Genomic DNA, 144,179 nt, shown 5'->3' with positions numbered 1-144,179 from the left:
TGGCTGTTTTACCTACACAAAAGAAAGTATTGGAATGTCACTGAACAATTAGCACATCATTAGCACCTTTACTCGCTGAATTCTTATTACACATTACTGGCATTCTTTCAACACCAGTTTCATTGCTAGGTCTCCTTTAAACATTGATAGAAAGCTTCATATAAAATAACACATGAAATCCTGAGAAAGCATCTACATATGAAAAATAGGCATCATTGTTTTATCTCTAAATATTTAGTTACTGTCTTAGAAAATTCAATAGTTATTTACTGTTTAAAGTAACTTGCTAAGCCTTTATTTTAAAATGAAAGTTAAAAATGAATACTACTGATTGTCACAAGTTTATCCGGTTATCTTACAGATTAGTACCTCGCAGGATGCGCAGTAGCAAATCCCGCCCCGACACGCCCCCGGCCGGTCTACGCAACATTGACATGAGTGTTATCCTCATTATGTGAAATTACTAAATAACTAATTACTGTAAGCAAACACAACATAAAACAGTTTTATAAATGTTTTTGCAGGGGGGCAGGCCCCCACTTATATTTACCAACTCCAAGACCACTCTACATTGGGGACATAAATTTTACTTTTGCTACTGTTATTAAAGTCACGACTCGTAGAAACCAGCCATTGCACATAATGTATGTTTGTTGCTGAGGTTATTAAAATGAACTCCTTGTTAAATCGGTTTTCTTTAAGTAATGTGTTTTAATTGTACAGCTGAACTACTTCTTCGGAGTACTACTTCAATTTCTGTACACCTTTTTTACTGTTTGGTTGGTTAGCGTACAGATTACTACCTCGCAGGTACTACGTTAAACGGAAAACGCAACATAAAACAGTTTTATATATGTTTTTGCAGGGGGGCAGGCCCCCCTGCACCCCCTGACTTATACTAACCAACTCAGAGACCACTCTACATTGGGGAATTGAATTGAGTTGGAAATAGCTTTCTTGCTTTTACTGCAAGAAAGCGCTGCATATGTACTTCACCTTATAAATCTGTTTTTGTGTTAAATTGCGAACAACTTACTTGCTTTTACTGTTAACTTTACAAAGCCGATGCAGAAATTGAAAATAGCTTAGTCACTGTTACTGTTAAGATGCAGACTCCTTCTTTTGGGTAACACATTTCACATTTGACATGGGCATGTCGATGCTGGCCTTGACAACTACACCTGTCAGTCAAAACTGCCAATCATGCCAGACACGCCCAAAGCTGCGCAGTACCGCCCGCGAGGTACTAATCTGTAAGATACCCGTTTATCCTGTACATGCATACTTTCTGAAAAATGTTATCTGAATTTGTGAAGTATTTGAAAGTTTAGAGAGTTTCATGGGGTTTTGTTCTTGATTAGATGGCTTTAAAGGGTTAATATTTAAGATTGGATTGTTTACATTGACTCACAAATACCACACGTGTTTGTGCATGTAAATAAAGCTAATCAAACTATTTTTACACATTTTATAGGTTCATAGGTATGTACTAGGCTAATGGTCCTGGAGCCTTTACAAGCCTAGCCCATAGGATAACCCTGACATCATGCAACCCGACCTTAGTTCCCAGGGCTTCTGTTGAGGCATATATAGCATAATTTAGGTTTAAAAGCAGCTATTTACTGGTACAGGTACTTTTGTGAGGCTCTAAAAAGGTTCTGTAAGTTGTTCTTCTATTTCCCTAAAGTGAAAGCTGACCTTTCAACTCACCCTTTGAATAGGAAGTAATGTAGTAGAATGTTAAAATGGGAAATGCAGTATGCTTTAAGTATTAATACTGATAAAGTAACTTACACACATTCATATATATAGGAATTAAAACACATTGTATTAAATCATGCATAAGGAATATACATAATTCATATAATGAGATAATGTAATATTTTAAAAGTAAAATATGGGCTTTAAAACTAATAACTGGTTTGTAGTTTTGATTCCTTGTTATATATTAACAGATTGATTGCTTGTTACATAGTAATGTAAGAAACTTCTCTGTGTGGAAGATTTTCAGTCCATATATTTCTAGTTAATCACTGTATATTAATCAGATCAGACAATAGTAGTAGAAGTAGCGAACGTAAACTCGTCAAGTCAAAAAGTAATAATAGAAAATCTATATAATTCTACAGTATTACTAAGTATTCGAAAGTAATCCAAGCAAGGCAGGCAGTCTGTTTCCAGTCAAAAATCCTTTATTAGGTACACAGACAAGTGATCCAAGTAAAACAAAAATAGAGTAATAATTTCATCACAAGCTTTCCAAATATATATATATATATATATATATATATATATATATATATGCTTTTTATCAGGCATGGGAGTGGTGTATTGTGCTGTAAAACAAAGTGTTATTGGTACACATGTTAAATCCACATCCCTTCCCCCATCAGTGTGACATTCGAGCCCTGCCCTACCTAGTAGCTGTCATAATAATATATAACCCTAATGTACTTTAATGGTACATCTTATTTAACCAAATTATTAAGTCTGTGATTTTATACAAGGCAATATACTACATGGCTGGAAATATCCTGTATTCGGCCATGAAACTGTACCCTTAAGTTGAGCTTCCTCACAAACATTTTAAGGTCTATCAGTACTTGAGCAACCTCACTCCTGCAGCTTGGTACAAAAGTAAGTCCTTTGGACAACACACTTTTTTCCTCTTCAGTCAGTGCTTTAACAGAGTGGTTCCAGATAAGTGGAGCACCTGTTATTGTGGTACCTGTTGTTGTTATTGTACCTGTTATTGTGGCTGTTTTCTCTGTCTGAGCCTGGGACCTGGGTTGTAGTCGGGGTTCCAGTCTGGATTGCCCAGGTATTGTATTTCCCTCACCCCTGTCCACTGTTTTGTTCTCCTGTCTCCCTGGGAGTTTGTGGATAGAGTATAAGACCTCTGGAATTCCTCCTCCGCTTTCTGGAATCTCAGTGGGTTGTAGTAGTATTCCTCGCTGTGGCTGTGGTATGAGGGGACCTGGTAAGAGGGACAAGCTCTGGGGCTCTGGTGGTGGTGGTGGTCGTTCTTGTTCTGGTACTGGTGCTGGCTTTGGTATTGGTGTGGTGGTTGATGTCTGTGCTGTCGATATTGGTCTTAAATCATTTGAAATGTAAGTGTATATTTTGTTTCCATCATCATACACATATATATTTTTTTACTTTTTTCTGGTTCTCTTTTTTCCACTTAATTCAAAATGATGGTAATAACAATACTAACTAATTATACAATTATATAGGTTTTTAGGGTTCTTGTACACAGACCTGAAGAAGTCTAGAAGGACGAAAGCGATCTTTGTTAACAATAGGTTATGAAAATAGAAACTGATTTTTACATGCAAAATGTTTATGTATATATTTATATATAATTTTTGATCGCAAAATGAACTAAGGTTGATATATTTCCAGCCATGTAGTATATTGCCTTATATAAAATCACAGACTTAATAATTTGGTTAAATAAGATGTACCATTAAAGTACATTAGGGCTATATATTATTATGACAGCTACTGGGTAGGGCAGGACCAGCTCGAATGTCACACTGATGGGGGAAGGGATGTGAATTTAACATGTGTACCAATAACACTTTGTTTTACAGCACAATAAACCACTCCCATGCCTGATAAAAAGCATATATATATTTAGAAAGCTTGTGAGGAAATTATTACTCTATTTTTGTTTTACTTGGATCGCTTGTCTGTGTACTTAATAAAGGATTTTCGACTGGAAACAGACTGCCTGCCTTGCTTGGATTACTTTTGAATACTTAGTAATGCTGTAGAATTATATATATTTTCTATTATTACTTTTTGACTTGACGAGTTTACGTTCGCTTCTTCTACTACTATTGTCTGATCTGATTAATATACAGTGATTGACTAGAAATATATGGACTGAAAATCTTCCACACAGAGAAGTTTCTTACACTGTTTTGTTTTTAGACCCACTACACTTTAGTGGGTTGTTTTGAGACTTCGGGGATAACACTGAGATTACTTGTTTCTTGTTACATAATAACAGATCAACCACACTGAAGTTTATAATAATAAGCTTCTAGTAGGACGCAAATGATTATATTCTGTGATATTTTATTTAAAAATCACAGATTATCTTCTTCTTCTTCTTTCTGCTTTTCCCGGTTAGGGGTTGCCACAGTGGATCACCTGTCCGCTCATGACTGGCAATGGAGTTTTACAGTGTCGAGTTGCCAGCCCGGCACCCAACCTTCCGCAGAAGGCACACACACACACACACACATACACACACACACACACACACACACACACACACACACACACACACACACACACACACACACACACACACACACACACTCATGCCTAGGGCCAATTTAGAGTGTCCAATCCACCTACAGCATGTCTTTGGGATGTGGGAGGAAACCGGAGCAACGGGAGGAAACCCACGTGACCACTGGGAGGACATGCAGACTCAGCACAGAAGGCACCCCAGCTGAGGATCGAACCAATTATATTAGATTATATTTAAAAATATAATTTAGATTAGTTCAATTCCCTCTGATATAATGTGTAAGCAAGATAGTGGATTATTTGCAAGAAATGAAAGTATAAAATAAAAGAAGGAACTAGTATGATTTCCTGATATATAAGGGATGGTATGTATATGCTTTCAAAAAGGATAGGTAATATGGATTATAACTGAAGTACGGAGTTCATGTCAATAGTAAATGGTGTAAGATAGTATAAACGGGAACAGAAGGAGATAGGAACAAATAAACATGCACATAACATCTTGGGATTAGTGTTTCTGTTTTCTCCTGGTGAGAGAAGGAGTACAGTGACATTATTTCCTGGAGACTACTGATCACCAGAAAACCTAATAACTGATTTGTAGGTGATAGCTTGGAATCTGTGCTTATATTCCGATCCTGGTTGAGAGTAAGGGCAGAGTGCATTGATTCCTGAATGTTTTTGGCTGGAGAGTGAGTGTCTATGCTTAACATACCTGATTGGTCTGTTTCTATTCAAGGCATCTACCAGAAAAAGGCTACAAGCCTACAGACCCTTGCGTCATCTGGGACAAGACTGTGGATCACCAGACAGATTGTGGCCTGCTTCTCTTCTTGGGATTGGTGCTAACATTTTGCTTCTGGTGCGAGAAGAAGCAAAGGAGTATTATATCCCAACAGAGTGAAGCTGTGGTGAGACCAGCATTAGCAGTAGCCAGGCAGTAGCCATTCATGCGACACCCCTCTTTTCATCATTCTTGACAAGCTAATTCTTTGTTTTCAGTAAGTACTGCTTGATTTGTTTCTAACTTAAGAATATCTGCCTAAATACTTCACCCTTAAATTTTCAGGGTCTACATATTAATTTCCTCTCAAGTGTTTGGCAGTGCTCTGTACAGACTCAAACATCTTGAGTGACATTTTTCCTGTAAAAGCACAATTGAAATTCCTCCAATATCTAGTTGTACACAGGACAACTAGTTTGCAGTGACAAGCACTGTCCATATAGCTGCAAACCAGATACTCTTGACGGTGATTGATATTTTGATTCCAACAGTCTAATCAATAAAAAGGGTCTGTTGCCATGGATATGAACTTTCCTACTCTGTCTCTTACTGGCTTGGTGGATATGGGCATCCTGAGGCAATGTAGAAGTTGCCTCATGTTTACTGACAACCAGTTAATTCTCAAACAAACTGATATGGCATGTGAGAGATGTATTTATACAATGTCACTGGAGGCAAAGCACTCCCATAAAAGTACTCCTAATGTCAATAAAGTTGTCAGTAGTACACACGCTGTACCCATCAAGGACAATTCAAAGCAGACATATAGACCCACATATACTGAGGCACTTACATGTAACCTTCCTTAACCACAAAGACCTCCTAGACAAAGTAAACATAAGAAAGACCCTCAGCAGCCCCAAACACACTCTTTCAAAACAACACCCACATCAACACATAGAACTGTATCTCATGGAGCCTCTACCTCTAAGCCCATAAGGCAAGTCAACACAGAATCCAACATTCTAGTAATTTGAGACTCCAATGTGAGACGCACTGATGTCCCTCTCACCAGGCTAAGGGGAAAGCTGTGGTCAGTTGCTTGGTTTAGTTTCTGGTGTCATTCTAAGGGAGTGCAATTTTTGTCAGCATGGAAGGAGATGGTCAACAGATCATGCTGCTTTTCTAGAGATGGTCTGCACCTCTCCCCTCTAGTATTCTAGTCATTGGAGACTCCATCATGAGACACACTGTCCCTCTCACCAGACTGAGTAATGAGAAAGTTACGGTCAGTTGCTTATCAGGGGGTAGGATCTGCCACACTACGCATGCACTCAGGTCATTGGACCACAATTATCAACATGACTCCATTATAGTCCATGTGGGAGTAAATGACCTGAGATGTACCTCTCTAGACTATATGAAGAGAGACATCATAGAGCTCTCAGAATATGCATCTCAGGCAGGTATCAGCCTAGCATTGAGCAGCATTTTACCATCTCTAAGGATGATGCCACAATTCGAACAAAAGATGATTGACTTTAATAATTGGCGTAGTTTCTGGTGTCATTCTAAGGGGGTGCAATATTTGTCAGCATGGAAGGAGATGGTCAACAGACCATACTGCTTTGCCAGGGATGGTGTACACCTCTCCCCTCTAGGCTTTCAAATATTAGCTAAAACATGGTCTTCCCCCATAGTGCCTTTTTTTAGGCAACGCCAAACTGAAAGTACTTCTGACATAGCAAATCAAAACCAAGAAAATCTAAAGGTATTGCTGCTCAATGCTAGGAGATGAAACAAAAAACTCCACTCCCTGGAAGCTTTCTTTACCCTAGAGAATGGTAATGTCTGTGTGGTCTCTGAAACGTGGTTTAAAGCTGTGGAGAGCACACCAACAGTGCAAGGTTATAATGCCTCCCACACATTTAGACCAGCTACCTGACAGGCAGGGACTAAAGGTGGAGGTGTCTCTATTTGCATCAAAAATAAATATACTTCAAGACTGGTCAAACAGGACAATGCACTTGAGCTGCTCCATGTTCAAATCACCATAGGTAAAAATCCAATACCAGTTCCTTGCAAGCTATAGGTCCCCGTCTATGACCCAGGAAACCCATACCATGTTTTTAAACTTATTAGAAACACTAACCATCCCACCCAATACCATATTCATGGTGACTTTAATTATCCCACTATTAACTGGGAATCCTATATGACATCAAACGTACACGCACAGAGATTCCTGGATTTTGTAACCGCAAACTCCATACACAGATAGTCAATACACCAACCAGGGGTGCAACCATACTGGATCTGGTCCTCACTAATATAGGAGAGTGCTGCACACCCCATACTGTAATGCCTTCCCTGGTATGGTCAGACCACAAAATGGGCTCCTTTGAAGTAAAAATAAAACCTGGACCCCTAGCTCAACTGGGAATATTCAGGAACTATTCTAAGGCTAACCTCCTGCTATTAAGTAAGAACCTGGCAAAATTTCAAGCCCCTATAAACCTTGAGAACACTTCTGCCTATGCAGAACCATTCAAAGGAACTCTGTATAAGCATGTTAATAGCTGGAGAGAGGCAGCTGTATCCACCAGGAAGAAGTACAGAACTAACTCAAAAAACAAGCCACCCTGGTGGAATCACAAAATCAGATGTATAACATGAAGAAAATCATGGCAAAAAATAGGAGGTGCCATACCCAGAAGGATAAAAGCAATCTCATCAAACTTAACAAACAATTCAGAGGACAAATAAAGTCTACCAAAGCCAGATTTGAGGTAAGTTTGGCCTCCCAGGCCAAGGACAACCACAAAGCATTCTTCAGATATGTCCACAACCTCAAAGGCAATACACAGTTGTGTGCAGAGCTCATTGTAAATGGAGCCACCTGTACTGAGCCAGAAGTTATAGCAAACCTCCTGGCAGATAAATTCAGCTCCAACTTTACTCCTCTCTCCCCTTCAACCTTCCATCAGGAAATATCATCAAATATAACTCCCCCTATTACCACTTGGGAACAGGTTCTTAATGCTCTCTCTAAGGCCAAGAAAACTGCATCAATGGTCCCAGACAACATACCAGGATGCTTTCTAAATAGCATGAAACATAACCTATCAGGACCTCTGGAATTACTATTTAACTGTAGCCTCCAAACAGGCTTCATGCCTCATGAATGGAGAAAGGTAACAGTCATCCTTCTGCACAAAGGTGGGCCATCTACAGACCCTGGAAACTACAGACCCATAAGTCTCACTAGTCTTGTATGTAAAGCCATGGAAAGAATTATCCTGGAGATGATCAATAGAGATATAGTAAATCTCCAGACACTGGACCCTTACCCAGTTTGGTTTCGTCAAGGGCAGATCATGCACACTCAACCTGATAGACTTCTTTGAAAAGGTCACCAAAGCAATGGATGAGGGAAAAATCGTTCACACTGCCTACCTTGACCTGGACAAGGCATTTGACACAATACCTCACTCTGACATTGTTGAAAAACTCAAGAGGTTAGGTACAAACCCATATGTCACCTGGTGGATAGCCAACTGGCTCACAGACAAGACCCAGGAAGTTAGAATTGGAGAGTCCACCTCTACAAAGAGGTGAGTCACAAGTGGAGTCCCTCTGGGATCAGTCCTTGGACCTCTCCTTTTTGGCATTTACATCTCAGAAGTCAAGGCCAATGTCAGTGTTCTATGGCTGGCTAAATTTGCAGATGATTGCAAATTAGGAGCTGTCATTGAATCTTACGCTGACACAGATGTTCTTCAGAAAGGGCTGACACAGACAAATAACTGGTGTCAGAGGCATGGACTAAAACTAAATGCAATTTTAAAGTGGAACCTGTGTGTTGAGAGACAGCCTTACAAGACTAAATGCAAATATATAGAGCTGAGTATATTTTTCTGTATTATTCTGTATTACAGAGCTAAATTGTTGCTTAGCTATCTGTTGTCTTACTGTTCTGCAAATATACAGAGATCAGTATATATTTTTTTGGTTTTATAATTTGCACTCTGATTCCTCACATCTCTGTTGAAACTGTCTTCCCCACCCCCACCCCCATTTTGGTTTCTGTAGCTTGTGTGTCGTTAACTCAAGGTTCCCTTAATTTGACTTAATAGCAGCAGCCTACATTTAAAGTGGAACCTGTGTGTTGAGAGACAGCCTTACAAGACTATCTGCAAATATATAGAGCTGAGTATATTTTTCTGTATTATTCTGTATTATAGAGCTAAATTGTTGCTTAGATATCTGTTGTCTTACTGTTCTGCAAATATACAGAGATCAGTATATATTTTTTTGGTTTTATAATTTGCACTCGGATTCCTTACATCTCTGTTGAAACTGTCTTCCCCACCCCCCACCCCTCATTTTGGTTTCTATAGCTTGTGTGTTGTTAACTCAAGGTTCCCTTAATTTTACTTAATAGCAGCAGCCTGCATTTAAAGTGGAACCTGTGTGTTGAGAGGCAGCCTTACAAGACTATCTGCAAATATATAGAGCTGAGTATATTTGTCTGTATTATTCTGTATTATAGAGCTAAATTGTTGCTTAGATATCTGTTGTCTTACTGTTCTGCAACTATACAGAGATCAGTATATATTTTTTTGGTTTTATAATTTGCACTCTAATTCCTCACATCTCTATTGAAACTTTTGCCCACCCCCCTCCCTGTTCTTGGTTGTAGTTTAAATTTGGTGGCTTTTGCAGTGCCCGCCCCACTGAAGATTTGATCTAGGACACTTCCCCAGTCCCATCTCTTTACCACATTCTACCTACTAAACCCTTTCTGCACTTGCTTTTAGTCCTTTTTTAATTTAATTACATTTTTTCAAACTGTGTGTGGACTAATATTGCTACATACTCAAGTGTGCCAGCTTGCACTGCATGTGAATTGTTTTTACTACTGCTTTTGCTACTTTTCTGAAAAAAAAAAATTGTAAGCCTGTTTCCTACCTTTCCTGTAATTAGTGTTCCAGATACAGATTTGCTGTATCCAGGACTATTTGTAAGCTTCTGAGCCCTTCAAGCCTTTCTGTGTTGGAGGGAAGCCTTCTAGCTTATCAGTGGGAGTGGTAAGCACTAGGTAACCTGTCTACCACATAAGGAGTGGTTCTGGCCCAGAATTTGTAGTTATTGGCCATTTGGGTGGTCTTCCATCTCTCTCAACTTTCTGATTTGAAGGCCTGCATTTGCATTTGTTTCTGTCCTGTAACTCCTGGGCCCAACTCATTTGCTCGCTCACAAAAAAAAAAAAAAAAAAAAAAAAAAAAATCTGCTTTTACTGTATTTGTGTTTCTTCCTACTTTATTTTGCTTTTGCGTCATCTTAAAAGTACTCAGTTGTATTCATTACTGCTTGGTGTAACTCATTCTAATCCTTTTAGTTTAAGCACTTGGGCTTCAGACCAGTTGTTTTACATTAGGAAGGTTTGTGGCCTGCACTGTGGTGGCAGGACAGGTAGCTTACATCTTTCTAAGTTGGGAATTGCTGACTGAGGGCTCAGTGTCTGTTATTCTAAAAGTGTATTAATTCTGGTTTAAGCACTTGGGCTTCACGCCAGTTGTTTTCCATTATGAAGGTTTGTGGTCTGCACTGTAGTGGCAGAACAGGTAGCTTACATCCTTCTAAGTTGGGAACTTCTGATTGAGGGCTCAGTGTCTGTTATTCTAAAAGTGTATTAATTCTGGTTTAAGCACTTGGGCTTCAGGCCAGTTATTTTACATTAAAAGGGTTCATGGTCTGCACTCTTGTGGCAGGAGAGGCTGGACTCTGCCCTTCTGAGCTGGGAATTTCTGGTTAAAGGCTTATAGTGCCTGCATATTTGAACTGCTTCTTACTGAAATTGGTACACCTTGTTTGCTGTAGCATAGACTAGATACAGGCCTTCTGAATCTAGGTTTGTTTGTATGTTTGTTGTTTGTTTGCTTATTTCCCTGAAACACTAATTCCACCTAAAACTCGGCTTTTCAGCGCTTCTGTGGATCCCTAGTGATATCTGCATTGCTTACTGTACTTATTTCCTTGTTTCACTTGAAAGAAAGTTACTGTTTGTCATTTTTGCATTTAAGTTACCTGTAACACATTGCATTTAAGTTACCTGGCACTTGCTCACTAAAGCAATTAGTCAGCACTAAAAATTAAAAGCACTACACCCTCACAAACTCACTTTGAGTACCTTGTTCCCAATTCGCCCTTTTTTTCAATTATAAAGGAATTCCCAATACTATTCTAGCATGTCCAAAGGTCAGTTGTCAATCTCCTCTCCGGTCCAGCTGACAAATCTGGGAATCTTGAGGCAATGTTACAACTGCCTCATGTACACAGACAACCCTCTCCTCCTCCCAACAAATTCCAACACATGTGAGAGATGCAACCATATAGCCATACTGGAGGCTAAGCGTCTCTCAACTCAGTACTGGTGAAACCAATCAGGAGGAGAAGGAAACCACACTCACTACAATTCCAGTCTCATATAGACCTACCACGACAGCAAACCAAACACATAAACACACAAAAACATACTCGGAGGCTCTAAATAAAAATCTGCCTAAGCAGCAGAGACCTCCAAATCAGACACCCAAGCAACCACTACCCCAAAACAAAACACATGCAACACATAGCTCACAAAGCCAGTGTGCCGAACAGTCACAGCCCTTAAGGCTAAACAACACACCTGATACACTTATAATAGGTGACTCTATCATCAGGCACACTGATGTCCTGCTCACCAGGCTGAACAAGGAGAAGGTCATGGTGACCTGCCTGTCGGGCACTAGGATGCGCCACATAACACAAGCACTCAGGTCACTCCAAGGCAAGTACAAATATGACTCAGTCATTGTCTATGCTGGTGTGAATGACCTGAGATGTACCTCCCTGGACTACATGAAAAGAGACATAGAGGAGTTCTCTGAGCATGTAGCCCAGGCTGGTATGACCCTGACCTTGAGCAGCATCTTACCCTCACCAAGAATGATGCCACAATATGAAGACAAGATGATCAATTTCAACAATTAGCTTAAGTATTGGTGTCATTCAAAGGGGATCCAATGCCTGTCAGCCTGGGATGACATGCTCGACAAGCCATGATGCTTCACTAGGGATGGCTTGCACCTGTAACCCCTGGGCTTTCGGATATTGGCAAAGGCTCTTGCTACCCCCATAGTGCCTTTTTTAGGCAAGGCTCAAAAGACAAACTCACCTCCATAGGTATCACAAGGGATAAGAAACTAAGAGTAATGCTACTCAACGCCAGAAGTCTAAACCTCAAGATGCACGCACTCAAAACTCTCCTTAGCATGGAGAACATCAATATCTGTGCAGTAACAGAAACCTGGTTCAAGGCTCCCGAGAGCACCCCAGCACTACCAGGTTATACCTCATACCATACTTTTCGGCCCCAAAACTTGGACCGAACCACAAAAGGAGGGGGAGTATCAATATTCGTCAAAGATACCCACACTTCCAGGTTGGTGGCACAGCATGAAGCATCAGAGACTATTCATGTGCAACTAACAGTGGATAAAACTGCCTTCCAGTTTATAGCCTGCTACAGACCACCCTCCCAAACTCAGGAACCCCAATCGGCCTTCCGGAGAACACTGGAAAATATGAAGGTCTCTCCAAACACCATTATATTGGGCAACTTCAACTACCCAAATATGGACTGGGAGCATTACTCTAGCTCCAACACCCTAGCCCAAAGGTTCCTAGAATTTATAAACTCAAATGCTATGGAACAACTTGTTACCACTCCCACAAGAGGGGAAAACATACTGGACTTGATCATCACCAACATGGGGACTCTACGCTCCAGATCAGAAGTGTATCCCTCACTGGTAAGATCAGACCATAAACTAATCTCACTGGATATTCACATCCCGACTCCACCCCCTGCCCTGAAAACCACAGTGAAAAACTTCTCTAAAGCAAATTTCACACTCCTCAAAACTGAGGTGGAATCCTTCAATGCCCCCGGGCCTGTGGAAAATACGGCCCAGACCGCAGAATCCTTTATAAATGCATTCTATGAACACCTTCAGGAAGGCATGGATCATGCAATCCCAAATAAAACCAAGACCCAATCCTCCAAAGGCAGACGTCCTGTCTGGTGGACCCTAGCCATAAACAAACTATACAATAGAAGGAGGAAGCTACTACATGATAGAGCAAAATCCCAAAAAGGGAAGGCATCTCTGATCAGTATTAGCAAAAAACTACGGGCACTCATAAAATCGTCTAAGGCCAGCTTCGAGAGAAAGATTGCACAGGACACTAAGGATAATCACAAGGCTATCTTTAGTTATGTTAGGAACCTGGGTGGGAATTCCCAGATATGCTCAGAATTAGTCCAAAATGACAAAAAATACACCGAACCCACAGACGTTGCCAACATCCTAACTGACAGGTTCAGCGCAAACTTCTCCCCCACTCCCCACCAAAAGGGCAAATATCTATCCCAGCAGAGTGCTGCCCCCCTGACATCTCAGATGCTCATGTAAGAGCTGCCCTCTCCAAAGCAAAAGACACAGCATCAATGGGACCAAGACAGTGTCCCGGGCTGCGTCCTACATGAACTCCAAGAAGAGCTAAACCCAAACATAAAACTACGGTTCAATCTCAGTCTTACTACAGGATATGTACCCAAAGAGTGGCGTACAGCAACAGTGGTCCCTCTCCACAAAGGTGGTGCCTCAATGCATCCTGGAAACTATCGCCCCATAAGCCTGACTAGCTTGGTCTGCAAAGCTATGGAAAGGATCATCATGGACCTCATAAATAAAGATATTGGGACCTACAGACACTGGATCCTACCCAGTTCGGCTTTGTAAAGGGCAGATCCTGTCTTTTGAACCTGGTTGATTTCTTTGAAACAGTCACCAAGACCATTGATGAGGGGAAGGTGGTCCACACAGCCTACCTGGACCTCGCAAAAGCCTTCGATACAATACCCCACTCGGGCATTATAGATAAGCTCACCAGCTTAAATATAAACCCCTATGTCACTAGATGGGTTGCAAACTGGCTCAAGGACAGAACCCACATGGTTAGAATTGCTGGAGCCATGTCAGACTCCAAACCAGTTACAAGTGGCATCCCAGAAGGCTCAGTCCTGGGACCGCTCTTGTTCGGGATATATTTCTCTGAGGTACAAGCCAACACGAAAGGACTGTGGCTGACCAAGTTCACAGATGACTGCAAACTTGGTGCCATAATCGACTCTCCAGCCGACACAAGCATCCTCCAAAAGGGCTTCATAGAAACAGACAACTGGTGCCAGAGCCATGGCCTCAAGCTAAATGCCAAAAAGTGTATAGTCATCCCCTTTGGCAAAAACAAAGTGCCCTCAAATTACCACATAAGTGGTAATCCATTAAGTACAGACGAAGTAATTAGGGACCTGGGGACCCAAGTTGATAGCAATCTCTCATTTGACAACCAAGTGGCCAAAGTGGTTAGAAAAACATTTTATATAGCCCACCTAATCATGAAGGGATTCACATCTAGATCAGGGGAGGTCATCGTGCCTCTTTACTCATCCCTCATCAGGCCCATAATTGAGTACAATGTCCCTTTTGGGATGTACCTTACCAGACACCTGCAACAACTGGAAAGACCCCAAAAGTACCTCACCAAGAGGATCAAAGGGCTCAAACAGATGCCATATGCTGCCCAGTTAAAGAAACTCCAGCTCTACTCAGTGGCATAACGCCTTCTCAGAGGCAATCTGTGCCTGACGTATAAAGCCATGTCCAACTCGGAATTAATGGACATGCTGCACCTCAGAAAATCCAAATCCCATCGAGCTACGCGCTCGAGAGACTTGAACCTCAGCACTGAAATAAATAGGACATGCTGGAGGGACAGATTCATAACCAAGAGGCTCCCTTCACTCTGGAATAAAATCCCAGTCCAGGTTAGGCAGAGTCCCTCATTGACTCTATTCAAGAGGAATCTTGATGAGTGGATGGGAGATCATAGGTTTACCCCGGGTATCACTTCTGTGTCACTGTTAGACAGAGGCACAGTATACTAACCTCGAAAAAGGGCATAGCAAAATTAATTTAAAATGGGTGGCGAAAGCCAAACACACTCTGGCTAGGCTTATAAATGCCCTAGGGCAGATAGCCTAGTATGAACCTATGAGCATATAAGAAATGCATAATAGTATCCTTTGGGAAGTCATCCATCCTTGGTAACTATCAAATTGACCACACAGCCCTTAGAGCTGAGCCAGTAGTCAAGGACTTAGGGACACACATAGATAGTAATCTTGCCTTTGATCATCACATGTCTACAGTGGTGAGGAAATCATTCTATGTTGTGCAAAGTATAAACAAAGTCCAAGGAAGTCATTGTTCCACTGTATTTGGCATTCATCATGCCTATCATTGAGTACAATGCACCCTTTGGTATGTACCTAAATAGGCATATCCAACAACTGAACATCCACAGAGGTTCCTCACTAAAAGAATACAGGGCATAAGTAATATGTCCCATCCAGACTGCCTCAAGGCCCTATCTCTGTATTCTGTCTCCTACAGGCTTTTGAGGGGAGATCTGTGCTTGGCATAACGGGCATTGTCAGACCCCACTCTGATGGACCTCCTGCATATCCACAAAATAAACAGTAGCAGAATTACCCATTCTAAAGACTTCAACCTTGTCTGTGATATAAATAGGACTTGCTGGAGAGATAGGTATGTATCCCAGAGACTACCCCATCTATGGAATCAGCTCCCCATGCATGTGAAGCAGAGTTCCTCCCTAACCTAATTCAAGTGCAACTTGGACAATTGGATGGGAAACCAGAAATTCATCCTTGGTTTGGCACCTATGTCTCTAATGCAAATGGGTAAATGGTTCATCTCCCAGACCCACGCTTACACTCATCAAGGGTATCAGAGCTTGTCAGAGATTTGAGATGAATGGCTAGGCTTAAATAGGCCATTGTGGTCATTAGCCTAGTAAACACCTATGAATCTATAATTAGATTGTTGTATAAATAATTTTATACACAGTAAATAAAATAAATAATATGCAACTTCTTGACCTTTATAACAACAAATGTGAAATTAACATCTTATCACCTTCTTATTGTAGTCTGCAGATCAAGAAGACATTATAAAAAGGGATGGGAACAGTCAACCGTGATGACTATTCTTGCTTATTTAAAGTGAAATGGGACCAAAGTTGCATTTTTCTCTCTTTAACATACAGAAGGGCTTTCTTAAAATGATTCATATCAAGATAGGAAACATACATTCATGAAGCTGAAGCATGAGTTGAGTGTAGTTAGTATAATGGGGAGTTTCACATGTAGTTTGCTAATCAACAAATTAGGAATATGCTGTTCCATGGTACAATGTTTTAAGGTTATATTGTTAGATAATCTGATTTAAATGTTTTGTCCATAGTTAAAGTTCTTTATAATTTTCTCTGAAGTATATAAAGTTAGTAATATGTTTTTACAGATATCTGATTTTAAATGTTTATCTACTAATAATGGATTAAATAATCCATTAAATAGGGAAAGCCTCCTTAAACACCTAAAGTTATATAAAGCTCAAATACTATTTTTACAAGATACACATTTAATCAACAAGGAGCTTAATAAATTATCATTAAAAAAATATTTAATTCTGGCATGCCCTGGTTTTAGATCTGAAAGAAGAGGAACTCTCACTCTGTGGAAGAACTCCCCAGTTATGTCTAATGTGATGGATACTTACGTTGATAAAAATGGGATGTTAAGCACTGTTGTTAATGAATGGAATGGGAAAATATATACTTTGGTAAACTTTTACTGGATTCCAGTGCTAAAAGATAAAGCTGCAAAAAATATCTAGACACAAAACCCTATTATATGAAAGGTGAGGTCATAATGGCTGGTGATTAGCTGTATCTTATTTAATAAGGACACCACTGCTAATAAACATAGAATCACATATTCAGATAAACACTAATCACTTTTGCAAACCTTATCAACTTAAAGGATATACATGAACGAACAAAAGCAAATTCACTCCAATACACCCATTATTCTTATAGAGATGGAACTCAGACAAATATCAACAAGGTTTTTGTTACAGGCAATTCAATTTCAAATACAAGAGAAGTTTCCATAGTTTCATGTCCATTATCAGATGACAGTGCTGTTGCATTCAACATTATTCAAACAAATGTCTTAATTCTTCATGAAGGACTACCATCATACATAGTTAAAATAAAAGGATTTAAAGGGTGGTATGTAAATGACATCAAGAACTTTATAGAAATAGAAATGGTGAAGTAAATGATATCCTCAGGGACTCACTAAAGGCTTAAATAAATGGTGGAATTACATGCTGGTATATGAATAAAACCAAAGAACCGGATAAAGAATTAAATACATTACAAATTATAATAGATTTTAACTTAGACCTAAAACCAAATGACACTATCAGTCTGAACTAAAAATCTGAATACAGAATATGTTGACATTCTAAATCATAAAGTGTCTATAAACTGGGGAAAAAATAAAACTTTAAAAGTATTCACTGAACCCATCAAGCTTACATAAACTTGCCATTAGGTATAAGAAAATGAATAGACTAAATTACATTAAAGAAATTACATTACAAATAAATAAAAAAAGGAAAATCAACATTAAGGGTATTGTCAAGTGCTTAAGAATGAATATTCAATGAAAATATACAGAAAAAATCAAATTACTTAGTAAATGATGAGATAGCAGCTACTTTCCTAAATGAAATATAAAGAATAAATTAACAAATGAGCAATTAAATAAAATTGACAGACATTTTACTTTAAAAGAAATAAAAGATCAAAATAAAAGTTACAAAATAATAAGCCTCCTGGTTTAGATGGTCTTATACCTGAACTATATCAACTATTGCCAGGTAATGCAGGCTTTTTATTTCCCTGAATGCTTTTTTTCTAGTATAAACTGCTTCAGAGGTCCCCCCCATCATGGAAATATTCCCTCATTTCACCTATTCTAAAGCAAGGCAAAGACCCTACAAAATGTTCTTATAGACCCATTTCACTCCTAAATGTTGACTATACAATGTTCATGTCTATTTCAGCAAGTAGAATTAATCTAATAATACCAAAATGAATTAACAGTCAGATAGGTTTTATTTTGAATAGACAGGTGCAAGATAGTATAATAATGATCCACATAGTAAACTGTACAAATAAAAATAACTTTCTATCATTAGTCTTGGTTTAGACAAAACTTTTGATTCAGTTAATTGGCTTTATTTAAAGCACTTAAATACTATAACTTCCCACCTGCGTTAACAACATTAATGTCAAAGTTTTACATGAATTTGTGTGCTTACATAAAAATAGGTTCCTTTTTAATTCCTTTGCACTAGGCAAAGGAACTAGACAAAGTTGTCCACTATCTCCACTACTTTTTGCACTAGTAATAGAACCTTTTACCAACTTTATTAGGTCAAACACAATATTTATGGTACAAAATAGATGATTTGGAACTAAAGATTTAACTCTTTGTGGGTGACATTCTGCTTATAATAGGAAATATAGAAATCATTATGTGATACAAGTAGTTCTATGAGGCAATATGAAACTATTTCAAATTTAAATTTAATCATAATAAAATGAGTGCATTAAGAAATTTAAAAAAATTCAAATAAAAATATTCTGATTTCAATTATAATAGCTCTCATCTTAAATATCTTAGTATCTTCATTATGCCTAATAATAGTCACAAGCCAGAATCAAATTTTTCTTTATCATAGAAGAATGTTTAGGTAATTTTCCCTAAAATATTATTTGTTATGCAATCATTAACATTGTCTCCACCAAAACAAAAATAAATAAGTAGGATATTATTGATTTTTTTCATTATTTAAGTTTTTTGACATCCAAATTTACCAAGAGTTTCTATTTATTGGCACAAAAAATGGTTGGGATAAAGGTGGAATATGATCCCCTGATATTCAGTTATATTATATGCTACTTTAACTATTGTAAAAAAATATTGCATTGTAGGTAAATTCATCATATGAATCAAAATGGAAACTAACACTAACTTACAGGGTTTTGCTATTATTAGGAGAGATACTTCAGATGTAGAAGGGAGTCAGTTTGTAAAGAATGATATGAGGAAAGTCATTGCAGTGCAGTCCACAAGTTTGTGGTACAGACACTTGAGTGAGTGTAGAAGTCAGGCCAAATATCCAACATTTCAGAATATTAATTATATTATTCTTCCAGAAAGGTACAAGTGCAGAAGCTAAAAATAACAATCGTATTACTAATTATCATAAGCAAATAGTTCCTCACAGTTTTGTCTAGCTATTAAAAGATTATTGTTTAAATGGAAACATTTCTACTAATCAAATTCCTTATATAAATAATGATCTTTCTTCCTTCCAGAAATTCATGTATTGTAATTATTGTATTAAATACCTAATCTTTTCACTTTTTTCCAACAGCATATACAAATGAATATTTAGAAACTCACAATTTCACTAGAGTGGTAGATCTAAAAGAACAAAGTAAATTATTGGCATCAAGTTTTAAATGGAGCTGAAATACATTCTGTTGAAAACTTGATGTCTAGATAAAATCATGATTCCAGAAGGTGGTTAACACTGTAAGTATGTAGGGATTTTGTAAACTCAAATGGGTAAGATATGTAATTTGGATAAGAAATCGTTCCCCCATATACTAGAATTCCTAATTAGTATTAATAAAGCAAAAGAAAATAAGTCTTACTTATCACAGATTTATAGAATTCTTAGATTAGGCTTCTTACACTTGGACAATACTTTTTGGAATTCTTCAAAAACTACATCCTCTTTATACTGGAAAATTTTCACCTAGAAATTCTTGTACAGAATATTTGTTACACCTAACAAGGTTACAATTATGCATAAATCAAGTGAAATCAAATGCTGGAGGTGTGATTCTGAGGTAACAGCTGATTGGATATATATATGGTACATGAATGTGAGGTCATCTCCCCTTTTTGGAAAGAAATTAATATTATTCAAGTATTGTGGTCAGACAGATGTAATATTTCCAAGTCATTGATTTTATTTAATGGTCTGATCCCTGAAATAATTCTAAGGACTCAAGTGCCTCTTCTTTGGCCTGTACTAGCATTACCTAGGAAAATAATTACAAAGAAATGGAAGAGTAAAACTATTCCCTCTTGTACTGAATTTTGAATTTCTTAGTATGTCACATATGCATGTAGTAGTGAGTTACATACAATTAGAATGAGAATTCTATTACTCATTCCTTTAAGTCATGTCTAAAACTTAGATTTGCATGGGAAATATTAACTGTTAATTTGTATTACATTAATACATTACACACCTGTGGATATATGTAAATAGTTATTTGTTTTATTTCACTCTGATTGTTCTTTGTTATTAAAATAAAATGAAAAATTTTCAAAAAAAAAAAGAATTTATGATGTGGGCACTTAACTTTGTAAAATAAAAGTTCAGTCACTCAACCCAGTCACGGAATATATATTTTATTTTCTTCAGATGAATCATTGCTTGTGACATTCAAACAGTGGCATAACATCAACTTTTGGAAATGGTTCAGAAAGCAGTTGTATTCAAAAAACATAAATCTGGTATACTTCCATGTAGGGAACTATACATCTTCTTTCTGAAGTTAAAAAAAATGTACAGTTTTCTATGGATCCAAAATGTCTTAAAGCAGTATATGACATTAAAAAGATTTCAGTTTTTCCCCTAAAACAAGAGGGGGACTTGAGCTACCAAACTTTGAAGCATATTATTTGATTGTAAACGCTAATCAAATTTTAAGAATTGCTAATTATGATGTAATGAATACAAAATGGATACCAACTTGGGTGGTCTTGAATCATAAGCATATTTTGGATAGGAAAATAAATCCTAAAGCATTACCCTTTATGGACAAAATTAGTCTGATAAAATATGGGGTCATGGACAACATAATAACCTGTGTCTCATCTTTGCAAACTTTATTTCAGTCCGTAGATTTATTGCAATATATGATGGTTCTTCAACCTTTCCACAGGAATCCTAATTTTAAACTAAATAATCAGCTGATCGATCTCAGCAAATTTCCATTAATAGTTAATCTGACTCTATTTGATGGTTTTAATAAACTTGACTTATCGGCTTTACAAATTAGACAGGAAATGAATCTACCTAGAAGTTACATTGTTATAATGAGACAAGTTAAAGAACTTGCCTTGAGCTATTTTAGGAACTTTAAACCTGCAGCCGGATTTGTGGATAAGTGCTCTGTATTGTGTCAAGCTATCCAACAAGACACTAAATTTATAGCAACTGCATACAAATTAATTAAGGATTTGAAATTTCAGGACAAAATTTTGCTTTCAGAGTATTGGGTAAACAAAGTAACAGTAACAGACAATCAGATATTAAAAGCAATTGATATAACTAGGAAATCAGTTTCTTTTCAAAAACTGATGTACACGCAATTGATGATTTGGAACAATGCATATTACACACATCTTAGATTACATAAATTTAACCCTAGGAATTCTTCAATTTGTCCATACTGTGCAGATCAAACAGCGGATCTTCTTCATATGTTCTGGAGTTGTAAATGCGTATATAAACTTTGGAACTCTCTTAAAGTACAACTCCAAAAGATGGGTTATCAAAGTTCTACACTGTCACGGGAATTTATGATTCTACACATTCCTCCAAGAGAGCTTTCCAGATTGCAAACTATTATTTGTATGAATATTTTTTTGCTGATGAAACTCTATATAGCCACAAATTGGCTAGAACCACATAAGACATCATAGAATAATTTTAAGCTTGTGGCTATAAAACATATACTAGCACATAAATTACTTCTGAAACAAACTAACAAAAATATTAATAACCCGAAAATATGGGAAAAGGTCTTCAATATTATATTAGCATGATACTGATTTTAGGAATATATTCAATATAGGAAGCATTTCATGTAGATATTGTATAAATGGTTTGTAGTAGTTATAGTGTATTATGTGTGTGATGTTTATTATATTTTTTGTAATGTTTTTGGAAAATATATTTCAATAAAAATTTATTATGGAAAAAAAAAAAGATTTCAGTTTTTCCTAAAATGTCTCAAAAAAGGGTACACTAGCTAATGCTATAAAGAAACTTTGCAAGTCTGGAAATATTGACTCTTGAGAAAATAAATGTAGTGCTCCAGTGTATACCACATACTGGTAATGTGCATAATGTAGGCCGTATACAAGGACAGCTATAGGGAATGCCAAAATCTAGTACTGCCTCAGTTGTTGGTGCAATACACTACAGTCTGACGAATGTATTGTACTCCTTGAAATAACAGCACATAAGCCTGCATATAGGTCAATTATCTGATCTCAAACTAGGATTGGTACAACAATAAAAGAATGCATAAAGCAGTTTGCTGCAGAACAGGCAGAGTACATAAAGGAGCATATAGGTCTCTTTGCATTCTAGCATGCTAGTTACAGGTACTACTTTCTCAAACCCCTCAGTTCATGAATGACATAGGTTAGAAGGAAGGCAGTAAATTTCAAAGATAAGGGCTGAACAACACGTCAGCTTGCATATGAACATCTTGTGAAATGACAAGACTCCTGAAAACATGTACATAAAATACAAGGAGTCTGACTACATGTTAAGTGAGACAACCAGGCAAAATTCTTTGAGCTCAGTGGCACTATTAAAACTGTCAGAATGATTTTAGTAAGATGCCACCCGATGGTAATGAATACATTATGCCCATAATCTGCAATAAAGCCATCAGATACACTGCACACGTGGTGAACACTGAAAACTCATCCTACAGATCTTGTAAATCATGCCTCATTTAAATGCTAGATGTTATCCTGGGCACATACCTCTGACTGGGCTATTGAAGAGACCACAACATTGAGTGTTATTCTCTGCAAGCTCACAGTTATCAGCAGCCATGTTTTTTAGAATTTTGTGGTAAGAGTTTAGTTCCACAACTTTCTAAAATTCTTGGGCTGCATAAATTAGAAACTTTTTTTGTAACTTTTTTGCAGCAGGCTAGAAAAATAAATCCACTATACATTTGCTTAACAAAACTCCTCTGTGCATATATGAAGCAAAAGCAATCTGTAAGATTAGGTTTCATTTTAAAGGCCTAGAAATACAGCCATACTAAAGCAGATGTATATCTTCATTTTACATGCAGATACATCAGAAAGAAACATTTCAGTAAACTTCAGTCAAGAATAATAAGAATACAATGTGCTAACAAAAAGTGCAGTACATTAAGTACAAACAGGACTGGGAATCAAGGTTAAAGAGGCATGTAGAAAGTTACAGGGTTTTGCTATTATTAGGAGAGATACTTCAGATGCAGAAGAGTCAGTTTTTAAAGAATGGTACAAGGAAATTCATTGCAGTGCAGTCCACAAGTTTGCAGTACAGACACTTAAGAGTGAGTGCAGAAGTCAGGTCAAACACCCAACATTTCAGAATATTAATTATAGTATTCTTCCGGAAAGGTACAAGTGCAGAAGCTACAAACATAATAAGTCAGTCTATTTATCAGCACTGTTATTGGAGACAGTAACATCTGACATTCTAACTGCAGAATTTACTGACAGTAGGAGTGCAGAAGCTACAGGCATTATAATTCAGTCCATTTCAGTTTACCAGCAATGTTACTGGAAGAAGTAACATTTGATTCAGACATTGACAGCTACCTCCACTGTATATAATAAAACATTTTTAACCAAACTACAGTGTAAACAGACTTTTATTCTGAAAGGTGCAAAAAGATTTAGCACACCAAGGAGAGACCGGTAACCTGTTCAGCACAGTTCTGGATAATTAAGTGATGAAGACATTCATTCCAGCCTCATTCCAGTTTCTTCATTATTTCCAGTTAATTTCAGTATTCTACAGTCCTATTAATTCTTACACAGTTGCATAAATGATGCACTTCTATTCAGAGGTGACTTTGCTTCAAGTAGTAGTTGTCTTTAAAGAGCGTTCAGTTTAGTGAAAATAACTCAGCTGTTTGAAAGTTTAGATGATAATGACATTGGTGAGTACATCTGTACCCAGGGCTGGCCTTAGCTGATATAGCATCTAGGCGAAGTAGTGCTTTGGTGCCCCTTAAGCTCCTCCCATGCCATACTCATGAAATACCCCTATGAGCCACGCCCACAGGTAGGTCGGTTCTGAATAAAGCCACTCCAGTCATTCACTCCCCAAGAAAGCCAGTCCAATCATTTCCTTTAATTATTAAAATCATAGAAGAAAGGATACCTTGTAATGTAGTTTAAACTGCAACTGAAGGTGGACAGTTACTTTAATAAACCTGCTTTATCTGTTGCTCCTTCACACATACTTTACTGTAAAAGTCATGTCTTCAGAAAATAGAAGCCCATGTGCCTTGGTTCAAAGGGTTGCTATCTAGACAGTTTAATTTACTCTGGGGTAGGCGAGCAAGCCTTACAGCTCAGTGAAAGTAGAATAGCAACCTCTCTCCTCCCTGTGTACAAAAGCTTAAGCTAGAATAGCACAAACACAGATAGCCATTTGCTAAACAATACAATCTCGCAATGAAAACAGGCTTAGCATGAACAGTAAAATTCTCTGCCACTGAAACTGAATGAAAACCCATATCAATAGAAAATGCATCTGGTCAGTGGAGGATTAAGTTTACATTTGGGCTGTTTTCAAAACAGACTCCTTGCACACATTTTTATGGGGGTCTATCTGATGATGCCAAAAGCTTGAAACACCGACGATGAGAAGACTGACACTGGAAGATCGACAACGAAGATGACCGACAGTTGAGAATCTCGACGCTGAGAACACCAACATGTCAAACGAATGCTAGTGGGTAAGTATGCAGTAGTGACGGATGTCAGAGTTAGGGTTGCGGGTAAGGTAAGTGTGCAATAGTGATGGCCTGTAGGGTTAGGGGTTTGTTAAGTGAGTTAGGGTTAGGGTGTGGGTCAGGTGAGTGTGCGATAGTGACGGACCTTAAGGTTAGGGTTTGGGTTAAGGTTAGTGCTTAGATAGTTGTGTATGTAAGGTTCAGTGTAGGTTTGTAAGGTTTTTGGTGTGCTTGTGTTGTGTGTGTGATTTTTGGATAGGGGATTTGTTTTGTTTGTTGAGTGTCGGGATTGTGGTTTGTCGGGTATGTGACGTTTTGTGTTTCTGAACTTGAGGTTTTGTGGTGTTGGTGATTTCATTGTCGGTGTTTTAGCACATTGGTGATGTCATTTAGACCCTTTTATGGCCATGCATACATGTATTTGTTCTTTGATTCAACTTCCTGACTGCACTAAATTATATTCCTTATGTAATACAGCACCACTTGTTAGAATGTGTTTTAAATGCGTAGTTTTAAGCATTCTTTTAATAAACAAAGAAACAAAATGTATAAACCAATAATGACAAAACTACCCATTTCAGAAAATTTCAACCATAAAAGGTCACTCAGACTTCTGTCATTGCAATCCGCCAATATCACGGAATACAACAATCTCTGCAGTAGAGAAATCTGAACATTTCCACATTAAAGAAATGTGTAACTAATGAAGAGCTGCATTACCACACACTGCTGTTGTAAAAAGCTGCTGCCTTCACTCATCAGTACTGGATAAATGTAAATTCTTCAAGAAGAAAGTTTAGCAATCAAAACTAATACTTCCCACAACAATGAGTAAAGAACTATTAGTGCAGAAACATACGCATCACCCAGGAAGAATCACTTAGCTTACCATGTTATCACATTTTCTTTTGGCCCTGTTTAACATTAAGACCTTACCATTCCTTTTCTAACTAATAACGTCCTTTGCACCAATCGCCTATATTTTATTTAAAGTACCATTTGTTACTATCCTTTCAGCTATGAGACTAGATTTATCTATTGCACTTGATTACCAAGAAAGAATGACTAGGCAATAAACTCCTTCTCAGCAGAGGCCCTGGGAGAAAAACTACAAACTGACAAATATATATATATATATATATATATATATATATATATATATATATATATACACACACACACAAGAACTGCATGCATTTATATACAATGAATAGGGCTGTATTCACATTGCAATACAAAGTTTCATTCTCATCACATTACAGCATTATCAATGATGCATGTAAACCACTCAGATCCACAAAAGAAGAAGAATATAATCACACATTTACAATACAATACACATGGCTGCATTTGTGTTGCAATATACAGAGTTACTTCTCATCATAACAATTAACAGTGGTGGATATCTGTGTGAAGACTTCAAGCTGATTAAGGAATAGTCTTCAATAATGCAGCACAATATGCTGATAATTGCAAAAATAAATTTGTATCAACAAGAATTAGTTTACAATTGTTTGGAAGGGGAAAGAGTATGCAGCAGATTTTCATCCATTAGGAGGAATTATGGGACACATTACTATCAGTAATGAAGTATAAGGGGAGGCTCAGAGAAATGCAGAAGCACAACCAGAAGTCTACTAAATGTTTTTTTTTTTTAGTTGTGGCTTAAAGTATTTTAGATTGTCAATTTGTCTGAGTGAGATGGGGTTCTATTTTTTGGAGATTAAGTACATGGATTTGTCTCCTGTCAACTTGTTTGGTTGCTAGTAGTTGGTGTTTGTGGGGTTCTCTGGACCACTACTCACCTGGTATACTGTATGGGAGTATGTATGTTCTCCTTGGGTCCACATGGGTTTCTCCTCTTCCTTACATATCCCATGGCATGTGGGAGGTTCTGCTAGTGTCTTTGGGGAGTTTTGACCAGGTCCTAATCAATTGAGTCATTTTCATTTGAAATGGTTCAATACAGCAATGTTTTAACTTAATTCAAGATTAGAAGACCTTTGCATTAGCTTTTATATGTCAAGGGGCTACATGAGGATATAGGGGCGTACTCACCCTTACGTCACTTGGGGTTACTGCTTTAAATCAAATGAATGAACTCAGCTGAATAGAACATAAAAGCAACTGCACAAACTAGGTATGTGAGTCTATGGTCCTCTAAAATTACACACACATGCACTTGTATTAAGTGTTTGAATATCTGTGTATCCTAGGATGGACTGGCATCCTGTCCAAGTTTAGGTCTTTGCCTTACTGTAGCAGTGAAGTCAGCAAACAAAACAGAATAATTTTAAACATTGTGTGTTATTAATTTGATCAAACAGTAATAAGCAATTTGCCACTCAATATGAACAATAATAAAAGCTCACAGCAATACACAGTAAAATTTGCATTAAGCAAGGTGCAAGCAAAGGGGCAAATCCTGCTACAAGTAAATGTAGTGCGGTTTATAAAGTATTTTAAACAACTTACATGAAAGGAAATAAAAGCAACTTTCAGGTATTGGAACAAACTGATTTGTATAGAAGTGTTTAAAATCAGTTGTTTAAACAAGCAAAATAAATAGGACCAGCTTTTGAAGTAAAAACAGTGCATGTCGGTGTAAAAATGATATTATGTCATTATATAGAAAAATGGCCAAGTACTGATCTGGATATGACAGGGAAACTATAAGAAAAATGCATGAAGATGAACATGGACAGTTTTAAACTAGCCACATATAGCTTTGTATATTTGATGTTACCATACAAGACTAGGCATCTTGTATTGAAAAAGGACAATCATATTACAAAACTAACACAAATACAATGTTGCTCAGGTTGGCAACACCAGCTAAACCATCTCAAACAATTCAAAGAAACTATACAGAACATCCAAGTCCCACACCTTTTTGTAATTGTGGAATATTTCTGGTTTCATATGAAAGGACAACGTTAAAGAAGGCATTTAGGGGTACATGGCAAAATAGTGCCTAGAAGACAAGGACTGACAGATCAAAGAATGAAATGTCTGTGCATGCAGTTAACAACCTCAACCAGATCAATCTGACCATACTTTTGCAAAGTTCCTTAAGTTCTCTAATGAATTTAGAAAATTTCTAACAGATGAAATTCAAAGCCCTGACAAAACAAAATACTAAAGAGTTCAACCAAACCCAAACACCTACACCAATTGTCATTGATATCCATGACTCCCACCCCCAAGATACCCAACAATATCCTTTAGCAGTTTATAATCCAGTTTCTCACTTCAGGCACCTTATTTATCAGGATGTCAAAAACTAAATATCTTGGATCCTGTTCTGTCATACAAGTTATCTAAAACTCCCCCACCCATTACTAAAGTCAGTTCTCGATATAGCTAAACTCTTCTCTGACAGCTATTTCCCCACAACCTTTAAACATTCTTATAATACCTCTTAAAAAAACACAAACCCTGAAGAACACAGTGAAAACAGGCCCGTAGCTTTTGTCTTATAATTAAGATCTTTGAAAAGCTAATATACAAGCAGCTCTGGGAAAATATAAATAAATACAGACTTCTCTGTGACAAGCAACATTGATTTAGAAACTCTTAGGACAATAGCAGACTTATACACAGCAAACTCCATTTTCAATGACATGATTTAACAACAAGGGCAACTTTATTGATATAACAAGAGCTTTCAACACAATCATAATGTCTGTATACAGTTAGCAATTTTAACTTTGGTCTGACTGACTACTTTAACTTGGTTCAGAAGCCATTTCAAAAATGTAACTTCTCAGATACATGTAAGAAATAAGTTTATCCACACAAGCTTCTGTCAATATTGCATTAGCACAAGCAGCTGTGTTAGGGCCACTACTTTCTCTCTTCATTAATGACCTAGCCAAACAACGTCTGTAATTTAACTCAATTATATTCAGATACCTTAATACTAGAATATCAACCACCACCACTCTGACAACAATGTGTAAAAGCTTGTTGTAGTTTATGCCACTGGCCAGCTTCAGAATAAGCTAATTAAGTCAAATATTAGGCACCCAAACTTCCTAAACCCATCAACTTGCAGTCGAGACAAAAAAGGTAACCAGTTACCACTAATTACTAGACAAAGAAACTTAGGAAAAACTCCAAACCCCACACTTTCACTAGCAAAGCAGACAGATATGATAAGCTACCCCTTCATACCAAATGCAACTGGGCTCCAAGTTAATCACATCTACTTATCCCTACAGAACATATGGCTATAGCCAAGAATGTATTAATCCTACAAGTGGAATATGGATTGCCCCGGTTAACTCTCCACTCTAAGGCAAATACTTAAAATACACACTACTATTAATAAAAAAATCAGCTGCTTTGCACTACTAGCCCTACTGCAGACACACCACTGCCAGCTTTTATAAAAAGTTAACTTGCTTATAGCAACCAAAAGAGCAACATTCTTCCTTTGCTAACAAAATGCAACACTGTCTCCCCACTACCGAGATCAAGACTACAGATAAAACAAACAGACTAACTACACAAAGAGACAGTCAAGAGGAATGACTAATGCTTACAAGACCACAATTCAAAGCATGCACGGGAGAAAGAGCATTTAATAAGCCAAAGACAGCCACCTGGAATTAAGTGCCAGCTGATAACGGTCAACTGAAACACTCTGGATGCATTAAACAAATTAAAAGGAGAACCTGTTTACTACCACCAAGCTGTCATACTTTAAGGAGAGGTAGCTGTGCACTTATGTCTTCTTCAGGTAAATTGTATTAATTGCAATTATTTCCACTTGTAAACAAAAATCACCATTGCTACACACATTTAAATTGTCTGTACAATATATACATGTGTTTTTCTTTTAATTGACTATCAAGTGTATACATCTTCACATGTGTAAATTACCATGACATATTCTAATTGTCTGTAGAAGTAGTTTACTTTATTTGGTTTCGCACTTAAAAAAAAAAAAAGAAAGTAAACAAGTATACATACTGTATGTTGCTATGCCCTACTGTGCCTGGGTTGTGGCCAAAGAGCAGTGTGACAACCAGTCCATTTTGTTTTCTGGTTTAAAAAAAAAACACAAACACACACTTAACAGCTACAATCTTGTGGCTGCTTAAAATGACAGTGTGTAATAAACTGTTGCAACAGCTATCCAGTGGCGGTTGGTGACTTCAAATCAAAGGGGGACTGCAGGAGACAGCTGAATGGGTGGGGTCAATTGGGAAGGGGTGTGGCCAACTAGAAAGGGGAGGAGCTATGCTCAAAACCACAAAAACTAAATATACTACCCTGGGTGCCAAACCGTCATTATGAGAGTTCAATCAAGACAAAATGAAGTGTAGAAGAATAAAAATATTTCAATGCATTGGCTGCATGACAGCTTAATATCTAGATGGAAACAAAAAAGGTTGTGAGGCATGAAAAAATAAATTACTTTTTTTTAAATACATTAGTGGAATGCCAGTCAAAATCAAGTATAAGAAAAACAAGCAGCACTCAACTCAAACCACTTCTTGCACTGCAGTTCTAATTATAATTTATATTCAGCTTTATTAAAGTACCAAGTAACATGCTGAAAGTAGAAATCGCTGATGCCCCCACTTGTAAAAATGTTCCTTATCCAAAAAAAGACCTGCTGCCTGACATCTACTTGTTTCATGGGGAAAACATGATCAAAGTAAAAAATGAAAAGCAAACAAGAAATAAGCTCAAGATACATTGCTTAAAAGGATTACTGTACAGGTTATGGACCACACGATTGGCATTCTGTTTACGGATAAAGCCTGCAGAGATGACTGGAAGTCTCCAAGTGTAATGAGACTCTTAAAATAATGTAATCCTGTCCTTTATTACAAATACTGGCATATGCATTTCAATACCCAAGGCTTATATATTATGTAGTTAAGTATTCTCTACATGGCAACAGAAAGGCTTTCAATGTTGGCAATTCTTTAACAGTATGCTTATTAAAGCTTACTTGCATCTTGCAATCTTGGCCAAGCTTACCTAATGGTCATTAAAGTATTGCTACTAACACAGAGCAACAGGCACTTTGAGTAATAAGCATAAATCAACAGTACAACAAAATATGACAGAAACCAGACCATTCTGTAAATATCAAGGACAGATGAAAAGCCACTCTAGTACTTGTGTCTACCTTGGATGGGGGGGATACTCTGCACATTTACACTGCATAACTACTCCTTGCCTTGCTTCGACACATCCAGAGTCACTACATGAGGGAGTGGGGTGCAACAAGTATGTCACAGTTTGAAATGTCTCTGGCTGACTTGTGATGGCCCTGACACATTTATCATACCTCTCAACCTCAGAGCAAGAAATCTGGACAAAGCCATACAAAGAAATGGGACAAAGGCCCAAAAATAAGAACAATTTTTAAAATATTGCTCTTATAAACTTAGAAAGATAATAGAGGTCTTGCATTAGTATGAATTTTCTGAATGGTATGAAATCTGAAACTCAAATGTCTGTCATTATTTTCTAACTTCAGTCTTTAATGATTTGTCAATAATTTGCCAAAAAAAAACCTTTTTTATGAAAAATGGACCAAAAATGTGATGTAAAAATATAAAATAGCAACACAATACAGCTGGGAACCGGTCAAAGAAGGGATACTTTAATATTAGTACTGCTAACTTGAGCAGCTGACAAAATAAAAGAATCTACATGCATTTCTGAAATAAAAGTAATCTAACTGATTATTACAGTTATTTCTTAATTATAAACCCTCCATGTTTTCTTCCAAAATTGCTATTTTGCGGAGGGATCATTAGGGGAAGAGCAACATTTTGAGCCAAAATTAGGGACAGTTGAGAGGTTTGGCTATGCCTAATTCTATAAAGGAATTTATTTGCATGTACCTATCAACCTGTTAATGCAATAAATCTGGACAAGCCCAAATATATTGGGGGAACATATAAACAGTACTAAAATTGCTCTTGTATAAACTGAGACAGTTGATAGAACAGGTCTTACTTTAGCATGCATTTTTCTGAAGGTTATGAAGTCTGAAACTCAGTGTGTCATTATTTAGTGACTTAATTCCTAAATGATTTGCCAGAAAACCACACATTTTATGAGGAACAAACCAAAAATAAGAAGCAAAAAATCTATTAATTCTTTGAAAATCTGGACAGTTGGGAGGTATGGTTCAGCTGGGGCTGCCTAAGTTTGCCACCCTTCCCCCTCACAAAACCATGGTCAAATGGAGCCTCCCCCTGCAGCCAGTCCAATGATCCATTACTTGGCTATTTCACTCCATTTACCATAAACACTAATGTGCATACTGATTTGCTTCTATGATGATTTGAACTTCATTTGAAAGTTTTATTTTGCATTTTACAACACAAACACTAAGACATCTGCTAAACAAACTTGGCATTAAAACTTCTCTGCCATTGAAACAACATTGAAACCCACATTCAAAGAAAATACATTTTACCCGTGGCAGATGAAGATTAATTCTGGGCTGTTTTCAAATCATAGGCCCCTTGCATATGAAACATACACGTGCTCTTTGATACACCTTCCTATTGCTTTGAACATTTTTCCAGTAAACAATGAAACAAAATGCATGCACCAATGACAAAACTGCCCAATTCAGGACATTTCCATCATAAAAGTCTACTCAAACGTCTACATTCCACTATTATCAGTAAATATGCACAATTCTACAGTCCACCATTATCAGTAAATATGCACAATCTCTGAAGTAGTAAAAAAGTAATCTAAATAATTCCACGTTAAATAAATCTGTAATGAAGAGGTTGCTGCTAGCAATCACCTTTATATTTCATGGTTTAATCGAAAAATAAAGTGTCTGATGCCCCTGAGGAATAAATTGTCTAAATTACATTAAAAATAAGCTAGTAATATTGCAATAGGAAATGGATGGCAAACTGATAACAGGCTCATAGTTAGTATCTTAACTTTCAGTACGGCAGCATTCATCCCTTATGGGAGTAGAACCAACAACCTTCTGCATCAAAAGCAAGTACACAACCTGTTGTGCTATTAGCAATGCGAGCTGACTTAGCATAATCAGCACTAAACTTCTCTTCCCCTGCAGCTCTCAGCTCCTTGTAAAATCTACTCAATACTCAACTGCATCTCAACTTCGCAGCACAAGAAATATGGAAAAAGCCAAATTTATTGGGGTGGGTCAAAAGGGCAAAAACCAGGGACACATTAAACATTGCTTGTATAATCTTGGAAAGCTGCTAGAATAAAATGCTGTGTTACCACCATACATTTTACTGCCAAGGTCCCTGAGCAAAGGTCAGAACAACATACCACTATGCCAAATCACCTGCTTTGTGAAAGAAAAATGCTGTGTTACCACCATACATTTTACTGCCAAGGTCCCTGTGCAAAACAGTCAGAGCAACATACCACTACGCCAAATCAGCTGCTTTGTGAAAGAGAAGAAGACTGAAACTTAAATGGCTATCATTTAATGAATTCAGTTCTCACCATAGCTGTCAACCTCTTAGCACAAAACACCTGGACAAACCCAGTAATGAGGGAATACAGCCCTCAAACATATTCAGTGAATTCAGTTCTTGCCATAGCTGTCAACCTTAGCACAAAAAACCTGGACAAAGCCAATAACAGGGTAATACAGTCCCAAAAATAAGGACAAATTTCAAATAGTCATCTTATAAACTTAGAAGATTGCTATAATAAAAGGTTGTGTTACTATATATTTATTGCTAGAATAAAATGTTGTTTTACTATGTATTTTCTGAAGAATATGAAGTTTGAAATTCAAATGCCTGTCAATTTTACTTCTGATGGAACAAAAACAATTTTCAGCAGAGGCCCAGGAAGAAATAATGCAGACATGTCTTTGTAACATGGGAGGACACAAAAGCAAACCCACACAAACACAGGGAGAAGATACAGACCCCTCAAAGATGGCACTCCAGCCAAGAATCAAACCTGATAACCTGTAGCTGTGAGGCAACAATGCTACCACTGCACCATCAAATATCAAGCATTGCAACATTTACAAACCACAGATATTATGAAGAACAGATTAGATCAAATATGAGGCAAAAATCTGTAATTTTTTTACAAATGGTGGTGGGTAGGGAATTCAGGTCTTTAACACCTCCATACAGGGTTCAAGCCCGAGGTATTCCCTACCACACCACCATGAGTCTAACCACCAGTATATTGTACCCGGGGCATTTTCACACACACACACACACACACACACACACACACACACACACACACACACACACACACACACTCTCACCCTCTTTTAGCAAACCACCATACATCCAAATCCCTGTCCAGACACTTACCTGCAGATCTTCCAAATCCCTGTAGCAAACCACCATAAATCTCGAGTAAGCTATGAAACTCGCGCAAATCCCTGCCCATTGCGAGATCTCCCCCCGACGAGACTGCAGCAAACTCCAATCCACACCAGACCCTGCCCATCGCGAGATCTTCCCCCGACGAATTCCAGACTGCTGACGTTGCAGTCCGACCCCAACGTGTTTTCCCAGTGAGTTCCAGGACAGTCTATGCAGTTTAAAACTGCATAGACTTCTGGGAGCTCCGTTCTTCATGTTTCCTAGTCAGGACTGCTGCTGAGACAATCTGCGCATGCTCCAGACTGCCTCAGCAGCAGTCTGGACTAGTGTGCATGCGCGAAAGTCCGCGATTTTTAAAATTTTTTTTTTTTATTTCTTTATTTTTTCTTTAATTTATAGTTGAGGGGGCAGCAGTCCAATAGCACGGGCCGCCCCTGGAGAAGAGAAGACAATGAGACTCAGCAGGTAAGGAAGCAATACCTTCTACTTCACAACACAGGACTGCCTTAAGGAAACTCCATATTTAGCAGGGCTTCAGGTAAGCAGATTAAATTTTTATAAGGCAGAACTGGAAGTTATACTTTGAGCACAGCAAGGGAAATATAGTTGAAGTTGTACAGGAAGAAACTGAACAAATTATTCCTATTCATGCTTCAAGTTAGAAAGTGACTTGGTGCCCAGAAAAGTTAAATTGGCAGTAAGAACACCCAACAGGGTTCTAAATAGTCTTGCATGCTTTGGTCAAAACACAAAGCACAGGCAGCTTATGTAATCAAGAGTAACATATGGCTCAGAGCAGCCAGTCAGAATCCAAAAGATAGGGAGGAGGGTTCAGAAGACTGAGGAATCCAAAATGAGTAATAGCCTTCAGTTAGGTCATGGATATAACCTGAAAATTCTAAGTGGCAAGAAGTGTAGTAGAAAATCCACATTCATCCACAATGCACCTATGGTAAAGCAAGACATTCAAAGAGAACGGGTTGTCATAGAGGCTATAGAACTGACAGGTGCATTAATCGTACAGCACAGCCTCTGTGAGATCAAACAAGAAAGTGCCAAGGTAGAAGGTTATGATGTCTGTATCAAAACGTAAGCTAGTAATGAATAAAATAAAAGACATTTATAGGCCAACAGTTGATCTTCCTCAACAACACAGGACAGTAAACTTACTGATAAAAGTAGACAGCTACATAGACAAAACACTTTAAACAGTGTGTGCTCTAGTGCTAGGAAATATTATCCAGTGATGTTGTACACAAGTGAGTGTTTGCAGAAAAAAAGATAGAATATGTGTAAAGTATTCTGTGTAACAGAAAGCATTTGTGTTACCTAGTAAACAGGCTAGCTACGTTTGTCCACCTGTATACAATAAAGATGAAGTAAGAGACTCTGATGAAGAGATGATCATAGGCATAACTAGCTATTTTTGCACCTAGTGCCATCCTGTGGTTTAGTGCCCCCCAACTTTAAATTGAAAAAAGAAAACAAAAACAGATCCTCTCCTCAGAGTAAATGAGCAAAACAAAAGTTCTCTTCTCCATTTAAGCTCTACATTTACACCAACTAAGCAGCTTTAATACTTTGTGACGTACAATGCTTCAGTTCTTACTACAAATGCAATAGTGGCCTTTATTTCTTGATTCCAGTAGAGACTGAAGATCTAAGATCTATTAGGATCTGCTGATCATGCCAGCATACCAGTCTGCACCAGGGGCAGCTGCCTCCTTTGTTCATCTCAGCTATACCTCTTTAGAGGATATCCACATTACTGACATGTGCAGCTGAAAGATTTCAACAAAGAGAAATGCTGGCCAATTTCCAAAGTAACATATTAAATATATTTGTATATTTTTACAGCACACAGTTTGCTGGTTTATTATTTTTTCTGGTTTTGCCATTTCGAGCCATGCAATTGCCTACGTGCAGGGATCCTTTTTGATGTGACAATTTCCAATGGACCAAAGATGACCTAATTTCCAGGGAGGCAAAGCAATCCTGTCATATCAAGTTAAAAGTAATTAAGTGCCCAACAAAGGGTGCATAATTGAAATACAAGGACCTGGGAATTTAAAGCTGGAGTCCCGGTGTTATGTTTGGTTCCCTCAAAACATTTTGAACTAATGACTGAGTCCATTTGAAGTAATCGAAAAAGTAAATTAAATAAAATACAGTGCTAGACAGAACTGTAGGAGAAGGGCAGCAAAGATATACCATATCACCATTCTGAACCATTAAAGAAAACAGACTTCTATAGTTAGCTCAGTAGTGGAGACTAGTGAATCTGGTGAAAAAAGAAACAGACTTTCATGCCTGCATTCAGGTAAACAATACCCTACCTAAACCAAAGAAACAAGAAGATTCTATTGGGAGCAGGAAGGAGTAGTCGGGATAAATTGGATTTAAATCCACTGTAAGACTATTCCATGGGAAAAGGTTAGTTTAAAACCCTACAGAAAACTATATCCCTGAAGAAAGGCTGCACCAGAAGTACAGGTAAATTGCTTAAAGTATATATAATAATGCAGAGCCCACAAAAAGACTGCAACAACAATATAATGCTTGTACCAGAAGCTACAGGTATTACAATGAGAGCTGTAGTGATTGCTGAATGATAAAAAAATTACAATAGCCTAGTACAGTATATTCACTGGAGAAACTAGAAGAAAGGTTGCAGAAGGTAAGAATCTTAACTGCACTTAATTTACTGCAACAATTAAAAGCCAAAGTACTACCCTGGCCTGGCTTTAACCCATCACAAAGTGAATGGACTGCTTTGGGCAGACAGACTATCCAATAAACATGTAACCAATAGTTTCAAAATGGGGAGTGCTAAGTGTAGCACCACACAGCATGGTAGTTTTCATTATGTGGAAGAGTACAAGTGACCTAAAAATGTGACAGCTTTGTGTAAATAGTGCCTATTTCAGTGTTATAAATTTTAAACAAATAATGTCAGTAGCAGTATTATATACAGATCATTGTAAACACAGTAATGTTTCTTTAAATAAGTAGTGTTTTGTTTAAGTTTTACTTCTCTTTTAAAACAGTTTGCTGGTTATACTAGTGACAGCAGTTTTATTTAACCAGCTAGTTAATGTAATACAAGAGGAATGAAAGCAGCCCAGTTGAGAGCATTGGAGCTACTTTGACTGGGGTTGTAGGGCAGTGGTCCTGGTATATGTCTGGAGGGAAAAACTGAAGTGTTGCTGGCAGGATTATCCGGGCAAACCTACAATGAAATTGCATTGGACATGAGATACTCTATGTATCTGTATTTTTATTATGTGCTTTTTCCACTGCAATCACAAGTCAGGCAGACACAGGTTAACTGTGCAGTATGTGCCATTCTTCAGTTTGTACGGAATGAACAATACAAGTACTCATACATCAAGAGAAGCAAGCAGCAGCAGACCGCGCTATCCTCAGTCAAGAACTGTTTTCCTAAATGCTTTAGTAATCATGAAATGGAGCGTTTTCATAAACTAATAGGGTGTGATTTCAAGTGACAGGCTGTGGATAGGGCATGTGAAAACAACTTTTGGGATACCCCTTTTGATAAGGACTAATAACTCCATTTGCTTCTATATGCAAATAGGGTGACTATTTCATAATAGTCTGACTTTGGTTATATACTAATGGAAAGTACTTGCTTTTCCTTCTTTTAGTGAAATCAGTATGTATTTTTATTTATTTTTATTTTACATTTGTTTTCCAGGAGAGTCCGACTTGGCATAAAACCATTTTTCAGTGGAGGCCCAGGGAAAAAAGCTCTATTGTTAGTAGACAATTTTGTTAGTAGAAAAAAATCTTATAATACAATGAAGATAAAATAGTAACACATATTCATATTGGTAAAAGACTAAAACAGAAAAGGTTGGTTGCTTGAGTGGGAGACAGGAACCCATAATCTTAGGTAACAATGCTTCTAGAAGACAGTTTATACAATAGTAGGAGGTAATGATATTGTAAACAATGAGTACAGTTAGAATACTTAGTCATATATACAGGTAACATAGCAAAATGGAGACTTATCTGCTAGATATCAACAGTGAGAAGAGAAAATAAACTTGAATTCAATGCTCATTACATAAGCTATTAAAATTTTAAAAAGAGCTATTTCCATGGCATGGGCTACCCATTCCCACTACATGTACAAGTCCAGAAATTGGTAAGATGGGCTTTAATGTGATGCTTGAAGTTTTGTAAACTAGTTATAATTCTGATTTCAAGTGGTAAGCATTCCACAGTTTAGCAATGTTTCCTGTCTACTTGACAGTACAGATTATTCAACACTGCTTTTTAGCTGTAGTCAAATGTACTTGTTATATCATTTTATTTTGAGTATAATAAAATATCTTTTGTATAATAGGTTTTCTCAGCTCCATTACATTCTAGTATACATACACATTATATATATATATATATATATATATATATATATATATCTATCTATGTATACATACACATTATATATATATATATATATATATATATATATATATATATATATATATATGAATGTATGGGTCTACTTCAGAATGTCGACCGTTCAGAATGCCGACTTTCATATGGCTGACACCATATGATCAACATTCCGAAAGAACGACATCCTGAAATAGCACCATTTACCTACCTGCAAACACAGTAAAACTGTGTTATGCAGGGGAGCAAGTCCCCCCTGCACCCCTACTCCCCTGTTACTTAAATATTCTCACTCCGAGATCGCACTACAGTGTAGGAAAGGGGAATCTCCCAGTCCAGCAAGGTAGTGGGATCTCCACTATCATTTGTCGGCCTTTCAAACGTTTGCTCATATCATGTCGGCCATATGAGTTTCAAACATTTGAAAGTTCGAACAAATGAAGGGTTCCCATATATATATATATATATATATATATATATATATATATATATATATATATATATATATAAATATATATATACATGTGTGTGTATGTATGTGTGCATATATATATATATATATATATATATATATATATATATATATATACACACACACACACACATTATTGAGAGAGAGATGTGAAACAAAGGGTCAAAAATCATTTCTCATAAATTAGAAAGTTGTTAGAAAGTACAGTTGTGTACACTTACCATAAATGTAGATGTTTGAGTGTATTCACTGTTGCATTCCTAGCAAACGGGTTATCCAGCTCCCGGTAGCCCTCAGTCAGCCAGAATACCAAAGGTAAGTAAAAATGACGGCGGTTGCCGTCGGTTGTAAAGGACATCAGGGTGTCCGATACAAAAGGAGGCAGCTGACATTCCTCAGACCTTCTTGCCATAATAGTCAGGAGCTCCCAGAAAATAAAGCTTAAACCACAAACCAAGTTGACAAATAACAAATTTAGCCTGTACCTCAGGAAAAGAGAATAGGAAAGGACCACAAAAAGGGGGAAGGAGGGAGGGAAATCAGGACTGCAACAGTGAATACACTCGAACATCTACATTTATGGTAAGTGCACACAACTGTACTATGTTCATCTTGTTTCACTGTTGCAGTCCTAACAAATGGGTTGATTACCAAAGCCCAGAGAAAAAAGGGGGAGGAACCAACGGCATCAAGGGTTGGAGATAATGCCCTGCAACACCGTAGTGGCAAACCCTGCCCTGGCTCTGGAAAACAGAGGCAAATTTTAATGCTTTGTGAAAGTGTGAACAGAAGACCATGTGGCAGCCTCCAAAATGTCTTTAGTAGGGACACCCCTTAGAAAGGCTGCAGAAATGGAAGCCGCTCTAGTAGAGTGGGTCCTAACTCCTTGAGACAGAGCTTTGCCATGAAAGGAATAACAAAAAGTAATGCAATGTGCAATCCATTTAGAAATGTTTTGCTTAGAAATAGCCTTGCCCCGGGCTCCAGGGGCAAAACTGACCAATAACTGTGCTGATTTCCAAAGGTCCTTAGTCCTGTCCAGGTAAAACCTGAGCTGTCTGTGCACATCAAGAGAATGTAGGATCCTTTCACCTTTATTGCAAGGATTAGGAAAGAAGGTAGGAAGGTGTATGGACTGATTAAGAGTCAGGCTGGAAACCACCTTAGGCATAAAGGGGGGTTTAGTCCTCAGAGAGACTCTATCTGCATGGAAAACAAGAAAAGGCTCCACAGCCATCAAAGCTTGCAGCTCCGAAACCCTCCTTGCTGAAGTTATAGTCAAGAGGAAGGTGGTCTCCAAAAGAGAAACTTTAAATTTGTAGGGGCAGCTGGCTCAAAAGGAGGAAGAGTGAGTTTCTCCAGAACAAAATTAAGATCCCAGGCTGGAGTAGTTGCTCTTCTGTGAGATTTTAAATTGCAAGCACCTCTGAGAAAAATTTTCATCAAGGGATGAGAGAAAATGGGCTGTTTAAGAGAACAATGAGCAGATGTGGCTGAAGCATGGATCTTGATAGACGAAAAAGAAAGACCACCCTGAAGCAAATCAGCCAGGTATTCCAGGATCAGAGGAAGGGCAGGTTGAGAAGCAGACTCCCCTCTAGCCTGCATCCATTGAGAGAACCATTCCCATTTTCCAGCATAGGATTTCCTAGTGCTAGGCCTTCTGGCCTCCCTCAGCACGTCAACCACTCATTGGGAAAGGGAGGAAGAAAAGGAAGGAGTCATATAATGAGCCATGCTGCCAAATGTAGAGACTGAAGATGAGGATGTAGAATGTTTCCCCTTTCCTGAACCAAAAGATCTGGCTTCAGAGGAAGATGCCAAGGAGGAAGATGGGAGAGACTGAGAAGCAGCGGATATCAATGCTGTCTGGGCCAGTCCGGAGCTATGAGAATAGTCCTTAGATGTTTGTCCCTGATTTTCACTAATATTCTGGGAAGAAAAGGAGGGAAGGTGGACACTGATAGCAACATCCAAGGGAAGGACAGAGCATCCACTTTCCAGGCTCTGCTGTGCTGCTGTCTGATGCAAAAGAGAGTTTGCAGATGGTTGTCTGGGGAGGAGAAAATATCCACCCGAGGAGTGCCCCAACATTGAATGATGCTGTAAAAGACTGCTCTGTTCAGCTGCCACTTGTGAGGATCCAGAGTTTGCCTGCTCAACTGGTCTGCCAAAACATTGAGCCTTCCTGGAAGAAATGGAGCTAGGAGATGCAAGTCCATGGATGCTGCCATGGACCAAAGATTCATGCTTTGCCTGCACAGGGGGTAAGAGTGAGTCCCTCCCTGCTTGTTGATGTACCACATGACCATGGTGTTGTCTGTCCTGACAAGCAGGGTCCCTGGAGAAACAAGATGCTTGAAAGCTAGTAAGGCCTGCTGAACTGCAATCAACTCTTTTAGACTTATGTGCAGGTGCATCTGCTGGGCATTCCAATGTCCCTGTATGCATATGCCATCCAGGTGTGCTCCCCAGGCATAGTCTGATACATCTGTAGTCGGAACATGAGTGGCAAAAGGTGTCCAAAAAGGCATGCCTTTGTTTTGTAGACAGGCTGTTGCCCACCATAGAAACTCCGCCTGCAGAGATGGAAGCAGAGGAATCATCATATCCAGGTCCTCTGTGTGTTGACACCAAATGTTCTTGAGATACCATTGCAATTTCCTCATATGCAGTCTTGCATACGGAATCATGAGAATACAAGATGCCATGAATCCCAGAGCTTGCAGGTATTTCCTTGCAGGGAGCTGGGACAGGCTTGCCAAGTCCTTGAAGTAAACTGAAAGAGTTGTCTGCTTCTCCTGGGTGAGATATATCATCTGGATGGCTGTGTTTAGACTCGCTCCCAGGAATATTATCTCCTTGGATGGTATCATTTTCAATTTTCCACATTGAGAGTGTAACCCAGGGAAGAAAGAAGAGTTTTTATGAATTCAAGATCCTTTAATAGCTGTTCCTGAGAACTTGCGTGAATCAGACAGTCATCCAAGTATGGGTAAATCTGAATTTTTTTCTGCCTGCAAAAAGCAATGACTGGAGCCAGGCACTTTGTGAAGACTCTGGGAGCAGTACATAAGCCAAAGGGAAGCGCAGAGAATTGGTAATGTTGCTCGCCCACTCTGAAATGAAGGTACTGCCTGCAACTTTCCCTGATAGGAATGTGCAAATAAGCCTCTTTAAGATCCAAGGATACTAGCCAGGAATCCTTTTCTAGCAGTGGTAGCAACTGATGCAGAGTGAGCATTTTGAACTTTGGAATTACTAGAAAGGAGTTCAGAATGGAAAGATCCAGTATAGGACACCAGGTGCCTTCTTTATTTGGAACTAGGAAAAGCCTGGAATAAAAGCCCTGGCCTACCTGCTGAGCAGGAACTGATTCTATTGCTCCCAGATGAGACAGAGACAAAATTTGTTTTTCTTCTTCTGCCCTTTGGTTCGGAGGAACATTTGGGAATCCCTTGGGAGCTGGAAAGGTGCGGAAAGAAAACATGTGCCCTAGGGACACAGTTCTGAGCACCCATTTTTCATCTGTGATAGTGGCCCACACATTTGCAAAAAGGAACAACCTTCCCCCTAAAGGACTCTCCCAGCAAGCAAGAACAGGCAGAAGTTGTAAAAAGTAATTGAGAGTGCTTTGGTTGAGATGCAGGCTTGGAGCTTCCCCCTTTAGAAGTGGAAGCCTGCCAACGCCTAGACCTTTGAGGGGTAGCCCCCTGCGCCCTAGAAGATTTGTAACCTCTAGTCCTGGAACGGTTCTGTCTGCTGGTATCAGAAAAGGTCCAACTCTTGGACGGGTAATTCCTGCTAAAATGAGGGGGGGTTGAACTTGCAAAAAATCCTTAACAGTTTGCATGGACTTGGCGTTATCCTCCATCTTCTTCAGTACCTCCTCTGCTTTGCTGCCAAAAAGACTGTCTTTATGCAAAGGTACATCCAAAAGCTTAGCCTTGACAGGTTCTGGAAGAGGCTGTTCTCTGAGCCAAGAGTGCCTTCTAATAACAGATCCAGTAGCTGTAGCCCTGCTGAAGGCCTCAAGGATGTCAAAACCGCAATGCAAAGAATGCTTATTGACCCGACTGGCAGAATTCAGTAAATCCTGCAAGTCTTTACTCTCTGCCAAAAGAGGTACACTTACTAACCCAGACTTAATAGCCTCCAAGGTATGCTGCTGGTACTTCAGCATATGAAATAGACAATTGGTAGCCCTAATAGTTAGGGTGGCAGAGGTATAAACCTTCTTGCCCCACGTATCTAGGTTCCCAGACACCCTGTCAGAGGGAACAGGATTCCTGGTAACAGTGGCCTTAACTCCTTTAGGGCCCTGAGAAATAACCTCTGGATCCGCCAACGGATTCCTGAAAAGAAACAGATGAGAATCAGGGACTCTATCTTACCTGTCAGATTTCCTTGGAGCAGGAGGAACTGAATTTGGAGACAAGGAATTTTCCAGAAAAACATCATCAACAACTTCCAACACAGGGGGAATAGCAAGAGGCTTATGCTAAGGTAAATCCAAAAACTCCCTAATTTGTTTCTTGGATTGGGGATAATCCTGACTTTCCCATTTAAAATGTACTCTGAGGGTATTTAAAGTATCGCCAAAAGAGAAATACTCTGGAGGAGAGGCTAAAGGGATGGGACTCCTCTGCATCTGAATCCTCAAAAGGAGAAAAAGCCTGAGAAAATTCCTCTTCATCAGCAGAAATGCTGGAAGAATCAGAACCTGAGCAGGACAAAACCTCAGGAGAAACTTCCCTACTCCTTTTAGAAGGAGGAGGCTGAGAACCCCTAATAACAGTCAACAAATCATTAGCCATTTTAACCATCTGGGATTGAGGGGAATGAGAAGAAGTTGGAGCCTGCCTTTTCACAGGCTTACAAATGAAAGATTTACCTGCAAGCCTGAAGGACTCAGGAGGCCTGGCAACTGCTGAAGTTGCAGAAGAGGTTGAAGGAAGAAGTTTGCTGTCAGGAGGCAAAACAGAGGCCTCGGACACCAGAGTCAGCTTAGTGGCTCTGGCTCCAGCAGAAGAGATGACCGGCGACAGGTCAGAAGGCAAAATGGAGGCCGAAGGCCTAAGGGACTTGGACTCAATCAAGGCCTGCGGTTGTACATCTGCAGACGGCAGGGACTGCAAAGGCATCTCACTTGCTACCACCTGACTGACGACCAACTTAACCTTATCCGAGGACTTTGTTTTCTGAGGCCTGTTGCGGTGTTTATCCTTATGGTTCTTCGGAACATCTGAAGCCTGAAGACCGGCGGATGCCATACCAATGAACTTAGGCCAAACTACAAAATGCCTAGGCAAAATCTTAGCCCGGCGATGGATAGTTCACGGATTAAAGGAGGCACAGGGATCACACTTGGTGTCAAAGGAAAAAACTTCAAAGACCAATACACATAAGGTTCAGTTAAGGCACTTTAATTTACTTGCAGCAAGGAGACAAAAACATGCAAATGCAAGGATTTGTCTAACTACTAACAGGAAGTATGTTCATTCTTATACTGTTTTACAAGACATGGCCTTTTAAGCTGACGTAATCAAACACAACTTTCAGCATTGTTCTACAGCAGATGTTACTTCAGATTTTCTGCTGACATGACTAGATTTGTGAGAAACTTTTCAGAAAAACAACCTGGCCTTGGTGACTATTAATCCGTTTACAAGCGTCTATTGTACAGTGTTACATTTCAAGGTACTCTTCTAATTCAGACACAAGCAAATGCTGATTGCAGTTCATATTTTCAAGCAGGCTTTGTACTAATTATCTATAACTTCTACAGCTGTGTATTTTCTCATGGCACAGCGGAACTTCTTGTCTAAGTTTCATACAAGTAGTATTGTTCTATTCATTATTTTCCTAACACAAGCAGAAATCATCTGCTTTTCAGTAAATTTCCAAAGCACATGCAAGATTTTAGCTAACAGTACAAGGTCAGAAAGCAACTGCAGTTTGTACAGATTTATGCAGTATGAAATAGAATAAATGTGTTAACCCTTTTCTAGCTCTATATGCACTAAGCATATTGCTAATACACACATTAATACATATTTTTCTAACACTTGGGAACATCGTGGTCAAGGCCTAAACAAATAATGCAATAGGAATGAAAATCTCTATGGAGAATCTGCTTTCCACAGGTAAGTCAATTATTAACTTTTTCTGACATTTATTAAGGCAAGAAAAGAGGATCCCCACTATTATATTTAGCTGTAGTAGACTTCAACTCTTGTAGTCAGAAACCAACAAAGGCAAACTGCTGACCGGCACTTGTGCTTGAAAAGCTTCTGCTTCGGGCTCCATGGCAAGCAAGACTGAGGAAGTGATGTCGGCTGCCTCTTTTTGTATCAGATGCCCTGACGTCCTTTACAACTGATGGCAACCAATGTAATTTTTATTACCTTTGGTATTCTGGCCGACTGAGGGCTACCAGGAGCTGGATAACCCATTTGTTAGGACTGCAACAGTGAAACACGATGAACATCAGGCTTTGCACTAGCATGTTTTTTTTTCTGAAGGCAATTAAATGTAAAATTCTTGTTGCTGTCATTTACTGAATGCAATCCTCACAAAGTTGCCAGAATACAAACAAACATTATGAGGAATAGACAAAGTATGAGGTAAAATCAGAGACATTCGGCAAAATCAGTGACCGTTGTATCATATATCACACACACACACACACACACACACACACACACACACACACACACACACACACACACACACACACACACACACACACATATTTATGACAGAGACTAATCATCACAGAACTTTGATGATGATCAAATGAATGAATATATAGGTATATAAACAAGTGCCACAAAAGAATGTATCTTTTCAGCTCACTGATGTCAGAAGCATGCACAGCTCACTACAATACTACCATCGCTTATACCTCCCAATCTCTTAGCTCAAGGATCAAGATGAAAGCTAAAAAATAATGGGGACAAATGCAGCAAAAACTGGTGACTTCAAAGAAAAGTGGGGGGGGGGCTACAGAAAGAAAATATATAAGTAAGCTTAACTGGAATGGTATGGGACTCGATTACATAAGATCAATGACCATTCCCTGTGATTAAACAACAGCTGGTGTCAGCCACTTTCATCAATAGGCTCTCTCAGCAACCTACTCTTAGACAGTTTATGAACTATATACACCTCAGATGACTGCAATCAACAAGACCATGAATAGCTGAAATGGAACCCTAGATAAAGTACTCTTTGCCCTCTTATTGTACACTATTCCCTTACATGCACCTCTCCAATACTCCTTGCTGCCTCCCCCAACATAGCTCTACACCATCCAGATAAAGTATTTCTTTCTCATTTCTTTACACTTTGACTTATCAGTTCTTACCTCTGTCATTTTAACAGACCCTAATTCACCAATATTCTGTTATATTAAGTGTGGAGAAGTAAATTAATTAAGTTGAGAGCCTGGGGGGCTGCTGGTTTCCCAGAAGACATAGGGTTCTCAATTCTTTGAGATGCATCTTAAAGTTTTTAACAACTTTTTGAGTCATTTACAGCATGAACAAAAATGCTGAGTAAGGAAAGTGAAACATAAGTGGTTTTTAAAACTTAATATTAAAGCTAACCAAATAGTAGACTCAATCAAGTGAGATGGCAAATGCTTGAAAAGGTACATAAATCTTATATGGGGAAAAGTGCCTTCCTACCCCTCCAAAAAAAGATATTTACATTCTGTTGGATAGCAATGAAAGTAAAAGCATAAATAGCCATAGGTACACATTATACAGCTGATGGTAGAAAGGGATGATGTCTGGAGTACGTGCAGACTCTAATAGGTGTCACAGCCAAAAACTCAACCTCCAGAACAAAACCATGTGAGATGGCAATGCCACACAGTAAGTTATTATACTTATAATGCCTAGAGCAGCCCAGATAATCACTCATTGTGCACAATGCTGATGTTTGTGATGGAAAGTGAAAAAATCATGACCAATGTGCTACTTACAGATCATTGCAACCCCACCCCCTTTCTCCTCAGCACACAGATTAATTTTCATCACAGACCCCCAAAGTCATCAATTCCAGCAACTTTATTAACTGTTCATATAACAGATCATGGACAGTGTTTAAAACTGAACAGTTATGGTAAAGTAATCCAAGTGACAGCCCCATACCTCTCAACCTGGAAACATCAAAAATCTGGACAAGGCCCATGAAAAATAGGTACAAATCTGTACGCTGATTAACATCTAATTTGCATATAGAATTATGTAACCCCACCCACCCCAATGGACTCAGGGGATACCAACTTTCAAATGCAAACTGAAGAACAGACAACCAAAATATGGCACCAGAGTCCCCCTGCAGCCATTCCAGTGTCCCATTACCTTGATATTTTACCCCATTTACCATAAATACTAATGGGTGCATATTGCTTTACTTCTACAATGATTATTTGGATTTTATTTTTACATTTTGCAGCACAACAATGTGCAAACACTAACAGGCATCTGCTAAACAAAGCAATACTGTCTCACAATGAAAATAAACTTGGCATTAAAACCTCTCTTCCCTTGAAACTCACATTCACTGAAACAGCATTGAAACCCATACCACATCCAAAGAAAATGCATCTGGCCAGTGGTGGATAAAGATTACCTTTGGGCTGTTTTCAAATCATTGGCCCCTTGTACACAAAACAAACATACATGTGTTCTTTTCTTTGATACACCTTCCTGACTTTATTAAGTTATATTCCTTGTATAATACAGCACACTTGTTAGACAGAGCACATTTTAAATTTATTGCTTGAACATTTTTCCAGTAGGCAATGAAACAAAATGCATGAACCAATAATGACAAAACCACCCAATTCAGAACATTTCCATCATGAAAGTCAACTTCTACACCCACACTATAATTAGAATGACAGTAATGTAAGCCATAGGCATTTTGCACAGCTTCTCGCACTTATTTTCAATTTCAGGTTTTTTTTGGGGGGGGGGGGACAAAAGGTCAAAAACCAGTGACACATTTTAAACATTGCTTGTATAACTTTGGAAAGTTGCTAGAATAAAATGTTGTGTTACCAACATGCATTTCACTGACAAGTCTTGAACCCAGGACCCTATGCACTACAGTCAGCGCAACATACCACTATGCCAAATCAGCAGTTGCCTGAAAAATAGGAAGACTGAAACTTAATGGCTATCATTTAGTGAATTCAGTTCTCACTTCTCACCATAGCTCTCAACCTCTTAGCACAAAAACCTGGACAAAGCCAATAATGGGGGATGGAATACAAATTCAATTCTCACTTCTCACTCACCATAGCTCTCAACCTCTTAGCGCAAAATACCTGGCCAAACAAAGCCAATAATGGGAGAATACAAATTTGGTTCTCACTTCTCATGATAGCTCTCAACACTTAGCACAAAAAATCTGGAAAAAGCTCAGAAGTGGTGGTGGTTTGGGATTTTAGGCTCTTTTTACCCTATACCCAAGGTACAGGGTTTGAGCCTGAATACTTCTAGCCACCAGCTGTATTAAATGGGGGGACTTTTCACACACACACACACACACACACACTTTACTTGCTCGCTGAGTCTTCTTTCTGGCCAGACCGTCTGATTACTTGCTGCCCTTCACTGATAATCCAGCTCGCATTTGAGCAGCCAGAAAAATGCACAATGTGAGCTCTTCAGCTCAATTCCGACAGGCTGGTAGCCCTGATGGAGGAGACATCATCGCTCATGTGATGATGTCAGCTCAAACAGTGTGGGATTTCAAAAAATTAAATAAACAAAAGAAAAAACTTGGAAATGAAGGGGTGCCACACAGGAATTGTGGTACCCCTTCATTTGGGCCCCAAAACTCAGTAAAAACTGAGTAATTTGGTATGGTTGGGAGGTATGCACAGCCCTCATACTGAGCAATTAAAGCCAAATTCATGAACAGTGTACACCTTAGATATGAAACTGTAACAAAATTAAAATAATACCAAATGGCTTCAATAATTTTAACTCATCTAAACACACACACAGTCCCCACCAATTACAGCAACCTGTATAGCTTTACACACTTCAAATATCTGACTAGGAACAAAAGAATGAATAAATATTTAAAGCCATATGCTCATTCAGTTTTGCATTAGAACCATGCAAACACACAAAGGTATGACAATTAATTGTAGACACTGGATTACAGTGCCTATACACCTCAGATGTTTGACTGCAATCAAATGAATGAATAAATGCATAAATAATGGTCACAAAGGAATGCATCTTATCAGCTCACTCCTGTCTGCATATAGTGTGTAATTCACTGCAACCCCCCCCCCCCCCCCCCCCACCATTCTCAACCTCTTAGCGCAAGAATCAAGCAGGAAGCTAAAAAATAATGAGAAAGCAAATGACAAAAGTCAGGTATATGCATAGGCTTTATATACTTAAAAATCTCCTAGAATAAAATACAGTTACACAAGTCCTACATACCTGTAACAGTAGATGTTTGAATTTCACACTACCTTAGTGGCATATGGGACCTGTACTATGTCTGCACAAACCATCACTGGCAGCTTTCCAGAGCTCAGAATTCCCTCCTCTGACTCTGCCAGGGGATTGGCTAGGCTATAAGACATGCCATCAGTGAGTAGCTCACACAAATATTTAAAAACCAGAGAGGAAGACACTGTACAAGGCCCTCTGATATCTGTTAGACACCACTTAGAAAACCCTCTTCCACTTGTTAATATAAGATTTTTCCAGTTGCAGATTTTCTTGCCTCCTTCAATACTTGCTGCAGATGCATATGGAACAAGTGTCTAAAAACTATCAAGACAGAAGTATCCAGGTTGTCAATAGCAATTGCTCTAAGTTGGGTTGCACCAGTCATCCCTAACACTGTGTGAGCAGATCCAGAGTGGGAAGGAATTTGTGGTAATTTTCCTTGGCCAACTTTATTAACAGGAAGACACAATTTTGCCTGGGTCGGGGGTTCACCACAATAGTCTTTGGTAATTTTTGCTGATTCTTCAGAAATGCATGGGTATTGATGGAAAAGGTGGAAATGCATAAAAGAAAATTCCCATCCAAGGGAACAAGAATGATTATATCCTCCAAACATGGCTGCAAAGATGTCTCAATTTTTCCAACTGTCTGTTTTGAAAGGAGGTGAACAATGCTATTTGAAATGTTCCCCATATCTGTAGCAAATCCAGGTCGACTTCTGTCCTGAGTTTCCAGTTGTGTGAGTCTGTCCAGGATCTTTTAAGTCTGTCTGCCACTGTGTTTTGCTCTGGTGAAATGTATGAGGCCTGAGGTATCAGGGAATGCTGTAAAACAAGCTCTCAGTCCATCACTGCCAACCAGCAAAGAGATATGACCTTGTGCCACCTTGTTGGGATAATAATATATTTAAAAACACTGACAAAGGTTCAGTCAAAAGCCACTAATTGTGGAGAAACTACAGTCTGCTTTCTCGTCTTGGGTTGTTGGTCTTTATTGTTGGTAATATCTGTAATAAACCTTTTCAAACATTTGTACTTGAAGAATTATTTGTAGATATATATATATATATATATATATATATATATATATATATATATACATTTTATATATATATATATATATATATATACACACACACAAACATATATATATCTGTATACATACATACATTCACACACACAAACATACACCACCAGTTACAGTCTCTTGCATGAGTGTCTCTGTACACCTCAGAAGTTTGTGATCAAATAAGTGAATAAGTGCATAACTAACTGTCACACAGGAATGTAACTTCTAAGCTCAATGCTTTCAGAATACACTGCTCAAGCCATTGTACCACCCTGAATAATCCCTACCTCACCCCCAATCACTAACCTTTCATCCTTTTAAATCAAGAACCAGGAAGAAACATAAAAAATGAATGGGAGACCAATCATTTGTGTGCATAAATATACAAATACACACACACACACACACACACACACACACACACACACACACACACACACACACACACACACATATATATGTTTCCACTTGAAACCGTTGAATGTTCATGACATCGAAGTTCTGATCATCAAGACCAGAACATTGATATTCAGAACATCGAAGGTTCAAAGTGGAAGTGCCAGGTAAGTAAAAATTTTAAATTTTGGGTGTGTATGCAGGGCAGCAAAGTGCCCTGCATGTTGTGTGTGTGTGTGTGTTTGTGTGTGTGTGTGTGCCATCTGAGTGTTGGCACTGCAGGTAGGGTACAGGAAATCTCCCATTTAGCACTACCGCATATAGCGGTAAATGGGAGATTTCCCTTACTCCATTGTAGTGTGATCTCAGAGTTCGAATATTAAAGTAGGATGGTTGTAGGGGGTGCAGGGGGGTGAAACCCCCCCGCATAAAATAGTTTTTGTAAGTTTATTTCTTTTTGTGTGGTTCACTTTGAACCTTCGATGTTCTGGTCTCGATAATCAAAACTTTGATGTTCTGAACATTCGACGGTTTCAAGTGGAACCATATATGTGTGTGTGTATATAAGTGACTATAATACCTCTCAATCTCTAAAAAATTTAAATCATAACACTGATCCTTAAAAATCATAGCAGTGACTCAGAAAGAGCACCAGTTTCTTAGAACAGTTCTTCCTATACTGGACTGTAGATAGTAACTGATATGGAGTCTTTGCATAGGTTTAGTTTATTTATTAAGTATTGTATTTGTCCCTGTAACCAAGTCTGACTTTGGGATGAACCCAGTAACTCTACTAAAAGCATGGCTAATTCTGTGGATCAGTTACAGCTCTATGTCTGAATCATAACAATTGAGAGACACGGTGGCCATCAGTCAATTACAGCTGTGTGAATGTCTGACTGCACACTTCAGAAGCTTTACTGTGAAAAAATGAATGAATACATACATAAATAATTGCTGCATAAGAACATTTCTTTTCACCTCACTGCAGTCAGAATACAGTGTGTAATCCACTGCAACCCCAAACCAACCTCTCAACTTCTTCTTTCAAGAATAAAATAGGCAAGACAGGAAGGTAATGGAGACTAAAGACCAAAATCAGGTAAGATATTGCCTATGTATACTTTAAAAAGTTGCCAAAATGATACCCTTTGCAATAGCGTTTTCATGAAGGCTACTTTGTCTGAAGCTCAAACTTAGGATCCTAGGAAGTTATTAGGCTAATGTCCCTAGGGCCCATACAAGCCTAGCCAAGTTCTGCCCTTGTTTCCACAATCAGCACCTATTGCCTCTGTACAAGAGAGAGAGAGAGAGAGACAGGTGAAACCCCCGGGGTGAATTTATGGTTACTCATTAGTCATCTGGACTGTGCTTGAAGCAGGCCAAAGAGGTGCTCTGATTGACATGAATTGGGAGTCTGTTCCGCAGGTGCAGTAACCTCTGGGAGACAAACCTGTCCCTCCAGCAGGTTCTATTACCATACCAATAAAGCAGAGTGAAAGATTGTCTTATAAGCAAAGCAGAGATCACTTCTGAGTAGTCTGTATGAAACAGAGTAAAGTGACCATGAGTTCAGCTGATCCACATAGCACAGATGCAGAACAGCTTGAATTCTCCTTGTAAGGACCTTTTGTGGTCTCTCCAATTGCTGCAGGTGCCTGGAAAAGTACATACCAAAAGGGGCATTGTATACAATTATTGGCCCAAAGAGGGAAGAGTACAGGAAGGTTATAACTTCTTTTTTCTGGAGGCAATGCCCTTACTTATGAGCAATACAAAATGCCCTTCTTACCACTGTGGAGACATGGTGATCCAAGGTAAGGCTGGTCAACCTGTGTGTGAAGGTCTCTCACCACTGAGTGCATGCTTAGGGTGTTTCTACTGATGTGGTAATTAGCAGGAACATCACTCTTACTGAAAGGGATGATAATACATTTTTTTGCATTGAGTGAAAAGCCGTGACTTTGACACCAATCATCTTGTAGGATGCTGACTTTGTTTGGGGATTCTGTGACTACTCCCAGTTTACAGTCATCAGCAGATTTTGTCACCTACAGACCTTTAGTTTTTCCTTGTACTTTGGAGAAATAGATTCCGAACAGTAGAGGTCCCAGGACTGATCTCTGTAGAACATCAGTGGTTACAGGTCTACTGTTGGAGGTGGATTCTCCTATTTTAATTGTATGGGTTCTATCAGTGAGCCAGTTTGTGGGCCACCTAACAATATAAGGGTTGATGCCTGAGTGTGGAATAGTGTCAAAAGCCTTGGCCAAGACTAGGTAGGCTGTATGCATAATTTTCTCCTCATCCAGAGCTCTGGTGACTGTCTCAAAGAAGTCCAGAAGTTTTAACAGGCATGATCACCCTTTGACATATCCAAACTGAGTAGGATCAAGTGTTTGGAGATTACCTATATCTTTGTTGATAAGGTCTATGATGATTTGCTCCATGGCCTTGCAGATAAGGCTAGCCAGGATAATAGGTCTTTAGTTCCCGGGGTCAGTGGAAGAGCCATCCTTGTGCAAGGGGATAATGGTGGCCATTTCCCATTCAGCTGGGATGAAGCTGGTGCTTAGACTATGATTGAAAAGAGTGCCCAATGGTGTTGCTAATTCTTTTTGGAGCCCATGTAGAATGCAGCCTGGGATGTTATCAGGTCCCATAGATGCTGCACTTTTTACCTTAGAGAGGACATTTATGATCTGCTCTCTAGAGATACAAGATGAGGGCAGGTGGAAGGAATGTCATGGGATATGTTTCCTTTCTTACCAAGTTATTCATCCATTTCTCCTAGCTTGTTCAGCCTAAGCCTATTCCTACTCCAAATGTTCCACATTCTCCCAACCTAGACACACAGCTACCTCTCTACATGTATTATCTATAAAATGACATATAGCTATACAAACTCAATTGATCACTCCATCATCTCTAATATAATTTTCTGTGGTGACATTCACCCCAGTCCTGACCCCAACTCCCCTCCTACCCCTTCATCTCACTCCAGTCCCAACTCTCATACACACACCTTTACAGGTATTTCCATAAAAAATCTAAAAATAGTCACACTTAACCTTAAGGAGCATCTGCAACAAAATCACCAACTTCCATGCCTGGCTATCACACAACTCTCCAGACATTCTTGATGCTACTAAGACCTGGCTAAAACCCAACATTAAAGACTCAAATTCTCCCTCCTGGTTACAGCATTATCAGAGCAGACAGATTCCACAAGAAAGCTGGAGGACTTGCTCTATTCTATCCTACCTCCTTTTCCATTGCTCCCTACTCTAACCCCATCCCACAGTTTCATAATGCAGAACTGCTAATCACCTTCCTAAAAATCAACAATTGCAAAGCCCTATGCCTCACTGTAATTTACATTCCTCCAAGACCAAACATTCCCATCCTAGAAGACATAATTTCCTGGATCTCCAACACCATACATTATGACATTATCATCCTAGGTGATGTCATCATCAAATAGCAGAACATCACTAGCAAATTCCCCACCTATAGCATACTTAACTTCACTCAACTTATCAACACCCACACTAGATATAACAATAACAGTATTCAGAGCTCCATTCTTGACTGGATTTTGTTTTCTGATCCTTCCAGATATTCTAATTCTGGCACCTTCCCTGATACTTTGAATGATCACCTCCCTACCTTTGATCTAAGAACTCTCTCTCATCCTCTTAAAAAATCATCTATACAAAACAATATGGAACACACCTAACTTTGATCCACAATCATTTATTAACAAGTTAAAAGACAAACTTGTCCAAACTCAGAACACTGCCTGTAGACGAGGCAGTCAATTACTTTAACACAACTTACCTGGACATTCTAAACCACCTTGCACCCATATATAGAAAAAGAGTCAAAACCATCTCTGCTCCCTGGATATCCAAAGTCTCTAGGGAACTAATCAGAATCACAGATAGACTTTGGAAACAATGACCTAATACAGTTTAGACAACTTTGCAATCAAACAAAAACATTGATAACAAAAGACAAAATGCTATTATCTATCACTCCAATCTACTACTAAATAAAATCCCAAACAATTCTGGTCTACCATCTCTTCACTCCTCAACCCCGGAAAGAAAACTAACCTCACCCCTCTACCTGACCAAACCCCTGCTCAAATAGCTATCCTCTGATACAAACCCTTCATTGGATGCATACAAAATGTCTCTTCAGACTCTTCACATTCTAGCACTTCCACTTACAACTCTTCCCTTTCTCACATTCCCTCCTCTTCCACCCTTGACTCACCCACTTCCACTGTCACCACTGCTCCCACAACTACTCCTGCCTTCTCACTTCATCCAGTCTCCAGCAGAACTGTCAAAAGGTTCCTTCTCAAATTCAAACCCTGCTCTAACTCTCCAGACAACTTGTCAAAATGTCAGCTGAAGTCATAGCATATCCTATAGCCATCCTCTTTTACAGGTTCATTCCTTCATTATACCTCTACACAAAGGCAGTAACTCCATTCAGATGTCCAACTACTGACCCCATCGCCCTTCTGTCATCCATCTCCAAAATCCTTGAAAAATATTTCCACCCTCAAGTTCACTACCTCCTAAAAAGCAACTTATTACACCTACACAGCATGGATTCAGACCTGATCACAGCATTAACACTGCTCTTCTATCCTTCGCCCATACTGTTAACAAAACATGGGACTCTGACAGAATTGCCTCCTCTCTGTTCCTCAACCTTTCTAAAGCTTTTGACACCATTCAACATCAGCTTCTTATTCAAAAATTAAATGACCTTGGACTATCCCCTTCATCTATCAGGTGGTTTACTAGTTATCTATCCAACAGACAGCAAGCAGTTAGATGGCTTGAATTCCATCTCTTCTTTCCTAAATACATCTACTGCAGTTCCCCAATGCTCTATCATTGCCCCCCTCTTATTCAGCATCTTCACTAATGATCTACATATCTCCACCCTACAGAGTACACGCATACAATATACCGATAACTTAACAGTTATCCGTTCTTCCAACTCTATTTCTGACCTTCAAAAAATCAGCCAAGCTGCTTTCACATCCATCAAAAGCTGGCTTACTAACAATCAATCACTACTCAACCTCTCTAAAACTAAACTTCTCCTTTTTACCCCCAAAACTCTCTCCTTAAATAAAAGCCAATTTGCTATTCCCTCAAAAGCAACACCAAAATTTAATGTGTTTCCAATACCAAACTTCTAGGTGTCACCATTGATGAATACCTCAAGTTTGATCTCCATATCCAAAATAGTATTAGGAAAACACACCAGAAACTAAGCATTCTCTACCGGCACAATCATTTCCTAGACCCACCCACAAAACTCACTCTGGCTACCTCCTATTTTCTACCCACTCTCCTATATGGAGCCCCTGTTCTTACAAATTTACAAACTAACCTCAAAACTAAGCTCGAAACTTGCTACAATAAAGTTGAAAAATTTGCCACCAATGCAAAATACTGCACACATCACTGTATACCCCATTGCTCTCTCAGTTGGCTTGAACTTCCACAATATCTAAGCTTCCTACAACTTAAAATGTCTCAAGATCATTCATAAAACATTGCCCTGCCCATCTCTCAACACTATCTTCCAGGTGTATACACCCACTAGATCTATTAGCTCAGAAAATAAGCAACTTTTAGTCGTGCACCATCCCAAGATATCTCCTGGACAAAATCTATACTCCTGCTATATAGCAAAAATCTGGAACACTCTCCCCCTATCAGATCCAATCACATGACCTCAAGCCTTTGAACACTCACTTATTAAACCATCAGTCTAAATTCTGGACCTGCTCCTACTCAACCACAGGTTGACAAGTTCTATACTAAACTAATCTCCTACATTTGGTCAGTCTTACAGTCAGTCTTCTCCTACCTGACGCCACTCTCTCCTCCTATCTTCAGTCTACAATTCCATTTCCCCTTTCTTCTTAATTCCTATCTCATCCTTAGAATTCTCTTAAATAAGACTTCTTCATGTATTCTCATAACCATCCTTGCTTCATAGGTGTTCTTACCAGAAATCGCTCCTGCACTTGTAATCATAGTACGTAGTTTCACTTTTGTATGAGTTGAATGTTTTATTTTTACCTACAAACCAGATATATAATACTGTATATAGTGTACAGCTAATACTGAAAAAAAATACATTTTGTAACTCTCATATATTGGAGCTTTTCTCCCTGGGCTCCACTGAAAATGGGTTCGCTTAGGCCAAGTGGATTTCCTGGTAAATATCAAATAAATAAAGTATGTGTGGTGGGGACAGGGGAATTAAGTTTTCACAGAACCTGTTGGTTAGCAGGTTTGCTATGTCCACATGCTCAGTGTATGTGGTATCATTAATTACCAGTTTGGCGCAAATCTGGGTCTTACCTTTTATGCTAAGGATGTAACTAAAGAATGACTTATTATTCTCCTAAGTTGAGGAAGCTAATTTGGATTCATAGTTTGCTTTGGAGGACTTCACAAGAAGTCTTGTTTGATGGTTTAAGCTGAGGAGGGAGTGTTTCCAGTTTAGGGCATGCTCCCTCTTACTTTCGAACAGTTTCTTCTTTTTATTATAAAGCCTATTAATGGCAGTTGTCCACCAGACAGGTTTACTCTTCCTTGAAGAGCTTGTTCTGGTCTTATCAGGTATGGCCGCATCAATGAAATTATACAGGTGTTTGTAAAAAGCATTGGTGTAGGATTCGGCATAGTTGCCAGTTACATCTGAGGGGGAGGGACAGTGAAGCCATTTATACCATAACTTAGAAGATATAACCTGCTTTGGAGACGTTTCTTAGTTTAGTTGCTGCTGGGGTGGGGGTCTGGTGTGATAGTTACATCAAATGAGACTGATTTGTGGTCAGATCTGACAATGGAAGATTTCACAGAGGGGGGGTGCTACAGTGGTCCACCATATTGGTAAGCATCAGATCCAAGATGTTGGTACCGCTAGTTGGGTATCCACAGCTGGTCCAGGACATTGGAGTTAATTAGCTCTAGGAATCTTTGGGCAAGTGAGTTTGAGCATGAGCAAATTTACGAAGTCAATGGATGGGTAATTAAAATCACCCAGAACCATGGTGATCAGATGTATCTTGATGGATTCCAGTAGATCCAAGTAGTCAGAGTGGGTGTCTTAATTCATGGAGGGGCTCCTGTAGTTGGCAATGACTTGCATAGGTATCCTATCAACAGTTAGTTGCACTTGAAGTGTTTTCAGGGAATCATACTGTTTAACCAGTCTGGAGGTGTATTTATCTTTAGGATTAGGATCATAGGAGGTTACTAAGCTAATGGTCCCAGGGTCCTTACAAGCCTAGCCAAGTTCAGTCTCTGTTCTCAAGGGTGTCTGGTTCAGACAGACACTAAAATCAGCACCTATTGCCCCTGTCCAAGAGGGACACCGGTGTAACCCCCGGAGTGAATTTCCAGTTACCCATCCAGTCATTCAAATTGTGCTTAAATAGGTCCAATGAGGAGCTTTGTTTAACATGAATAGGAAGCTTGTTCCAAAGGTGGGGAAACATCTTATGAGACAAATCTGTCTCTCCAGCAAGTTCTGTTGATGTCACATACCAGGTTAAGGTCTTCGGAGTGAGTGACCTGTGTGCATTTGACTTGTGAATGTGCAGCATTTCCATCAAAGCTGGGTCAGAGATTGCTCTATATGCAAAGTGCAGGTTATCTCTAAGCAGTCTGTATGACACAGAGTAAAGTGACAATGATTTCAAATTGTCTGCATAAGACAGATCTTGAAGACCCTGAATTTTCTTCATAAGAAACCTTTGTGCTCTCTCTAATTGCTGCAGGTGTTTGGAAAGGTACATACCAAAGGGAGGGTTGTACCCTATTATTGGCCTGATGAGGGAAGAGTACAGGGGGGTTATAACCTCTTTTTTTCTGGAGGCAGTCCCCTTACTAATGAGATGAGTAATATAAAATGCCCTTCTTACCACCGTGGAGACATGGTGATCAAAGTTAAGGTTGCTGTTAACCTGTGTGCCCAGATCTCTCACCACTGACTGTGTGCTTAGGGTATTGCTATTGATGTGGTGTATATATATAGTGATACACCAACTTCTTTAGTTTTCAGACCTTCCATTCATGGTCTGAATGTATGGTAGGAGGTGTAACATGGTATAGATGGGGTGGTCAACACAGCCTTGAACCATGTCTCAGCGACTGCACAGATGTCAGTGTCTTTCAAAGTGAGGACTGCTTCCAGGGAGTGCAGTTTCATGCTAAGACTCCTAGTATTTAGCAGCATAACCTTGGGGTTGTTTTTTGATGAAAGTTTAATGTTGGGAATTTTGTCATTTGGCAATGCCTAAAAAGGCACTATAAGGGTGTCAAGAGCCTTTGGCAGTAGCTGAAATCCCAGGGGTGACAGATGAAGACCATCTCTGGCAAAGCATCAAGGTCTATTGATCATGTCATCCCAGGCTGACAGAGGCTGGATCCTCTTATAATGACACCAGAAACTAAGCCAATTATAGAAATCAGTTATTTTATGTTTATAGGTTCATAGATTCATAGGTATTTACTAGACTAACGACCACAAGGGCCTTTTTAAGCCTAGCCATGCATCCTAAATCTCTGACAAGTTCTGATAACCTTGATAAGTGTAAGCAGGGGTTTGGAAGATGAAACATTTATAAGTAGGGGCCTGGGAGATGAACCATTAACAGGTTGCCTGTGTCCATCAGAGACATAGGTGCCAAATTAGGGATGAATTTCTTGTTCCCCATACAATTGTCCAAGTTGCACTTGAATTGGGTTAGGGAGGAACTCGCTTCATATGGATGGGGAGCCTGTTCCATAGACGAGGTAGTCTCTGGGATACATACCTGTCTCTCCAGCAGGTCCTATTTATATCACAGGCAAGGTTTAAGTCTTTAGAACATGTAATTGTGGTGTTGTTTGTTTTGTGGATATGAAGGAGGTCCATCAGAGTGGGGTCTGACAATACCTTGTATACCAGGCATAGATTTCCCCTCAAAAGCCTGTACGAGACTGAATAAAGGCATATGTCCTTGAGGTGGTCTGCATAGGAGATTTTACTTACACCCTGTATTCTTTTAATGAGGAACTTCTGTGGATGTTCCAATTGTTGGATATGCTTGGGTTGAATCTAGTGACTGGAGGTTTACTATATCTCTATTGATCATTTTCATGATAATTCTTTCCATGGCTTTACATATAAGACTAGTGAGACATGGGTGTGTAGTTTCCAGGATCTGTAGATGGCTCAACTTTGTGCAGAGGGATGACTGCTGCTGTTCTCCATTCATGAGGCATGAAGCTTGTTTGGAGGCTACAATTAAATACTAATTCCAGAGGCCCTGATAGGTTATGTTTCATGCTATTTAGAAGGCATCCTGGAATATTGTCTGGGCCCATTGATGCAGTCTTCATCATCTTAGAGAGAGGATTAAGAACCTGTTCCCTAGTGATAGTAGAGGGAGTAATATTTGATGGTATTTCCTGAGGGAAGGTTGAGAGGGAGAGAGGGGTAAAGCTGGAGCTGAATTTATCCGCCAGGAGGTTTTGCTAAATGTTCGAGCTCAGTATAGGTGGCTGCATTTACAATGAGCTCTGCACACAATTGTGTATTGCCTTTGAGGTTGCAGACATAGCTAAATAATGTTTTGTGGTTGCCCTAGACCTGGGATGCCAAGCTTACCTCAAATCTATCTTTGGGTGGACTTTATTTTTCCTCTGAGTTGTTTGTTTTGTTTGATGAGAGTGCTTTTATCCTGCTGGATGCTGTACCTCCTAATTTGTGGTATCAACCTAGGTGAGGGTAATATGCTGCTAAAAGCCAAGGACATACCTGCCTGTGATACAAAATCATGTTGGGTGCTGCACCTCCTAATTTGTGGTATCAGCCTAGGTGAGGGCAATATGTTGCTAAAGGCTAGGGACATACATGCATGTGACACAATCAGAAAGGTCAATCATGTCTCTCCATGTAGTGGAGGGAGGTACAACTCAAGATGTTCACACCAACATGTACTATGAATGAATCATAACAGTATTTGTTGAGAGACTCGAGTGCCTGCATGATCTGATGAATCCTAGCACCAGAAAGACAGCTGACCATTGTTCAGATTGGGTTGAATCTAGTGACTAGAGGTTTACTATATCTCTATTGATCATTTTCATGATAATTCTTTCCATGGCTTTACATATAAGACTAGTGAGACATGGGTCTGTAGTTTCCAGGATCTGTAGAGGGGGAAGTCTTTATGTCTCACTATAGAGTCTCTTATGACTAAGATATTTGGAATGGATGTGTGCTGCCTTATGGGCTTTGATGGTGAGACACTTGTGCTTGTGTCATTATTTATTTATTTTTATTTATTTATTACATTTGTTGACCAAGTATGCCTGACTGGGCCAGAGGCCCATTTTCAGTGGAGACCCGGGGAGAAAAAAATCCACAAAAATACAAAAAAACAAACATAGTAACAGCAACATTAGTGCGATAGAATTATATACAGCATCAAGAGAAAGTGCAAATGCAAGATCCTGATAAATATGGAAGAACCAGGGAGAAAAAACTCCATTGTAGTACAAAACAATCAGAAGTGCAACAAAAATCAAGTTGCAGTAAATCTAAAACAATCAGTAGAACTATAAAAAATACTGTTGCAGTAACAGCCAAGAGACAGTAGTATATAATATAATATAATATAATATGTAGAACTGTACAATTGCAGTAATGAATGAGCAAAACAGTGGATAATATGTAGGTAAGGTTAGAAGGTAAAGGTGAGAAAGGTAAAAAAGGGTGGTGAAAATAGATTAATCTGGGGAGAGGCAGGAGCACAGCCAGTGTCTTATCAGATGCTCCTTTAAGAGTGATTTGAACTAGTCATATACTGGATTATTTGTTGTTGTGTCTGGAAGGGTGTTCCAGAGTTTAGCTATTTTGTGTGAATAAAGGGACTTGCCATGTTGGTTGTGGGACTTGGTTGCCTTTAGTAGGACTTTGTTGGAAGATCTAAGGTGTCTGGTATTTGTATTAGGTTGAACTAAAGAAGAGATGGCAGGGATGTTGTTGTGATAATAGATTAATTTAGGAGCGAAGTATAGTTGATTGAAAGATAGAAGGTTGGGAGTTTAATACTGAGAGAGCTAAGCAGTGGTAGGTTCTGTGTGGGAGATTAGTGGCAAATTTAGCAATCTTGTGGTAACATGATTCTAGATTGTTAAGGTCAGATTTTTGAAGGTTGGTAAATGTGAGGGAGCCATAGAGAAGGGTAGATAGAAGGTGTGTGTGGGCAGTAGCAAACCTGGAGTTGGGAGAAAAGGTTTGGCCCTGTAAAGTGTACCTAGTTTGATGTGGACTTTAATGGTTTGGGCGATATGAATGTCATATTTGAGGTTGTCATCTATAGTAACATCTAAAGGTTTAGTGTGGGTAGTAGGAGTGATATTGTACCATTTGTAGAGATAATTGACAGAGGGGGCAGAAAATACTTGTGTGTTTTGTTACTGAAAACTATGATTTTGGTTTTGTTGGGATTTAAAATGAGTTGGTATTGGGAGAGGTAGGATTCAATGTCCTGAAAAGAGGATTGCATTTTTAATTGGAGTTCTAGGGGAGAGTGGGCTGAATAGATAAGGGTAGCATAATCTGCATACTGTATTATGGAGGCATGTTGAGTTGCTGTACTAGGATTGTTTGTGAATATGATGAAGAGAAGTGAACCAAGAATGGACCCTTGGGGTACACCCATGGTGGGGGAAAGAGAATTTTCCCATTTTGTAGCCTGTAGATGGTTAGAGAAGTAGCTGTGGAACCAAGTTAGTGAGGTTAGACTGAGGCCATAGAAAGATAGCTTATTTAGTAGAAGCTGGTGAGATGCGGTGTTGAAGGCTTTAGACATGTCATTTAGATATTATGTATATTGCATGCTTTGGGTGTTATGGATGGTTTAGTATGTATGTGTTTTTGAGGTCTCTGGTGTTTATCTAGATTTTTTGTGAGTAACTCCACATGTGTTGATCTATGTGTATGCTGTGTATCATGAGTAGGAGTTGTGGTAAGTGGGCTAACTTCCTGCTCTGTATTGCTATCTATTGCATGAAAGAGCTGTGATTCCAGATTCCTAATGTAGATGCATCTCTCAGAAATGGTACAGGAATGATTTAAAAGTAGGGGGTTGTCAGTGTACATGGGGCAGTTGCTACATTACCTCAGTAGACCCATGTCAATCAGGCTGGTAGGAGAAAAGGAGCGAAACTGATAGTTCATAGTCCTAGAAATAATCTTGGTCTGGCTATAACAGTTGAACAGGGAATACAGCAGAGGCAGGTATTAGGTTTAGGAGTGAGGAGTTCTAATTTAGGTAATATTTCGAGGCTAGAGAGTAGGCGTCTGTAACCAGCAATCCCTCAGCACAGTAGTGTGCGATGCTTAGCGATGCGGAAACAGGCCTAAACAAGTGCAAACCAGTTCAAACTGAGACTTATTAAAGCAGAAAAAAACAGAAAGCATCCATAGTTTAAATTATTCAATCAAAATGCCCTAAACAGAGCTGTGCAACAGTAAATCTAGCTAGATCAGTCCACACTATACCTTCCTCCTACAAGGGTACAGCGTGGCTTCTCCAGACAAAAGATTAACTGTTTTTCAAACTCCAAAGGTCACAAACAGTACTACATTCAGCAAAAAAATGATCCTAGTCTATGATGGTGTTGTTCAAGTGTAGCAAACAAGTAAAATTAACAAAACAAGTACAGGAACAGTAATTACAATTGTAAGAGGAATTATATTAGCAGACAATTATTCAGTGACTGCTTTCCTCACTGACTTGCCATAGTAAACTCAAATACTATGAGTAAAACACCAAAACAGGAGACAAAGGCAGATACATCTGTATCAGATCAGGGACAAATAAGAGCATCTATGCCTCTCCACAAATGCATGTTTTATACATACACGCGCACACACAAATGAGACCACCAGCAGTTATAGCTATATGACTGACTGTCCATCCCAGAAGTTTAACTGTGATCAAATGATTAGATACATGAATTAAGTGCCACAAAGGAATGTATCATCAATGAATGAATCCACATGCCTCTCAAATCTTAGTACTAGAATGAAACAGAAAGCTAAAACATGAGTGACAAAGCAGCAAAATTAGTGACATGTTGCTAGAATAACAGGCTTTGGATTAGTATACTTTTTCTAAAGGCTATTAAATCTGAAACTCAAATGACTGCCGTTACTTAGTGACTGCAATCCTTACAGCTTTTGCCAGGGAAAAACAAAATAGAAAAAGGACAAGTGCCCAGTTACAACTCATGAGAGATTAACTCATGTATTACCACAGATCTGAAGGTTAGTGGAATATTTTATCTAAAATGTCCAAGGCATTAAGAATTACTAACAGAAAAGGCATTCATTGAAGGCAATATTATCATGAGGTTTAAAGAAGTTCATTGCATTTTACCAGTGGAAGTGTATGTGCAAGCTTTTGTCTTAAATTAATATAAATAAATAAATAAATACATAAATTCAGGAATAAAATCCCTTGTGTAACTGTGTCAAGATTAGACATTAGATGTTAACAGAAAAACATTTTGATAAATATAAAATAAAGTAGTATGCAGGCAAAATGACAAATGTCAAGGATAATCAACTTGCAAGGGACAAACAATGTTAGAGATGAGCAAATGACAACACAAGAATGACACTGTATACAGTCTTGAATGTTATATGAATCACAAAGGTACATTGATTATAGCAAGTAATGAAAAATGCAGCAGAAGGTGGCATTGTTTATTTTTAAATCCTTACTCTGAAAACCTTTGTACCAGAGAAAGACTATGGCAATGGATATAACGCTTTACCGGTATATGGTGCTACTTTAGAAATTTGACTGTCAGATTTACAAAAATTATCATGAGATTTCAGAGTCTCATCAGGTTATCAATAATATCCCTGGTAAACCTGGCATATAATTTACAATGTACTTAAGAGATCAACTGTGTGCATGTGAGTCTACATAAAACATGTTTTCACTTTCTCTTCAAACTAATTATTTTATTTACAGTTCATTTAAATGGATATATAAATATTATTCACAAAGACTATCATATCTGGCATCTTAGAACAATTCCAGTTTAACACAGAAACAGATAAAGGTATGGTGTATTTTAATAATGTTCATTTACTGAGGTCTTTTATAATTTTCTCCACTGCACCAATTTGATTTTGTGGAGTTCCAAGTTTGTTTCTTACTTTTGGATGTAGACTCTCTTCTGTCTGAGATAACAGCCCAAGAGTAGACAATCTATGAGAGAATATAAAAGTGTTGGTCTGCCCGGGTATGGAAAATGAACTACTAAAAGATCAAAACAAAATGAAGGCCGATGTACTTCATTGGCCAGTTCAGGACAACCATAAGATGAAAGAAACTGAATCACTGGGACAGTTATGTGGAAGCCACAAATATGACAAAGTGCATCAAAAAGTTAAGGATAGACTTTATAAACAGCAGACATTAAGAAAACGAAAGAAGCCATTCTTTGGTATGCAGAAAGAATGCTGGTGTAACTTCTTTCATTATGTAGTTTAAATGGTTTGGTGATAGGATGCACAGACTGAGGCAGTAACTATGAAAACACACTGCAAGGGCAGAAAACCGATAACGTACAGTGAATACATGGAATAATACTAAAGATCATAAAAAAGACTGATATGGTTTAGGTAAAACCCTAGAAATAACTAGTCAACTGGCATCTTCATGCCAGGGTGGTAGTGAGCATCAGGAAATAACAGACTGCAGTACCTACATGAGCCATTTCTTTAATTTTATTAGATATAAAAGTGGGGGTAAGGCTACATTTAAAAAAAATATATTGATGTTTTCAAAGTGGATAACAAATATATCAATAAAAGGTGCTTTATGTTCTTTAAGGTGGTTTGCAAATAAAACACAGCAGACATGCAAGTAATTTCCTAACCTTTAATATTCATAAACCGGCATCGTGAAATTTGGTAAAAAGGGCATAAATTATGATTATAAAAAAATTAAATATCTTGTAGAAAACGATGCAATGTTTTACCAATGTGTGTCTATTTAAGTCAGGAAAAGATATGTTGCAGCCCTTCTGATTCTAAAGGACATGACTAGGGAGCATAACATTAAAAATAATTATTGATAATACAAAAAAGTACTGAGGGCCATGGTGGTACAGCTGTTAGCATTGTTATCTCACAGCAAGGGGTTCTCCCATTCAATTCTCGGCTGGTGCACCTTCTGTATGGAGTCTGCATGTCCTCCCTGCTGTCAAGTGATATTAAAGACATGCAGGTAGGTGCGTGAGTGAATGGGTGTTCCTTCTTTGAAGGTTGGGCATCGGGCAGGCAACTCGGCATGGTAAAAATCCACTGCCATTCATTAGCGGACCGGAATTCCGCTGTGGCAACCCCTAACTGGGAAAAGCTGAAAGTCAAAAAAAATTGATAATACAAAAAAGTAACCAGTACACTACAGAATGTCTTCCAAAAAATTTCCCCTCAGCATCCTTCACAAACAATCTAAATGTATATATTTAAACATTTCTAAACACGCAAACACACACACATGCACATACACAGATAAACAGCTATAGATGTATGTGAAGTAGAAATATCACTTTGGGTAAACTTGAGAGAAAGGAAAAATGTTATCTATAAAAGCATACTGTGAAGCAGCCTAGGAAACTATAGGCCAATAAGTCTTGTTTCTATAGTAGGCATAACAATTCATACAGCATTGCAGTTAAGACCTACAAGATTCCTATGATAAAACTGGCTGAATAATAACCTCCAAAATGGATTTTCAGCAAGTAGATCTTTTCAGTCTAATCTGATTAATATTATGACCAGGTCTAATGGAGGGGTAGCGAGGTAACCACATGGAGCTGCTCAGCATGTCATCCAGGGCAAGTCTTTTGACTTGGTCATGTACTGCAAAATGATTACAAAGATGAGAGAGATTGAAAGTGTAGTAAATTGTCTGGCTAGATGGAGAACTGACTAAATAACAAAGGTCAAAATGTAATAATCGGGGCATATGCTCTTAAAGTAAACTGAACAGGTGATGAGTGGAATCTTTCTGGGATCAGTTCTAAGTCAATCCTATTTTATATGTTTGGCACCAGCTTTCCCAAGACATAGGAAAATTGTTCATTTTCCTTTGGTAGCAAACAGGTGAGGAGGTATGGACACAAGGAAACTAAAAGAATGGCCTAAATATTAGCAGCTTTAAGCTATCTCATCAAAAAACATTGCAGAATCCCTTTGAAATGCAGACTGTCCAACTGTAGGAGGAAAAGGGCCTGGGTAATTATACTGGAATATCTCAGCCATGAAGTCCAATGTGAATAGTTGGCAGTAAAGCAAACAAATTACATGGGTATGTATTAATTATCTGGATATGTATCCAAGTGGTAAAATCCATAAAGGTCAACATGGCAATGCTTATATATCTGCTTTTCTTTAGACCATATCTAGTACTGCATGCAGTCCTTTAGGGAAGCTGAGGCTACTTTGCTGAAGAGGGAACAGAAGGAGACTACTAAGATGAAAGTAGATATGTCATATAGGGGCAGGATAAGATAGGTTGCTGTCTCACAGAAAAGATGAGATTGGGGGTATAATATAGGTACATAATGGACAAAGGGTAAAGTATTTGGAGATTATGCTGAAAAGGAAGGATAGGACAGAAAGAAAGAAAGAAGCATGACCAGAAGTTGAAGGAACTTGGTCTAATCACAATATTAGGAAGTGCCTTTTTTACAGAAAAAGTGGTGTTTGTTGCATCATTTGCTGCAATGGGAGACCGATGATGTTTGTAATCTAGACTGAACCTTCTGAAGAGGCTCAAATCCAGTTTCATAAAGCTTAACACAACGGTACACCATGTGTACACTGTGTATATTTTCTGATTCAAAAACAGCCCTACCTGCAGTGCTTGTTCTGTCTATTTGCTAGGAAGGGTTACAGTAAGTGCTTTGTGGTAACCTTTATGAATACAGCCTACAGCCGAGGAAGGAGGGTGATACTTCAGACTACATACAATAATTGAGGGGACAAGACTAACTAGCCCTCACCTTCTGCTAGCTACTTTATGCATTGTAAAAGACCACCGCCAGTCCTTTTTTAAAATGAACTTTAGCTAATTTTCCCCAGATATACACAACATACACTTGTCCTATATGGATAGACTCAAAAAACTCCAACTATTCTCTGTCTCCTACTTGGAGGCGATCTCTGTTTGACTTACAAAGCTATGTCTGACTCAGCTCTGTTAGAAATGCTACATCTAAAGAAATCACAACCCCTCCGCACAACATGCTCCAGAGACCTCAACCTCACTACCACAATCAACAGAACATGCTTGAGGGACAGGTTCATAACCCAGAGACTGCCCATGCTATGGAATAGACTTCCCATACATGTCAAGCAGAGTACCTCAGTGGCCTTCTTTAAGAGAAATCTTGATGAGTGGATGGGAAATAGAAAATTCACCCTGGGGATCACTCCAGTGGCTCTACTCGACAGAGGCACTAGGAACTAAGGTTGGGTGGCATGATGCCAGGGTAATCCTATGGGCTAGGACTGTAAAGGCTCCAGGGCCATTAGCCTAGTACACACCTTTGAAACTATGAACCTATATTATATGCACTATGAGGAACAACGTCTGCTTGTCCTGTAGCAGTTACTTCTCTATGAAATGTCTGCCGGCTAAACTCACACAAGACTGTCTTCATATACTAATTGCACATTATATCTCTTGTGAAATGTAAATGATTATTACACTCTTTCTGCCCTTTCATCACTTCAACAAAACAAGAATTAAATTATGCCCCCCCCCCCATTCTGACTGGAAGTCAACAATTATTTTTTATTTAATGTCTGATAACAGAAAACTACTCAACCACTCTTTTGTTGAATAATGCCTTCATTCTTATCTCCACTGTTCCAAAAAAAAAAAAATACCTGAGAGCAGAGCCACTACTATAATTCCCCACCATTTTATTGTGGCTCATTGGCTTATTAATTTAATCACTTACTCAAAGATTTTTGCAACGACACGACCAGCTCGAACAACCTCATGCAATCTTTTCCTTCTTTCATCATTTGTTATCTTAATTCAATTGTGGTTTTACTTTTTCATTAACAAAACTTGAGAAAATGAATTACTGCAACAGTGTTTTCATGACATTTTCTTTTACAAAATCTTTCCCTTCCATTTTGTAATCATTACAAAAATCAAATTACTTATCCAGATGTGCTACATTTACGCACTGCTTCAATTTTAGCCCACATTTTTGAGTCTGTGTTCTGGTCAAATTTGACGTCAGTAAAATATCACCTAGACTTCCCCTTATAAACAAGCCAAAAGTGCTAGAAAGATCACCAAAGAATGATATAAATATAACAATTCAGTTACTGTTTTTTTCACTCAGCCATAGGAAATGAAACACTTCAGTCTCTTAACATTAAAATGTTGTAAAATTGCTTCCATTTTGCCTTTTACTGATGTGTCAGACTTCTTGTTATCAAATCAATCTTGAAAGAAAATTGCTGCTTGCATTAACACCTATGTAGTGCAGAATGTCATACCACTAGCAGCCTACACACATCTTGCATTCCAGAGCATTTTCTGAAAAATAAATCTAAAACTGTTAAGATAAACAAATGTAAATATATTGTGAACAATAAAAGCTATTAAAGCTGTAGAGATGCATTTCTAAACTTTCACAAATAAATGTTTATATCTTGAAAACTATACAACCTAGACATACACTATCAGAATACTTGTGTTCACCAGACAAATCTTCATTTGACAAAAAAAAAAAATCCTCTATAAGTGCATGCTTACTAAGATGTGTTCAGACATATAAAAACACATTTACTTGTATAATTAACAATAAAAATAATACTATATATCTCTCAAGATGTGCAATTTACACTGCAAATATCAAAGACAGTTTTCTTTAATATCTAAAGCTTCATCTAATGCCATGCAGTCTGTGACTCGTTTTTTGAAGTGTTAAGTGCATATGGAAATATTGCTTATTTTCATAATTACTTACAACAAACAAGTAATATTCCAAGTATAATGTGATATAAACCATCATTTTCAATGATTTGTCCTGTCTTCCACATTGGTGTTTAACACTATATATGTCAATACAATATGGCTCCCTAAGGTATGAAAATAATGAACATACATATGACAATATGAATAAGTGCAAACAAAGATTTGTTTCTCCACTGCAGGACATCTTAGTGTCACTGTGTTAATAACTTCTTCCCTTGTTAATACTCCTATTACCAGTTGGTAAGTCACATAGTTAAAGAAGTCAGAACCAAAACATTTATGGATGCCATAAGGAGTAGCGGGTGTGAACTAGAAGTAAACAAAAAGTGAGTTACAGGTTTGACTGAGTCAACAGGCAATCAGCTAATCCATGTAATGCAAAGACAAGCAAGTGATTGGCTTAATCAGAAGGGAAATCATCAGACAGGTGTGCGAGCATATGAGGCCGCTACTTATTCCAAGGATGAGTGGTGGTACACTGCCCTTATGGATGGTCAGTTTAATGTTTTCACTGTTCAATGAAAGGAAGTGATGTTTAATAAAGTTTGAAGCATTTATTATTATGTTCAAGCAATAAAGAGCATCAAAAGACCTTTGGTGTTTGGCCGTTTTATTAAAGTGGAACGTGACAAAAGGGAGTTATAGGTTTGAGTGAGCTAAAAGGCAATCAGTTAATCCATGTAATGCAAAGACAAGAAAGTGATTGGCTTAATCAGAAGAGAAATCATCAGACAGGTGCGCTGCTGGTTTAAGTGTATGGATCCTGAGAAGAGGTGTTTGCATTCTGCTGTGAGACCCCTCCTCTAGAGCACTTTTCAACACCTATATCCTGTTACAATGAATTATATACAACAGCGAGCTCAAATGCTGTGGCAGGATTACTGTAAATGAAATGGAACCTCAAGTTGCGTATAGACTTGGCAGACCATGAGCAATAATTTTTAAAAAAATAAATAAAAATACAGTTTGGATCAACTAAAGAAAACTGAGCCACTAATGAGATAGATGGTGCCTTTGTCTTTGTTGTCAATAGTAATTATCTTTTTGTTGGCTCAATACAGTTTCCTTTTATTTTAACCAAACTGCATTTTATTTTTACTAGTTGTCTGATATAGCCACCTGAGGCTTTCTGTTAGGGGCTATCACCTGTTTCATAATTTTTCTTTGTTATTTTAAAAGTGATTTTTTTAGTTCTGCTACAGGAATAGTAGTGCTGACATTTGCTTGTTATAACAGCTTTTCTTTAAGAACACTGATGTAATGTTTCCATGAAAAATATTATAGTTGTTTCTGTTATATTAATCAGTGTGAATTTTTCTGTGGATATTCCCCATTCTTATTATTTTAAAATAATGACTGGCTAAAGTATTTTCTTTCCAGCCAAAGTTTTAACGAATCTGTTATATATTTCCTTAATTTCCTGTTATGATTTAGTCCCTTTTCACAACGACATAACTCCTTATGTTCTTACTTATCAGGGAAACACTTTTTTGTAATGTCCTGGTTCCTTGAAACAAAGCTTAATTTTTATTTCCTTCTAAGGCACTTCACTGGGTAGGCTATGGGATAGTTAACAATGTAATTTAATACTTTCACTGAAGCTGGGCAATCTGGAGTATTTTTTTTTTAACTATTCCTCTCTTCTCAGAATTTTTACAACCTTTGAAGTAATGTAGTTCAGAGATTAGTGTTATGTGGGAAAAGAGCCTCTATGCTGTGGTGGAGGAACAGATACCCCATGTATAATTATATTTTGTGATGTTTTGTTCAATTTGCTACTAGGCAGCTGATCAGGATAGATAGCTTGCCATTTAGCCAGTGCAATTCCCATTACATGTTACAACTTGTATAACAGGTTGTAGGTTGAGGCCGTGGGATCACTGGCAGCTGGTGACTTCAAATTAAAGGGGGGCAGCAGGAGACAGCTGAATGGGTGGGGCCAATGGGAAGGGGTGTGGCCAACTAGAAAGGGGTGGAGTTATTCTCAAAGCCATAACAACTGGAACTTTAATTAAATACGCTGCCTTGGGTGCCAAACCATCATTACGAGAGTCCAATCAAGACAAAATGAAGTGTAGAAGAAAAAAATATTTCAATGAATTGGCTACATGACAACTTACTTAATATCTAGATGGAAACACAGGTTGTGAGGCATGAAAACATAAATTACTTTTTAAATACATTAGTGGGATGCCAGTCAAAATCAAGTATAAAAAAAAAAGCACTCAACTCAAACCACTTCTCCTTGCACTGCAGTTCTAATTATAATTTATATTCAGCTTTATAAAATTACCAAGAACATGCTGAAAGTAGCAATCTGATACCCCCACTTGTAAAAATGTTTCTTATCCAAAAAAGACCTGCTGCCTGACAACAACTATCTACTTGTTTCATGGGGAAGACATGATCAAAGTAAAAAATGAACAGCAAACAAGAAACAAGCTTTAGATAAATTGCTTAAAGGATTACTGCACAAGTTATGGACCACACATGATAGATTGGCATTCTGTTTAGTTTACAGGTAAAGCCTGCAAAGATGACTGCAAGTCCCCAACAAATGTAAAGAGCTTCTGAAAACACTGTAATCCTATCCTTTATTACAAATACTGTCATATGCATTTCAATACCTAAGTCTTATACGTTATCTAGTTATGTGAATATTCTCTGCATGGCAACAATGAAAATGCTTTCAGTGTTGGTAATTCTTTAACAGTATGCTTATTAAAGCTTACTTGCATCTTACAATCTCCAACAAACTTACCTGATGGTCATTAAAGTATTGTTACTTAAACACAGAGAAACAGGGCACTGCGACAGCATGCATTTTCTGAATAATAAGAAGCATAAATCAACAGTGTAAAAATATGACAGAAAACCAGAACATTCTGCAAAATCAAGGACAGATGAAAAGCCACAGTCATACTTGTGGTCTACCTTGGATGGGGAAATACTCTGCACACTTACACTGCATAACTGCTCCTTGCCTTGTGTTAAATAAATTTGTTAGAATCAGACTGTAAAAATCATTGAGTTATTCAAAAACAACGTCAATCAATAACAAACAATAATGCAGGAGAACTCAGATATCTTATTCTCTAATGTACATTAGGAGGCAAAAAACCATACACAAAGTTTGTATAGAATTTTGACTGCTTTTATTCACAAAGTACATTTCTTATATACATGTCATTATCAGTTTTGCCCACCTCACTGGTGTGGTCAGTGACAGGGTCTTTACATCATAGTAATTCATAAAAAGTGCTGAATTTGTGTTTTTCAAAAAGTCCTTTTCCCATGAGAATATTACAGCCTTGCAAACACCTGGTCAGTCACGATGACCTCCTGAGGATGTAGCCAATTCAAGGTTCTCTGATTAGTTCGAATACAATATATGTATGTCTTCCTTAATGCCTCCCTTTGTCTTTCTTGTTCAGCCAAGCACTATCAGAGATAGTGCGCACAAGGCTACTCTCCTGGTGGAGGCAGGAAAGAGGACACACATGCGAACAGATTTATTATTTTCTAACTTTGCAAAATAATCTTTACTTGAAAGACATGAGCCAGACTGCATCTGCAAGCTGCCAAGGTCAAATTTCTGATTACACTGCAGCTTGTGCTTCAAGCAATAATATGCAGGTTTATTTCTACTATTATTCTAGTAAGACAGAATTAAATGCATTACATAACCTTTATTCTTTATTATGGATTTAAGTACATTTATTCCTAACTAAAGCACACATTTCTCTATATATTTGATCACACAACTTATATATGTTTGAATGTTTAAATACACATCTTCCTAAGCAGCACACATTGTAAATATATTTTTCTAGGCAGCATGTATGTAAATATATTTTCTAAGCAGCATGTATAGATTTTTCTAACATTCTCCCTCCTGTTAATGCATTTAATTCTGTTTAAAACATAAACAATATTATTTCATTCCTCAGCCTTTCCTTTCAAGGGCTTTCAGCTAAGTAAGTCATTGGTTTTATATTTCAGAAAAGCATTATTTGAAATTAATCTTTTAATTTCAACACTTTGGTAAAGAGTTTCAGTAGCAGATATATCAACAAATTTTTGATTAATCTTTTCATGCAGGAATTTCACAGTAAACACATGCTCCTATTAGGAGTATACCCACACAAATAGCAATTAAATGTTTAATAGGATGGAACCCCACCCCCCCCAAACAGATTCTGGAAAAAGTCCGTCAGTGGGTTTGGGCCTGGTTTAGTCATTGCTGATACTTGCTGAATTACCTCTAGGTGGTCATTGATTTCATGTTGGTTGTCTGGAATGTACGCACAGCATTCTTCTTCGTGTACCACCTCTTGCCGCTAGGGTGAAGTAAAGAGCCATTCGATTTTGTAGCACAACAGTTTTTATTGCATTCAGTTCATTAGTCACCAATTCTAGGGTGGAAAAAGTTGCATTGCTCATGACTTTTTTGACAGCTTCCTCAGCTCCCAGATCGATTTGACTGCTCCATAGGCTGGTGGCATTCCTGCCCTGGATATGACACTGTTGCCCAAGTTTATATGAGTCAATTTACTTTTGTCTTTCACTGAATTATGGCCTTTTCAACCAGCTTCGATTTTACCAACTGGATTCACAGGTTTTTTTCTCACTGGACCTTCAGATTCTCGAGCTGTTTTCTTTACGTTTCGTATTTTACCCAAAGGTAATTCTGCAGTATGTCTTATTGCTGAAACCAGATAACCCAAAAAACAACTGCCGGACCAATTCTCAGGTAACTATTTATATGCCTTTTTCCCACAAATAAAATCATTACTTTGGTACTGATACGTGTTATTCCTGCATGAAACATTTTTTATTCTTAATAGACAATTGCTTAGTTAAGACTGGATTGTCACATACTGCATTTAATGTAGTTTTCATTGAACTCAGATATGAATCATGGTTGGTATTACAAACAGTACCCCCACTTTTGACTTTAATGTAACATTTATAAGACATTGTTATATTACCATTACTCCAGCCCACCTGGAGGGTATTACTTTGTAGAGACATACAACTCCTTTTTGTGTGAACAGGTAAAAATAAAGCAATTTTGTCCTGTGATCTCACAGTTTCTGTATAAAAAAACTTTCCAAAGTCTTATTTTATCCCCAGAGGGACAGAGGACGTTAAAGTCTATTATATTTTGTTGGTATAGCTGTACAAACTCAGCAATTTGAAATGTGCATAGTTTCTGTATACACTTGCTTCATGGCCAGGTACGTGTTAAAGTTTGGATGCCAGTCTATAAACAGTTCATCACGTCTTCTCACTTTCACTTGTGTGGTTGAGTGCAGGAAAAACCACAATAAGAGAAAAATTGTCACACTTATAGTTAACAAATACATAGTTAAAATAATTATGCAATAGTTCTTGGGTTGCTCTGCTTTTTTGTCTTCTTTACTTTTGGCCATTTTGCCCTTGTGTATCAGTCACAAAGTTTTTATTCAGCTGAAAGTTCTTTTGTCTGAAAAAGAGTTAAACTGCAAAACAGATTTATTCATAACAGTTTCTTTATTTAATTAGCTAGTGAACTGTCAGCCTCCAGCCCTGCAGGCATGAGAGCTTTTTACTGAGGCACATAATATGCCCTTTCAAATACTACTTTAAAGGGGATTAAACCCTTCACATTTGTTACTGTTTTCATGCTCAGCAATGCTAGAGGTAAACAGCAAATCCAATTCTTCTGAGTCTTACTCATCAACTTTCTTAACTTGTTTTTAAAATCCCATTGTACCTCTCCACCAGTCCTGCTGACTGTGGGTGGTAAGCACAGTGATTCCTTAAGGAAAAGCTTCTACCCATTTTGAAAACATATCTATGATCACTAAACAGTATTTTTTCCTTCACACTTATTCAACTCTATGAAGTCCATACAAATAGTATGGAATGGATATGGTGGTGTAGGGAAACTCCCTTGCTTGTTTTTAAATGCTCCTTGTGCATGATGCTTGTTACAAGTATGACAAGCTGCACAAAATTTTATTGTATAATTTATGTATCCATATGTTTGGAATATTTTATTTACTAACTGTACCATCCCCCCTGTTGAGACATGGCTCTGCCCATGGCTCAACAAAGCTGCATTTCTAAATAAATTAGACGGTAATATTGTTTTTTTCCTTTGGAAATGTACAGCCCATTCTTAAAAATTGCACCTCGTTTTACCCAGTTTTGTTTTTTTGCTGTTGTAGTAAGCATTTGCATTGTTTTTAACATGTTTAAATCTAAAATCTCAAAGGGCTGTAATTTTTCATTAAAAAAAATAAAGTTTCTGAGTCTGAGGCTGCTTGCTTTGCAGCTGCATCAGCTCGTGCATTACCTTTTGAAATCTTATCCTGTTGTTTTGTATGAGCTACACATTTACAAATAGCTACTTTGGTAGGCAACTGAATAGATTCTAATAGCTTCAAAATAAATTGCGCATGATTAATAGGTTTTTCACTGGATGTAATCATCCCTCTATTTTCTTTATTATTGTGCAAACACATGCACTGTAGAAAAAGCATACTGATTATCAGTATATATGTTTACTTTTTGCCTTTTACTAAAATACATGCTCCTGTCAAAATTACCAGTTCTGCTGCTTGAGCATACAAGTTGTGTGGCAAAGTTTGTGCTTCTAAATTTTTAGTGTCTGTAACTACTGCATACCCCACCAGATTTTTCCCTGTAGGACCCCTTCTGCATGAGCCATTCACGTAATATGTCACCTCAGCATTATCCAAGGGCATATCTGTAAGATCTTGTCTAGGTAAGGCTAACTGTTTATATGAGGTTGACTCAGCAGTATGGTCATACATGAAAGATGTCTAGCAGGAGAAAGGTATGCAACTTTTTTTGTAGCAGAATTATTGCAACTGCATGAGGCATTCTCAATGTGAGAGGGTGGAATAACACCACTGAGGCTGAAGCCTGTACTGCCATTGCTGCTGAAACTACTGCTTGTACACAGTGAGGCAAAGATTGCACCACTGGGTCTAACTGTGATGAATAGTAAGCTATGGGGCATTGCTTATTCCCATGTTGTTGCTTTAATACTGATGTCATGTACCATTGGAAGTCTTAAAACTAATGAAGAAGCTATTAACTGCTTTAACCTGCAGAAAGCCATTTCTGCTTTTGTTTTTCATTGTAAAATAATTTGGTACCCAGTTTCAACAAAAATTAGTTGTACCTAGGAAAGACATTATTTCTTTTTTAGCTGTTGGTTTGGGTGTTTGCAAAATTGCTGTTTTTTTTTCCTTTTCTCTTTCCCACTATTTAGTATTTTACCTTTACTGAATATCACATATTCCAGGTATCTAACCTGTGTTTTTTTTTTCCCAAAGTTTGTAACTTACTCTTGTTTACTTTGTGTCCTTGTATTACTAAAAATTTTAACAATGCTACTGTATTCACCCTGCACTGCTGCTGGGTGCTGCTAGCAAGATGTCATTTACATAAAGTAAAATTTGACTACCTTCTGGTGGGGTAGACCCTGCCAGATTGCTAGCCATTTTTTGTGCAAATATTATTGGGCTCTCACAATATCCCTGTGGTAGTCGAGTATATGTATACCTTTTACCCTGAAATGTAAATGCAAACCAATATTGACTATCAGGATGTATAGGTATTGAAAAGAAAGCATTGCTTATATCTACCACAGTAAAATACTTTTGTTGTGGCTTTAAATAATTTAACAAGGTATGTGGGTCTGGCACCGTAGGTGCTTTAGGTATTACTGCATTATTCACAGCTTATAAATCTTGTACCATCTGCCATTCCCCGTTTGCTGTTTTTAACAGGAAATAGGGGTGTATCACATGGTGAATCAGGAGATTCTATGAGTAATGCTGCTTATTATAGGCTTAATTTTTACTTTTGCATTCTTTTTTTAAAATGTATTGTTTTTTTCTGTGGTTTAAAAGCTGACTTTGGGGTAATTGTAACTGGTCCTGCTGCTTGAATAAGCCCTACATTTAACTTGCCTGTTGACCACAGAGTTGTTGGAATTTTACACAAGACCTTTTCTTTTTCTTTTAATAAAAATGCTAATCAGCTGTCCTTACTAGATTGCAAGTGTACAGCTGTATGTGTCTGTGTCAACCAATTCAGTTTTGTTTTTATATCCCTTGTCCTGACATTTTTAAATCAGTCTGTTTTCCCATTTTGTTACCTTTTTTCTAAGTCTGCCCATTTAAAACTTTTGTTTTTTGTCAAGCTGACATGTGGCAGTCTATTGGACTTATACAATCTCATGAACTCCTGAGGTAATGAACAGCTTACTACACTGTTTCCCTCAGTATCCCAGCATAAAGTTTGTAATATTAATTTGTCAGCAGGATTTTTACTTATATTTTTTATTAGGTCCTGGTGTGCTACAGTAGTATGGAGTACAATGTAACAAGTGCTGCTGATCAGTGTCAAGGGAGGGTACCTTACTGATGGCTACGTTTATCAGTTCTTTGGTTACTGCCCCTGGACCAATCATAACTAGGTCCTGGCTGTACCAATAATAGGCTTCACCCTCTGATCACACCACAAGAGCATTCATTTGTCTTTGTGCTTCCATACCCTGCATGGTAGGAACTACTGCTATGCCAAATATCTGCACAAGGTCTTTTCCCAGTAAGTTTACTGGATATTTTTGCAGAAACTACAATTTTACTTTTCTGAGTCATACCTGAAACAGGGTCAGTTATTGCTATATTATGGGAAAGTGGTTCCCTGTATAGCTGTCCATTTGCTGCTTTTACTAATATATAATCAGGTGATTTAGAATGTTTTGGTAACTTGGAGGGTGTATCAAAGTCCGTGGCGCTCCTGAGTCACACAGGAATTTGACCTTTCTTCCCTCCACCAGAAGTGTTACTTCTGGTTTTGTATTTGCTAGGTAGAGCTCCAGGCTCAACAATGCTAAATCTAAAATTTTATTTTCATTTTTATTCTTTACATCTGTTTGTACTTTCTCTATTCCCTCTACTACATTCACATTTTCTTTTTGTTTATTAACCTTTCCTGATGATTTTTGGTTATTATCACTATTATATAGTCAGTCCACATCTCCTTTATCTTCTGTTATTGCTTTCTTATTTTGTTTATAGTCCCTAGCTAGATGCCCTTTTTACCTGACTGTAATACAAATACTTCAGCTCCGTCTTCAGCAGTGAAGACTTGTGCCTTTTTTTCTTTTTACTATTAAGGTGTCTTTCAGTACGTCTAGCATACTCAAGTAAGGCTTGCAGCCTGCTTGTTCAGTGATTTGTCATATGCCTTGTAATTTTCTTTTGCCTGACGCCCTGCATCAGATTAAAGCTTGTTTAAGGAGTTTAACTAGTGAAAGTTTATCTAGTTTACTATCAAATTTATAGTTGTTAACACATTTTGCAAAATATCTCACATTATCTGCTTACTGCAATTGCATATGCTTCACATTATCCGTTAGGGGCGGATCTCGTGATCTCTTAGTGCACTGATTTTCCATGTCTTAAAAGACTGTTACGTAACCCTTCTCTTGTACCACGTGGTATCTTATTTCCCCATATCCACAGTAGTGTCTAGAATGACTGTTTACTTTGCTTTGTTATTCCCTGATCTATGACTCAAGATACAATACTGACTCTCTCTCTCCTGCTATCACAAACCTTAGCAATAGCACAGTGTAACCTGGTCCCTGATCTAAAACAAAGACAAAGAGGGAAATTCTTCTTACCTGAGCCTCCTGCTCTTATTGTTTCTCCTTGGGGCCCAGTCTTCCGCTTTTCAGCCACAGATCAGAAAGTGGACAGCCTCTTTACACACAACAATTCAGTCGGAGGTCTTTTCACTTTAAGAAGAACCATTCTTTTCGGCAGCTTCTCCTGCGCATATTTATTGGCACTTATGCACTCTGTGACCTGCAGCTTACCAAGGGAATTCCGGCACGATTAGGACCAAAATGTTAAATAAATTCGTTAGAGTCAGACTGTAAAAATCATTGAGTTATTCAAACACAATGTCAATTAATAACAAACAATAATGCAGGAGGACTCAGATATCTTAAAACTCTAATGTACATTAGGAGGCAAAAAACCATACACAAAGTTTGTATAGAATTTTGACTGCTTTTATTCACAAAGTACATTTCTTATATACATGTCATTATCAGTTTTGCCCACCTCACTGGTGTGGTCAGTGACAGGGTCTTTACATCATAGTAATTCATAAAAAGTGCTGAATTTGTGTTTTTCAAAAAGTCCTTTTCCCATGAGAATATTACAGCCTTGCAAACACCTGGTCAGTCACGATGACCTCCTGAGGATGTAGCCAATTCAAGGTTCTCTGATTAGTTCGAATACAATAGATGTATGTCTTCCTTAATGCCTCCCTTTGTCTTTCTTGTTCCCAGCTGCGCACTATCAGAGATAGTGCGCACAAGGCTACTCTCCTGGTGGAGGCAGGAAAGAGGACACACATGCGAACAGATTTATTATTTTCTAACTTTGCAAAATAATCTTTACTTGAAAGACATGAGCCAGACTGCATCTGCAAGCTGCCAAGGTCAAATTTCTGATTACACTGCAGCTTGTGCTTCAAGCAATAATATGCAGGTTTATTTCTACTATTATTCTAGTAAGACAGAATTAAATGCATTACATAACCTTTATTCTTTATTATGGATTTAAGTACATTTATTCCTAACTAAAGCACACATTTCTCTATATATTTGATCACACAACTTATATATGTTTGAATGTTTAAATACACATCTTCCTAAGCAGCACACATTGTAAATATATTTTTCTAGGCAGCATGTATGTAAATATATTTTCTAAGCAGCATGTATAGATTTTTCTAACACCTTGCTTGGACACATCCAGAGCCACTACAATGGGGAGTGGGGTGCAACAAGTATGTCACAATTTGAAATGTCTTTGGCTGATGGTGATGGCTCTGACACTCATACCTCTCAACCTCAGAGCAAAAAAATCTGTACAAAGCCATATATAGAAGTGGGACACAGACCCAAAAATAAGGACAATTTTTAAATATTGCTCTTATAAACTTAGAAAGTAGTAGGTCTTGCATTAGTATGAATTTTTTGAAGGGTATGAAATCTGAAACTCAAATGTCTGCCATTATTTTCTAACTTCAATCTTTAATGATTTGCCATTAATTTACCAAAAAACACAATTTTATGAAAAACAGACCAAAAATGTGATGCAAAAATATAAAACTGCCACACGATACAGCTGGGAACCTGTCAAAGAAGGGACACCTTTTTAATATTAGTACTGTTAAATTGAGCAGCTGGCAAAATAAGAGCATCTACATGCATTTCTGAAATAAAAGTAATCTATAACTCTGCTCATTACAGTTATTTATACTTGTAATCCCTGCACATTTTCTTCCAAAATTGCCATTTTGCAGAGGGATTATTAGGGGGAGGGCAACATTATGAGCCACAATTGGGGACAGTTGAGAGGTTTGGATACTCCTAATTCTATAACGCAATTTATTTGCATGTACCCCTCAACCTCCTAATGCAGGAAATCTGGACAAGGCCAAATATATTGGGGGAACATACAAATTACTAAAAATTGCTCTTGTATAAACTTAAAGACGGTTGATAGAATAACAGGTCTTGCTTTAGCATGTATTTTTCTGAAGGTTATGACATCTGAAATGCAATGTCTGTCATTATTTAGTGACTTCATTCCTAAATGATTTGCCAGAAAGCCACAAATTTTATGAGGAACAAACCAAAAATAAGAAGTAAAAATCTATTCATTCTGCAAAAATCTGGACATTTGAGAGGTATAGTTCAGTTGGGGCTGTCTTTGAGTTTGCTGCCCTTCCCATTCACAAAATCATGGTCAAATGGAGCCTCCGCCCTGCAGCCATTCCAATGCCCCATTCCTTGGTTATTTCACTCCATTTACCACAAACACTGTAATTGAATACTGCTTTACTTCTGCGATGATTTGGATTTCATTTGAAAGTTTTATTTTGCATTTTACACCACAAATACTAATAGATATCTGCTAAACAAAGCAATGCAGTCTCACAATGAAAATAGACTTAGCATTAAAACTTCTCTGCCATTGAAACTCACATTCATTGAAACAGCATTGAAACACACGTTCAAAGAAAATACATATTGCCAGTGGCAGATAAAGATTAACTTTGGGCTGTTTTCAAATCATAGGCCCCTTGAACACAAAACATACACATGCTCTTTGATACACCTTCCTGATTGTATTAAACTATATACCTTGTACAATACAGTACAGTTGTTAGAGGGCATTTTAAATTTACTGTTTTGAACATTTTTCCAGTAAACAAACAAAATGCATGCACCAATATGACAAAACTGCCCAATTCAGAAGATTTCCATCACAAAAGTCTACTCAAACTTCTACAGTCCACCAGTATCAGTAAATATGCACAATCTCTGAAGTAAAAGTCATCTAAATAATTCCACATTAAAGAAATCTGTAACTAATGAAGAGGTTGCTGCTAGCAAACAAATCTATATGTCATTGTTTCATCTACAAATAAAGTGCCTGTTGCCCTTGAGGAATAAATTGCCTGTGTTGCATTAACAAAATAAGCCAGTAATATTGCAATAGGGAATGGATGGCAAACTGATAACAGGTTCATAGTTGCTAGGTATCTTCACCAAAAAGGACTGCAGCATCCAACCCCTTTATAACACAGTATAGTATCAGCAATGCATCTACCTACTGTGGGAGTAGATCCCACAGCCTTCTGCATCAAAAGCAAGTACACTACCTGTTGTTCTATTAATACTGCAAGCAGACTCAGCATAAGCAGCACTAAACATTTGTTCCCCTGCAGCTCTGAGCTCCTTGTAAAACCTACTCGACACTCAGCTGTATCTCTGAACTTTGCAGCACAAGAAATCTGGAAAAAGCCAAAATTTATTTTGTGGCTGGGGACAAAAGCCATAAACCAGGGACACATTTTAAACATTCCTTGTATAATGTTGGAAAGTTGCTAGAATAAAATGCTTTGTTACCACCAACATTTTTACTGTCAAGTCTTGAACCCAGGGGACCCTGTGCAAAACCTCTTAGCACAAAACACCTGAACAAAGCCAATAATGGGGGAATACAGCCCCAAACATATTCAGCAAATTCAGTTCTCACCATAGCTCTCAACCTCTTAGCAAAAAACATGTGGACAAAGCCAGTAATAGGAAAATACAGCCCCCAAACATATTCAGTGAATTCAGTCCTCACCATAGCTCTCAACCTTAGCACAAAAATCCTGGACAAAGCCAATAATGGGGGAATACAGTCTCAAAAATAGGGACAAATTTCAAATATCCATGTTATAAACTTGGAAAATTACTAGAATAAAAGTTTTTTGTTACCATGTACTTTCTGAAGAATATGAAGTCTGAAATTCAAATGCATGTTATTTTTATTTAACATTTGTTAACCAGGAAAGTCTGACTTGGAACAAAAGGCAATTTTTAGCAGAGCAGGGAAAAACACTCCAGACACATGTTCTTTGTAAGATGGGAGGAAATGCAGACTCCACACAGAAGGCACCCCAGCCAAAAATCAAGCCAGAGATCCTGTAGCTGTCAGGCAACAATGCTACCGGTGCACCACTGTATTACTGACTTTGCAAGGAAAAAACAAACACACAGAAACCACAAATTTTATGAGGAACAGAACAAATATGATGCAAAAATCTGCAAATATTTTACAAATGGTGGTGGGTAGGGAATTCAGGCCCTTGCCACCTGCACACAAGATACAGAGTTCAAGCCTTGTATTCTCTACCCACCACCCATGTGTTCTCTAGCCACCAATATATATCAACTGGGGCATTACACACACACACACACACACACACACACACACACACACACACACACACACACACACACACACACACACACACCTAAAATTGTCCCAAAGCAAGCTGATGATACACACAGCTAAAAATGTCCCCAAAGATGCTCACACTGCCTGCAGCAAGCTAATCCATCCAGTCTTCAGTCCCCTGAAGCAAGCTAATCCAATGCTAAAATGATTGTCTCGCTAGGCAGTCACTAATGGCTGGTTTTCGGCTCCCCTGAAGCAAGCTAATTCAAATGCTTGTCGGTGGTCCCACTAGGCAGTCAAGTTCTCACAGTTGGTTTCCGGGGCTGGTTTCCCTGCAAGAGTAGGCTGGAAACTCCAGCCTGCAGACAACGCAGTCTGGTTTTCTTCTCTTCTGTGCGGTCATCACCACACAGACTTCTGGGCTGCAGGGCAAGAAATGCCTTTCTCCCCTATCCGTAGTGCCTAACACAGCAGTCTTGAGTTCTGTGAGTAGTTACTCCATGTACGCATGTGTGGAGTTCTGGAACTCGTGATTTATTTTTTATTTTTCTTCTTTCTTGTTAGGTGGGGGGCTCGTGATTGTTTTTTATTTTTCTTCTTTCTTTTTAGGTGGGGGGCTGCAGTCCTATTGCACGAGTCGCCCCTGCCTGGTATGCATTTATGGTCTCCCCTACCATTCATCTACACTATATCTGAAGTAGGGTGGGAGCTACTTTGTTTAATATGAAGGTGGAGTCTGCTCCAAAGGAGAGGAATTATTTAGAAGCTGTATCAATCCTGCCAGCAGATTCTGCTAATGTTGCGATGGAGCTTTAGTTTTTTTTTTTTTTGCACGTGTTTTTTACTTTACTAGTTTTTGTAAACATGTATGAGGTTGCACAGACGAGGATCATCTGAGGCATTTTATGCTAGGCAGAGATCACCTTGCAGTAATCTCAGAGTCTGTATGAGATGGGAGAAAAAGAGAGAGTTTTGAGATGCTCTGCATAAGTTAAAAAATTCAGGCCAGTATTATACTCTTATTATAGGCATAATAGAGGAGTAGAGAGGGATATCATCATACCCTGGACCTAGAAGATATACTTTGATAGTCAGACTAGGTTGGAGGATATTGTATTTGCCTACCATGCATGATGATCAAAGCAGAGAGTTGTCCACAAATGTTCCCAGGTGCATAACAATTATATGGTAGCTGCACAAGTGCTCATATCTTTTAAAGGACATGAGACTACAGTTTTTGCCATTTAGCTTTAGGTCATGATCCTAGCACCATTTGTTAGCATGCAACAGCCCTAATTGTAGTATCAGATAATCCTCTAGAATTGATGAGAGCTCCAAGTTTGCAGTCAAGCACAAACATAGTAAGCCAGAGACCCATGACATCTGCTTAGACACTGATGTTTCTCCATATGCAGACCACCACAGACAAAATCCCATACCGTATCCTAGCCAATTACAGGTTGCAATCCATGTCCATGAACCTCACAATGCATACTTCCACCTATTGCAAACACTTACCGTCCAACTTAACACCCTCCTCATGGGAGACTAACTACCAGTCTATAGACTGGGAGTCATACACAGGCTCAACTCTAAAGGCACAGAGATTCCTGGACTTTGTAAATACAAACAACCTTGAGCAAATAGTGAATATGCCCACTAAAGGCTCCAACATATCCAGCCACTCACTCAAAAATATGAGAGAATGCTACACACCCCCACCCAGAAATTTCGTCCTCTCAAGTAAGGTCCACCCATAAAGCTCTCTCCGTTGAAATCAAAATCAACTCCTTAATCCCAATAAAACCAGTAACAGGAACAATTCCAGGGAAAATTACTTTATATTAAGTGATGGTTTGTCAAATTTCAATGCCCCTTCAAACCCAGAGAACACAGCAGCCTATGCTGAATAGCCCTCCGAAACTCTGTACAACCATGTCAATGGCTGCATAGAGGCTGCTGTACTTATCAGAAGTCCAGAACTAACTCCAGATACAAACCGCCTTGGTACCATCCCAAATTAAACAGAATATACAACAAAATGAAAAAAAAATATGGCAACAATCATGAAGGGAAATGCCCATAAAAGCACTGTAATCAAACTAAATAATGAGTAGATTCCAAGGTAAAAGATAACCATAAGGGCTTCTTCAGCTATGTCAGAAATCTCAGGGGCAGCACACAACGATGTGCCACATTCACACAGCCTGAGAATATAGTGACCCTGTTAGCAAACAAATTCAGTTCCAACTTTACCTACCTGTCACTCCAGCCATCCAAGAGAAATACCATCAAACATAACCCCTTCCAATATAACTAGGGAGCATGAACTGGCTGCATTTGCTAAAGTCAAGGATAAACCCCTTTATAACATTGCTGAATAGCTAAAAGGCTCACAGATATGACCCAAGAGGTTAGGATCAGTGAAGCCACCTCCATAAAGAGGCAAGTCACCAGTGGAACACATCAGGTCTCTGTGCTGGTCCCACTCCTCTTTGGCATGCACTTCTTGTATGTCAAAGGCTTTGCTTAACCAAGTTCTCAGATGATTGCAAATTGGGAGCAGTAACTGAAAGAACAGCCTTCAAGAAGTTCTAACACAAACGCTTGGTGCCAAAGCCATAGCTTAAAATTCAAAACCAAGAAATGCATCATAGTAATTTTTGGGAAGTCAGCCACCCCAAGTATCTATAAAACACCTCAAAAAGTTGATTTACTGGTCAGGGATATGTTTTCTCCTGTAGATAGCAATCTAGCCTTCACTATGAAGGATACAATTGCCTTAGGAAAACACATCTAGGCATGGTTCTGCATTAAGCAACCATTTTGTTGACCCACTCAGACAGCTGCAAAATGCAGCTGAAGAAATGTTGACTGTTATATTGCATTTGTTGGACTATTTGGATTCAGGAATGCACCTTGTTCTGTGCTGCTGAGATATCACCAACTATTTTCCCAAAATATGTGCTTGCTTATGTTGTTTTGATATTTTAGTCTGCCCTAGTGTGCATTCTACTCTGTCTGTTCTGTCACACACCATATATACTTTATTTCCCTTGGTTGTACATATACTTACGTTTTTTTTTCCTCCATTCTAACTGGAAAAGCTTAGCTGACTATGCAGCTCATTACTGAGAAGTACCTGTTCTATGCAGGCATGCAATGATCAACTTCCACTAGTTGTGGAGTGGACCTGCCTTGCTCATCTCCTGTCCCCATTCACCATCCACCCAGACCTCATTTTCCTTTATATCCTATTTTCACCTCCCAGTTCAGTCATCCCTGACACTTCTCCTTAAAGTAGCAATGAGCTGTATTACAACTATTTAATAACATCACTATAACAAACATTGCCACCCTAAAACCACCCTACCACTTCATCAGCAGTACAGACATTCCACCTAAACCATAATAATAAAGAATCTTGTGAATTCCATACTACAGAACACTTATAAACTAGAACAGGCATTCCTATACTATCAAGTACTCCTCAAACTTGATTCTAAACCTTCTTTACCCAGTCATATAAACACCATGTCAGACTCTACCCCCAGCCCTCCCTATCTTTGTACTGATCCTAACCACACCCGTACTTCTCTCCATGCCCTTAACCTGACAAGCGCACCATTACATCTACAATATTCCAGCACAAATATCCACAACCACGTTTCTTACACCCACTCTCAACAAATTCTCTCCACCCATTCTCAGACAGCACATCCTTCCAGCCATAATTTGCAGCATAATCTATACTAGTTCACTAATACCCGCCCATTTCACAATTTTCACAAATTCTGTATCCATTTCATTCACCTATTAAACATCCTCCATCTCCAGGCCTACAGTGAACCCAACCCAGGCCTCACTGAGCTGTTGCTATCCCACCCACTTTCCAAAATCTCAGCCTCCACATAATCAAAACTGTCACTGTAAATGAAGTTAATTATTAAACATCCTCCATCTCTAGGCCTACAGTGAACCCAAACCAGACCCCACTGAGCCATTGCTATCCCACCCACTTTCCAAATTCTCAGCCTCCACATAATCAAAACTGCCACTCTAAATGCAGTTAATTGGATCAATGAATTAGAACAGATTCAAGCCTTCCTTTTTACATCAGCCCCACAGATCTTAGCCATCTCAGACTCTTGGGTTAAACATGATAGCCAAAATCTCAAAGCACACATGCTGGTGGTACACACCTGTTCAATGCTAGACCTGGTTGAGTGACTGGAGTGGCTCCATACTACTTGTTAAAGAACACCTTTGCATACTTGTGCTCCCAAAACTGCTGGACAGATGATTGTGATTCCTCATCCTACTTCAGGATATAATGAACAATACACAAACCAACTCAGCTTTCTCGTTCTGGATTATTTGAATATTAACTTCATGAACCCTCCAAACTCAGATTATTAGGATATCATTATAACCTTGGCCTCACCAACTGGTCAAAGGACCCACTAGCAATAATCTCCAAACTGGCTATTACTCTATCTCATATCTAACAACCCACCTGTCCAACATCAGTGACTACTGTCCAATTACCTTTGTACAATTCTTTTGTTTGTAAACAGATTGCTGAACTGATCTACTGACCCTGATTAGTCATAAAACATAAAACTAGATTAATTTATAATAAATACTGTTAACATTGTTGGTAGCTAGTGCAGCCATATCATGGTGTAGAAGGATGAAGTCTTGTCTATAGGTCATGTGATCTGGGTTTGGTTGGTAGCTTGGACACCTAAAGAAAGTTTATTCCATGCAGGGCTCAGTTTAGAACAGACCCTTTCTACAATATTTGACTTGAAAGGAACACAAAATAGAACATCCTTCTTTTATACCTCCTGAAGAGTAGCTTTGTTACCCGAGTTGCTATTTTCTTTTCGTAATATCCAAGTTTTAGAATTTTAAGCAGTCGAATACCGAATCGAGTATTTGGCTATGAGTGATACATTGAGTCAAATGACATTTAATATGTCACAATAATGTTTTCTAGGATCAGATAACAGCAAAAAAGTACACATCTTAGTTTCAATATTCTACAGAGATGGATATCAGTACTTTGCATGCATTTCCTCCCTTCACTTCCCCAAGCAATAATAATTTTATTTTACTGATCTTTACTCACCATCTTGTACCTTACTTCCATCTCTTGTTCCACTAATGAAAATCTTACTTGCTATGTAGCCAAAGTATGTATCCTTCAAATACTGATTTGCAATGTGTAAATGTCTCTTTTTCTGTACACATGCTTTCTTTTCTCATGTGTGCACCTCTTCTTTACTAGTGAAACTTTGGTCTCTCTCATCTCTGACGCTCTGTATCAGCTTATTAATAATTATTTTCTCAACTAACCACCATCTCTTTTTCTTTCTTTTGAATACATGTATGTACCCTACTTATCTTACCCCTACTTTCTTTTAAATACATGTATATACCCTACTTATCTTACCCCTACTTTCTTTTGAATACATGTATATACCCTACTTATCTTACCCCTACTTTCTTTTGAATACATGTATGTACCCTACTTATCTTACCCCTACTTTCTTTTCTCTCTGTCTTCACATTTTCTAATTGAAACAAATGTAAACTTAGTTCTCTCACTGGACAAGTTTACTATTATTTTACTTTGTGTTATATAGTAGTTTATTTGTAAAGATAACCTTTACAACTCTGTTTTATTTTATTTGTAAAAATGATAATATGTATTCAATGTTTATATTTGCTATATTTCACTGTTTTTCTTTCATCTAAAATATTGAAGGTTTTTGCCCCCTGGCCGCTGCTGAAAACAGCTTATTGCACTACTTGACTTTTCTGATAAACAAATGTAAATACATTAATAAAATCATCTTTGTAAATTCTTATACTACAAGGTTTAAATCATTGCCTTCTCTCATCTCCTTCCAAAATAACTTATAACCTCAGAAATTAGCTCATACAAACTAACTGGAGCCTATATCTTGTCAAATAAGATACATGCACAATTCCCAGCTCCTTCACCAACCGCTTATTATGTCTACAAAATAAACATTTTCCAGAATTCTCTGTACTGCATACAACTCAAATAAATCAATGACTAACCAAAGAACTGAAAACTCTATATAGGCTTAAAGATAATGCTTGGGAATGCTGGAAAGCAACCCTAGCACCAGAACACAGGATGCATTTCTCCCAATTTAGGGATCTCACAAAAAAAAAAAAAAAAACAGATGACAAAGTCAACCACAGCAGAGAACCCCAATCTACACTTCAAATAAACTAGAAAATATTCTGGAGATGGATTAACAAGCTATCGGAATGCTGGCCAACTAATAACACAACACTTAATGAGATCATTTACATAGCCTCAGGCTCACTCTATTTCCAATACTTTGTAAGAGAGTTCTCAATAGTACCCAATTTGGCAGCCCCCTCAGTTGCAGAACATAATCACAGCAGCTTGCAGGACTCACTGGTAGAAAGATGTAGTCACCTTGTTGAACACAGTTCCTTTTAATGCCCCATCTGGGTCTGATGGCACTCATCCCTAGTTCATCTCTGTTTGCCAAGGCTTCCCCTTCCACCCTCTTATCTACATGTTTAATATCAATCTCGTCAACTGTACCATACCACCTTAGTGAAAACAAGCCACTGTGAAACCCATTCCAAGAACATTCACAGATTCCCAAGCAAATAATTTAAATCCGGTTTCCATTCTCCTCACCCTTGGTGAAATATTTGCAAAATGATTTATATCCAGCTCACAGAGGACTTATTTTATTTATTTTATTTTACATTTGTTTACTGGGAAAGTCCAACTGGACACAGGTCCATTTTCAGCGGAGACCCAGGAAGAAAAGCTCCAGACATTAATACAGTTAAAGGAGATAAAACAGTCTCATGTAAGGTAATATAATAAAATACATGTTAAAAATTCATTAAGAATACATTACAGTTGAGCATAGGTAGGCCTAGACAGAAATAGTACCTAAGAGGAAAACAGAGCTATACATGTTATGAAAATATTTGTGTAGAGATAGGAGAGATTAACAATGACTAAATTTCTGGTAGTAAGCTAATACCCATGTAAATATTTTTACAAGTGGAACTTGGGGAGCAGATTTATGATTGGGCATACAAAATCCCTTCCCCTTTACAGCATTGATTCTAATCATGTAAAAGTTCTATGACTACTCAGTTCACTATTATAGATGATGTAATTACAGATATGATTAGAAGTAAATTGAGAGGAGCCCTCTTTGTACACTTAACTATAGCCTTTCATACAAGAGCCACCAGCTACAAATAAACTCTGCTATCTGCACAAATTAACTCTACAGCAGCAAGTCCTCTTGAATCATTCTTTTCCCAAAGACTAAGTGCAGCTTGAACTTTCTCCACTTTTCTCTAGCACCACTACTCATAGGAGTACCACAAGGTTCTGTTCTCTCACTGACACATTTCATATTATTTATCAATAAACATCTCACAGACCTACTTCATATGTCAGTCTTACTCAATACAGATATAGCTCACAGGTTAATAGGTTAATACTAGGCTAGCTGCCACTGTGAGCCATTTTAAGGCCAGCCAATTTCTCTTCCAAAGGTAACCATCAAACGCCATATTTGTGTCTGTGAACTAAACTCCCTAATCATTAAACCAACATCCTTCACCTCTAGAAGACTGTAGTAGGTCTTCATTTTAATGCTGGTATTATGGTAGGTTCATTGGTAAATATTAGGCTATCTGTGTATAGACAACCATGCTAATACCTCTCCCTAGTCAGACTCAAGCCATGAACCTTCTGTCAGGTAAAAACCTTAACCATTTTGCCAACCTCTCCCCTAGGGGATGTTTACTTCTAATCATATGGAAGACTACTTCATCTATAACCACTCTCATGAAAAATTAAACCATTCTAGCTTAGTTATCAAAAATCAGCTAGAAACACAGCTACAAAGCCTAACTGGGTACTTAACCATAGAATAATTCTAAACACATGTGCTTTGTAAGTCAACAAAGATTGGCCAAGGTACACAGCAACTGGGCTTACCTGCTCTAGTCATGAAGTAATAGAAACATTTCAGCCTTATAAATACTTAATTGCCTGGCTAGAGCCCAATCTTGACATACAAAAGCATGTACAGAAAGAAATAAGCACTCTGCTGTTCTGGTCCAATAAAATACCTCACTGTTTTTCCCTTGTAGGAAGAGCAATCATTGGTATATGTGTCTTCCTCTCCCAAATGGTATATGATGTCTCCATCGTAGCCACTGCATCTAAAACAATCTCAAAGATCAAAAAAACTGCACATTAACTTGCCTAGCCAACTGCTTCATCCATCGTAAAGTCAAATTTCTCCTTTTAGTAGCCTAGTATTTAAACACACCATCTTTTTGGCTGGTATACTGTACAACAAAACCAGTGCGTGGATCCCTACCAGTGGGTCCATTTCTTAATTTCGAAATCTCAAAATCCCAAACATCAGAATTGCGACGTCAGGATGTCGGAAAACATCTCGAAGTTAAAAAATTGAGATCACCCAACAGTGGGGAACGGTAACTTTACCGTTCTCTTTACTGTAGTGCGATCTCGGAGATGGTATATTTAAGTAGCAGGGGGTTTGGGGGGTGCAGGGGGGCTTGACCCCTGCAGCAACATGATGTCTAACTTTTTTCTTTTAGTTTTCTTTTTTTTGCATTTTGAGATTTCAAAATCTCGAACATCTGAATGTCGGGATTCTGATGTTCGAGATTTTGACTTTTCAAAATTACATAGTGGACCCCTACCAGCACATATCTGCATTCTTCAGGTCCCTTGTTCATAACTATACTCCACTGAACCCGCCTACATTCCCACACCAAAATTCTGATCTACCATCCCCATCCCATCACATGTAAAATCTATTTCATCCTTTTACAACATTCACTAAGACCTAAAATCCTTATTAAACAAGCCAAAATGCAAACAACCCATTAATAAAACACCTAAATGCACCATCTCAACTTCTATATGTATGATACTGTAATTATGTGTTCAAAAGTATATATTACTTTTGACAATGTGACAGATGTACTAAGACTAATTTGTGCATAATTTTATTTTTTTAAAAATGCATATTGTATGTTATAATGCTATCTTTATTCTATGGGGGCCTCTCAACTTTTTGAAGCAAGAAATCTGGACAAAACCATAAATAATGAGGGACAAAGGCTCAAAAATAGGAACGATTTTTAAATATTGCTCTTAGAAACTTAGAACATTGGTAGAATAACAGGTTTGGTATTAGCATGAATTTTCTGAAGGGTACAAAGTCTGAATTTCAAATGTCTGTCATGATTTTTTTGACTTCAGTCCTCAATAATTTGCCAATAATTTTTCAGAAAACCACAATTTTAAGAGAAATGGGCCAAAAATATGAGGCAAAAATCTGGGCATTCTGTGAAAATATGTACAGTTGAGAGATATGACAGCTAGGAATCTACAAGTAAGGAGAGTATTCCATAACCTGTTTGTTCCTGTCAGGGGTGCCTAATTACCCTATTTGTCCCCTTCCCATAGTGAAACAATGGTGGTAGGGATGGGTTAATTCCGCAGCTCTTGTAGAGTGGCCTAAACTCCACCTTGGAGCTTTCCCTTCATGTTGAGATGATTTTATGACATACCAAGTACTGCTTGTTGCAGGAATAGTGCCTCTGCACCCCGACTTCACAGTCCAATATACTTGCAGAGGGATTGCATGTCTTCAGCAGGCCCATACTCCATGGGACTTGCACCCAGTGCAACCTGTAGGTGTGACCCAATCAGACAGCCAGACCCACCTCACTGCCATCATCCCCACCTCAGCATTTTCAGTAACTGAGCAGCTAATCAAAATCAGGTCATCTGGATTACAGAAAGGGCTTGAACCCTCTGTAACATTGACCCAGGGCTACTGTTTGGAGCTTTGAATTTTTTTTTTGGTTGCAATGTTTTGTGTCCTAATGTTATTGAACTTGATGTTGTGCTATGATTCTCTTATCAGCACATATTATTTTTAGTGTAGCTGGCCAGTGTTTTAATTAAGTACTTTGAAAGGGTTGTACTTTGTAAGTAAGCTGTGCTGGTCTTAACAATTCTTTAATTTCCTTGTTTTATTGATGTCCATAACTACTTTATTGATAGCTGATTGGGGTTAAATGCATTTAAACCAGAACAATTTAGTGTAAAAGAACTTCCCAGAGATACTGGCCTCAGTACTAATTGCTTGGAATGATGACAAGGAATCATAAATGCACAGGAAATTTATATTACAGCATAAGGGGGTTCACATATGCACTGGACATTAAAAATATCTGATGATGTACAATAAAAAGAAAAAAATGATCCAGATTTTTGAAAGGACAAGCTCATTCATTGTTTTTTTTAAGTACAACATAGTCTACATAGAATATATTAAGTTCACTATATCCCAAACTTTGTTCTAAAGTGTAAAAGAAATTATACTAAAATAAATACACACAGCTATAGACATTCTGAGAAAATGGTGTAAATGAGAAGGGGTCTAATTTAGTCCAACTGTCTGGACTAAATGTAGCAGATAAATTAGCGGTATACTAGAATGTGATGGATGCAATAAAACCTCTCAAAATCAACAAGTGGTTAACCAGTTAATAAGCAGCTGGCAAGGTCCTGTCTTCGGTAAAAATGGGTCTCTGTCCTGAATCTCAGAATTCCAGTTACAAAAATTCTGAAACCAAAATTCTAAAAATCAAGGCGGAAAAGTCATACAAAGGTCAACAAAAGTCACTTAATATGTATGGGATTCAAAAAGACAAGCTTCAATGGAAACTCAAATATCAAGAACGGGTCTATGTAAAAGTCTAAGTTCTATAAAGATAAGACGATGCCATTATAAGAAAGTGGTGATTTTTTTTTTTTTTAACAGATGGATGACAAGGACAGCCTGAGGAAACTGTGGGTGAAAAATCTAGGAAGGAATTTCTAAATACACAACACAAACATAAGGCAGTTGAGATAAGCTAGTCTCACTGAACTGCATACCCACCAATCCTGCAAGTAGCTGCAGGAACAATAAACTTTTGCAGAAGAGAAGCCCCCCTCCATCTGACTCCCTGAACCCCCTTACTTGTATATACTAAGTCCATAGGTGCATAACAATGGGGAAAATACCCTACATGGGTGAAAATAATCTTAGTACTGCATTTTTACAGTTCAGCAAATTAATGTGGAAACATTGACTTGTAAATTCAGAGATCTGTGATAAGGGATATTGTATTCAGGAAGTATATATAAAATGGTAGGTTTCCCGTTTTATTGGTGTGTGAGGAAAGTTATTCAGTAAGTTAGTTTTGCAGTTTAGTCAATAACTAGGGAGAAGACAAGAAGCATTCCTGTTGGAAAAACAACTACTTGCGTATGGCACAATGACTTATGTAGAGTATGCTGTCCATTAATGGGCAGGCCCCATAAATTATTTTCATTACACAGGGATTCCTTTGGAGTTATGCACTAGGCATTTATTTTGTTCCTGAAGTTTATGTTCCTGCAATAAGTTAGCATCTCACTACTTTTTTTTCATAAAATCTAAGTAAACTTTGCATGATAAATTTCATGATATAGCTATAGAAGCATTTATTATTTGAAAACAGATTAATCAGTCCAAGACTTCAAATGTTCTCTTTAAAAAAAATAAAATTCCCTGGCAAATCGCCCAAATCTTTGATATAAATTAAGAGCTAAAGAAAATCTCTCCTCAATAGGAAAGGGAGTGATGCGTTGTTATTGTGGAGCTAAAAATAATAATGTAACAGACAATGCAGCTGACCTTGGATCTTGAATCCTATACCCTTTGTAAAGAAAATCAAGCTTATTAATTTTTTACAAAGTAAAATATTTCTTCTCCATACCACTGAAAACATAATATCTTTTTAAAGGATCTTGGAATTGTGACAAAAATATAATAGCATATATTATAAAATGCAAGTCAAGGTTGCATAAACTCACAGAATTCATTTTTCACTACACACACATACTTCTAGCTTTCAGTGCTATTAACGATGCCATTGTTAGACTTATAACATGGTAAATTTATATCTAATAGCATAAGTCACGTTATAAAATGTAGAACAGTGCTACCTCGGAATGTGGTAACTGATATTGTTCACTGCAAAGTTCTAAGCTGCAATATCTTTTGAGCCAGTGCAATAAAACGATAGAACATGCCCCAAAAATGAGATAAAGATGTCATTGTACAAAACTGACTTGGAATCTTTAGTAGCAGAAGCTGTAAAGAAACATCTAAGATACTTGCAACACTAAGCAAGCCTGTTAACAACAGTGCAGACAGGACTCAACCAACAGAACAAAAATTTAAAGGAAGTTAAACAGAAAAAAGCCATATGTAAGACCTAAAGAAAAGGTAACTAAAATTTATCAGGGTAATTTAAATGTGATAATTAGAAGCTGTAAAAGTACACTAGAATGAGAGAGTATCATTGTGAGATATTACCAACATCAAGGTCAAGGACATTTGTATGACATGTCACAATCAGACAAATGTATAAGATGAAGGTATCCAGGCATTAAGTATCTAGAGTATAATAAAAATAGACTGCTCACAAATGAAAATGCATTTCCCAGACATTTAATGAGTAGCTTTGTTCTCCATTTAATGGCAGGCTAGGCACTACAATGTAAAACAGCTCTGAGGGGACAAGAATCATAATATATGAAAGAAAGGACATTAAAAATAGATTGCTACACTTATATTAGAACAGGGCCCCAGGTCTTGCCGTAGTTCATTCTAGGATGACTAGAGAATTAACAAATGAATAAAAGAGAAGCACTTACTGGAATGTCTCAGATATCCTTTGGCAAAAGTGCCACTACAGTAAATGTGGAGGGTTTCCACCCTGATTCCCAAGTCTGCATGGAAATTAAGAGGAAATATAAAAACTACAGACACAGTGAGTCAGATAAGACCTAAGGAGTAACTTCAAAGGAATGGAGGAAGTGAAAAAAATATTTGTTTTGATGGTATGCATGTGGAATCTAAAACAGAAATTTAGTAGTTGTTTTGCCCATCTCTAATCTGCCCATTTGTCTATATACTGTAGCCGTTATCTTAAGAATCTTCTGCTTCAGTTTAACAATGTACTTACAAACAGAGCAGACAATCTGATTTACCTTTAGATAAACAGGCAAATAGCAAAATAAAGACAGATAATGCAAAATATATCTATCTTCTTCATTCTTGTACTTACCGCTATGGATTGTAATTCTAGGTGCTGCATTTTAGTTAAAATTTGTTTTCTTTCATGCTGACATGTTTAACTATTTTTTTTTTCTTTATACATTTTTAAATGGGTAAAGCCATTACACAAGTGTCCTTTTCAGTGGCAATCAGCACACTGCCTGGTTAAGCCACTTGCTAAGAGTCACACAATAGGCAAATGAAAGTGGAAGGAATCAAACTCAGCACCCTCTGGTTACAGGAAGCACCTCTTTGAAAATCTGGAGACTTAATCCTCTATGCTAACGGGTAGAACACAAGAGCTCATGTTTAAAATCAGCTAACTTCATGTTGCAATAATGAAGGTTTTCAAATTCTTTTTTTTTTAGGTTCATAGGTGTGTACTAGGCTAATGGCCCTGGAACCTTTACAAGCCTAGCCCATAGGATTACCCTGGCATTGTGCCACCCGACCTTAGTTTCCAGGGCCTCTGTTGAGTAGAGAGACTGGACTGATCCCCGGGGTGAATTTGAGTGATCCCCAGGGTGAATTTTCTATTTCTCATCCACTCATCAAGCTTTCTCTTGAAGAGTGTCACTGAGGTGCTCTGTTTGACATGTATGGGAAGTCTATTCCATAGCATGGGCAGTCTCTGGGTTATGAACCAGTCCCTCCAGCACGTTCTGCTGATTGTGGTAATGAGGTTGAGGTCTCTGGAGTGTGTGAGGTGCAGAGGGATTGGAAGTTAATAATGGCTCCTAACTTGCAATCGTCTGCAAACTTTGTCAGCCAGAGTCCTTTTTGTGTTGACCTGGACTTCTGAGAAGTAGATACCAAATAGGAGAGGACCCAGTACTGATTCCTGTGGGCACTCCACTCATGACTGGTCGGCAGTCTGACTTGGAGTCAGCTGCTTTCACACTGGGTTCTATATGCGAGCCAGTTTGCAACCCATCTAGTGATATAAGGGTTGATGTCTAGCTTAGTGAGTTTTTCTATAATTCCTGAGTGGGGAATGATATCAAAGGCCTTGGCCAGATCAAAGTAGGCTGCATGAACCACTTTGCCTTCATCCACAGCCCTGGTGACTGACTCAAAGAAATCGACCAAGTTGAGCAGGCATGATCTACCCTTCACAAAACCAAATTGTGTGGGATCCAGAGTTTGGAGATTCCCTATATCCTTGTTTATTAGGTCCATGATGATGCATTTGATAGCTTTGCATATCAGACTTGTCAGGCTAATGGGGCGATAGTTCCCAGGGTCTGTAGTCGCTCCTCCTTTGTGGAGAGGAATGACTATAGCAGTGCACCATTTGGTAGGGAAAAAGACTGAGGTGAGGCTGTGATTGAACAGGGCACATAGGTGAGGTGCCAGTTCACTCTATAATTCATGTAGAACACAGCCAGGGATATTGTCAGGTCCCATAGAAGCTGTATTCTTGACCTTAGACAGTGCTGTTTTAACCTGTGCAGCAGTAATACTGGGTGTCTGGCAATCTACTGGTATTGTGATTGGTCCTTTGGCGGGTGAGAGGGGTAAAGTTGGCATTGAATCTGTCGGCCAGTATATTGGCAATATCTGTTGGGTCGATATAGGAGGTGAGAAAAACACACTTTATAATAGCAAAACTTTCGGATAAAATCCTTCCTCAATACTAATACAAACAAATCTAAAAACCAAATGGTTTAAATACAGGTCACTGAAGTCACATGACCAGCAGTCCAAAAATCATGTGACCACAAGTATATAAAACAAATCATTAAAATTAGAAAAATTACATTTAATTTACGGTTGGATGAGATGTCCAAAGAGTTTCTGGATAGTGGTTATGATTCTAAACTAGTTTTAGATTTAAAAAATAAAGTTTTAGTTAATAGGAAGACAATATTGAAGCCAATTTTTCTTGGGGATTATGTTGGTTCTGTTAACCTAGAATGTTCAAAAGTATGCACTAGGTATCTTACTAGTTATAATACCTTGACTTGTTTTGTAAAACAAATAATACAGAGGAATTGGGTTGTACTAATGGCCTCTGGTGAGATTAAAGACATTCTTTGTGACAGGCCTTTTTTCTCATATAGACATATGAAGTCCTTGAAGAATATGTTATGTTACAAAGATTTTTTTAGGCCTGTAGAGAGGACTTTTACCACTAAGCCCGGTACGTATGGCTGTTTGAATTGTTCCTGCTGTTCTGATATTGTGGTTGGTTGCAGTGATAAGTTCAAACATCCTATTAGTGGTAAAGTTTATCAGTTTAATTTTTCTACCACTTGTGTTACATCTAATGTGGTGTACTTAGCTAATTGCGTGAAATGTACTGCATTCTATGTGGCTAAGACCACTAGAAAGCTAAAAGAATGCATCATTGAACACAAATCAGAGATTAGAAGGGCCATTGACAGTAATGCCTTGTATAAGCACGTAGTTGATTCAGGTATTGAACATAGATTCTCCTTTAGAGTTATTGATGTAATACGGCCTCCTGCCAGAGGTGGTGATAGTGGTAATTTACTTGAATTAAAAGAGTATGAATGGATTCTTAGGTTGAACTCTGACCATTTTCCAGGTTTAAATAATATGATTACCTTGAAACCTGTTCTTGTTAAATTGCAACATACTAGGTTGCGATAATGTTATGTTTTTTCTAATTTTTGTAATTTTTCTAATTTTAATGATTTGTTTTATATACTTGTGGTCACATGATTTTTGGACTGCTGGTCATGTGACTTCAGTGACCTGTATTTAAACCATTTGGTTTTTAGATTTGTTTGTATTAGTATTGAGGAAGGATTTTATCCGAAAGCTTTGCTATTATAAAGTGTGTTTTTCTCAGTTCTGGTTGTTATTCATATTTTCTTGCAGCTTGTTCTTTCGATATAGGAGGTACCATTGTGCAGTAGCTCAAAGTAAATCTGGGTATTGCAGTGGAGATTCTTTACATAACTATAGAAGGCCTTGTGGTTGTCTTTACTATCTGCTGCAATTCTGTTTTCATAGCTAGTTTTAGAGGATTTGATGAGGGATCTTAACTTTTTGTTGAGGCTGATAATGGAGTTCTTCCAGTCTTGGGACTTCACCTTATTCAACATTAGTTTCTCCTTCCGTTGTAGAGTTTGTTTATGGCAGGGGACCACCAGATTGGCTTCCTTTTTTTTGGAGAAGAGCGTTTTGGCTCTATTAGGTATGGTGAGATCCATGCATTTGTGTACATGTTCGTACAGTGCATTGGTGTATGATTTGGTGGTCATGCAACTATTCTCCATTTCCATGGGTGCCGTGAAGTTAGCCACCTCTGTTTTTAGGAGCCCAAAGTTAGCTTTGGAGAAGTTTTTCATGGTGGTTATTTTTGTGGGGGGGGGGGGGTGTGGATTACCAAGGTGATTACTTTGTGGTTGGATCTAACCAGGGAGGAGTTGACTAATAGTGTAGAGCAATGGTCGACCATGTTAGTAATGACCAGGTCAAGGATGTTGTTACCTCGAGTGGGGTTAAGAACAAGCTTGTACAGGACATTGGAATTAATGAATTCCAGGAAACACTGGACAAGTGTATTGGTACATGAGTAGCTTTCCCAGTTAATGGTGGGGTAGTTGAAGTTGCCCAGTATGCGAGTGTTAGGTTGGACCCTAATATTCCCCAGGGTGCTTAGGAACGTGGAGTGTGTCTTGGGACATGGTTGGGGACCTATAACAGGCTATGACCTGAATCGCTGTCTTACCCAATGTTAGCTGCACCTGAAGTATCTCTGATGCGTTATGTTGGGCTACCAGTCTGGAGGTGTGCGCATCCTTTATGAATATGGAAACGCCACTGGCTATGGAGCTTTGGTCCAAGTTCTGGGGCCAAAAGCTGTTTAATGAATTATAGCCTGGTAGTGCAGGGGTGCTTTCTGCTGCCTCGAACAGGCTCTGTTACAGCACAAATGTCAATGTTCTCCATTTTAAGGAGTGCTTTGAGCGAGTGCATTTTGAGAATTAAACTTCTAGTGTTGAGCAGCATGACCCTCAGATTGCATTTGTTTGTAGCTGTTAGGGTGGTAATTTGGTCTTTGGAACACCACCTAAAAAGTCACTATAGGGGTGGCAAGAGCCTTGGCCAGTATCAAGAAGCCCAGGGGTGACAGATGCAGGCCATCTCTGGCTCTCTATCTTCTGTTTTCTTTATGCATTTGATATATTTATATAGGTTTACTGCTCTCTTTTTTCTCTCTCTCTCTCTCGCTCCCTCTCTCTCTACATATATATATATATATATATATATATATATATATATATATATATATATATCTGTTAAGAACATTAGTTTAGATAATTTTCCTTTCTTCACATACTTCTTTTTAGCATACAGTGCTTATAACATTAAATTGTAATGTGAGTCTTTAGAAATATATCAAGGGTGGGGTTTGGTAGAATGCTCCAGAGAACCTGCAGTCATGATCAATCCAAGGATTCCTTAAAAGCTTGGGAACCTTGTGAAAAGGTAATACATATACATTTATCAGACAGGGTCAGATCATTAAGTTATTTATACTGGTTCTGATTACAAGCTGTCTTCATTATAAAATGTGGCTTTATAAGGTACAGTTTTTGAATATTGGGCATTTTACACTCTTCTTTTTAATGAAGTAAATTTCTCTAAAGACTATCTACAAACAAGAAAATAAAGGTAACACTTCTTGGGTTACTAAAGGTTTCCCTTTTAGCAGTTCCAAGGAAATGTAGCAGAAATAGCAAACAGCAACAACTATGTGACAGAAGGGTTCTATCTACTATCAGTCACTGTCAGTGTAGAGTTTGTATGATCTCACCATGTATGTAAACGTGTCACACATGAGACAAAGGACAAGAGTGATGAATGGGGAAACAGTTGTTCAGTAAGCTACTTCTCCTGTATTTCAAAAACAAAAAAAGATGATGATAGTTCCAACAAACATGTTTATTGTTAGCGCTTTTGTTTACTATAATCAGTAAACTTCTTCAGACATCAACCATTCATTCACACAAGTTTAAATAGGATGTGTAACCATCATATTTTCTTTGCTTTTGAAGTTTGTTTTAATATTTAGATGATTTTACTTCTCCTGTATTACATCCCATGAAAGTGCTTCCAAGGCAAAATATTCTGCTACACTTTAGTAGGAGATATAATACTAGGTGGTTAAGTCAAATCAGTCTGCCTGCAGATAACTCAGACTTTCTGTCAGTAGCAGCAGACGTACAGGTTATCCAACAAGGAACATAAGGAGAAAGACACAATGCGACAGAAGATGGTAGCTGAAGTATAGGAAAGGGAATTATAGACTGTAAGTTTATGCTTTAAGGAGCATACAAGAGATGGATGGTGTGGGTTTCAGGGTAGTTGAGGAAGAGGAGGAATCTAGTGTCATGTTTACCCCAAACAAGAGATACACAGAATGGCAACTCATATGCTAATGCACAGCTGGGTGTCATGCTTACAGCAGACATGAGATTTGCTGCATGCACAGGCAAGTATACATACCAGAACAATGTGGAAATCATCCATCTGCTGCAATGCTCATTGAATAGGGCACTCAGAGTGTTGTGCATGTTGTTCTAAATATCTTACAGGAAAAGATGCAGCTGAGAAGGAGCAAAATATGGAAGCAAATATGACAGATGGACTGAAAGGTCAATTTAACCAGAAAGGTAATATGCTCACTAGAGAAAAGGACATGGTGAGTTGACATGGTATGTGTACAAAGAATAGTGAAGGGCAGGTCAAAAGGGATGCGCTCATGTCATCTCCATTATGCAGACGGGATAAAGGCTTAATCACTGCACAGGTTACCTGGGTTTGCACACTGATTCAGGTGTCTGTAGGAGCAGGACAGGGAGGGGTAGGAGTGAGTGCACATGGTTGGCTCAACTAATGGGGGTGAGGGATGGCGTTCTGGCCTGGCACTTGGATTACACCAAACAGGAGCAATGAGTCATTGCAGCCATGTATCACAGGCTTAACAAGGACTCACTGCCTTTGTATAGTAGCACATTCTGCCACATCAGAGTGTGGGGGCACACTTCTGACAGCAGCAACATGCACCAAAAACTCAAAGTCACCAAGAGGGAGGAGACCCTCCACTAGGAAGTATAGTCTGTCCCACAGAACCCATAAGCAAGCCCACTCCATACCACCTGACTCTTGCAACCAGGGGAATGAATGAATGAATGAACTGTCTAACTGGACTTCCCAGCTGAATCAAAGGGCTCTTGCCTCACCTGTATGTAACTCTTACCACTGTGGAATGAATTGGCTGATGGGGTACGGGTAGTGCAGCCACTGAACTAGATCATATGGGAGAAGTAAAAAATAAAAAAATCAGTGGGCAGAGCCAGGTAAAATAGACATGTTTGGCAGACTCCGAAAACTATGTTCAGGACATGCAATGCTGAATGCTATACATTTTTTTTGTATAACTCCAAGGAATCACTTTTGTTGTATTTTAGCTTAGCGATCAGAATTCCTTCTTGAAAGCATTCTGTGTAACCTCTTCCTAATGAATCGATGAAAGTCATTTGCAAGATATTTTGGTATAGATTATCCAAACTTACATCTCCTTCCTTCTAGATCTTACAAAATGCCAGAAAAAAAGCTCTCAAGGACATTAACTGTCTTGAGCATTCTTATTCTTATTAATGGAAAGTTCACCAGTATGTCACCTTAAAACATACATTAGCTGACAATCTCCTAAATACATACAGGCATACTGAACCTACTACATTATGAGCTGGCATGTTTCATGTTAGAGTGCTGCCAACTGAACTGATGTATATACGCTGTACTGAGATCATGACAGAATTAGATATTGGTGATGAGAACCTGATGCAGTAACCACTGACGTGATGGAGTATTCGTAAATACGTTTACATGTACTGTACAAGGCTCCTGGCAAAATTAGATGTCTTAGGAAAGTAATGTGTAGTCTCCCATATTCCTTCTTCAGAGGGATGTTAAAGGATGATGAGAACTGGAATAAGAAAAAGGGTGTGTGACATTCTTGAAGTGGGTTAGGGGAGGTAAGAAATGGAAGTCAGCAGAGTAGAGATAAGAAATGGAAGTCAACAGTGTAGAGATAAGAAATGGAAGTCAGCAGAGTAGTCTAAGGTTTTGGTGAAGCTTTTCTATAACCTGTTCCACATCAGTGGTTTAACTTATTGCCTGAGGTAAACACCAAAGATAACCTCTTATTGAACAATTTGAGTAGATATACCACAGCAGAAAGGGATACTTATGACAGTCTCCATCCACAATGAAGTGTATGACCTTTCTCATGCATGAGATGAGGAGGACATTTTGTTTAAAATTCCTTTAACACTTTAAAGTTTACATGAAGTTACTTTCAAAGATGTACACTAAACTAGAATTCCAGATCATGGAATATATAGGCCCATTAGTCTGATTAGTCATATTTGCAAAGACATGGAAATAATTATCATGGAAATTATCAACAAGGACATAGGAGACCTTCAGCCACTGGATCCTTCCCAGTTTGGCTTTTTCAAAGGAAGGTCATGCTTACTGATTCTGGTGGTCTTTTTCTAAAGGTCATTAAGGCAATGGATGAGGGATACATGGTGCATACTGCCTACCTAGATCTAGCTGAAGCATTTGATAAAATACCACACTTGGGTACTTACAGAATAAGTATAAACTCATTTATAACATGATGCATAGCTAAATGTTTTACTGATGAAACCCAGGAGATTAGAGTCTGTGAGGCCATCTCCACAGGTCTTCCAGAGCTCTGTGCTAGGCCCACTCCTCTTTGGCATACTTTCTGGATGTCAAAGTCATTGTCAAAGGCCTCTGTTTAACAGAGTTCACAGATGACTGCAAACTGGGAGCAGTCAATGAATCCCCCCGTGATGCAAAGGGTCTATATCACTTCATCGAGTAGTAAATATCAAATGCTTACATCGTTGAATATTCACATACTCGAAGATACCCCCACAGCCCCCGCTAAATATGTATTGCTTCTCCAAGACCGCACTACAGTGAGGAAAGGGTAAAAATCCCAATCTTCACTGTACTGCAAAAAAAAAAAAAAAATTTACAAACTTCAAGTGCGTGAATATTCGACGATGTAAGCACTCGATATTCACGTACTCTATGAAGTGATAGGGAACTGATGCAAACACTCTTAAGGAAGGCCTAACACAGACAAATGCTTGGTTCTAAGGCCATGGCTTCAAACTCAATTCCAGGAAATGCATTATAGTACCTTTTGGGAAGTAAGACACCCCTGGTAACTATGTCTTCAATAAAACACAACTAAAAGTTAATTCTCTAGTCAGGGATCTGGGAACTGACATGGATAATAATCTAGCCGTTGAGTAACGTGTCCAGAGTAGTACAAATATCTTCCTATTTTTCTATACTTAGGAAAGACATGGCTTCTAGGTCCAGACAGGTTATCATACCATTGTACTAAGCCATTATCAGACCCACCTGAAGTCTTTTCAGGCTTGTTGGCTGTTGGTGAAGCACCCACCAAGAGGAGAAAATGCTGAGAGAAGAAAGGAGCCACTTTTGAGACTTTAAGTATTTTTCCTCTGTTTATTTGCTAAGTTGTTCTGCATAGCTGCCTATTTTGAACATTTTCTGGCTTGTTAAATTTGATTTCTGCATTAGTAACTGTATTTAGAGCACAACCTAGAGCTGTTTACTGAATTTCCTGTTTGCACTTATTTTTAAAATCGTTTTTTTCTCAAAACTTGCATTTTATCTGTCTTTGGCCTAGCACTCTTGTGTGGGGTCATTTACTGCACTGTTATAACTTGTTGATACTTGTTAACCTCTGCTATCTCTGAAAAACAAAAACAAAAAAATCTTGCTTTTTCCCACTTTTCTGAGATTTAAAAAAGTTCAGTTACAGGCTTGCTGTTCTTGAACTGTTTGTAAGTTTCTGTGAGGCCATTTTTTGCTTGGGCTAAAGGAAAGTCTCTCTGTTGATCAGTGGCAGTGAAAAACATTGAGCAGCCTGCCTGCCCCTGTGGGAGTGGTTACTGACTTGAAACTGTAGTTTTATTGGCCATTCTGGGTCAATTCCAAAACTCCTTCATCTTCCTCTCTTAAAACCCTCTTTTGCACAGATTTGCGTGTTTTTGTGCATAGGGCAACAGCGGGCAGCGTCGCCTAATTGGGTTTAAACTATTCCTGGCTCCACAAAGTCTGCTCTTCACTTTTTCCCTTAGAACTGCTCTCTCTCTCAATTTAAACACCATATTCTCATTCTAAGGCCCTTCACTGGTCCAATTAAGTAATCCTACAAGTTAGCACTATTAAACCATAAGCACTACTTACTCTTATACTCTGTACGATTACCCTGTCCTCTATTGGTCCATCTTAAATTCAGTTTCCCTATTACTCTAGCATGTCAAAAGGTTAGTCAATGGTTTCCTCTCCAGTCCAGCTGGTGAATTTGGGAATTTTGAGGCAATGTTACAACTGTCTCATGTACACGGACAACCCTCTCCTCCTCCAAACAGGTTCAAATATATGTGAGAGATGCAACTATTTAGCCAAACTGGAGGCTGTGCTCTCTCATCTCAAAACTGGTGTAACCAGTCAGGAGGAGAAGCTAACCTCACACAACACAATTCCAGTATCACATAGTCCCACCACATCAGCGAACCAAACACATAAATGCACAAAAACATACTCGGAGGCTCTAAATAAAAATCTACCTAAGCAACAGAGACCTCCAAAGTAGACATCCAAGCAAACGCTACCTCAAAACACACACAACACATAACCCACAAAGTCAGTGTGCCAAGCAGCCACAGCCCTTAAGGCTGAATAACACACCTGATACTCTTTGTTATAGGTGACTCTATTGTCAGACACACTGACGTCCCGCTCACCAGGCTGAATAAAGAGAAGGTCACAGTGAGCTGCCTGTCGGGTGCTAGGATCCGACACATAATGCAAGCACTCAGGTCACTCCAAAGCAAATACAAATATGACTCAGTCATTGTACATGCTGGTGTGAATGACCGGAGACATACCTCCCTGAACTACATGAAAAGAGACATAGAGGAGCTATTTGATCATGTAGCCCAGGCTGGTATGACCCTGACCTTGAGCAGCATCTTACCCTCACCTAGAATGATGCCACAGTACAAAGACAAAATGATTGATTTTAACAACTGGCTAAAATTTTGGTGTCATTCAAAGAGGATCCAGTGTCTGTCAGCCTGGGATGACAAGCTCGACAAGCCACTTTGCTTCGCTAGGGATGGCTTGCACCTGTCACCACTGTGCTTTCGGATATTGGCAAAGGCTCTTGCCACTCCCATAGTGCCTTTTTTAGGCAAGGTTCAAAAGTCAAACCCACCCCCATAGACAGCACAAGGAACAAGAAACTAAGGGTAATGCTGCTAAACACCAGAAGTCTTAACCTCAAGATGCATGCACTCAAAGCTCTCCTCAGTATGGAGAACATCGATATCTGTGCAGTGACAGAAACCTGGTTCAAGGCTTCAGAGAGCACCCCAGCACTTCCAGGCTATACCTCATATCATGCTTTTCGGCCCCAAAACCCGGACCAAACCACAAAAGGAGGGGGAGTTTCCATATTTATCAAGGATATCCACACCTCCAGGTTAGTGGCATTGCACGAAGTATCGGAGACCATCCATGTGCAACTAACAGTGGGCAAGACTGCTTTTCAGTTTATAGCATCCTACAGACCACCCTCTCAAAGTCAGGAATCCCATTCGGCTTTCCTGAAAACATTGGAGAACATGAAGATCTCTCCGAACACCATTATATTGGGCGACTTCAACTACCCAAACATTGACTGGAAGCACTACTCAAGCCCCAGCACCTTAGCCCAAAGATTCCTGGAAATTATAAACTCAAATGCTATGGAACAACTAGTCACCACTCCCACAAGAGGGGACAACATACTAGACCTGATCATTACCAACATGGGGACTCTATGCTCCACACCAGAAGTATATCACTCATTGGTAAGATCAGACCATAAATTAATTTCACTGGATGTCCACATCCCGACCCCACCCCCAGCCCAGAAAACCACAGTGAAAAACTTCTCAAAAGTGAACTTCTCACTTCTCAAAACTGAAGTGGAATCCTTCAAGGCCCCAGGGCCTGTGGAAACTAAAGCCCAAACTGCAGAATCCTATATAAATGCATTCTACGGACATCTCCAGGAATGCATGGATCATGCTATCCCAAACAAAACCAAGACTCAATCATCCAAAGGCAGGCATCCAGTCTGGTGGACCCCTGCCATAAATAAACTGTACAACAGGAGGAGGAAGCTACTACGTGATAGAGCAAAATCACTAATAGGGAAGGCATCTCTGATCAGTACTAGCAAAAATTACAATCCCTCATAAAATCCTCCAAGGCCAGCTTCGAGAGAAAAATTGCACAGGACACCAAAGACAATCATAAGGCTTTTTTCAGTTATGTTAAAAACCTGGGATGCAACTCCCAGACTTGTTCTGAGTTGATTCTAAACGACAAAAAATACACTGAACCCACAGACATCACCAATATCCTGGCAGACAGGTTCAGTGCAAACGTCTCCACCCCCTCCCCCCCAAAAGAGCATTTATCTATCCCGGCAGAGGGCTGCCTCCCAAACATCTCAGATGCTCAAGTGAAGGCTGCCCTCTCCAAAGCAAAAAACACTGCTTCCATGGGACCAGATGGCATCCCAGGTTGCGTCCTACATGAACTACAAGAGGAACTAATCCCTCAAATAAAACAGCTATACAATCTCAGCCTCACTACAGGATATGTGCCCACAGAATGGCGTACAGCAACAGTGGTCCCAGTCCACAAAGGTGGAGCCTCTACGGACCCTGGAAACTATCGCCCCATAAGCCTGACTAGCTTAGTCTGCAAGGCTATGGAGAGGATCATCATGGAGCTCATAAACAAAGACATTGGGGACCTACAGACACTAGATCCTACCCAGTTCGGCTTTGTCAAGGGCAGATCCTGCCTTTTGAACCTAGTTGACTTCTTTGAAACAGTCACCAAAGCCATAGATGAAGGGAAGGTAGTCCACACAGCCTATCTGGACCTTGCAAAGGCATTTGACACAATACCCCACTCGGGCATCATAGATAAGCTATCCAGCTTAAATGTAAACCCCTATGTCACAAGATGGGTCGCAAACTGGGTCAAAGACAGAACCCACAGAGTGAGAGTTGCTGGAGCCATGTCAGACTCGAAACCGGTCACAAGTGGCATCCCACAGGGTTCTGTCCTGGGACCACTCTTGTTCGGTATATACTTTTCCGAGGTACAGCCAAACGTGGGAGGACTATGGCTCACCAAGTTCGCAGACGACTGCAAACTGGGCGCCATAATCAACTCTCCAGCTGACATAAACATCCTTCAAAAAGGTCTCACAGAGAAAGATAACTGGTGCCAGCACCCTGGTTTAAAGCTAAATGCCAAAAAATGTATAGTCATACCCTTTGGCAAAAACAATGTGCCCACAAATTACCACATAGGCGGAAACCCATTAAGTACAGAGAAAGTTATTAGGGACCTGGGGACCCAAGTTGATAGCAATCTCTCCTTTGAAAACCACATTGCCAAAGTGGTTAGAAAGACCTTCTACATAGCCCACCTCATCACAAAGGGTTTCACATCTAGATCAAGAGAGGTAATCGTGCCCCTTTATTCATCCCTCATCAGGCCCATCATAGAATACAATGCCCTTTTGGGATGTACCTTACCCGACACCTGCAGCAATTAGAAAGACCCCAAAAGTATCTCACCAAGAGGATCAAGGGTCTCAAACAGATGCCATATGCTGCTCGGTTAAAAAAACTCCAGCTCTACTCAGTTGCATACCGCCTACTTCAAGGCGATCTATGCCTGACATACAAAGCTATGTCAAATCCAGAATTAATGGACATGCTCCACCTCAGTAAATCTAGATCCCTTAGAGCCACACACTCGAGGGACTTGAACCTCAGCACAGAAATAAATAGAACTTGCTGGAGGGACAGGTTCATAACCCAGAGGCTCCCTTCGCTCTGGAATAGAATTCCAGTTCATGTGAGGCAGAGCACCTCACTGAATCTCTTCAACAAGAATCTCGATAAGTGGATGGGGGATCGTAGGTTTGTACCAGGGATTACTCCCGTGTCACTATTAGACAGAGGCATAGTAAACTAAACCTTAAAAAGGGCACAGTATACTCAAATCAATGGGTGGCGTAAGCCATACAGAATCGGGCTAGGCTTATAATTGCCCCAGGGCAAATAGCCTAGTATGAACCTATGAACCTATGAACCATCACAGAGTATAATTGACCTTTCAGTAAGTAACTGACCAGACACATGCAGCATCTGGAATGTCCACAAAGGCTCCTTACAAAAAAAATACAGAGAACAAACACTATGTCCTACACACTGACCGCCTCAAAGTCCTGTAGTCTTCTGAGAGGTGATCTTTGCCTGACAAACAAGGAATCACTGGATGCTTTTGCACATCCACAAAACAAACAGCATCAGGACTACTAGATTAGAAGACTTAAATTTTGCTGGCAACATAAAGAGGACATGTGGAAGAGACAGATATTTTTTCTCATAGAATTTCCATTTTTCTGGAACAGGATCCCCATCCATGTGAAGTAGAATTCCTATTCCTGTTTAAGCACAATTTGGACCAATAGATGGGTAATCAAAAATTCAACCATGGCCTGGTAATTTAGTCTCTGGACAAATGCAGTCTGTAAATCACCCCTATATAAATCAAATTTATGGATCACATTTGGATTGCATAGCTAGGCTTATAAGGGAGTTACTGGTTATTAGCCTTGTATACACATGTGAACTTATGGAAGATGGTTAGATTTAAATTTTTTGTGCGCTGTATAACAGTTACTGTAATAATGAATTTCAAATCTTATAATTAAATTCTGAAACAGAAGACACCCTTTAACCAAAATTTGTAGAAGGTCTGTGCTTGCTCAAGTGGAGTGAATGTAAGATGAACTTCTAAGTGAATAATCTTTATGGGAATATCTTACCTAAACTTCAGAAAACTATTGCTGAGCAGATAAGACAGACCAAGATAAGGCAAAGATCACAGACACAAAAATTTGCAGGAGATCTAAGAAAATTGTCTCATCAAGAATAATCTGTCAACTGGAATTGAAAGAGAAGACCATTAGCTTGTTAACTTGTGACAGTCACATGCCCTTCTCTGCAGTTGTATCACATGACTGACAGGCTGCTTTTTTTCTCTTTTCATAGACACACGGACAAGCTTTGGACATTTTTCATAGGAAGTTCAATAGTGATGAGACTGATAGGAGGGAGATCTCCTGGTTTAATTTCTCTGAGACTTTTCAGCTTCTAATCCCATGATGGGAGTGGACCCCATTCCTAAATCAGGGTATGATTAATGTTCATGAAATTAGTATTTTTTTTTCAGTGTCTGATGTTAGCCAAAAGTGCTGTTTGCAGCACCAACAATGTGCTCAAAACTGCCTTCTGTAATTCATGTGGAGTTACATGTATTAGTATAATATCTAAATAAGACTATAGAATTATTTTTTATTAGATCTGTGTCGCTCCTACTATTACTGGAACTGACTGTGTATTTTATTCCACATAGCTCTCATTTCTGCACAATAAATCCTGGTATTTTATGACTTTGTCTCTCTCTCTCTCTCTGTGCAAAAGACACTGTAATCACTGGGTATATCAATTTCAATGAAATGCTACTTTTTGTCTTTTTTTTCATGATTCATTGATTGTCACTGGGCTAATGACCTTGGGTACCTTTTCTAATCCTAGCTAAGTTTTCCTGAAGGAATAATGACGTCTTGTATCCCAACAAAACATTGAAGGCCAGGCATTTATAAGCTACCTCTGTCCATAAGGGATGTGTGCCAGGCCCAACGTAAATTTCTTATTACCTATCCACTGTTCAAGGTTGCTGTGAAATTGGGTAACAGATGAACTCAGCTTCACTTGGATGAGAAGCCTGTTCCATAGGAGGGGCAGTCTCTATGAAACGTATCTTTGTCTCTAGCATGTTCTTTTCAAGTCACAGACAAAATTCAGGTCCTTAGACTTACAAATATGCAGGAGATTCATAAGTGTGGCGTTTGTGCATCACTCCTCAGCAATCTATAGGAGACTGAGTAGAGGGAAAGGGCTTTAAGGTGTTCTGCATCAGGTAGGTTTGTTACACCTTGTATTCTTTTTGAGGGAACCTCTAAGGTCTCTCTAGTTGCTGCATATGTGTGGTCTGGTACATACCAAAGGCAGCATTGTACTCTATGATTGGTCTGATAAGGGCAAAGTACCGTGGTTAATGACCTCTTAGGACCTAGATGCCTTGCCCTTACTTATAAGTTGTGCAACCTAAAAGGATTTCTTCACTATTGCAGCCACATGGTGGTCAAAGATAAGGCTGCTGTCTATGTGCATACAGTGATCCCTGACCACTGAGTCTACTCTTAGGGGGTGTATTATAACCATAACTAGCTGGAATGGTTGACTTCCCAAAGGGTACAATTATGTATTCCTTAGCATTGAGTTTAAGACCATGGCTTTGGCACCATTTGTTAATCAGAGATAGGCCTTCTTGAAGAATGCTGGCGTCTGCCTGGGAGTATAAGAAACACCCCAACTTGCAATCATCTGTAAACTTAGTCAGCCATAAACTTTCAGCATTTTCTTCCACTTCAGAGAAATAAATGCCAAAAAGGAATGGGCCCATTACAGTGTCTTGGGGTACTCAGCTAGTGACTGGCCTCACCTATTTTGACCTCCTGGTTCCTATCAGTGAAGCAGTTGGCTATCCAGTGGGTGATAAAAGGGTTCATATCCAATTTAGTGATCTTGTAGTGCCTTAGTGGGGTACTGTATCAACAACCTTAGCCAGGTCGAGGTAAGCTGTGTTCACAGTCTTGCCTCATCCATTACTTTGTTCATACCTCTCAACCATACCAAATTTCTTGTTTTTTACCGGTTTTGAGGTTCAAATAATGGGGTGCCATGATTCCCAACTGGCACCCCCTTCGTTTCCTAATTTCCAGGCTTTTTATAAAGTGTTTTTTGTTTTTCAGTCCAAAAAACAGCACTCGGTGTAGAAAAAAAAACAAAACAAGAAAAAGCACTGAAGGCTACAGAGAACAGACTCACAAATGAGCATAAAACAGTTTAATCCACGCTTTTGTCAGTCAGACTTCTTCAGAAATACTTATGAAGAAGTCTGACTGATGAAAGCACAGATTAAACTGTTTTACGCTCATTTGTGAGTCTGTTCTCTGTTGCCTTCAGTGTTTTTTTTTCGTGTTTTTTGTTTTTCAACTGATGTCATCACATGTAGAGGCATGTGCAATGATGTCAGCTCCATGAACAGCCTGTCGGAATTGAGCTCACAAAGCATGCATGCATGCAGTTTCCCCAGCTGCTTAAAGCAGCATTTGAATTTGGCGGGCTCAAACTGCAGTCTTTTACTTTTAATGGGGGGGCTGGGAATGTGCTTAGAAGAATGGTCAGCCAGAAAGCAGGATTTATTTTAACTTAGGAGCAACCACCAGCCGAATGCATTTGGTAAGGATTTACTTTAAATTCTGGTAAAGGAGTTAGTCTTTACTTAGAATTAACTCGGCATAGTCTTTTACTTTTAAGCAGGTTTCAAACGGCAGTAGCGGCAGTTTTTGTAAACACCGGGAATGTGCTTAGAAGAACAGACAGCCAGAATGCATTCCGGTGAGGAAAGGAGTTTTACTTAGAATTAGTTCGGCACCAGTTTTTGTATTTTTTGCAATAAATGAGCTTAGAATGAGTTTTTGTAACAACATACTTAGTTCAGAGTCGGCTTTCCTTCCAGAATGAGTTTTTGTAACAACAGACTTGACTTAGCTCAACTTTCCTTTGCAGCAGAATAAGCAACCAGCCCTGTGAGTGTGCTTAGAAGAATGTTAGCTCGGCTTTCCTTTGCAGCAGTTAAGCAGCCAGTCCTCTGTGTGTGTGCTTAGAAGAATGGCCAGTTAGAATGAGTTTTTGTAACAACGGACTTAGCTTGACAACACCTTGCATTTTCATTTGTGAGGCATTATTTTTTCTTGAAATGTTTTCATATTTTGTGAGGCAGGGATTAGCATTATTTTTAAGCAGCAGCCAGCTTTCCTTCCTTTGCAGCACTTATTTAAACAGCCAACTTTCCTTCCTTTGCAGACAGCTTTCCTTTGCAGGACTTATTTATTTTGTGAGGCATAGCCAGCTTTCCTGTATGTATTTTGTGAGGCATAGCCAGCTTTCCTGTGTGTATTTTGTGAGGTATAGCTAGCTTTTGTGTGTGTGTGTGTGTGTGTGTGTGTGTGTGTGTGTGTGTGTGTGTGTGTGTGTGTGCCTTCCTGTGTGTGTTTTGTGAGGCATGCAGTACTTATTTATTTTTTGAGACATAGCCAGCTTTCCTGTGTATATTTTGTGAGGCATAACCAACTTTCCTGTGTGTATTTTGTGAGGCATAGCCAACTTTTCTGTGTCTATTTTCTGAAGCAGAGCAAGAACCTGAACTCTCTACCCATACCACCACCCTTTGTGATTCAAGGAGTTAACCATTGTTTGTCTTTTCGGCTTTTCCTGGTTAGGGGTTGCCACAGCAGAACTCCGGTCCGCTAATGATTGGCAGTAGATTTTTATGGTGCTGAGCTGCCAGCCCAACACCCAACCTTCAGCGAAGGCACACCCATTCACACATGTCTTTCAGAGGCCACTTGACCACGGGGAGGACATACAGACGCCACACAGAAGGCACTCCAGTCGAGAATCGAACAAGAGAACCTCTTGCTGTGAGGCAACAATGCTACCGCTGTACCACCACGGCACACATTCATGGAGTTAACCATAGTTTGCAAGACTGTTTGGCTCATACTTTTGGTCTGTTCCTCTTAAAATGTGTGGTTTTCTGGCAAATCAGTGAGAACTGAAGTTGAACTGAATTCACTAAATAATGATAGCTAAGTTTCAGTCTTCCTATCTTTCAGGAAACGCATGGTAACACAAAACATTTTATTCTAGCAACTTTTCTAAGATTATACAAGCAATGTTTAAAATGTGTCCCTGGTTTTCGGCTTTTGTCCCCCCCCCCCCCCCAATACATTTTGGCTTTTTTCCAGATTTTTTGTGCTGCATATTTCTTCAGGGGGAGAGAAGTTTAGTGCTGTTTATGCCAAGTCTGCTTGTGCTGTTAGTAGTACAACAGGTAGAATAATTGCTTTTGATGCAGAAGGCTATGGGTTCTACTCCAAATGTAGATGGATTGCTGATACTGTACTGTACTTTGCTGTACTTTTAAAGGGGGTGGAATTGGTGGATGCTGTCCTGAGAATGTCCTCTTTGGCAGAGATACCTAGTAATTATGAACCTGTTATCAGTTTGCCATGCATTCCCTATTGCAATATTACTACCTTATCATTTTTTAATGGAATATAGGCAATTTATTCCTCAAGGGCAACAGTCAAACAGTCTTGCAAACTATGGTTTGTAGATGAAACAATGAAATATTAAGTTGTTTGCTAGCAGCAACCGCTTCATTAGTTACAGACCTCTTTAATGTGGAATTATTTAGATGACTTTTACTTCTGCAGAGATTGTGCATATTTACTGATACTGGTGGACTGTAGAAGTTTGAATAGACTTTTATGATGGAAATGTTCTGAATTGGGCAGTTTTGTCATTATTGGTTTATGCAGTTTGTTTCATTGCTTACTGGAAAAATGTTCAAAACAATAAATTTAAAATGTGCTTTAACTAGGGTTGCCACCTTCCTTCGTGGCGAAAACCAGAGTAAAGCCACACCCCTCACATCACTGGTAACCCCACCCACCCCACCCTATCTCCCACCCACATCTTGCCCCTTTTGTGATGTCGCAATGACATCAGTTGGCGGGGAACTCCCTCTTTTTTCATTCCTGCTGCCTACTTTCAGCTGATTTGCTATGTTTTTCTGTAAAAAAGCATAGTAAATCAGCTGATTTACAAACTCTGATAGTCTGTTTCCTTTTTGAAACAGAATACCAGAGTTTGTACAGTGTTTTCCGGACTACCGAAGAATCAGTTCGTTTTCCGGATAGTCCGGAAAAAAAATGGAGGGGTAGCAACCCTAGCTCTAACAAGTGTGCTGTATTATACAAGGAATGTAATTTAATACAATCGGGAAAGTGTATCAAAGAACATATGTATGTTTTGTGTGTAAGGGGCCTATGATTAGAAGACAGCCCATAGGTAATCTTTGTCCGCCACTGGCCAAATGCATTTTCTTTGAATGTGGGTTTCAATGCTGTTTTAATGAATGTGAGTTTCAAGGGCAGAGAAGTTTTAATGCTAAGACTATTTTCATTGTGAGACCATATTGCTTTGTTTAGCAGATGTTTAATAATGTTTGTGCATTGTGCTATAAAATGTAAAATAACATCCAAATAATCATTGTAGAAGTAAAGCAGTATGCACATTAGTGTTTATGGTAAATGGGGCAAAATAGCCAGGTAATGGGACATTGGAATGGCTGCAGGGGGGCTCTGGGGCCATATTTTGGTTGTCTGTTCTTCAGTTTGCATTTGAAAGTTGGTATCCCACAATTCCATCTGAGTGGGCGGGGTTACATAATTATGTACATACATTTTATGTTAATCAGCATACAGATTTGTACCTATTTTTCATGGGTCTTTGTCCAGATTTTTGATGTTTCCTGATTGAAAGGTATGGCTTTGGTAACTCTCTCAAAGAATTCCGCCAAGTATAATAGGCATGACCTTCCTTCAACAAAGCTGAACTGTGATGGGTCTAACATTTGCAGGTTACCTATGTCCTCATTTATCATTATACATGATGACTCTTTCCATGGCCTTACATATGAAGCTGGTCAGACTTATGGGCTTGTATTTACCTGGATCAGTTGTTGGACCTCCTTTGTGCAGGGGAATGACTGTAGCCCTCTTCCATTCCTTGGGCACAAAACCTGACTGTAGGCTTCAGTTGAAAAGAGATTCAAGTTGACCAGAGAGGTCATGTTTCATGCCATCTAGTAAGCATCCCAGGATACAGTGTTTTTGGCTTTGCAAAGTGCATTAAGGACCTGCTCCCTAGTAATGGCTGGGGGGGGGGGGGGTGTTGAGGTATGCAGTATTTCCTTTGGACTATCATGGGGAGAAAAATTTGAGCTGAACCTGTAATCCAAAAGTTGGCAATGGCTTTTAGTTCATTGTGGGTGATGTAATTTACAACAAGTTCTGTGCATTGTTATATATTCTTCTTGAGGTTATGGACATCGCTGTAGAAAGCTTTGTAGTTGTCCTTTGCTTGAGAAGATATATTTTTTTCAGATGTAGCCTTTGAAGTATTAATTATCCCTCTTAATTTTCTGTTTAGATTGGTCAGAAGATATTTAGTATGTTGAGTTTTTTCCACCTACACTTGGCTAAGATTGTTTTTCTTTTGTTGTATAACTGATTGATATTGTGATTCCACTAGGGTGGCTTGTCTTTTGAGTTTGCCTTATTTTTAATATGAGTGGGCACAGCTCACTCTATACAGCTATTAAGATGGCTGTACAGAGATTTTGTAAATAGCTCATTATATGCTATAATGTTTACTGGGTTTGAAGGAGCTTGGAATTTAGCCAATGTGTCACTTAATAGAAAGAGTTTAGCTCTGGAAGAGTTCCTAAAGATTTTTGTTTTGCTGGGTCTCTGGATTTAATTTTCATTTCAAACAATACTGTCTTATCAGATCAGATGAGCAAGGATATTACACTGGGAGAGAAACATCGCTCCCCCATGTTTCTGAGTACAAGGTCAAGTATGTCTGTACCTCTGGTAGGAAAATAGACCAATTGTTCCAGGATGTTGGTATTAATAATGTTTAGCAATCACTGGGCTTCTGCATTACAAGTGGTGTACAATTTCCAATCCATAGAGGGGTAGTTGAGATCCCCCATGAAGATAATATTGGGTTGACTGGTGAGATACTCTAGTACATTGAGATAGGTAATATGGGTTTCCTGGGACATGGAGGTTTCAATGATATGGTATGAGACCCTGTTTATGGTGAGTTACACCTGCATGAATTCCAGTGGGTCATACACTAACTAGTCTGGATGTGAGGTCAGTTTTAATATACACAAACTCCTCCACCTTTAGTTCCCCCCTGTGCAGTAGCTGGCCTAAAGGTATGAAAGACATTAAAACCTTACACTGCTGGGGTGGCTCTCCATGACTTTAAAGCACATCTCTGTTACTACATAGATGTGCCCACTCTCTAGGGAGATGGCATATAGACAGTGGAATTTCTTGTTAAGACTTCTAGCATTAAACAGTACCATCTTCAGTTATTTCTTTGCAGTTTGACTTTGCCTAGAAAGGCATGATGGGGGGTGTAAAATCAATATATGAAAGCCTAGAGGGGATAAGTGTAGTCCGTCCCTGGCAAAGCAGTGTGGTCTGTTCACCATGTTCTCCCAGGCTGTCAAATATTTTACCCATTTGGATTGACACCAGAATGTAAGCCAATTGTTCAAATCAATTATTTTCTGTTGGTAACATGGCATCATCCTTGGAGAAGATAGTATGCTGTTCAGTGCTAGGCTCATGCCTGCATGAGACACAATCAGTGAACTTAATATAGTCAAGAGAGGTACATCTCAGGTTATTCATACCAACTTCGACTATGACAGTCATACTGGTACCTGTGGTTTAGTGACCTTAGTGCCTATGTGACTTGATGGATACTGGTACCTGTGGTTTAGTGACCTTAGTGCCTATGTGACTTGATGGATCCTAGTTCTGGAAAGGCAGCTAACCATGATACTCTCCTGACTCAGTATAGCGAGGGGGACATCTGTTTGCCTCACTACAGAATCACCAGTAACCAGGAAATTTGGTTGTATGCTGGTTTGCTTTAGGGGCTTAGCAGTAGAGGCATTGGATACTGTGTTTTTGTCTGTACTGTGCAGGTCATCTTAGTATTTTAATAAGGTTACTTGTAAGTGCCTCACCATAAGTATCCTTATGTGTAGGGTCTTTACCCTGTGCAGTAGGTATGGCACAAGTGTCACTTGACAACCAGGATTAATTTTGGTTGTATGACAAAGATATGCCTCCGGCATTAGGATATTTACACCTCTTGTGCACTTTATCTGTTTTATTAAGAATACGTGAGTTGTCGGTGTACATGAGGCAATTGCTTCAATGCCTCAGAATACCCATCTCAATCAGATTGGCCCCAACGAGTTAAAAGGGACATATCCGTGGCTACTGCTCTATTTGGGAGTGTTGCTCATCCGGTCAGGATAAAGCAGATGAACAGTTGTGGGTTCGGTTCAAGTAGCTTTATTATATACAAACACATCAGGACTGAGGCTTAGTAACTTAAATGTAAATAAACCTATAAACAGACTGACTACCGCACTAATACATGTTAATACTCTGGCTGTTCTCTCAAAATGGCACTGCTGCCTGCATGTGCTCTCTATTTATATGCCCATGCCCTCACTTTGAAATGCTTCTTAAAGTTACAACACATGCTCTGTTCTACAGGGAGGAAATTTTAAATATCGAATAGGCCAGTAACAAGGAACTTGATGACGAAAGCTCAGCTATGCAGAGACTAGATGCTCTAGTCATTACAAAAAATATGTCTAGATAATTAAGGTATTTTAAGGGAAATCTGCACTGTGGGAGATTGATGTCTGCACAGATTACAAGGGGGAATTACACTGGGAGATACTGGTGTCTATACAGATCACTGAGCAGCAGTTCTAACTAAAGACTGTAAAATGGTCAACAATTTTAGATATTCCATACGAACACTCAGTTAATGTAGCTGTTACAAAACAATGTCAAAAAAGTGACAAAACAGTGGATATGGTAATGCAAGTCTTAGCTTTTGTAGAGTTTAGCAGAAACCAGCAACACTCCTCCTCAAGTAGATTGGTGGCCAAATAATAACAAAAGTGTCAGGGACAGACATTCAAATTTTAAACAAGCTAACCCAGTAACCCTCTAGACAATCAAATAAAGGCATAGTAAGACTTACACCAGCAATTCCCAGCTCAGAAGGGCATAGCTATCCTCACCTGTCACATGAATGTAGACCACTAATGTTCTTAATGTAAAATAACTGGTTTACAGCTCAAGTGCTTAAACCAGAACAAAGACACTTTTAGAATAACAGACACAATAGGTCTTCAACCAGCTACTCCCAACTCAAAAGGATGTAAGCTACCTCTCCTGTTAGACCAGAAACCTTCCTAATGTAAGATAGCTAGTTTGGAACAGAGTGTGCTTAAATCAGAACTAAGAGGCTTTGAATAACAGTTACAATGTAATCAGGCTACTGACAATCAATAATAAATGCAGCAGATTAAATGCAACTAAACACTAAGAATGTGCAGCATTGTTTTAAATTTAACATGTGTTTAAATAGCTTAAATAGCTAACTAAAGTAGTAATAAGCACAAATACAGTAAACGTTGCTGCATAAATTACAATCTTTGTTTTTAGTATGTGGGAAGGTAGGAAACAAAAGATAATTCAAGTTTAAGAAACTAAGGAGGAGAGAGCTTCCCAGTGATCTCACAGTGTTCAGTAGAATGAGCTGATGAGGTGAGACCTGGAGGAGTGTGCACAGTCAGATTTATAGTAGGGGTGGGCAACTCAAAAGCCACCAGGTTTAAAGTACAACATGAGTATGGGGTGGGTGAGAAAAATCAAATGCAGACAAAAATCAGCAGTTGGCTACTTCGGCTCAGCAAGGAAATGTGCACTGTTTGTCCTATTCCATGTCTAAATTAAGAGAAAAAACTAAATCAGGGAAGATTGCTAACAGGAAGTTAATTTATAGGAGAGAGACTATTCTGGAAATTCAGTCCTAAGGCTTGCTGTGTAACAGGTTTGATGAGCTGCTGTCTTTGGGGCCTGTGAGGCCTGCAGCACTTCTCGAGTTATAGGAGCTGGGAATCTTACTCAAACATGGAATAAAATGCTTGGTATGTACAGAACAGACATTACTGGATCATGGTAAGAGAAGAAAATGCAGGAGGTGTGAGAGAACATGCAAATGAGGATCTAGGGCTATAATCACTGCAGGCTAAAAGCAAATCCCTACATGCCTGCACTCCCATCCTTCCTGCTGGCAAATGTTCGATCACTGGAAAGCAACACGGACTATATAAGGCTGGAATTATCTACTCAGAACAAGAATGGGAAATGCTGTGTGCTTATTTTTACTGAAACTTGGCTAAACTCTAACATTAACGACAGTGCAATCCATGTGGAGGGGCTATCACTTTTTACAGCACACAGAATACATTCTCTCAGTGGTAAGTCCAGAGGGGCTGAGGTCTACATATACATCAACAATTGGTGCACCAGTTGTGAGGTGGTATCTTCGCACTGTGCAGATATTCTAGAGTTTGTGTCAATGAAATGCAGACCCTTTTTTCTACCCAGGGAGTTTAACAACATCTGCATCACAGCTGTCTACAGTCCTCCCAGTGCTAATCCAAATGAGGCAATGATCACATTATACTAGGCTATAACTGAACAGCAAAACCGGAATCCAGACTGTGTTCATATAGTGTCAAGTGACTTTAATCAGGCCAACTTGAAAACAGATCTGTCCCACTACTTCCAATATGTGGACTTTGCAACAAGGCAGAGAACACACTGGACAAGGTATAAGGCCATAACAAGAAGATGCTTACCCTCAATCCAGCTAATGTCCAGAGGACACTGCACAGAATTAATCTGAGAAAAGCAGTTGGACCTGACAACATCCTAGGGTGTGTGCTTAGGGACTGTGCAGTGCAACTAACAAATGTCCTCAATGGATATCTTCAATAACTCTCTGAGTCAGCAAATAGTTCCAAAATGCTTCAAGGATACAACAGTCATTCCATTATCAAAGAAGTCTCCACCATATTGCCTAAATGACTACCACCCTGTAGCCCTCAACTCCACAGTGATGAAGTGTTTTGAAAGGCTGGTCAAGGACACCATAAAATCTGGGCTGCCTGCTGATCTTGACCCTCTGCAGTTTCCTTACCGAGCAAACCACTCTATGGCAGATGCCATCTCTCTAGCACTCCACCTTTTGCTGGAACAGCTTGAGAATAAAAACACATACACGAGGGTACTATTCATTGACTTCAGCTCTGCTTTTAACACAGTCATCCCTCTTCATCTGGTAATGAAGCTACTCCAACTTAGTGTCAACACACCACTTTGTAACTGGATTCTTGACTTTCTCACAGACAGACCTCAGAAAGTGTGCATATGAAATAACTCCTCAGATAGCATCACTCTTAACACTGGAGTTCCACAAGAATGTGTGCTAAGTCCTTTGCTGTTCACCCTGTTAACACATGATTGTACAGCCAGGTACAATACAAACCACATCATCAAGTTAGCTGATGACACAACGGTGGTGGGCCTCATCAGTAATGATGATGAAACAGCGTATAAAGATGAGATGGAACAACTGACTACCCAGTGTGGAAATAACTTGCGACCAAATGTGAACAAGACGAGAGATAATTGTGGACTACAGGAAAAATCGCAAGGAATTTTCTTCCCTCACCATCAATGGGGAAACAGTGAAAGGAGTGAGAAGCACAAAATTTCTGGGAGTTCAAATTGGTGACGACTTGTTTTGGAATACAAACACAAATGCCGTAGTCAAGAAAGTGCACTACAGATTGCACTTTTTAAGAAGGGTGAGAAGAGGAGAATTTCCATTGACAGTTCTCACTACTTTCTACAGAGGCCCTATAGAAAGCATCCTGACAAACAACCTCGTAGTATGGTATGGAAGCTGGAGGTGAATTTAAATGAAAAGATGAAAGGTTAATATTGGTGGCCCAGGATAGTGGACTATGCTGGTGGAAATGCCACAGCAGCAGGTAACCTTAAGTGCAACTCATCATAATGATCCTGTTCCCTGACCGGAACACACGTGGCAAACCTTAGACTGGAAATACGCTTACCGAACAAGCAGTGTATTCATATATGCCATGCTTCCACACTATTTTATGCATGAAGCAAATATAACTCATTTAACTTACTGCAGTTACAAACTTTTACATGGAACAGAGGTGGAAATCTTGATGGCTCAGCTGCCCTAGTTGCAAAGTTGCATGGCTTCCTAAACAGATGCCATTCCTGAAATGTCTCAAAAGTTCTACACCCTCAGGCAGAAACTGCTGACTGATTTCAGTGAATGCTGCATAAACCTCATTTTGACAGCAAAGCTAAGGCAATTAATTTTTTTGCACACAGTTAAAAATGTGTGCTTTGCCCATATAAGGCAACGAGACTCAGTTGTACCTTTCTTCCCGAAAACAAATGGTCAGCCCTTACTGGTGGTACAAATAATGTACTTTTAACTGCCACTATCTCAAAATCTGACATGACATATTCCACAGATGTCAGTAAACCCAAGACACTTGGCATCTCATATATTCCCTGCCATACAAGATAGTAGGATCTCAATGATTTCCTCGACATCAAACAACTACAGGAATACACTTACCGAATGTTCACATTTTACAAAACACATGAATGCTATACAGTTGCTGGCACACCTTCATAAGGAATGTGCTCTCCATTAACCATACCGTAGCAAAGCTCAGGTAAGCAAGACTCTGCTCAGTGAACAGTACATCCACTAATGTTGATGTACCACTATCCTGTAGTGTTCTCTGCATGAACTGACCACTCTTAAAGGCAATTGTTCAGCATCTATTGATGAAAGAGTTAACTCCTGTTCTGTTCTCCATTTATGTTTTCTTTACTCACCCTAGTTGTGAGAATTGCTTGTACTGACAACTTTCCAGTTGTGCAATTGTGAATGACTGATTTCGTTTTTCTGGTACATCTGTAAAATCTGGCAAGTGTTCATTTACTGCATTGCTCTCTTGCTAAGGTGTGCTACTTTACCCCCCCCCCCCAAACTTTTCTCAATGTTTAAAATAATTGCCTGTTGCTGCTTTAATGCTTACCCTAGAGTCTTTGCTTCTCTCTTTTCCTAGTTACCTCCACTACCATCCTGCAGCTGCTGCATAACGGTGTCTACAGGATTGCAATTTGGCTACCACTCTCTCAACAAAAACTGTTTTTCTCCCAGCAATTAAACAGAGTAGGCTACACATATAAAAACATTTGTTAAGCTTACTCTTACAGCGCTGTGTAACTAAGCGAGTAACTATGTTGGTCAGCCATAGGGCTCTTTTCTACTTGAGTGTTTACCTCCTTCCCCTGTAACTAAAGTACAATGACTCTTACATTAGTGTCTCTGGCCCTAATTTTTATAGGTATGCCTTGTACCTTTCTGGCTTTCTACACAAACATAGATTTCCTGTATCAAAGTTTTACTTGCCTGACATTGAACAAGTAACCCTTGTAAAAATCCTCAAAAGTGTATACTGTTGGTCTGTCTTTCCTGCTAAACATAAATAACATTAAGTGCTGAGTGCAGGTTTTAGGCCCTTACATTAAACTTACCTCTGGTATGGTGTCTTGAGTCAATCAAGGTCCTCCTATTACCACTCCTACTGCCTTCTCTCTTCCCCACCCCCATTTTTCCTCAAACAGGTTAAACTGCTACAACAGTAATTTCACCCTGCACTCCCTCACGTAGCCCAGAAAATTATACCCTGCAGCTATTAATTTATCCTGCAAGTGTATAACATATAGATTAAAAATAGCCTAAAAATTTGGTGTAAAAAGAAACAAATCTAAATACAGCCAAAACGTTACCTTAACATACCATAAGCCCAGGGAAATACTTAGAGTCAGTGTTAGCCCTGCTCCGCTCGGGCCCACTCTGCTCACCTCCCTGCCCCCAATTCTCACCCGCCCCCACTACTCCTAAATTTAAACTATGCTCAGCCCCTCATACTAAGATCCAATCATTGGACAGCCCTCCCCCCACACCCATTTTTCTTCTCTTCCATTCTTCCACACCCTGTTAGTACAATCAACCATCAAATTTGGCCAACCCCCCTAACAAAATGCAAACAAGTAAAAAAATACTAATAAAATAATGCATATACTGTTTCTATTTTACCATCTTACTGCCTATGATCAAATACTTGACCATGGTATTCACTACCCACAAGGTCAGACACCCACGACTACACACACAACACCAAACACTGTGCCATCCCCAGCATACCGAATATATGACCCTCAAGAATATATCACCCCCTGTAAAACCACAAAACACAATCCTAAAGACAAAGACTATATAAAACTAATAAACAAACTCCTAAAGTTTAGAATATCCTGTAACTATAAACTTATAACACACAGGGATATTCATCCCAGCCCTGGCCCACCCACACCCAATAACCTCCACTCCCCTACCACAACCCCCACAGTCAAGCTACCCATTTTTACTCCCACTAGTTCCCTCCTAGCATTTCAGCTAAATATTAGAAATATTAACAAGATTCCCAACCTACACACCCTCCTAGCAACCCACTCCCCAGACATTATGTGTCTTATGGAAACCTGGCTAAAACTAGTACTACCGACAATGAGAATCTACCCCCAGGATATAATATACACCGGTTAGACCGTGCTACTAAGAAAGGAGGTGGGATAGCAGTCCTTTACAAAAACACTCTAACTGTTAATAGAGACACCATTCAACCACCCCAATTCAACAATGCTGAACTCCTCATAACCAAATTACAAATTAACCAGTACAAATGTTTAAACATCGTCTGTGGATACATTTCGCCAGGCAACAACTTAAATACCCTAGAGGATATCCTGTACTGGTTATTCACAAGAAACCATAGTTCTTGGTGACTAACACCAGCTGGCACCCCTGCCCTCTGAACCCCCCTCACTCCTATAAACTTATCTGGGTTTAAACAGACCATAACCTCCCCACTAGGATAAACAAACCAGCCAACAGGGAAAGTATCCTGGACTGGATCTTAGTTAACAACCAACCCCAACTGTATACTGCTGGCACTCTTCCTAACAACCTTAGTGACTATTTCTAACCTATATCATAAAACATAAGGTAGGAAACCCTCACCAGACCAAATATAAAATGGTGAGAAACAGAAAAACCTTGACACTGCAATATTCCTAAACGAACTACAAACAGTTGACTGGTCAAAACTAAAAATTCTACCATTAGAAGAGGCTGTAGCTCACTTTAACACTAAATTCCTAAGTATTCATGATTCCCATGCTCCAGCATGTACAATAAAATCTAGATCAAACATAGCACCATGGCTCACAAAAGAGACAAAATCTAAAATCAAAGCTAGAAACTGAGCCTGGGCCAGCTGGAGAACAACCAAAGCCCCACTTGACCATCTAAAATATCGTCAACTCAGGAATGACGCAAACAATCTATTTTACTGGATAAAAAAGCTTCTACCATAATCTTCTACAAAAACACCAAAACAACCCCCAAAAGTTCTGGGCAGGCTTAAATCAACTACTTCATCCAGGACATTCTACCACCCCAACCCTGGCTAACCATACCCATAGTTCCCCAGAGACCATAGCTAGCGCTTATAATAACTTTTTCACCGAAACAATCCAAACCCTAGCAAATCCCCTAAACTCCAAAAACGTAAACTACATGCCTAATTTATCCAAAAATCACCCCGAATTTAGCCTCCAACCAATATCCACTAGTTTTATCAAAATTCTCCTAAAAAAACAAAAACCTACCACTCTTGGTGCTGACCTCCTCCCTGCAGAGTACCTACAAATAGCTGCTGATGCCATTGCATATCCCATATCTATCATTATCAACAGAACCTTATCCAAAAATGCTATCCCCTCCTTCTGGAAAATATCCCACGTCATTCCACTCCATAAAGGTGGTAGCTCAATGGACATGTCCAACTATAGACCCATTGCCATTCTTTCCCCAATAGCCAAAATAATGGAGAAATGTGTACACAAGCAACTAATGCAATACCTTACACAGAATAACTTACTATCCAACTCCCAGCATGGCTTCAGGCCATACCACAGCACCACCTCAGCCCTCCTTTCCTTTACTAATGCCATAAACAATAACAGAAATGACAATAGGCTAACTTCCGCCCTCTTCTTTGACCTATTAAAAGCCTTTGAAATGGTCAACCATGAACTTCTCATTCTTTCTCTAAAATCCATTTCCCTTAACACGCACACTATCCAGTGGTTCCAGTCCTACCTAACTGGAAGACAACAGGCGGCACTATGGCAGGGCAAACTCTCCAGTCAGCTACCTCTCACACTTGGTGTCCCTCAAGGCTCCATACTAGGCCCACTACTCTTCTTTATTTTTATCAATAATCTTCACACTGCTATCCCTAAAGCTACCTGTATTCAATATGCAGATGATTCCACTCTCATCTGTTCAGCCACCTCCCCATCCGAACTACAAATCTTAACCCAAACTACATTTAACACTATTGAAAACTGGCTCACCAACCAATGCCTACTACTGAACCTCAATAAAACTAAACTTCTACTTTTCAACCCCAGTAGCAGATCCCCCACACTTTCATTCTCTGACACATCTAACAATGGCACCACTATCTCCCCAGATCAACACACTAAACTTCTAGGGGTTATCATAGACAATAATCTCAAATTTGACCTACAGGTCAACAAAACTGTACAGACCATCAATAAGAAGCTTGGATTACTGTATAGAAACAAGACACTCTTAACCCCACTGGCTAGGACTGAAATCGCCTGATCACACCTACTCTCTACACTTTTATATGCCTCACCTGTACTCTCAAACCTCAATAAAACCGAACTAAGTAAGCTGTCCCATAGCTACAACCATATTGCCAGATTTGCCACTGGCTCCACTTATAGTACCCATCATTGCCAGAACCTGAAACAACTAGAATGGCTAGAACTGCCCAGTTTAATTCAATTCAATCAACTCCTAACAGCGCACAAAGTTCTGCATCAGCCTAAAGATACCCCCTCTCTCATACATATTATTAAGCCATATAGCAACCTGAGATCCCTATGGTCAGCCTATAAATTACTGGTCCAAACCCACAAAGCTAATAACTCAGCTGGTGAATCCTTGTTCACCAACTTTGTTGTTAAAACCTGGGATGCCTTGCCAAACTATATAACCCTAAAATCCTCCAAAAGTCTCTTAAAAAAAACTCAAACAGTACCTCAAATTGAACTGGCTATGCTCATTTACCAACCCGGATTAAGTTATAAAACAATACCATAATCAGTAATTATCATAGCATAATCAGTAATTATCATAACATCTAACTACATCACCATGCTATGTATCCAATCTTACTTGTAATTGTGTCTGTCCATGAGAACTGTGAGTCCCTACTAGGAAACATTACTAAACCGATGTACATAAGGGGTCTATATTAGAACATCGAAGTTTCACAACTTCGGATGTCCTAATATCAACCCAGATTCAGCTAACTCTGAAAATAGCGAAGCTGCGGAACACCAAATTTCTTCCTAGGGAAGGAATTCAGTTGTCCGTTCCTGTGGCTTTGCTTTTTTCAGTGCTGTGGTGGAAAGTTACGGGTCAGGATCAGGTAAGTGTGCGATTGTGTGGATGTGAGGGTCAGGGTGCAGGGTAGGTGAGTTAGGGTTAGGGCGCGGGTCAGGTAAGTGTGCAATTGTGTGGATGTGAGGGTTAGGGCAGGGTAGGTGAATTAGGGTTAGGAGACGGGTGAGGTGAGTGTGCGATAGTGACAGACCTTAGAGTTAGGTTTTGGGTTAAGGTAAGTGGATAGCTGGTGGTGTATGTACAGTTTAGTGTAGGGTTAGATGTAGGATTTTAGGTGTATATGTGTGGATTGCTGTTTGTTTGGTGTGCTTGTGTTGTGTGTATGTGTGCCGGAACAGCAAATTCTTTCCCTGGGAAAAAAAATCACTGTTCTGCATGTTCGATATTGTCAGCGTTTGCTGAATAGGGGTTGATATCAGAACATTCGACGTTTTAAAAAGTCGATGTTATAACATAGACCCGTACATAAGACATATTACCACTTTGTTTTTATATACTCTAATTGTTTTCTAACTTCTTGTGTAACCTTTGTATGTCTGTCCATAACAGCTGTGAGTCCCTACTCGGGAACACTTCTAAACCAATGTACATAAGGTATATTACCACTCTTTTATATATTCTAATTGTTTTCTAACTTCTTGTGTAACCATTTGTATGTTTGACTATGTGGAGCTTTTCTCCTCGGGCCTCCACTGAAAATGGACATATATCCAGTCGGACGATCCCAGTAAACAAATGTAAAATAAAAATATAAAATAAAAATAATTATGGTCTGCGGCATAGCTCTTCAGGATAGCATTACTGTGCTATCCAGCAGTGCATTGGAGGAATCACATCATCCTCCACTAGTCAAGGAGTATCCACTTGGTAAGGATGCTCTCACTCTGAGATCTGCACATGCTGAGTACCTTCTCTTCCTCTGCTGCATCAGGAAAATGATGGTATGCACTTATCTCTAGCAGCTCCTATCCCTGCACAATGATTACTCTGCCCTTACATTTCTCGTTGTGTTTCATCCTACATGCCCAGTACATACAGTCGGAAGTCATTTTATCACAGTGATAGATATAGCAACCTATTATCAGTGCTGGCCATACTTTCTGCGACTGTACTGTGCCATATATTTATTTATTTATTTTTACATTTGGCAACTGGGAAAGTCCGACTGGACACAAGTCCTTTTTCAGCAGAGGCCCGGGGAGAAAAGCTCCACATACAAGACACAAATAACAGATACAAATACAATTCAAATTACAGTTTAAAAAAATAAAATGTAAAATAACATATAACATACAGTACAATGTACAGTACAGCAATACAGAAAGTGTAACAGTAAATCTAGTTGATGAAAGGTACAGGTTACAGTATATACAGAAAATTGCAGTTTGAGAGTTATATAATTTGTGGTCAGACATGACCCATAGCAAAGATTTTTGGTAGCAACATAATACATAGACTTATCTGTATGGGTTATAGTAAAGACCTGTTGTAGTTTTCCATAGTAAATCTAGGTTTGAGAGATGTTATACCCTGGAAATTCTTAGTCTTGTTGATATATAGGATTGCTGAATGGACAAGGAGTTGAGAAATCCCTATTCTCCTTGAGCCACTGTCATCACTGCCATGTGCTGCCATACTGCCAAATGTTTAGTGGGTGTATGGCATGCATTGTGGAGCTGGAATAAATATTTGTATTACCTATGCAGCACTCACCATATTCCAGATATTTGCTTCCCTTTCTGAAAATTCAAGGGTGAAGGACTAGAATCTAGAATGCGAGACTACATTCTTAGTAGTGCACCAGTTGTTTTCTGCTTTTTGAGTAGTTAACTTGCAGTTCTTCCTTTCCTTGCAACATAGGTGTGCATTATCTAGGTGGACACATTATGGATAATAGATGTACAGAAGTGGCAATGGTACTTTTACTTATGATATATATATATATATATATATATATATATATATATGTATGTATATATGTGTGTGTGCGTGTATATAGTATACTTGTGCACATATATATATATATATATATATATATATATATATATATATATATATATATATATATAGACATAGATATAGATATATGGCATTATATTCATATTAATTTCTACATTTTCTTATTCAGTGTCTTGTGCCTTCACTATATACATACTTTGGTATTATTCCTTCAGCATTCTTCATTTTGGAAATTACATACTTTGAGATATTGAATGTATTCCATGACTGCTGTGCTTTCTGTTTTGTAATGTAGTTTAGCTTTCATCTGGTTTTGAGTTACCATTTAAATAAGGGGCACAAAACTTGGGGTATATGCTATTGTGTTACAGTAGAGATTTTATCAGGTAGGTAAATCTGGTCATAATACCAAATTGCTATATTTTGTTCCTGCTTTAAGGCCTGCAAGTGCGCTGCATTTGACACTTATTTCTCTGACTGAGGCAAGAGAAAGGCATGTTCGTCAAACAATGAAAAAAAAAATACTGTTGTTTGTAAACTGTCACTTTTATTAGATTCAAAATGGAGACGGTTTTGGAAACTCAGCTGTAGAATACAAACCTGATGCAGTCCATGTTGTCTTGTAAGGAGACAACAGTTGGTCAACATACAGAAGCAGATAGGCATGTTAGTAACTATGTTGGTCACTGTAAAGGCTACCCCCAGTGAACAAAAATCGGTAAGGATGACAATGTAGAAGCATACTTTGTCTTTAACAGGTATAAAAAATCAGGAAGAGTGGGCTTGAGCTTAGCAGGCGAAGATTTTTTTTTTCCAACTAACCAGAGAGTCTTTAAAAGTTTACATGGCTCAGGAGATAGTTATTTTAGATTCTAATAACAAGAATGAACAAACTTTTTCCTTGGTTGGTGTGTCATCTCATCTATTAGGAGGGTCTTAAAGCTTACATGGCACGGGGGATACAAATATTTTAGACTAACAGCATGAAGAATTAATTGCTTGCTAGATAATTGCATCTCCTGAAATACAAGCTATACAATTTCATGTTCGGACATTTTATCTAGTCAAAATGGTAAGATCTCAAATGCCTGAATTGAAGTGCTATAAACATATGACTAGAATTTGAAGTAAATGATAGCTGTACTAGCTGCGCATAAATTCATGAGGGCACTCCCAGCTAATTTATATAAATTGGCTTTCCAGACTGGCTGTAAGAGTACTTAAAAGCTAGTTGTGCTAACTGAAAGAATGACAGCTAATGAAGAAGTTTAATATAGGTTCATAGGTTCATTGTACATAACAAAGGCACAAGGAATGTAAAAAGGGATGTATAACAAAAACACCAGACTGGAAAAGTACAGTTGTGTAAAATCTTAACATAACAGTAGATGTCTGTCCCTTCACTGTTGCAGTTTTCTTTACAGAATGGATCTCCTTCCAAGGAGCACCGTACATCTCATGTACACTCCTCACACAAGGTGTAGGTCATAAAGATGACATACAGATGCACACATTCAGAACTGAGAATGCTCCAGGAGAAACAGTATGTTCATAGGGACAAGAAGCTACAAGAGAGAAGAGCCCCTTGGTCAGAAGGGCAAGACAAACAGGCTAAAGCAGAGGAGGCAGGATGGAGCCAGTCCTTCCATATCACTGTTGCAGTTTATCTGAGGATTAGTACAAACACATCCTGTCTCTGTGGAAAAGTAAGAAAAGAGGAACAGCCATGAGAGCCTGAATTTCAGATACCCTCTTGGCCAAAGTGAGGGCCAAAAGAAAAACAGTCTTTCGGGTACACTATCATAAGGGAGCTGAAGCAACAGGCTTAATAGCAGCTTGAGTAAATTTTTCAAGAAAAAACTGAGATCCCAGTAAGGTGGAATAGGCCTCCTGGGAGGCCTGATATGAAGAACACCTCTCCACATGCTATGTACCCATAGAGTGGCACTCAGCAATGGTAAATCCACTCCACAAAGATGAAGCCAGAACAGACCCTGGGAACTATTGCCCTATAAGCCTGACTAGCTTGGTCTGCAAGGCTATGGCACGCATCATCATGGAACCCATTAACAGAGACATTGGGAACTTCCAAACACTGGACCCTATGGAGTTCGGCTTTGTTAAGGGCAGATCATGCCTCCTAAACCTGGTGGACTTATTTGAGACAGTTACCAAGGCTATAGATGAGGGAAAGGTGGTACACACACCCTACCTAGACCTTGCAAAGGCCTTCGACACCATTCCCCATTCTGGTATCATAGACAAGCTCACCAGCCTGAACATAAACCTCTACATCACAAGATGGGTTGCCAGCTGGCTCATGGACAGAACTCACATGGTGAGAGTTGCTGGATCTAGGTCCGACTCTAAACCAGTTACAAGTGGCCTAGGACCCCTCCTGTTCTGCATATACTTTTTAGAGGTACAGGCAAACACAGGAGGACTATGGCTGACCAAGTTTACAGACGACTGCAAACTAGGGGCTATAATTGACTCTCCAGCTGACACAGACATCCTCCAAAAGGATCTCACTGAGAAGGATACCTGGTGTCAAAATCATGGCCTCAAGCTAAATGCCAAAAAGTGCATAGTCATCCCCTTTGGAAAAAACAAAGTACCCACACACTACCACATAGGTGGTAGTCCCCTAAATATGGAAGTCATAATAAGGGATATGGGGACCCAAGTAGATAGTAATCTCTCCTTTAATAATCACATTGCCAAAGTGGTTAGAAAATCCTTCTATGTGGCCCATCTAATCACAAAAGGGTTCACATCCAGGTCAAAAGAGGTCATTATGCCCCTCGACTCATCAGACCCATCACAGAGTACAACGCCCCATTTGGGATGTACCTTACAAGACACCTGCAACAGCTGGAAAGACCACAGAAGTACCTCACCAAGAGGATCACTGGTCTCAAACAGATGCTCTATGCAGCTCTACTGAATAAATTCCAGCTGTACTCGGTTGCATAGGTGACTCAGAGGTGATCTATATCATGAGGAATGCTCCCAAACAAATCCACTATATCTAAAGTAACAAATATTAAGTTCTCTTTATAAAGATCCGGTTTCAACTGTCTAAGGAAATCCCAGGAATCCTTAAGCACTGCAGGACCCAACAAAGACAAACCTTTTAACTTTACACCTACAAACTTGGCCAAGGGGGCCATAATAGAACCTTTGGATGAAACAATTAAACGAAGAGGAGGATCCATGGAATTCTTATGGACCTTGGGAATCCCAAACACAGAAGAAACTCTAGGATTTTTATTATATAAAAAATTGAAAGTATCCAAACTAATGGAGTCTTCCAACAGTAAATCATTCAAAATCAGGTGAATTTTGGAATGAGCTATATTACTCTCATTAATGGAAGCTCTAGAATACTTACTAACATCATCTAATTGTTCTTTTACTTTGGACTCATAAATAATACTGTCCATCAAAATTGCTTAAGTATTCCTGGGATTTCCTTAGACAGTTGAAACCGGATCTTTATAAAGAGAACTTAATATTTGTTACTTTAGATATAGTGGATTTGTTTGGGAGTATTCCAATGGTTGGAACAAGCAATGATTTCTGATGGACATTTTTCTAACAATGATTTTAATACTTGTTTAATGTTAATGGAGCTTGTTTTAAATAACAATTATATGTTTTATGAAGGTGAATTTTATAAACAAATCAAGGGAGTGGCTATGGGGCCAAATGTGCCCCCACTTATGCTAACATCATTTTAACTTGGTGGGAAAATACATATGTGTTGAACAGTGAATTCAATAGTTTTTGGTCCCTTTACAAGCGTTTTTTGGATGACATTGTCATTTTTTGGACTGATAGTATGGATAGGTTTTATGATTTCTTGGAATACTTAAAAAGTACATCACATTTTTTGGAATTTACACACAATTTTAATTTACATGAGCTTATTTATTTGAATGTGCATATTACATTGGACAATGGTATGTTTGTTTCAAAAGTACACAGAAAAAATACTTTTTAAATTCATACTTACATTTTACTAGCGGTCATCCTTTTTTTTCAAAAAAAGAATCTATTGAAAGGACAACTTATCAGAATTAATCGTATGATGTCTACTGACAGATTTTTATAATGAGTGTGAGTTTGTGTGTCAAATGTTTCTAGAGAGAGGTTATCCTACTGATGTTATTGAGCAAGTTACAACAAGGGGAAAAATGGTAGATCAGGTAGATTCGCACCTATTTTGGGAGTAGATGCTCTCGTGGAGAACCACTCTAGTCAGTCCAATTTTCTTAGTGAATGTAAGGCAGCTTATGTTTTAGACTTTAATGGAGATGTAGGTATTATCAGGAATATCACTGGTAAAGAGTGGAAAAAAATTAAGGAAATTTCTGATTTGCGACCCCTTTTAAGGACTAGATTAACTTTTACCTATAGAAAGAAAGGAATTTTAAAAATCTTTTTGAATATGGTTGTTCTTCTACAAAATATGTTAACACCAAAAGTATAGAGACCTTTAAATGTGGTACATGTTCTCAGTGCCCCTATCTTATTAATTCATCCTCGTTGGAAATAGGTAGCAGGGACAGAACCATTACCAGTAAATGTTTTGCCAATTGTAATACGAGTGGAATTCTGTATCTTGCGTTGTTCAAAACATGCAATTCATTTTACATTGGCAAGAAAGAGAGAAAATTAAAAACACGCATTTATGAACATATGTACGAAGTAAGTAAATCTAATTCTAATAATGCTTTGTTTAGACACATGTCATCTGCTCTTTTCTTAGACCTCTCCAAGGCCTTTGATATGGTGAACCACATTCAACTCCTCCATACATTAAAAAAACTATCACTCAGCAATTCCACGCTGAAATGGTTCCAATCCTACCTGTCCAATAGGCAACAGGCTGTTCTATGGCAGGACAAATTATCTACATGCCTACCTGTTACACTTGGAGTTCCCCAAGGATCTATTCTTGGCCCTCTTCTCTTCACCATCTTTGTTAATGACCTGCCTACAATCACCCCCATGCCACATGCATTCAATATGCAGATGATTCGACTATCATCAGCACTGCCTCCAACCTGGCAGACCTCACTGCTTCAACCCAAGACACCTTCAACCTAATAGAAAATGGTTCTCAAGTCGACAACTAGTTCTCAACCCCAACAAAACAAAACTACTTACTTTCTCACCCACTAACAAGACTCTTCCCCACCTTCTCTATTACATCCTCCAATGGAATCACTATATCACCAGAAGCTCACACAAAGCTATTAGGTGTTACCATTGATAACTCCCTTAAATTTGACACCCATTTCAATCTTACCATCAAAACCGTCAATAAAAAGCTTGGCTCTCTATAAAGTAAAACACTTTCTCACTCCTCACGCTAAAATTACAATTGCCAGCACACACCTACTATCAACTCTTTTCTATGCCTCCCCCCCTCTTTACAAACCTAAACAAGACCACCCTTAACAAACTTGCTTCTTGTTACAATCACATTGCTAGATTTGCCACAAATTCCACCTTTAGAACGCACCACTGCACTAACTTGAAGCAACTAGGGTGGTTAGAGTTTTCCAGCCAACTCCATTTCAACCAACTCAAAACGGCTCACCAGATACTGTATCACCCAGAGAAAACACCAGCTCTGAAAAACATCATTAACCCCTATATTAACCTGCAATCTTTACGCTCCTCCAATAAGATCTTAGCTCAAACTACCAAAGCCAATAATTCTGCTGGGGATTCTCTATTCTCAAACTTTGTAGGTAAAATGTGGAACTCCCTACCGACCATGCTCACCTCAGAACCCTCACTCCTACAATTCAAAGAAAAGCTTAAACCCCATCTCAAAACTCTCTGGCAATGTCCCTGTTCCAAACCTGATTAACCACTATCATTTACCCTTCTCTTACCTCACTATCCTTAACCGCTTTTTAACAAGGCGCCTCGCCTTTGTAACTGACCTATGTTTTTTTATATGCTGTTGTTTTTTTTTTTCCCCAAGATGTGATGTATCTTTATATTGTATTTAGAACTCAACTATCTTTCTTTTTTGCATTAACAATGTTCATATGTCTGTTATGTACTTGGAGCTTTTCTCCCCGGGCCTCCGCTGAAAATGGACATGTATCCAGTCGGACTCTCCCGGTTAACAAATGTAAAATAAAATAAAATAAATAAATAAATAAATGTGTCCACAAGCTCTATTTTTGTTTTTTGTTTTAGAAGTAGTTTCTAAAGAAATTAGAGGGGGCATGTGAGAAACAAAACTTGAATACTGTGAGCTTTATTGGCAAATTGTTTTAGAAGCCACGGAATTCCCAGGGTTAAATTATATGTTGTCTATCCTTCCAGTTTTAAAAATAAGATCAGCCAAGTTGTAATTGGCATTTTAGTCCGCTAGAGGGCATTAATTTGCTGTAATGCATATTTGATTGTAACATATTATTATTTAAGTTTAGTTGAAGGTTGTGCATTAGGCCTGGCAAGCCAGCACGTAAAAACCTACTGCCATTCATTAGTGGACCAGAGTTCCGCTGTGGCAACCACTAACTGGGAAAAGCCGAAAGACACAAGCAAAATACAGGAATATATTTAATGTATTTTAAAAATGTGTATGTTGGATTTGTAATTTGCATAGAATTTATTTATTTATTATGGAAAAGAACAAAGCAACCTGCAAACCTAGGGATAAAAACTCTGTGGTAAAAAACAAATATTAAATAAATTAATAAATAATCCACGGAGCTACCATGCCAAGCAAAACCCTTCGAAGGGCAAAAGCATATATCAGTCCATGTGAAAAAGGCAAATTCTGGTATAATATACTGTGTAAAACTCAGGTTTATTATAAATAGATGGTAAGCACTTTCACTTAGGAGCTTCTTCAGACCAAATGATTAAAATAGACAAAGAAAACCATAATATATATAAGTAAAAAAACACACACACCCACATCAATTATTCAATTCATCAGGGGTTAAATCTACAAACCCAAAATAACAACTAACATAACATACCTACTTACATGATATATTAACTTATAAAACAACAAAGCTAAAAATATGCAACAAAAATATATGAAAAAAATATATATAATATATATAAATATATACATAATTTGTATGCAAAAATATATATAAAAAAATACAAACATTTAAAATAACAAATACTATTTATGCAACCTCCTTGATTTTAATACTTGTTTAATGTTAATGGAGCTTGTTTTAAATAACAATTATATGTTTTATGAAGGTGAATTTTATAAACAAATCAAGGGAGTGGCTATGGGACCAAATGTGCCCCCACTTATGCTAACATCATTTTAACTTGGTGGGAAAATACATATGTGTTGAACAGTGAATTCAATAGTTGTTGGTCCCTTTACAAGCATTTTTTGGATGACATTGTCATTTTTTAGATTGATAGTATGGATAGGTTTTATGATTTCTTGGAATACTTAAAAAGTACATCACATTTTTTGGAATTTACACACAATTTTAATTTACATGAGCTTATTTATTTGGATGTGCATATTACATTGGACAATGGTATGTCTGTTTCAAAAGTACACAGAAAAAATACTTTTTCAAATTCATACTTACATTTTACTAGCGGTCATCCTTTTTTTCAAAAAAAAAAAATCTGTTAAAAGGACAACTTGTCAGAATTAATCGTATGACGTCTACTGACAGATTTTTATAATGAGTGTGAGTTTGTGTGTCAAATGTTTCTAGAGAAAGGTTATCCTACTGATGTTATTGAGCAAGTTACAACAGAGGTAAAAAATGGTAGATCAGGTAGATTTGCACCTATTTTGGGAGTACATGCTCCCGTGGGGAACCACTCTAGTCAGTCCAATTTTCTTAGTGAATGTAAGGCAGCTTATGTTTTAGACTTTAATGGAGATGTAGGTATTTTCAGAAATATCATTGGTAAAGAGTGGAAGAAAATTAAGGAAATTTCTGATTTGCGACCCCTTTTAAGGACTACATTAACTTTTACCTATAGAAAGAAAGGAATTTTAAAAATCTTTTTGAATATGGTTGTTCTTCCACAAAATATGTTAACACCAAAAGGATAGGGACCTTTAAATGTGGTACATGTTCTCAGTGCCCCTATCTTATTAAATCATCCTCGTTGGAAATAGGTAGCAGGGACAGAACCATTACCAGTAAATGTTTTGCCAATTATAATACGAGTGGAATTGTGTATCTTGCATTGTTCAAAACATGCAATTCATTTTACATTGGCAACTCAGAGAGAAAATTAAAAACACGCATTTATGAACATTAGGCTTGCCACCCCTTCGTTTTTTTTCCGGACTATCAGGAAATCAAACTGATTCTCCGGTAGTCCGGAAAACACTGTACAAACTCCGGTATTCTGTTTCAAAAAGGAAACAGACTATCGGAGTTTGTAAATCGGCTGATTTACTATGCTTTTCTTACAGAAAAGCATAGCAAATCAGCCAAAAGCAGGCGGCGGGAGCAAAAAAAGAGGGCGTTCCCGTTGATCGGCCTCTTTACTATGCTTTTCTTACAGAAAAGCATAGCAAATCAGCCAAAAGCAGGTGGCGGGAACGAAAAAAGAGGGAGTTCCCGTTGAGTGATGCTGTCGTGACATCACAAAATGGCGGTATGTTGGCGGGAGAGGGGGTGGGGCGGGCGGGGTTACTGGTGACGCGAGGGGCGTGGCGTGGCTCTAGTTTTAGCCGTGAACGAAGGTGGCAACCCTAATGAACATATGTACGAAATAAGTAAATCTAATTCTAATAATGCTTTGTTTAGACACATGTCCATTTGTCCACAAGCTCTATTTTTGTTTTTTGTTTTAGAAGTAGTTTCTAAAGAAATTAGAGGGGGCATGTGGGAAACAAAACTTGAATACTGTGAGCTTTATTGGCAAATTGTTTTAGAAGCCACGGAATTCCCAGGTTTAAATGATATGTTGTCTATCCTTCCAGTTTTAAAAATAAGATCAGCCAAGTTGTAATTGGCATTTTAGTCCACTAGAGGGAATTCATTTGCTGTAATGCATATTTGATTGTAACATATTATTATTTAAGTTTCGTTGAAGGTTGTACATTAGGCCCGGCAAGCCAGCATGTAAAAACCTACTGCCAATCATTAGCGGACCAGAGTTCTGCTGTGGCGACCCCTAACTGGGAAAAGCCGAAAGGCACAAACAAAATACAGGAATAAATTTAATGTATTTTATAAATGTGTATGTTGGATTTGTAATTTGCAAAGAATTAATTTATTTATTAGTTTAAAACAGATTGGTTTTAGACTCTCAAATATGTTTTAAATAAGTTCCAGTTTTTTAAAATTTACATATTCATGAGCTAGAAATGCATATTCATGTTTTGAAGGGATTAATTGATAGCTGGATTTGATTGTATCTTTTTCCAAGCCACTAGTTCAAATTTTGTATAAAATTAGTCCTTTGTAATTTCTTTGTTTTCTACATCTGATGAAGTGTGGAATGAAAACGTATTAGTATAGTAAGATTTACAACGTTCGTGTATTTGGATGTGTTTGTGCGGGAATTGCATAATAAACTAAATTCTCCTCTAGTATTCTCCCTTCATTGGACTTCCACAGTGATTTTTTTGTGGTTTTTAGTTTGGTTTTTCGCTGTCATCTCCTTTTCTTGGTATTTGTCCTATATGAACAGACTAAAAAAACTCCAACTATTCTCTGTCTCATATCACCTACTTAGTGGCAATATATGCTTGACATATAAAGCCATGTCTGACCCAGCCCTGTTAGAAATGCTACGTCTAAAGAAATCCCAATCCTTCTGCACCACACGCTCCAGAGACCTCAACCTCATTACCTCTAACAGAACATGCTGGAGGGGCAGATTCATAACTCAGAGACTGCCCATGCTATGGAATAAACTTCCCATGCATGACAAGCAGAGCACCTCACTGTCCCTCTTCAAGAGGGAGCTTGATGAGTGGATGGGAAATAGAAAATTCACCCCAGGCATCACTCCAGTGGTTTTATTTGACAGAGGCACTGGGAACTAAGGTCAGGTTCCAGGGTAATCCTATGGGCTAGGCTTGTAAGGGTCCCAGGGCCATTAGCCTAGTACACAACTATGAACCCTCCAACATAGAAAGACTTGGGGGGGCTTAGAATTTTACAAACAGTCCTGGATACAGCAAATTTATATCTGGACTAGACTAGTTAAAGGAAAGGTGGCAAACAAGAGCAAAGGCAGGCTTTTAAACCAGAATGTTGAAAGACATGGAAAAATTGCCCAAACTGCCAATAAACTACAATTTCTTTGCCAGAAACCACTCCTCTCATGGTAGATAAGCTACCTAGTGCTTACCACCCCCACTGATAAGCTAGAAGGCTTCCCTCCAACACAGAAAGGCTTGGGGGCTCAGAAGCTTGCCAACAGTCCTGGATACAACAAATCTGTATCTGGACTAAACTAGTTACAGGAAAGGCAGAAAACAAGCTTAGATTTTTTTTTTCAGAAAGCAGCTAAAACAGTACTAAAAACAATTCAAGTGCAGTGCAAGATAGCACACTTGAGTGTGTAGCAGTATTAAAGCAAATACAGTTAAATAAATGTAAATTATTCAAAATGTATTCTCAACTGAATTCAGTTGTTGTTTTATTCAATTCTGAACAGTTAAAATGAGCCAAAAAATATACTTAGCTGAGAAGTATACTCAGAGTATTTCAAATAACCAACTTTCCAAAAATCCAAAACAACAAAAATATGAAAGATCTTTTCCCCCCATTTTTTCCAATTTGCAATCTGTTGTATAAAAAAAAAACTCTACAAGTACATTTAGACAAAATTAGTCTGAATAGTGGTAGTGCTATGGAAATCATTTTTATAAAGTAAGGTGTAGAACTGAGAGGTTAGCACAGGACCAAGTATGGGTTAATACATATTACTAAGGCTGTATCGGGGGGGGGGGGTGCATGGTCCCCTGCACCACCTTTCTAACAAGTGCTAAACCTAGCCCTGTCTCTAACTCCAGCCACAAATCTTACTTTAGAAAAACAAATTCTGTAATGCTACCACTAGACAAGACATTTGAACAGAAAACGCAAAACTCAATATCACACACACATGAACAAAAATAAATCTGTCCGCTTACCTAGGCTTTACTGTAACCCTAACCCACAAACACTTGCACAAAATCTTTTCTGCTCACTCACTCACTGAGACATACAACCAACACTATGACACATGCACAGTAAAATCTACCCCTATACTAGCCCTTATTGTAACCTACACACACACACACACACACACACACACACACACACATACATACACACACACACACACACACACACACACACACACACACACACACACACACACACACACACACACACCAATTTAAGTGGAAATATAAGCTCAACTAAAATCTCTAACAATAACATGATGTTACATGGTAAAATAATAACCTCATATATTTCATTACATCAGTAAAATCATAAAATGATTTCAGCGTTTTATGTTCAGATACTGCCAGGTTGTACTCCTGCAGGTTTATGCCATTAATTTGTAAATACCAGTCACACTGATTCTGCAATAATAGTATTAACTGATAAAATTACCACATACATTTAATCAAATTTCAATTATATGTCATAATTAATAATCACAATTATAAAACCAAATTGCCAGCCATTATGTAACTGCTATTAAATGGAATTAATACTCCATCCAAAGTAACTATGCAAAGGTTATAAACTTTAATAATTAAACCTAAAAATAATACAAGTGCTGATTTTGTGTATGCACTAAATAAAGACTTGTTAAATGAAAAGGTCTTGCAGAATAAATGTTAATAAACCATTGAAATGCAGATGAAATGAGGTGAGGAACTTATAATTTTGAGAGCATTCATTTGCTAAAGAAATGATAACAATTATAGCAGTGGCTGCAGTTTTCTGGTATATTTACAATTCCTCTTTGCTTCAGCAGGGATAGTGGTAAGAGAGGAACTGACGCGCTAGGTACAAGACAGAAATGCAACTTGATTAATTAATTTGAGTTAAATAAACTCAATAGAAAAATGTTTTCCTGAATGCACACTGTACTGTGTATTAAAGACAATTAGCATGCATTTATATTATCTGTGTGCATTTTTGCATTGCTGTATTAAATAGGAGGATGCAATGGTTACTTGATCATTATAACAGTAGAGTTTTTACAGCATTTTCAGGACATGTTAGTTTAATAGAAATGCTACTTCAAAATCTAGAAGTATACTATATATGCATGAGCGCGTGTGCACACACACATACACACACACACACACACACACACACACACACAAATGCATCTTACTCATTCTATAAGCAGTGTCATAACCTATATATGAAATGTAAAATTGTAGTTCCATATAGAAAGACCGGGGTCTATATTAGTATCTTGAATGATCAAAACGTTGAATCAATGTTGATCAACACATATTGTTTGAAAGCACTAATCAGCGAAACCTCTAAAGATTATATTTCGAATTGTCATAGTTGGCCAAGTCACGTTGCTAAGCATCTGACATCATGACATTTATCTTGTACATATCATAACGTATCTATTTTTATATTACTTGAAATAAAGTTAACAAATACTAAATATAAATGTAACTGTAGGTATGTTATGAATAGAAGTTCCAGTCATTGAATTCAATATTGTGGAAATTAGAGTAAAGTTCTTTGCGCACATAAAAGGTAAATAATTGCGCTATAGAAGGCACATCTTGAAGTTATTAATTGTGCGCCACACAAAGTGTCAGAGACTGCAATGGCTAACGTACTGCTGTTGCTATGTTAGAGTATATCTTATATGCACCATTCATTAGGGTATGTTTTGTTTCATTTAGTTTGCCACTTTTTCCTTGTAAGGTTGCTTCAGTGATTATAGAACAAAATATAGGTATAGAGTAGGTTAGCAGTTTGTATTTATATATCACAATTCATTTCACTGTTCATAGTGAGATCATGGTACAGTGAAGATTGGAAAATTTGCCTTTTCCTCATGGTAGAGCAATCTCAGAGTTGGTGGATACATATATATATATATATATATATATATATATATATATATATATATATATATATATATACATATATATATATATATATATATATATTTATATATACATATATATACATACACATATACAACTAGCGGGGCATGTGGGGGTGCAGCCCCCCCCCCACAAGAGAAAGTTTGATCAATGGTATTTCAGTGTTAAATGTCATTCGTTGTATTGAGGATATGATATTGTGACGTATATTCATATATCATATTTTTTTGCGTTCCTATTGAATGCGATACTAGGAGCCGGTGTTGGCCAGCTAATGTTGTTCGA

The sequence above is a fragment of the Protopterus annectens genome, chromosome 9.part0, assembly GCF_019279795.1.
Source record: "Protopterus annectens isolate FY-2018-M chromosome 9.part0, PAN1.0, whole genome shotgun sequence".
Classification (NCBI taxonomy): Eukaryota; Metazoa; Chordata; order Ceratodontiformes; family Protopteridae; genus Protopterus; species Protopterus annectens.
The sequence above is the reverse complement of the archived record's forward strand: the minus strand, read 5'-3'. Positions refer to the sequence as shown.